Source organism: Anolis sagrei, chromosome Y (assembly GCF_037176765.1).
Source record: "Anolis sagrei isolate rAnoSag1 chromosome Y, rAnoSag1.mat, whole genome shotgun sequence".
Lineage (NCBI taxonomy): Eukaryota > Metazoa > Chordata > Lepidosauria > Squamata > Dactyloidae > Anolis > Anolis sagrei.
The window spans coordinates 54,282,598-54,426,776 of record NC_090035.1 but is presented as its reverse complement, the minus strand read 5'-3'; positions in this window follow the sequence as shown (position 1 = coordinate 54,426,776).

Genomic DNA, 144,179 nt, shown 5'->3' with positions numbered 1-144,179 from the left:
TTGTGTTGCCTAAAATTACTATTGCCTGCTGTGGGCGGGAACATTGGAACATTGAAAATCAAGTTTACTTTGCTTTGTGTTGCCTAAAATAACTATTGCCTGCTGTCTGAGGGAACATTGCCACACTCTGGTCCTGCCCTTATTGAAAATATAGTGTTTTTGTTTTAGTCTTGCTTAAAATTACTATTGCCTGCTGTATGCGGGAACATTGCCCCACTGGAATCCTGCCCTTATTGAAAATCAAATTTACTTTGCTTTGTGTTGCCAAAAAATAACTATTGCCTGCTTTCTGCAGGAACATTGCCCAACTGTGGTCCTGCCCTTATTGAAAATCAAGTTTACTTTTCTTTGTGTTGCGAAAAAATAATTATTGCCTGCTGTCTGCTGTTCTTTGCTTTTGTGTTGCCTAAAATTACTATTGCCTGCTGTCTGAAGGAACATTGCCCCACTGGGGTCCTGCCCTTATTGAAAATCAAGTTTACTTTACTTTGTGTTGCTTAAAATTACTATTGCCTGCTGCCTGCGGGAACATTGGAACATTGAAAATCAAGTTTACTTTGCTTTGTGTTGCCTAAAATTACTATTGCATACTGTCTGCGGGAACATAGGAACATTGAAAATCAAGTTTACGTTGCTTTGTGTTGCCTAAAATACGTATTGCCTGCTGTCTGAGGGAACATTGCCCCACTGGGATCCTGCCCTTATTGAAAATACAGTGTTCTTAGCTTTTGTGTTGCCTAAAATTAGTATTGCCAGCTGTATGCGGGAACATTGCCCCACTGTGGTCCTGCCGTTATTGAAAATCGTTTACTTTGCTTTGTGTTGCCTAACATTACTATTGCCTGCTGTGGGCGGGAACATTGGAACATTGAAAATCAAGTTTACTTTGCTTTGTGTTGCCTAAAATTACTATTGCCTGCTGTCTGAGGGAACATTGCCACACTCTGGTCCTGCCCTTATTGAAAATATAGTGTTCTTTGTTTTAGTCTTGCTTAAAATTACTATTGCCTGCTGTATGCGGGAACATTGCCCCACTGGAATCCTGCCCTTATTGAAAATCAAGTTTACTTTGCTTTGTGTTGCCAAGAAATGACTATTGCCTGCTTTCTGCAGGAACATTGCCCAACTGTGGTCCTGCCCGTTTTGAAAATACAGTGTTCTTTGCTTTTGTGTTGCCTAAAATTAGTATTGCCAGCTGTATGCGGGAACATTGCCCCACTGTGGTCCGGCCCTTATTGAAAATCGTTTACATTGCTTTGTGTTGCCTAAAATTACTATTGCCTGCTGTATGCGGGATTATGGAACATTGAAAATCAAGTTCACTTTGCTTTGTGTTGCCAAAAAATAATTATTGCCTGCTGTCTGCGGGAACATTGCCCCACTGTGGTCCTCCCCTTATTGAAAATCAAGTTTACTTTGCTTTGTGTTGCCAAAAAATATCTATTTCTTGCTGTCTGCGGGAACATTGCCCCACTATGGTCCTGTCCTTATTGAAAATACAGTGTTCTTTGCTTTGTGTTGCGTAAAATTATTATTGTCCTGCTGTATGCGGAAACATTGGAACATTGAAAATCAAGTTAATTTTGCTTTGTGTTGCCAAAAAATAACTATATCCTGCTGTCTGCGGGAAAATTGCCCCACTGGGGTCCTGCCCTTATTGAAAATACAGTGTTCTTTGCTTTGTGTTGCCTAAAATTAATATTGCCTGCTGTATGCAGGAAATTTGGAACATTGAAAATCAAGTTTACTTGGCTTTGTGTTGCCTAAAATTACTATTGCCTGCTGTCTGCGGGAACATTGCCCCACTGTGGTCTTGCCCTTATTGAAAATAGTGTTCTTTCCTTTGTGTTGCCAAAAATTAACTATTGCCTGCTGTCTGCGGGAACATTGCCCCACTGTGGTCCTGCCCTTATTGAAAATCAAGTTTACTTTGCTTTGTGTTGCCAAAAAATAACTATTGCCTGCTGTCTGCGGGAACATTGGAACATTGAAAATCAAGTTTACTTGGCTTTGTGTTGCCTAAAATTACTATTGCCTGCTGTCTGCGGGACCATTGCCCCACTGTGGTCCTGCCCTTATTGAAAATAGTGTTCTTTGCTTTTGTCTTGCCTAAAATTAGTATTGCCTGGTGTCTGCGGGAACATTGCCCCACTGTGGTCCTGCCCTTATTGAAAATACAGTGTTCTTTGCTTTACTGTTGCCTAAAATTACTATTGGCTGCTGTCTGCAGGAACATTGTCCCACTGTGGTTCTGCCCTTATTGAGAATACAGTGTTCTTTGCTTTTGTGTTGCCTAAAATTACTATTGCCTGCTGTCTGCGGGAACATTGCCTCACTGGGGTCCTGCCGTTACTGAAAATACAGTGTTCTTTGCTTTGTGTTGCCTAAAATACTATTGTCCTGCTGTATGCGGGAACATTGGAAGATTGAAAATCAAGTCTACTTTGCTTTGTGTTGCCTAAAATTATTATTGCCTGCTGTATGCGGGAACATTGGAACATTGAAAAACAAGTTTACTTTGCTTTGTGTTGCCAAAAAATAACTATTGCCTGCTGTCTGCGGGAACATTGCCTCACTGTGGTCCTGCCCTTATTGAAAATCAAGTTTACTTTGCTTTGTGTTTCCAAAAAAATCTATTTCCTGCTGTCTGAGGGAACATTGCCCCACTGTGGTCCTGCCCTTATTGAAAATACAGTGTTCTTTGCTTTGTGTTGCCTAAAATTACTATTGTCCTGCTGTATGCGGAAACATTGGAACATTGAAAATCAATTTTACTTTACTTTGTGTTGACTAAAATTACTATTGCCTGCTGTATGCGAGATTATGGAACATTGAAAATCAAGTTTACTTTGCTTTGTGTTGCCAAAAAATAACTATATCCTGCTGTCTGCGGGAACATTGCCCCACTGGGGTCCTGCCCTTATTGAAAATACAGTGTTCTTTGCTTTCTGTTGCCTAAAATTACTATTGACTGCTGTCTGCAGGAACATTGCCTCACTGGGGTTCTGCCCTTATTGAACATACAGTGTTCTTTACTTTTGTGTTGCCTAAAATTACTATTGCCTGCTGTCTGCGGGAACACTGCCTCACTGGGGTCCTGCCGTTATTGAAAATACAGTGTTCTTTGCTTTGTGTTGCCTAAAATTAATATTGTCCTGCTATGTGCGGGAACATTGGAAGATTGAAAATCAAGTTTACTTTGCTTTGTGTTGCCTTAAATTATTATTGCTTGCGGTATGCGGGAACACTGGAACATTGAAAATCAAGTTTACTTTGCTTTCTGTGGCCAAAAATAACTATTGCCTTTTGTCTGCGGGAACATTGCCCCACTGGGGTCCTGCCCTTATTGAAAATACAGTGTTCTTTGCTTTGTGTTGCCTAAAATTAAAACTGCTTGCTGTATGCAGAAACATTGGAACTTTGAAAATCAAGTTTACTTTGCTTTGTATTGCCTAAAATAACTATTGCCTGCTGTCTGTGGGAACGTTGCCCCACTGTGGTCCTGCCCTTATTGAAAATACGGTGTTCTTTGCTTTTGTCTTGCCTAAAATTACCATTGCCTGCTGTCTGTGGGAACATTGCCCCACTGGAGTCCTGCCCCTATTGAAAATACAGTGTTCTTTGCTTTTGTGTTGCCTAAAATTACTATTGGCTGCTGTCTGCAGGAACATTGCCCCACTGTGGTTCTGCCCTTATTGAAAATCAAGTATACTTTGCTTTGTGTTGCCTAAAATTACTATTGCCTGCTGTCTGCAGGAACATTGGAACATTGAAAATCAAGTTTACTTTGCTTTGTGTTGCCAAAAATTAACTATTGCCTGCTGTCTGCGGGAACATCGCCCCACTGCTGTCCTGCCCTTATTGAAAATCAAGTTTACTTTTCTTTGTGTTGCCAAAAAATAACTATTGCCTGCTGTCTGCTGTTCTTTGCTTTTGTCTTGCCTAAAATTAATATTGCCTGCTGTCTGCGGGAACATTGCCCTACTGTGGTCCTGCCCTTATTGAAAATACAGTGTACTTTGCATTTGTCTTGCCTAAAATTACTATTGCCTTCTGTCTGCAGGAACATTGCCTCACTGGGGTCCTGCCCTTATTGAAAATACAGTGTTCTTTGCTTTGTGTTGCCTAAAATCATTATTGTCCTGCTGTATGCGGGAACGTTGGAAAATTCAAAATCCAGTTTGCTTTGTGTTGCATAAAATTACTATTGCCTGCTGTATGCGGGAACATTGGACCATTGAAAATCAAGTTTACTTTGCTTTGTGTTGCCAAAAAAATAACTACTGCCTGCTGTCTGTGGGAACATTTCCCCACTGTGGTCCTGCCCTTATTGCAAATACAGTGTTCTTTGCTTTTGTGTTGCCTAAAATAAATATTGACTGCTGAATACGGGAACATTGCCCCACTGTGGCCATGCCCTTATTGAAAATACAGTATACTTAGCTTTGTGTTGCCTAAAATTACTATTGCCTGCTATATGCGGAAACATTGGAACATTGAAAATCAAGTTTACTTTGCTTTGTCTTGCCAAAAAAATAACTATTGCCTGCTGTCTGCTTGAACATTGCCCCACTGGGGTCCTGCCCTGATTGAAAATACAGTGTTCTTTGCTTTTGTGTTGCCTAAAATTATTATTGCCTGCTGTATGCGGGAACATTGCCCCACTGTGGTCCTGCCCTTATTGAAAATACAGTGTTCTTTGCTTTTGTGTTGCCTTAAATTAGTATTGCCTGCTGTATGCGGGAACATTGCCCCACTGTGGACCTGCCCTTATTGAAAATACAGTTTACTTAGCTTTGTGTTGCTTAAAATTACTATTGCCTGCTGTATGTGGGAACATTGGAATATTGAAAATCAAGTTTACTTTGCATTGTGTTGCCAAAAAAAATACCTATTGCCTGCTGTCTACGGGGATATTGCCCCACTGTGTTACTGCCCTTATTGAAAATCAAGTTTACTTTGCTTTGTGTTGCCTATAATTACTATTGCCTGCTGTTTGCGGGAACATTGGAACATTGAAAATCAAGTTTACTTTGCTTTGTGTTGCCAAAAAATAACTAATGCCTGCTGTATGCGGGAACCTTGCACCACTGGGGTCCTGCCCTTATTGAAAATACAGTGTTCTTTGCTTTGTGTTGCCTAAAATTACTATTGCATGCTGTCTGTGGGAACATTGCCCCACTGTGGTAATGCCTTTATTGAAAATACAGTGTTCTTTGCTTTTGTCTTTCCTAAAATTACCATTGCCTGCTGTCTGTGGGAACATTGCCCCACTGGAGTCCTGCCCTTATTGAAAATACAGTGTTCTTTGCTTTTGTGTTGCCTAAAATTACTATTGCTTGCTGTCTGCGGGAACATTGCCCCACTAGGGGCCTGCCCTTATTGAAAATCAAGTTTACTTTGCTTTGTGTTGCCAAAAATTATTATTGCCTGCTGTGTGCGGGAACATTCGAACATTGAAAATCAAGTTTACTTTGCTTTGTGTTGCCAAAAAATAACTATTGCCTGCTGTCTGCGGGAACATCGCCCCACTCTTGTCCTGCCCTTATTGAAAATCAAGTTTTCTTTTCTTTGTGTTGCCAAAAAATAATTATTGCCTGCTGTCTGCTGTTCTTTGCTTTTGTGTTGCCTAAAATTACTATTGCCTGCTGTCTGAAGGAACATTGCCCCACTGGGGTCCTGCCCTTATTTAAAATCAAGTTTACTTTGCTTTGTGTTGCTTAAAATTACTATTGCCTGCTGCCTGCGGGAACATTGGAACATTGAAAATCAAGTTTACTTTGCTTTGTGTTGCCTAAAATTACTATTGCATACTGTCTGCGGGAACATAGGAACATTGAAAATCAAGTTTACGTTGCTTTGTGTTGCCTAAAATACGTATTGCCTGCTGTCTGAGGGAACATTGCCCCACTGGGATCCTGCCCTTATTGAAAATCAAGTTCACTTTGCTTTGTGTTGCCAAAAAATAACTATTGCCTGTTGTCTGAGGGAACATTGCCCCACTGTGGTCCTGCTCTTATTGAAAATACAGTGTTCTTAGCTTTTGTGTTGCCTAAAATTAGTATTGCCAGCTGTATGCGGAAACATTGCCCCACTGTGGTCCTGCCCTTATTGAAAATCGTTTACTTTGCTTTGTGTTGCCTAACATTACTATTGCCTGCTGTGGGCGGGAACATTGGAATATTGAAAATCAAGTTTACTTTGCTTTGTGTTGCCTAAAATTACTATTGCCTGCTATGGGCGGGAACATTGGAACATTGAAAATCAAGTTTACTTTGCTTTGTGTTGCCTAAAATAACTATTGCCTGCTGTCTGAGGGAACATTGCCACGCTCTGGTCCTGCCCTTATTGAAAATATAGTGTTCTTTGTTTTAGTCTTGCTTAAAATTACTATTGCCTGCTGTATGCGGGAACATTGCCCCACTGGAATCCTGCCCTTATTGAAAATCAAGTTTACTTTGCTTTGTGTTGCTTAAAATTACTATTGCCTGCTTCCTGCGGGAACATTGGAACATTGAAAATCAAGTTTACTTTGCTTTGTGTTGCCTAAAATTACTATTGCATACTGTCTGCGGGAACATAGGAACATTGAAAATCAAGTTTATATTGCTTTGTGTTGCCTAAAATACGTATTGCATGCTGTCTGACGGAACATTGCCCCACTGGGATCCTGCCCTTATTGAAAATCAAGTTTACTTTGCTTTGTGTTGCCAAAAAATAACTATTGCCTGTTGTCTGCAGGAACATTGCCCCACTGGGATCCTGCCCTTATTGAAAATACAGTGTTCTTTGCTTTTGTGTTGCCTAAAATTACTATTGCCTGCTGTCTGCGGGAACATTTCCTCACTGGGGTCCTGCCGTTATTGAAAATACAGTGTTCTTTGCTTTGTGTTGCCTAAAATTACTATTGTTCTGCTGTATGCGGGAACATTGGAAGATTGAAAATCAAGTTTACTTAGCTTTGTGTTGCCTAAAATTATTATTGCCTGCTGTATGCGGGAACATTGGAACATTGAAAATCAAGTTTACTTTGCTTTGTGTTGCCAAAAAATAACTATTGCCTGCTGTCTGCAGGAACATTGCCCCACTGGGATCCTGCCCTTATTGAAAATCAAGTTTACTTTGCTTTGTGATGCCAAAAAATAACTATTGCCTGTTGTCTGCAGGAACATTGCCCCACTGTGGTCCTGCCCTTATTGAAAATCAAGTTTACTTTGCTTTGTGTTGCCTAAAATTACTATTGCCTTCTGTTTGCGGGAACATTGGAAATTGAAAATCAAGTTTACTTTGCTTTGTGTTGCCAAAAAATTACTATTGCCTGCTGTCTGCGGGAACATCGCCCCACTGCTGTCCTGCCCTTATTGAAAATCAAGTTTACTTTGCTTTGTGTTGCCTAAAATTACTATTGCCTTCTGTATGCAGGAACATTGGAACATTGAAAATCACGTTTACTTTGCCTTATGTTGCCTAAAATTACTATTGCCTGCTGTCTGCGGGAACATTGCCCCACTGTGGTCCTGCTCTTATTGAAAATACAGTGCTCTTTGCTTTTGTGTGGCCTAAAATTACTATTGCCTCCTGTCTGCGGGAACATTACCTCACTGGGGTCCTGCCCTTATTGAAAATAGTTTACTTAGCTTTGTGTTGCCTAAAATTACAATTGCCTGCTGTATGCGGGAACATTGGAACATTGAAAATCAAGTTTATATTGCTTTGTGTTGCCTAAAATACGTATTGCCTGCTGTCTGACGGAACATTGCCCAACTGGGATCCTGCCCTTATTGAAAATCAAGTTCACTTTGCTTTGTGTTGCCAAAAAATAACTATTGCCTGTTGTCTGAGGGAACATTGCCCCACTGTGGTCCTGCCCTTATTGAAAATACAGTGTTCTTAGCTTTTGTGTTGCCTAAAATTAGTATTGCCAGCTGTATGCGGGAACATTGCCCCACTGTGGTCCTGCCCTTAATGAAAATCGTTTACTTTCCTTTGTGTTGCCTAACATTACTATTGCCTGCTGTGGGCGGGAACATTGGAACATTGAAAATCAAGTTTACTTTGCTTTGTGTTGCCTAAAATTACTATTGCCTGCTGTGGGCGGGAACATTGGAACATTGAAAATCAAGTTTACTTTGCTTTGTGTTGCCTAAAATAACTATTGCCTGCTGTCTGAGGGAACATTGCCACACTCTGGTCCTGCCCTTATTGAAAATATAGTGTTTTTGTTTTAGTCTTGCTTAAAATTACTATTGCCTGCTGTATGCGGGAACATTGCCCCACTGGAATCCTGCCCTTATTGAAAATCAAATTTACTTTGCTTTGTGTTGCCAAAAAATAACTATTGCCTGCTTTCTGCAGGAACATTGCCCAACTGTGGTCCTGCCCTTATTGAAAATCAAGTTTACTTTTCTTTGTGTTGCGAAAAAATAATTATTGCCTGCTGTCTGCTGTTCTTTGCTTTTGTGTTGCCTAAAATTACTATTGCCTGCTGTCTGAAGGAACATTGCCCCACTGGGGTCCTGCCCTTATTGAAAATCAAGTTTACTTTACTTTGTGTTGCTTAAAATTACTATTGCCTGCTGCCTGCGGGAACATTGGAACATTGAAAATCAAGTTTACTTTGCTTTGTGTTGCCTAAAATTACTATTGCATACTGTCTGCGGGAACATAGGAACATTGAAAATCAAGTTTACGTTGCTTTGTGTTGCCTAAAATACGTATTGCCTGCTGTCTGAGGGAACATTGCCCCACTGGGATCCTGCCCTTATTGAAAATACAGTGTTCTTAGCTTTTGTGTTGCCTAAAATTAGTATTGCCAGCTGTATGCGGGAACATTGCCCCACTGTGGTCCTGCCGTTATTGAAAATCGTTTACTTTGCTTTGTGTTGCCTAACATTACTATTGCCTGCTGTGGGCGGGAACATTGGAACATTGAAAATCAAGTTTACTTTGCTTTGTGTTGCCTAAAATTACTATTGCCTGCTGTCTGAGGGAACATTGCCACACTCTGGTCCTGCCCTTATTGAAAATATAGTGTTCTTTGTTTTAGTCTTGCTTAAAATTACTATTGCCTGCTGTATGCGGGAACATTGCCCCACTGGAATCCTGCCCTTATTGAAAATCAAGTTTACTTTGCTTTGTGTTGCCAAGAAATGACTATTGCCTGCTTTCTGCAGGAACATTGCCCAACTGTGGTCCTGCCCGTTTTGAAAATACAGTGTTCTTTGCTTTTGTGTTGCCTAAAATTAGTATTGCCAGCTGTATGCGGGAACATTGCCCCACTGTGGTCCGGCCCTTATTGAAAATCGTTTACATTGCTTTGTGTTGCCTAAAATTACTATTGCCTGCTGTATGCGGGATTATGGAACATTGAAAATCAAGTTCACTTTGCTTTGTGTTGCCAAAAAATAATTATTGCCTGCTGTCTGCGGGAACATTGCCCCACTGTGGTCCTCCCCTTATTGAAAATCAAGTTTACTTTGCTTTGTGTTGCCAAAAAATATCTATTTCTTGCTGTCTGCGGGAACATTGCCCCACTATGGTCCTGTCCTTATTGAAAATACAGTGTTCTTTGCTTTGTGTTGCGTAAAATTATTATTGTCCTGCTGTATGCGGAAACATTGGAACATTGAAAATCAAGTTAATTTTGCTTTGTGTTGCCAAAAAATAACTATATCCTGCTGTCTGCGGGAAAATTGCCCCACTGGGGTCCTGCCCTTATTGAAAATACAGTGTTCTTTGCTTTGTGTTGCCTAAAATTAATATTGCCTGCTGTATGCAGGAAATTTGGAACATTGAAAATCAAGTTTACTTGGCTTTGTGTTGCCTAAAATTACTATTGCCTGCTGTCTGCGGGAACATTGCCCCACTGTGGTCTTGCCCTTATTGAAAATAGTGTTCTTTCCTTTGTGTTGCCAAAAATTAACTATTGCCTGCTGTCTGCGGGAACATTGCCCCACTGTGGTCCTGCCCTTATTGAAAATCAAGTTTACTTTGCTTTGTGTTGCCAAAAAATAACTATTGCCTGCTGTCTGCGGGAACATTGGAACATTGAAAATCAAGTTTACTTGGCTTTGTGTTGCCTAAAATTACTATTGCCTGCTGTCTGCGGGACCATTGCCCCACTGTGGTCCTGCCCTTATTGAAAATAGTGTTCTTTGCTTTTGTCTTGCCTAAAATTAGTATTGCCTGGTGTCTGCGGGAACATTGCCCCACTGTGGTCCTGCCCTTATTGAAAATACAGTGTTCTTTGCTTTACTGTTGCCTAAAATTATTATTGGCTGCTGTCTGCAGGAACATTGTCCCACTGTGGTTCTGCCCTTATTGAGAATACAGTGTTCTTTGCTTTTGTGTTGCCTAAAATTACTATTGCCTGCTGTCTGCGGGAACATTGCCTCACTGGGGTCCTGCCGTTACTGAAAATACAGTGTTCTTTGCTTTGTGTTGCCTAAAATACTATTGTCCTGCTGTATGCGGGAACATTGGAAGATTGAAAATCAAGTCTACTTTGCTTTGTGTTGCCTAAAATTATTATTGCCTGCTGTATGCGGGAACATTGGAACATTGAAAAACAAGTTTACTTTGCTTTGTGTTGCCAAAAAATAACTATTGCCTGCTGTCTGCGGGAACATTGCCTCACTGTGGTCCTGCCCTTATTGAAAATCAAGTTTACTTTGCTTTGTGTTTCCAAAAAAATCTATTTCCTGCTGTCTGAGGGAACATTGCCCCACTGTGGTCCTGCCCTTATTGAAAATACAGTGTTCTTTGCTTTGTGTTGCCTAAAATTACTATTGTCCTGCTGTATGCGGAAACATTGGAACATTGAAAATCAATTTTACTTTACTTTGTGTTGACTAAAATTACTATTGCCTGCTGTATGCGAGATTATGGAACATTGAAAATCAAGTTTACTTTGCTTTGTGTTGCCAAAAAATAACTATATCCTGCTGTCTGCGGGAACATTGCCCCACTGGGGTCCTGCCCTTATTGAAAATACAGTGTTCTTTGCTTTCTGTTGCCTAAAATTACTATTGACTGCTGTCTGCAGGAACATTGCCTCACTGGGGTTCTGCCCTTATTGAACATACAGTGTTCTTTACTTTTGTGTTGCCTAAAATTACTATTGCCTGCTGTCTGCGGGAACACTGCCTCACTGGGGTCCTGCCGTTATTGAAAATACAGTGTTCTTTGCTTTGTGTTGCCTAAAATTAATATTGTCCTGCTATGTGCGGGAACATTGGAAGATTGAAAATCAAGTTTACTTTGCTTTGTGTTGCCTTAAATTATTATTGCTTGCGGTATGCGGGAACACTGGAACATTGAAAATCAAGTTTACTTTGCTTTCTGTGGCCAAAAATAACTATTGCCTTTTGTCTGCGGGAACATTGCCCCACTGGGGTCCTGCCCTTATTGAAAATACAGTGTTCTTTGCTTTGTGTTGCCTAAAATTAAAACTGCTTGCTGTATGCAGAAACATTGGAACTTTGAAAATCAAGTTTACTTTGCTTTGTATTGCCTAAAATAACTATTGCCTGCTGTCTGTGGGAACGTTGCCCCACTGTGGTCCTGCCCTTATTGAAAATACGGTGTTCTTTGCTTTTGTCTTGCCTAAAATTACCATTGCCTGCTGTCTGTGGGAACATTGCCCCACTGGAGTCCTGCCCCTATTGAAAATACAGTGTTCTTTGCTTTTGTGTTGCCTAAAATTACTATTGGCTGCTGTCTGCAGGAACATTGCCCCACTGTGGTTCTGCCCTTATTGAAAATCAAGTATACTTTGCTTTGTGTTGCCTAAAATTACTATTGCCTGCTGTCTGCAGGAACATTGGAACATTGAAAATCAAGTTTACTTTGCTTTGTGTTGCCAAAAATTAACTATTGCCTGCTGTCTGCGGGAACATCGCCCCACTGCTGTCCTGCCCTTATTGAAAATCAAGTTTACTTTTCTTTGTGTTGCCAAAAAATAACTATTGCCTGCTGTCTGCTGTTCTTTGCTTTTGTCTTGCCTAAAATTAATATTGCCTGCTGTCTGCGGGAACATTGCCCTACTGTGGTCCTGCCCTTATTGAAAATACAGTGTACTTTGCATTTGTCTTGCCTAAAATTACTATTGCCTTCTGTCTGCAGGAACATTGCCTCACTGGGGTCCTGCCCTTATTGAAAATACAGTGTTCTTTGCTTTGTGTTGCCTAAAATCATTATTGTCCTGCTGTATGCGGGAACGTTGGAAAATTCAAAATCCAGTTTGCTTTGTGTTGCATAAAATTACTATTGCCTGCTGTATGCGGGAACATTGGACCATTGAAAATCAAGTTTACTTTGCTTTGTGTTGCCAAAAAAATAACTACTGCCTGCTGTCTGTGGGAACATTTCCCCACTGTGGTCCTGCCCTTATTGCAAATACAGTGTTCTTTGCTTTTGTGTTGCCTAAAATAAATATTGACTGCTGAATACGGGAACATTGCCCCACTGTGGCCATGCCCTTATTGAAAATACAGTATACTTAGCTTTGTGTTGCCTAAAATTACTATTGCCTGCTATATGCGGAAACATTGGAACATTGAAAATCAAGTTTACTTTGCTTTGTCTTGCCAAAAAAATAACTATTGCCTGCTGTCTGCTTGAACATTGCCCCACTGGGGTCCTGCCCTGATTGAAAATACAGTGTTCTTTGCTTTTGTGTTGCCTAAAATTATTATTGCCTGCTGTATGCGGGAACATTGCCCCACTGTGGTCCTGCCCTTATTGAAAATACAGTGTTCTTTGCTTTTGTGTTGCCTTAAATTAGTATTGCCTGCTGTATGCGGGAACATTGCCCCACTGTGGACCTGCCCTTATTGAAAATACAGTTTACTTAGCTTTGTGTTGCTTAAAATTACTATTGCCTGCTGTATGTGGGAACATTGGAATATTGAAAATCAAGTTTACTTTGCATTGTGTTGCCAAAAAAAATACCTATTGCCTGCTGTCTACGGGGATATTGCCCCACTGTGTTACTGCCCTTATTGAAAATCAAGTTTACTTTGCTTTGTGTTGCCTATAATTACTATTGCCTGCTGTTTGCGGGAACATTGGAACATTGAAAATCAAGTTTACTTTGCTTTGTGTTGCCAAAAAATAACTAATGCCTGCTGTATGCGGGAACCTTGCACCACTGGGGTCCTGCCCTTATTGAAAATACAGTGTTCTTTGCTTTGTGTTGCCTAAAATTACTATTGCATGCTGTCTGTGGGAACATTGCCCCACTGTGGTAATGCCTTTATTGAAAATACAGTGTTCTTTGCTTTTGTCTTTCCTAAAATTACCATTGCCTGCTGTCTGTGGGAACATTGCCCCACTGGAGTCCTGCCCTTATTGAAAATACAGTGTTCTTTGCTTTTGTGTTGCCTAAAATTACTATTGCTTGCTGTCTGCGGGAACATTGCCCCACTAGGGGCCTGCCCTTATTGAAAATCAAGTTTACTTTGCTTTGTGTTGCCAAAAATTATTATTGCCTGCTGTGTGCGGGAACATTCGAACATTGAAAATCAAGTTTACTTTGCTTTGTGTTGCCAAAAAATAACTATTGCCTGCTGTCTGCGGGAACATCGCCCCACTCTTGTCCTGCCCTTATTGAAAATCAAGTTTTCTTTTCTTTGTGTTGCCAAAAAATAATTATTGCCTGCTGTCTGCTGTTCTTTGCTTTTGTGTTGCCTAAAATTACTATTGCCTGCTGTCTGAAGGAACATTGCCCCACTGGGGTCCTGCCCTTATTTAAAATCAAGTTTACTTTGCTTTGTGTTGCTTAAAATTACTATTGCCTGCTGCCTGCGGGAACATTGGAACATTGAAAATCAAGTTTACTTTGCTTTGTGTTGCCTAAAATTACTATTGCATACTGTCTGCGGGAACATAGGAACATTGAAAATCAAGTTTACGTTGCTTTGTGTTGCCTAAAATACGTATTGCCTGCTGTCTGAGGGAACATTGCCCCACTGGGATCCTGCCCTTATTGAAAATCAAGTTCACTTTGCTTTGTGTTGCCAAAAAATAACTATTGCCTGTTGTCTGAGGGAACATTGCCCCACTGTGGTCCTGCTCTTATTGAAAATACAGTGTTCTTAGCTTTTGTGTTGCCTAAAATTAGTATTGCCAGCTGTATGCGGAAACATTGCCCCACTGTGGTCCTGCCCTTATTGAAAATCGTTTACTTTGCTTTGTGTTGCCTAACATTACTATTGCCTGCTGTGGGCGGGAACATTGGAATATTGAAAATCAAGTTTACTTTGCTTTGTGTTGCCTAAAATTACTATTGCCTGCTATGGGCGGGAACATTGGAACATTGAAAATCAAGTTTACTTTGCTTTGTGTTGCCTAAAATAACTATTGCCTGCTGTCTGAGGGAACATTGCCACGCTCTGGTCCTGCCCTTATTGAAAATATAGTGTTCTTTGTTTTAGTCTTGCTTAAAATTACTATTGCCTGCTGTATGCGGGAACATTGCCCCACTGGAATCCTGCCCTTATTGAAAATCAAGTTTACTTTGCTTTGTGTTGCTTAAAATTACTATTGCCTGCTTCCTGCGGGAACATTGGAACATTGAAAATCAAGTTTACTTTGCTTTGTGTTGCCTAAAATTACTATTGCATACTGTCTGCGGGAACATAGGAACATTGAAAATCAAGTTTATATTGCTTTGTGTTGCCTAAAATACGTATTGCATGCTGTCTGACGGAACATTGCCCCACTGGGATCCTGCCCTTATTGAAAATCAAGTTTACTTTGCTTTGTGTTGCCAAAAAATAACTATTGCCTGTTGTCTGCAGGAACATTGCCCCACTGGGATCCTGCCCTTATTGAAAATACAGTGTTCTTTGCTTTTGTGTTGCCTAAAATTACTATTGCCTGCTGTCTGCGGGAACATTTCCTCACTGGGGTCCTGCCGTTATTGAAAATACAGTGTTCTTTGCTTTGTGTTGCCTAAAATTACTATTGTTCTGCTGTATGCGGGAACATTGGAAGATTGAAAATCAAGTTTACTTAGCTTTGTGTTGCCTAAAATTATTATTGCCTGCTGTATGCGGGAACATTGGAACATTGAAAATCAAGTTTACTTTGCTTTGTGTTGCCAAAAAATAACTATTGCCTGCTGTCTGCAGGAACATTGCCCCACTGGGATCCTGCCCTTATTGAAAATCAAGTTTACTTTGCTTTGTGATGCCAAAAAATAACTATTGCCTGTTGTCTGCAGGAACATTGCCCCACTGTGGTCCTGCCCTTATTGAAAATCAAGTTTACTTTGCTTTGTGTTGCCTAAAATTACTATTGCCTTCTGTTTGCGGGAACATTGGAAATTGAAAATCAAGTTTACTTTGCTTTGTGTTGCCAAAAAATTACTATTGCCTGCTGTCTGCGGGAACATCGCCCCACTGCTGTCCTGCCCTTATTGAAAATCAAGTTTACTTTGCTTTGTGTTGCCTAAAATTACTATTGCCTTCTGTATGCAGGAACATTGGAACATTGAAAATCACGTTTACTTTGCCTTATGTTGCCTAAAATTACTATTGCCTGCTGTCTGCGGGAACATTGCCCCACTGTGGTCCTGCTCTTATTGAAAATACAGTGCTCTTTGCTTTTGTGTGGCCTAAAATTACTATTGCCTCCTGTCTGCGGGAACATTACCTCACTGGGGTCCTGCCCTTATTGAAAATAGTTTACTTAGCTTTGTGTTGCCTAAAATTACAATTGCCTGCTGTATGCGGGAACATTGGAACATTGAAAATCAAGTTTATATTGCTTTGTGTTGCCTAACATTACTATTGCCTGCTGTCTGCGGGAACATTGGAACCTTGAAAATCAAGTTTACACTGCTTTGTGTTGCCTAAAATTACTATTCCCTGCGGTCTGCGGGAACATTGCCCAACTGTGGTCCTGCCCTTATTTAAAATCAAGTTTACTTTGCTTTGTGTTGCCACAAAATATCTATTTCCTGCTGTCTGCGGGAACATTGCCCAACTGTGGCCCTGCCCTTATTGAAAATACAGTGTTCTTTGCTTTGTGTTGCCTAATATTACTATTGTCCTGCTGTATGTGGGAACATTGGAACATTGAAAATCAAGTTTACTTTGCATTGTGTTGCCTAAAGTTACTATTGCCTGCTGTATGCGGAATTATGGAACATTGAAAATCAAGTTTACTTTGCTTTGTGTTCCCCTAAAATAATTATTGCCCGCTGACTGCGGGAACATTGACCCACTGTGGTCTTGCCCTTATTGAAAATCAATTTTACTTTGCTTTGTGTATCCAAAAACTAACTATTGCCTGCTGTATGCGAGAACATTGCCCCTCTGTTTTCCTGCCCTTATTCAAAATCAAGTTTACTTTGCTTTGTGTTGCCAAAAAAATAACTATTGCCTGCTGTCTGCGTGAACATTGCACCACTGTGGTCCGGCCCTTATGGAAAATCAAGTTTACTTTGCTTTGTGTTGCCAATAATTACTATTGCCAGCTGTTTGCGGGATCATTGCAACATTGAAAATCAAGTTTACTTTGCTTTGTGTTGTTTAAAATTATTTTTGCCTGCTGTATGCGGGAACATTGGAACATTGAAAATCAAGTTTACACTGCTTTGTGTGGCCTAAAATAACTATTGCCTGCTGTCTGCGGGAACATTGCCCCACTGTGGAACTGCCCTTATTGAAAATACAGGGTTCTTTGCTTTTGTGTTGCTCAAAATAAGTATTGCCTGCTGTCTGCGGGAACATTGTCCCACTGGGGTACTGCCCTTATTGAAAATCAAGTTTACTTTGCTTTGTGTTGCCAAAAAATAACTATTGCCTGCTGTCTGCGGTAACATTGCCACACTGTGGTCCTGCCCTTATTGAAAGTACAGTGTTCTTTGCTTTGTGTTGCCTAAAATTCCAATTGTCCTTCTGTATGCCGGAACATTGGAAAATTGAAAATCAAGTTTACTTTGCATTTGTGTTGCCTAAAATTACTATTGCCTGCTGTCTGCAGGAACATTGTCCCACTGGGGTACTGCCCTTATTGAAAATCAAGTTTACTTTGCTTTGTATTGCCAAAAAATAACTATTGCCTGCTGTCTGCGGTAAAATTGCCACACTGTGGTCCTGTCCTTATTGAAAGTACAGTGTTCTTTGCTTTGTGTTGCCTAAAATTACTATTGCTTGCTGTATGCGGGAACATTGGAACATTGAAAATCTAGTTTACTTTGCTTTGTGTTGCCAAAAAATAACGATTGCCTGCTTTCTGCAGGAACATTGCCCCACTGTGGTCCTGCCCTTATTTAAAATACAGTGTTCTTTGCTTTTGTCTTCCCAAAATTAGTATTGTCTGCTGTCTGCGGGAACATTGTCCCACTGTGGTCCTGCCCTTATTGAAAATCAAATTTACTTTGCTTTGTGTTGCCAAAAAATAACCACTGCCTGCTGTGTGCGGGAACATTGCCCCACTGGGGTCCTGCCCTTATAGAAAATCAAGTTTACTTTGGTTTGTATTGCCAAAAAATATCTATTTCCTGCTGTCTGCGGGAACATTGCCCAACTGTGGTCCTGACCTTATTGCAAATACAGTGTTCTTTGCTTTGTGTTGCCTAAAATTACTAATGTCTTGCTGTATGCGGGAACATTGACCCACTGCTTTGTGTTGCCAAAAAAATAACTATTGCCTGCTGTCTGTGGGAACATTGCCACACTGGGATCCTGCCCTTATTGAAAATACTGTGTTCTTTACTTTGTGTTGGCTAAAATTACTATTGTCCTGCTGTATGCGGAAACATTGGAACATTGAAAAACAAGTTTGCTTTGCTTTGTGTTGCTTAAAATTACTATTGCCTGCTGTATGTGGGAACATTGGAACATTGAAAATCAAGTTTACTTTGCTTTGTGTTGACTGAAATTACTATTGCCTGCTGTCTGCGAGAACATTGGCCCTCTGTGGTACTGCCCTTATTGAAAATCAAGTTTACTTTGCTTTGTGTTGCCAAAATATATCTATTTCCTGCTGTCTGCGGGAACATTGCCCCACTGTGGTCCTGCCCTTATTGAAAATCATGTTCACTTTGCTTGGGGTTGCCAAAAAATATCTATTTCCAGCTGTCTGCGGGAACATTGCTCTACTGGGGTCCTGCACTTATTAAAAATACAATGTTCTTTGCTTTGTGTTGCCTAAAATAACTATTGCCTGCTGTCTGAGGGAACATTGCCACGCTCTGGTCCTGCCCTTATTGAAAATATAGTGTTCTTTGTTTTAGTCTTGCTTAAAATTACTATTGCCTGCTGTATGCGGGAACATTGCCCCACTGGAATCCTGCCCTTATTGAAAATCAAGTTTACTTTGCTTTGTGTTGCTTAAAATTACTATTGCCTGCTTCCTGCGGGAACATTGGAACATTGAAAATCAAGTTTACTTTGCTTTGTGTTGCCTAAAATTACTATTGCATACTGTCTGCGGGAACATAGGAACATTGAAAATCAAGTTTATATTGCTTTGTGTTGCCTAAAATACGTATTGCATGCTGTCTGACGGAACATTGCCCCACTGGGATCCTGCCCTTATTGAAAATCAAGTTTACTTTGCTTTGTGTTGCCAAAAAATAACTATTGCCTGTTGTCTGCAGGAACATTGCCCCACTGGGATCCTGCCCTTATTGAAAATACAGTGTTCTTTGCTTTTGTGTTGCCTAAAATTACTATTGCCTGCTGTCTGCGGGAACATTTCCTCACTGGGGTCCTGCCGTTATTGAAAATACAGTGTTCTTTGCTTTGTGTTGCCTAAAATTACTATTGTTCTGCTGTATGCGGGAACATTGGAAGATTGAAAATCAAGTTTACTTAGCTTTGTGTTGCCTAAAATTATTATTGCCTGCTGTATGCGGGAACATTGGAACATTGAAAATCAAGTTTACTTTGCTTTGTGTTGCCAAAAAATAACTATTGCCTGCTGTCTGCAGGAACATTGCCCCACTGGGATCCTGCCCTTATTGAAAATCAAGTTTACTTTGCTTTGTGATGCCAAAAAATAACTATTGCCTGTTGTCTGCAGGAACATTGCCCCACTGTGGTCCTGCCCTTATTGAAAATCAAGTTTACTTTGCTTTGTGTTGCCTAAAATTACTATTGCCTTCTGTTTGCGGGAACATTGGAAATTGAAAATCAAGTTTACTTTGCTTTGTGTTGCCAAAAAATTACTATTGCCTGCTGTCTGCGGGAACATCGCCCCACTGCTGTCCTGCCCTTATTGAAAATCAAGTTTACTTTGCTTTGTGTTGCCTAAAATTACTATTGCCTTCTGTATGCAGGAACATTGGAACATTGAAAATCACGTTTACTTTGCCTTATGTTGCCTAAAATTACTATTGCCTGCTGTCTGCGGGAACATTGCCCCACTGTGGTCCTGCTCTTATTGAAAATACAGTGCTCTTTGCTTTTGTGTGGCCTAAAATTACTATTGCCTCCTGTCTGCGGGAACATTACCTCACTGGGGTCCTGCCCTTATTGAAAATAGTTTACTTAGCTTTGTGTTGCCTAAAATTACAATTGCCTGCTGTATGCGGGAACATTGGAACATTGAAAATCAAGTTTATATTGCTTTGTGTTGCCTAAAATACGTATTGCCTGCTGTCTGACGGAACATTGCCCAACTGGGATCCTGCCCTTATTGAAAATCAAGTTCACTTTGCTTTGTGTTGCCAAAAAATAACTATTGCCTGTTGTCTGAGGGAACATTGCCCCACTGTGGTCCTGCCCTTATTGAAAATACAGTGTTCTTAGCTTTTGTGTTGCCTAAAATTAGTATTGCCAGCTGTATGCGGGAACATTGCCCCACTGTGGTCCTGCCCTTAATGAAAATCGTTTACTTTCCTTTGTGTTGCCTAACATTACTATTGCCTGCTGTGGGCGGGAACATTGGAACATTGAAAATCAAGTTTACTTTGCTTTGTGTTGCCTAAAATTACTATTGCCTGCTGTGGGCGGGAACATTGGAACATTGAAAATCAAGTTTACTTTGCTTTGTGTTGCCTAAAATAACTATTGCCTGCTGTCTGAGGGAACATTGCCACACTCTGGTCCTGCCCTTATTGAAAATATAGTGTTTTTGTTTTAGTCTTGCTTAAAATTACTATTGCCTGCTGTATGCGGGAACATTGCCCCACTGGAATCCTGCCCTTATTGAAAATCAAATTTACTTTGCTTTGTGTTGCCAAAAAATAACTATTGCCTGCTTTCTGCAGGAACATTGCCCAACTGTGGTCCTGCCCTTATTGAAAATCAAGTTTACTTTTCTTTGTGTTGCGAAAAAATAATTATTGCCTGCTGTCTGCTGTTCTTTGCTTTTGTGTTGCCTAAAATTACTATTGCCTGCTGTCTGAAGGAACATTGCCCCACTGGGGTCCTGCCCTTATTGAAAATCAAGTTTACTTTACTTTGTGTTGCTTAAAATTACTATTGCCTGCTGCCTGCGGGAACATTGGAACATTGAAAATCAAGTTTACTTTGCTTTGTGTTGCCTAAAATTACTATTGCATACTGTCTGCGGGAACATAGGAACATTGAAAATCAAGTTTACGTTGCTTTGTGTTGCCTAAAATACGTATTGCCTGCTGTCTGAGGGAACATTGCCCCACTGGGATCCTGCCCTTATTGAAAATACAGTGTTCTTAGCTTTTGTGTTGCCTAAAATTAGTATTGCCAGCTGTATGCGGGAACATTGCCCCACTGTGGTCCTGCCGTTATTGAAAATCGTTTACTTTGCTTTGTGTTGCCTAACATTACTATTGCCTGCTGTGGGCGGGAACATTGGAACATTGAAAATCAAGTTTACTTTGCTTTGTGTTGCCTAAAATTACTATTGCCTGCTGTCTGAGGGAACATTGCCACACTCTGGTCCTGCCCTTATTGAAAATATAGTGTTCTTTGTTTTAGTCTTGCTTAAAATTACTATTGCCTGCTGTATGCGGGAACATTGCCCCACTGGAATCCTGCCCTTATTGAAAATCAAGTTTACTTTGCTTTGTGTTGCCAAGAAATGACTATTGCCTGCTTTCTGCAGGAACATTGCCCAACTGTGGTCCTGCCCGTTTTGAAAATACAGTGTTCTTTGCTTTTGTGTTGCCTAAAATTAGTATTGCCAGCTGTATGCGGGAACATTGCCCCACTGTGGTCCGGCCCTTATTGAAAATCGTTTACATTGCTTTGTGTTGCCTAAAATTACTATTGCCTGCTGTATGCGGGATTATGGAACATTGAAAATCAAGTTCACTTTGCTTTGTGTTGCCAAAAAATAATTATTGCCTGCTGTCTGCGGGAACATTGCCCCACTGTGGTCCTCCCCTTATTGAAAATCAAGTTTACTTTGCTTTGTGTTGCCAAAAAATATCTATTTCTTGCTGTCTGCGGGAACATTGCCCCACTATGGTCCTGTCCTTATTGAAAATACAGTGTTCTTTGCTTTGTGTTGCGTAAAATTATTATTGTCCTGCTGTATGCGGAAACATTGGAACATTGAAAATCAAGTTAATTTTGCTTTGTGTTGCCAAAAAATAACTATATCCTGCTGTCTGCGGGAAAATTGCCCCACTGGGGTCCTGCCCTTATTGAAAATACAGTGTTCTTTGCTTTGTGTTGCCTAAAATTAATATTGCCTGCTGTATGCAGGAAATTTGGAACATTGAAAATCAAGTTTACTTGGCTTTGTGTTGCCTAAAATTACTATTGCCTGCTGTCTGCGGGAACATTGCCCCACTGTGGTCTTGCCCTTATTGAAAATAGTGTTCTTTCCTTTGTGTTGCCAAAAATTAACTATTGCCTGCTGTCTGCGGGAACATTGCCCCACTGTGGTCCTGCCCTTATTGAAAATCAAGTTTACTTTGCTTTGTGTTGCCAAAAAATAACTATTGCCTGCTGTCTGCGGGAACATTGGAACATTGAAAATCAAGTTTACTTGGCTTTGTGTTGCCTAAAATTACTATTGCCTGCTGTCTGCGGGACCATTGCCCCACTGTGGTCCTGCCCTTATTGAAAATAGTGTTCTTTGCTTTTGTCTTGCCTAAAATTAGTATTGCCTGGTGTCTGCGGGAACATTGCCCCACTGTGGTCCTGCCCTTATTGAAAATACAGTGTTCTTTGCTTTACTGTTGCCTAAAATTATTATTGGCTGCTGTCTGCAGGAACATTGTCCCACTGTGGTTCTGCCCTTATTGAGAATACAGTGTTCTTTGCTTTTGTGTTGCCTAAAATTACTATTGCCTGCTGTCTGCGGGAACATTGCCTCACTGGGGTCCTGCCGTTACTGAAAATACAGTGTTCTTTGCTTTGTGTTGCCTAAAATACTATTGTCCTGCTGTATGCGGGAACATTGGAAGATTGAAAATCAAGTCTACTTTGCTTTGTGTTGCCTAAAATTATTATTGCCTGCTGTATGCGGGAACATTGGAACATTGAAAAACAAGTTTACTTTGCTTTGTGTTGCCAAAAAATAACTATTGCCTGCTGTCTGCGGGAACATTGCCTCACTGTGGTCCTGCCCTTATTGAAAATCAAGTTTACTTTGCTTTGTGTTTCCAAAAAAATCTATTTCCTGCTGTCTGAGGGAACATTGCCCCACTGTGGTCCTGCCCTTATTGAAAATACAGTGTTCTTTGCTTTGTGTTGCCTAAAATTACTATTGTCCTGCTGTATGCGGAAACATTGGAACATTGAAAATCAATTTTACTTTACTTTGTGTTGACTAAAATTACTATTGCCTGCTGTATGCGAGATTATGGAACATTGAAAATCAAGTTTACTTTGCTTTGTGTTGCCAAAAAATAACTATATCCTGCTGTCTGCGGGAACATTGCCCCACTGGGGTCCTGCCCTTATTGAAAATACAGTGTTCTTTGCTTTCTGTTGCCTAAAATTACTATTGACTGCTGTCTGCAGGAACATTGCCTCACTGGGGTTCTGCCCTTATTGAACATACAGTGTTCTTTACTTTTGTGTTGCCTAAAATTACTATTGCCTGCTGTCTGCGGGAACACTGCCTCACTGGGGTCCTGCCGTTATTGAAAATACAGTGTTCTTTGCTTTGTGTTGCCTAAAATTAATATTGTCCTGCTATGTGCGGGAACATTGGAAGATTGAAAATCAAGTTTACTTTGCTTTGTGTTGCCTTAAATTATTATTGCTTGCGGTATGCGGGAACACTGGAACATTGAAAATCAAGTTTACTTTGCTTTCTGTGGCCAAAAATAACTATTGCCTTTTGTCTGCGGGAACATTGCCCCACTGGGGTCCTGCCCTTATTGAAAATACAGTGTTCTTTGCTTTGTGTTGCCTAAAATTAAAACTGCTTGCTGTATGCAGAAACATTGGAACTTTGAAAATCAAGTTTACTTTGCTTTGTATTGCCTAAAATAACTATTGCCTGCTGTCTGTGGGAACGTTGCCCCACTGTGGTCCTGCCCTTATTGAAAATACGGTGTTCTTTGCTTTTGTCTTGCCTAAAATTACCATTGCCTGCTGTCTGTGGGAACATTGCCCCACTGGAGTCCTGCCCCTATTGAAAATACAGTGTTCTTTGCTTTTGTGTTGCCTAAAATTACTATTGGCTGCTGTCTGCAGGAACATTGCCCCACTGTGGTTCTGCCCTTATTGAAAATCAAGTATACTTTGCTTTGTGTTGCCTAAAATTACTATTGCCTGCTGTCTGCAGGAACATTGGAACATTGAAAATCAAGTTTACTTTGCTTTGTGTTGCCAAAAATTAACTATTGCCTGCTGTCTGCGGGAACATCGCCCCACTGCTGTCCTGCCCTTATTGAAAATCAAGTTTACTTTTCTTTGTGTTGCCAAAAAATAACTATTGCCTGCTGTCTGCTGTTCTTTGCTTTTGTCTTGCCTAAAATTAATATTGCCTGCTGTCTGCGGGAACATTGCCCTACTGTGGTCCTGCCCTTATTGAAAATACAGTGTACTTTGCATTTGTCTTGCCTAAAATTACTATTGCCTTCTGTCTGCAGGAACATTGCCTCACTGGGGTCCTGCCCTTATTGAAAATACAGTGTTCTTTGCTTTGTGTTGCCTAAAATCATTATTGTCCTGCTGTATGCGGGAACGTTGGAAAATTCAAAATCCAGTTTGCTTTGTGTTGCATAAAATTACTATTGCCTGCTGTATGCGGGAACATTGGACCATTGAAAATCAAGTTTACTTTGCTTTGTGTTGCCAAAAAAATAACTACTGCCTGCTGTCTGTGGGAACATTTCCCCACTGTGGTCCTGCCCTTATTGCAAATACAGTGTTCTTTGCTTTTGTGTTGCCTAAAATAAATATTGACTGCTGAATACGGGAACATTGCCCCACTGTGGCCATGCCCTTATTGAAAATACAGTATACTTAGCTTTGTGTTGCCTAAAATTACTATTGCCTGCTATATGCGGAAACATTGGAACATTGAAAATCAAGTTTACTTTGCTTTGTCTTGCCAAAAAAATAACTATTGCCTGCTGTCTGCTTGAACATTGCCCCACTGGGGTCCTGCCCTGATTGAAAATACAGTGTTCTTTGCTTTTGTGTTGCCTAAAATTATTATTGCCTGCTGTATGCGGGAACATTGCCCCACTGTGGTCCTGCCCTTATTGAAAATACAGTGTTCTTTGCTTTTGTGTTGCCTTAAATTAGTATTGCCTGCTGTATGCGGGAACATTGCCCCACTGTGGACCTGCCCTTATTGAAAATACAGTTTACTTAGCTTTGTGTTGCTTAAAATTACTATTGCCTGCTGTATGTGGGAACATTGGAATATTGAAAATCAAGTTTACTTTGCATTGTGTTGCCAAAAAAAATACCTATTGCCTGCTGTCTACGGGGATATTGCCCCACTGTGTTACTGCCCTTATTGAAAATCAAGTTTACTTTGCTTTGTGTTGCCTATAATTACTATTGCCTGCTGTTTGCGGGAACATTGGAACATTGAAAATCAAGTTTACTTTGCTTTGTGTTGCCAAAAAATAACTAATGCCTGCTGTATGCGGGAACCTTGCACCACTGGGGTCCTGCCCTTATTGAAAATACAGTGTTCTTTGCTTTGTGTTGCCTAAAATTACTATTGCATGCTGTCTGTGGGAACATTGCCCCACTGTGGTAATGCCTTTATTGAAAATACAGTGTTCTTTGCTTTTGTCTTTCCTAAAATTACCATTGCCTGCTGTCTGTGGGAACATTGCCCCACTGGAGTCCTGCCCTTATTGAAAATACAGTGTTCTTTGCTTTTGTGTTGCCTAAAATTACTATTGCTTGCTGTCTGCGGGAACATTGCCCCACTAGGGGCCTGCCCTTATTGAAAATCAAGTTTACTTTGCTTTGTGTTGCCAAAAATTATTATTGCCTGCTGTGTGCGGGAACATTCGAACATTGAAAATCAAGTTTACTTTGCTTTGTGTTGCCAAAAAATAACTATTGCCTGCTGTCTGCGGGAACATCGCCCCACTCTTGTCCTGCCCTTATTGAAAATCAAGTTTTCTTTTCTTTGTGTTGCCAAAAAATAATTATTGCCTGCTGTCTGCTGTTCTTTGCTTTTGTGTTGCCTAAAATTACTATTGCCTGCTGTCTGAAGGAACATTGCCCCACTGGGGTCCTGCCCTTATTTAAAATCAAGTTTACTTTGCTTTGTGTTGCTTAAAATTACTATTGCCTGCTGCCTGCGGGAACATTGGAACATTGAAAATCAAGTTTACTTTGCTTTGTGTTGCCTAAAATTACTATTGCATACTGTCTGCGGGAACATAGGAACATTGAAAATCAAGTTTACGTTGCTTTGTGTTGCCTAAAATACGTATTGCCTGCTGTCTGAGGGAACATTGCCCCACTGGGATCCTGCCCTTATTGAAAATCAAGTTCACTTTGCTTTGTGTTGCCAAAAAATAACTATTGCCTGTTGTCTGAGGGAACATTGCCCCACTGTGGTCCTGCTCTTATTGAAAATACAGTGTTCTTAGCTTTTGTGTTGCCTAAAATTAGTATTGCCAGCTGTATGCGGAAACATTGCCCCACTGTGGTCCTGCCCTTATTGAAAATCGTTTACTTTGCTTTGTGTTGCCTAACATTACTATTGCCTGCTGTGGGCGGGAACATTGGAATATTGAAAATCAAGTTTACTTTGCTTTGTGTTGCCTAAAATTACTATTGCCTGCTATGGGCGGGAACATTGGAACATTGAAAATCAAGTTTACTTTGCTTTGTGTTGCCTAAAATAACTATTGCCTGCTGTCTGAGGGAACATTGCCACGCTCTGGTCCTGCCCTTATTGAAAATATAGTGTTCTTTGTTTTAGTCTTGCTTAAAATTACTATTGCCTGCTGTATGCGGGAACATTGCCCCACTGGAATCCTGCCCTTATTGAAAATCAAGTTTACTTTGCTTTGTGTTGCTTAAAATTACTATTGCCTGCTTCCTGCGGGAACATTGGAACATTGAAAATCAAGTTTACTTTGCTTTGTGTTGCCTAAAATTACTATTGCATACTGTCTGCGGGAACATAGGAACATTGAAAATCAAGTTTATATTGCTTTGTGTTGCCTAAAATACGTATTGCATGCTGTCTGACGGAACATTGCCCCACTGGGATCCTGCCCTTATTGAAAATCAAGTTTACTTTGCTTTGTGTTGCCAAAAAATAACTATTGCCTGTTGTCTGCAGGAACATTGCCCCACTGGGATCCTGCCCTTATTGAAAATACAGTGTTCTTTGCTTTTGTGTTGCCTAAAATTACTATTGCCTGCTGTCTGCGGGAACATTTCCTCACTGGGGTCCTGCCGTTATTGAAAATACAGTGTTCTTTGCTTTGTGTTGCCTAAAATTACTATTGTTCTGCTGTATGCGGGAACATTGGAAGATTGAAAATCAAGTTTACTTTGCTTTGTGTTGCCAAAAAATAACTATTGCCTGCTGTCTGCAGGAACATTGCCCCACTGGGATCCTGCCCTTATTGAAAATCAAGTTTACTTTGCTTTGTGATGCCAAAAAATAACTATTGCCTGTTGTCTGCAGGAACATTGCCCCACTGTGGTCCTGCCCTTATTGAAAATCAAGTTTACTTTGCTTTGTGTTGCCTAAAATTACTATTGCCTTCTGTTTGCGGGAACATTGGAAATTGAAAATCAAGTTTACTTTGCTTTGTGTTGCCAAAAAATTACTATTGCCTGCTGTCTGCGGGAACATCGCCCCACTGCTGTCCTGCCCTTATTGAAAATCAAGTTTACTTTGCTTTGTGTTGCCTAAAATTACTATTGCCTTCTGTATGCAGGAACATTGGAACATTGAAAATCACGTTTACTTTGCCTTATGTTGCCTAAAATTACTATTGCCTGCTGTCTGCGGGAACATTGCCCCACTGTGGTCCTGCTCTTATTGAAAATACAGTGCTCTTTGCTTTTGTGTGGCCTAAAATTACTATTGCCTCCTGTCTGCGGGAACATTACCTCACTGGGGTCCTGCCCTTATTGAAAATAGTTTACTTAGCTTTGTGTTGCCTAAAATTACAATTGCCTGCTGTATGCGGGAACATTGGAACATTGAAAATCAAGTTTATATTGCTTTGTGTTGCCTAACATTACTATTGCCTGCTGTCTGCGGGAACATTGGAACCTTGAAAATCAAGTTTACACTGCTTTGTGTTGCCTAAAATTACTATTCCCTGCGGTCTGCGGGAACATTGCCCAACTGTGGTCCTGCCCTTATTTAAAATCAAGTTTACTTTGCTTTGTGTTGCCACAAAATATCTATTTCCTGCTGTCTGCGGGAACATTGCCCAACTGTGGCCCTGCCCTTATTGAAAATACAGTGTTCTTTGCTTTGTGTTGCCTAATATTACTATTGTCCTGCTGTATGTGGGAACATTGGAACATTGAAAATCAAGTTTACTTTGCATTGTGTTGCCTAAAGTTACTATTGCCTGCTGTATGCGGAATTATGGAACATTGAAAATCAAGTTTACTTTGCTTTGTGTTCCCCTAAAATAATTATTGCCCGCTGACTGCGGGAACATTGACCCACTGTGGTCTTGCCCTTATTGAAAATCAATTTTACTTTGCTTTGTGTATCCAAAAACTAACTATTGCCTGCTGTATGCGAGAACATTGCCCCTCTGTTTTCCTGCCCTTATTCAAAATCAAGTTTACTTTGCTTTGTGTTGCCAAAAAAATAACTATTGCCTGCTGTCTGCGTGAACATTGCACCACTGTGGTCCGGCCCTTATGGAAAATCAAGTTTACTTTGCTTTGTGTTGCCAATAATTACTATTGCCAGCTGTTTGCGGGATCATTGCAACATTGAAAATCAAGTTTACTTTGCTTTGTGTTGTTTAAAATTATTTTTGCCTGCTGTATGCGGGAACATTGGAACATTGAAAATCAAGTTTACACTGCTTTGTGTGGCCTAAAATAACTATTGCCTGCTGTCTGCGGGAACATTGCCCCACTGTGGAACTGCCCTTATTGAAAATACAGGGTTCTTTGCTTTTGTGTTGCTCAAAATAAGTATTGCCTGCTGTCTGCGGGAACATTGTCCCACTGGGGTACTGCCCTTATTGAAAATCAAGTTTACTTTGCTTTGTGTTGCCAAAAAATAACTATTGCCTGCTGTCTGCGGTAACATTGCCACACTGTGGTCCTGCCCTTATTGAAAGTACAGTGTTCTTTGCTTTGTGTTGCCTAAAATTCCAATTGTCCTTCTGTATGCCGGAACATTGGAAAATTGAAAATCAAGTTTACTTTGCATTTGTGTTGCCTAAAATTACTATTGCCTGCTGTCTGCAGGAACATTGTCCCACTGGGGTACTGCCCTTATTGAAAATCAAGTTTACTTTGCTTTGTATTGCCAAAAAATAACTATTGCCTGCTGTCTGCGGTAAAATTGCCACACTGTGGTCCTGTCCTTATTGAAAGTACAGTGTTCTTTGCTTTGTGTTGCCTAAAATTACTATTGCTTGCTGTATGCGGGAACATTGGAACATTGAAAATCTAGTTTACTTTGCTTTGTGTTGCCAAAAAATAACGATTGCCTGCTTTCTGCAGGAACATTGCCCCACTGTGGTCCTGCCCTTATTTAAAATACAGTGTTCTTTGCTTTTGTCTTCCCAAAATTAGTATTGTCTGCTGTCTGCGGGAACATTGTCCCACTGTGGTCCTGCCCTTATTGAAAATCAAATTTACTTTGCTTTGTGTTGCCAAAAAATAACCACTGCCTGCTGTGTGCGGGAACATTGCCCCACTGGGGTCCTGCCCTTATAGAAAATCAAGTTTACTTTGGTTTGTATTGCCAAAAAATATCTATTTCCTGCTGTCTGCGGGAACATTGCCCAACTGTGGTCCTGACCTTATTGCAAATACAGTGTTCTTTGCTTTGTGTTGCCTAAAATTACTAATGTCTTGCTGTATGCGGGAACATTGACCCACTGCTTTGTGTTGCCAAAAAAATAACTATTGCCTGCTGTCTGTGGGAACATTGCCACACTGGGATCCTGCCCTTATTGAAAATACTGTGTTCTTTACTTTGTGTTGGCTAAAATTACTATTGTCCTGCTGTATGCGGAAACATTGGAACATTGAAAAACAAGTTTGCTTTGCTTTGTGTTGCTTAAAATTACTATTGCCTGCTGTATGTGGGAACATTGGAACATTGAAAATCAAGTTTACTTTGCTTTGTGTTGACTGAAATTACTATTGCCTGCTGTCTGCGAGAACATTGGCCCTCTGTGGTACTGCCCTTATTGAAAATCAAGTTTACTTTGCTTTGTGTTGCCAAAATATATCTATTTCCTGCTGTCTGCGGGAACATTGCCCCACTGTGGTCCTGCCCTTATTGAAAATCATGTTCACTTTGCTTGGGGTTGCCAAAAAATATCTATTTCCAGCTGTCTGCGGGAACATTGCTCTACTGGGGTCCTGCACTTATTAAAAATACAATGTTCTTTGCTTTTTGTTGCCTAAAATTACTATTGTCCTGCTGTACACGGGAACATTGGAATATTGAAAATCAAGTTTACTTTGCTTTGTGTTGCCTAAAATTACTATTGCCTACTGTATGTGGGATTATGGAATATTGAAAATCAAGTTCACTTTGCTTTATGTTGCCAAAAAATAACTATTGCCTGCTGTATGCGGGATTATGGAACATTGAAAATCAAGTTCACTTTGCTTTGTGTTGCCAAAAAATAACTATTGCCTGCTGTCTGCGGGAACATTGCCCCACTGGGGTCCTGCCCTTATTGAAAATACGGTGTTCTTTGCTTTGTGTTGCCTAAAATTACTATTGTCCTGCTGTGTGCGGGAACATTGGAACCTTGAAAATCAAGTTTACACTGCTTTGTGTGGCCTAAAATAACTATTCCCTGCTGTCTGCGGGAACATTGCCCCACTGTGGAACTGCCCTTATTGAAAATACAGTGTTCTTTGCTTTTGTCTTGCCTAAAATTACCATTGCCTGCTGTCTGCGGGAACATAACCCCACTGTGGTCCTGCCCGTATTGAAAATACAGTGTTCTTTGCTTTGTGTTGCCTTAAATTACCATTGTCCTCTTGTATGCGGGAACATTGGAACATTGAAAATCAAGTTTACTTTGCTTTGTGTTGCCTAAAATTACTATTGCCTGCTGTGTGCGGGATTATGGAACATTGAAAATGAAGTTTACTTTGCTTTGTGTTCTGCTGTATTCGGGAACATTGGAACATTGAAAATCAAGTTTAATTTGCTTTGTGTTGCCTAAAATTACTATTGCCTGCTGTATTCGGCAACATTGGAACATTAAAAATCAAGTTTACTTTGCTTTGTTTTGCCTAACATAACTATTGCCTGCTGTCTGCGAGAACATTGCCCCTCTGTGGTACTGCCCTTATTGAAAATCAAGTTTACTTTGCTTGGGGTTGCCAAAAAATAACTATTGCCTACCGTATGTGGGATTATGGAACATTGAAAATCAAGTTCACTTTGCTTTGTGTTGCCAAAAAATAACTATTGCCTGCTATATGCGGGATTATGGAACATTGAAAATCAAGTTCACTTTGCTTTGTGTTGCCAAAAAATAACTATTGCCTGCTGTCTGCGGGAACATTGCCCCACTGGGGTCCTGCCATTTTTGAAAATACGGTGTTCTTTGCTTTGTGTTGCCTAAAATAACTATTGTCCTGCTGTATGCGGGAACATTGGAACATTGAAAATCAAGTTTACTTTCCCTTGTGTTGCCTAAAATTACTATTTCCTGTTGTTTGCAGGAACATTGCCCCACTGTGGTCCTGCCCTTATAGAAAATACAGTGTTCTTTGCTTTGTGTTGCATAAAATTACTATTGCCTGCTGTTTGCGGGATCATTGGAACATTGAAAATCAAGTTTACTTTGCTTTGTGTTGCCTAACATTACTATTGCCTGCTGTGTGGGGGAACATTGAAACCTTAAAAATCAAGTTTACACTGCTTTGTGTGGCATAAAATAACTATTGCCTGCTGTCTGCGGAAACATTGCCCCACTGTGGAACTGCCCTTATTGAAAATACAGTGTTCTTTGCTTTTGTCTTGCCTAAAATTACCATTGCCAGCTGTCTGCGGGAACATTGCCCCACTGGAATCCTGCCCTTATTGAAAATACAGTGTTCTTTGCTTTTCTGTTGCCTATAATTACTATTGCCTGCTGTTTGCGGGAACATTGACCCACTGGGGTCCTGCCCATATTGAAAATCAAGTTTACTTTCCTTTGTGTTGCCTAAAATTACTATTGCCTGCTGTCTGTGGGAACATTGGAATATTGAAAATCTAGTTTACTTTGCTTTGTGTTGCCAAAAAATAACGATTGCCTGCTTTCTGCAGGAACATTGCCCCACTGTGGTCCTGCCCTTATTTAAAATACAGTGTTCTTTGCTTTTGTCTTCCCAAAATTAGTATTGTCTGCTGTCTGCGGGAACATTGTCCCACTGTGGTCCTGCCCTTATTGAAAATCAAATTTACTTTGCTTTGTGTTGCCAAAAAATAACCACTGCCTGCTGTGTGCGGGAACATTGCCCCACTGTGGTCCTGTCCTTATTGAAAAAATAGTGTTTTTTTGCTTCGTGTTGCCTAAAATTACTATTGTCCTGCTGTATGCAGGAACATTGGAACATTGAAAATCAAGTTTACTTTCTTTGTGTTGCCAATAATTACTATTGCCTGCTGTATGCGAGAACATTGGAACATGGAAAATCAAGCTTACTTTGCTTTGTGTTGCCAAAAAATAACTATTGCCTGCTGTCTGCGGGAACATTGCCCCACTGTGGAACTGCCCTTATTGAAAATACAATGTTCTTTGCTTTTGTCCTGCCTAAAATTACCATTGTCCTGCTGTATGTGGGAACATTGGAACATTGAAAATCAAGTTTACTTTGCTTTGTGTTGCCAAAAATTACTATTGCCTGCTGTGTGCGGGAACATTGGAACCTTGAAAATCAAGTTTACACTGCTTTGTGTGGCCTAAAATAACTATTCCCTGCTGTCTGCGGGAACATTGCCCCACTGTGGAACTGCCCTTATTGAAAATACAGTGTTCTTTGCTTTTGTCTTGCCTAAAATTACCATTGCCTGCTGTCTGTGGGAACATAACCCCACTGTGGTCCTGCCCGTATTGAAAATACAGTGTTCTTTGCTTTGTGTTGCCTTAAATTACCATTGTCCTCTTGTATGCGGGAACATTGGAACATTGAAAATCAAGTTTACTTTGCTTTGTGTTGCCTAAAATTACTATTGCCTGCTGTCTGAGGGATTATGGAACATTGAAAATGAAGTTTACTTTGCTTTGTGTTGCCAAAAAAATAACTATTGCCTGCTGTCTGCGGGAACATTGCCCCACTGGGGTCCTGCCCTTATTGAAAATACTGTGTTCTTTGCTTTGTGTTGCCTAAAATTACTATTGTCCTGCTGTATTCGGGAACATTGGAACATTGAAAATCAAGTTTAATTTGCTTTGTGTTGCCTAAAATTACTATTGCCTGCTGTATTTGGGAACATTGGAACATTAAAAATCAAGTTTACTTTGCTTTGTGTTGCCTAAAATTACTATTGCCTGCTTTCTGCGAGAACATTGCCCCTCTGTGGTACTGCCCTTATTGAAAATCAAGTTTACTTTGCTTTGTGTTGCCTAAAAATACTATTGCCTGCTGTCTGCGGGAACATTGCCCCACTGTGGTCCTGCCCTTATAGAAAGTACAGTGTTCTTTGCTTTGTGTTGCCTAAAATTACTATTGTCCTGCTCTATGCGGGAACATTGGAACATTGAAAATCAAGGCTACTTTGCTTTGTGTTGCCTAAAATTACTATTGCCTGCTGTGTGCGGGAACATAGCCCACTGTAGAACTGCCCTTATTGAAAATACAGTGTTCTTTGCTTTTGTCTTGCCTAAATTTGCCATTGCCTGCTGTCTGCGGGAACCTTGCCCCACTGGAGTCCTGCCCTTTTTGAAAATACAGTGTTCTTTGCTTTTCTGTTGCCTAAAATTACTATTGAAGGCTGTTTGCGGGAACATTGCCCCACTGGGGTCCTGCCCTTAATGAAAATCAAGTTTACTTTGCTTTGTGTTGCCTAAAATTACTATTGCCTGCTGTCTGCAGGAACATTGGAACATTGAAAATCTAGTTTACTTTGCTTTGTGTTGCCAAGAAATAACGATTGCCTGCTGTCTGCAGGAACATTGCCCTACTGTGGTCCTGCCCTTATTGAAAATACAGTGTTCTTTGCTTTTGTGTTGCTTAACATTACTATTGCCTGCTGTGTGCGGGAACAGTGGAACCTTGAAAATCAAGTTTACACTGCTTTGTCTTGTCTAAAATAACTATTGCCTGCTGTCTGCGAGAACATTGCCCCACTGTGGAACTGCCCTTATTGAAAATACAGTGTTCTTTGCTTTTGTCTTGCCTGAAATTACCATTGCCTGCTGTCTGCGGGAACATTGCCCCACTGGAGTCCTGCCCTTATTGAAAATACAGTGTTCTTTGCTTTTCTGTTGCCTAAAATTACTATTGCCTGCTGTTTGCGGGAACATTGACCCACTGGGGTCCTGCCCATATTGAAAATCAAGTTTACTTTGCTTTGTGTTGCCTAAAATTACTATTGCCTGCTGCCTGCAGAAACATTGGAACATTGAAAATCTAGTTTACTTTGCTTTGTGTTGCCAAAAAATAACGATTGCCTGCTGTCTGCAGGAACATTGCCCCACTGTGGTCCTGCCCTTATTTAAAATACAGTGTTCTTTGCTTTTGTCTTGCCCAAAATTAGTATTGCCTGCTGCCTGCGCGAACATTGCCTCACTGTGGTCCTGCCCTTATGCAAAATACAGTGTTCTTTGCTTTTTTGTTGCCGAAAATTAATACTGCCTGCTATCTGCGGGAACATTGTCTCACTGTGGTCCTGCCCTTATTGAAAATCAAATTTACTTTGCTTTGTGTTGCCAAAAAATAACTATTGGCTGCTGTGTGCGGGAACATTGCCCCACTGTGGTCTTGCCCTTATTGAAAAAACAGTGTTCTTTGCTTTGTGTTGCCTAAAATTACTATTGTCCTGCTGTATGCGGGAACATTGGAACATTGAAAATCAAGTTTACTTTGCTTTGTGTTACCTAAAATTACTATTGCCTGCTGTATGCGAGAACATTGGGACATTGAAAATCAAGTTTACTTTGCTTTGTGTTGCCAAAAATTACTATTGCCTGCTGTATGCGGGAACACTGGAACATTGAAAATCAAGTTTACTTTGCTTTGTGTTGCCTAAAATTAATATTGCCTGCTGTCTGCGAGAACATTGCCTCTCTGTGGTACTGCCCTTATTGAAAATCAAGTTTACTTTGCTTTGTGTTGCCTAAAATTACTATTGCCTACTGTATGTGGGATTATGGAACATTGAAAATCAAGTTCACTTTGCTTTATGTTGCCAAAAAATAACTCTTGCCTGCTGTATGCGGAATTATGGAACATTGAAAATCAAGTTCACTTTGCTTTGTGTTGCCAAAAAATAACTATTGCCTGCTGTCTGCGGGAACAAAACCCCACTGTGCTCCTGCCCATATTGAAAATACAGTGTTCTTTGCTTTGTGTTGCCAAAAATTACTATTGCCTGCTGTATGCGGGAACATTGGAACATTGAAAATCAAGTTTACTTTGCTTTGTGTTGCCTAAAATTACTATTGCCTGCTGTCTGCGAGAACATTGCCCCACTGTGGAACTGCCCTTATTGAAAATACAGTGTTCTTTGCTTTTGTCTTGCCTGAAATTACCATTGCCTGCTGTCTGCGGGAACATTGCCCCACTGGAGTCCTGCCCTTATTGAAAATACAGTGTTCTTTGCTTTTCTGTTACCTAAAATTACTATTGCCTGCTGTTTGCGGGAACATTGACCCACTGGGGTCCTGCCCATATTGAAAATCAAGTTTACTTTGCTTTGTGTTGCCTAAAATTACTATTGCCTGCTGCCTGCAGAAACATTGGAACATTGAAAATCAAGTTTACTTTGCTTTGTGTTGCCAAAAAATAACGATTGCCTGCTGTATGCAGGAACATTGCCCCACTGTGGTCCTGCCCTTATTTAAAATACAGTGTTCTTTGCTTTTGTCTTGCCCAAAATTAGTATTGCCTGCTGCCTGCGCGAACATTGCCTCACTGTGGTCCTGCCCTTATGCAAAATACAGTGTTCTTTGCTTTTTTGTTGCCGAAAATTACTACTGCCTGCTATCTGCGGGAACATTGTCTCACTGTGGTCCTGCCCTTATTGAAAATCAAATTTACTTTGCTTTGTGTTGCCAAAAAATAACTATTGGCTGCTGTGTGCGGGAACATTGCCCCACTGTGGTCCTGCCCTTATTGAAAAAACAGTGTTCTTTGCTTTGTGTTGCCTAAAATTACTATTGTCCTGCTGTATGCGGGAACATTGGAACATTGAAAATCAAGTTTACTTTGCTTTGTGTTACCTAAAATTACTATTGCCTGCTGTATGCGAGAACATTGGGACATTGAAAATCAAGTTTACTTTGCTTTGTGTTGCCAAAAATTACTATTGCCTGCTGTATGCGGGAACACTGGAACATTGAAAATCAAGTTTACTTTGCTTTGTGTTGCCTAAAATTAATATTGCCTGCTGTCTGCGAGAACATTGCCTCTCTGTGGTACTGCCCTTATTGAAAATCAAGTTTACTTTGCTTTGTGTTGCCTAAAATTACTATTGCCTACTGTATGTGGGATTATGGAACATTGAAAATCAAGTTCACTTTGCTTTATGTTGCCAAAAAATAACTCTTGCCTGCTGTATGCGGAATTATGGAACATTGAAAATCAAGTTCACTTTGCTTTGTGTTGCCAAAAAATAACTATTGCCTGCTGTCTGCGGGAACAAAACCCCACTGTGCTCCTGCCCATATTGAAAATACAGTGTTCTTTGCTTTGTGTTGCCAAAAATTACTATTGCCTGCTGTATGCGGGAACATTGGAACATTGAAAATCAAGTTTACTTTGCTTTGTGTTGCCTAAAATTACTATTGCCTGCTGTCTGCGAGAACATTGCCCCACTGTGGAACTGCCCTTATTGAAAATACAGTGTTCTTTGCTTTTGTCTTGCCTGAAATTACCATTGCCTGCTGTCTGCGGGAACATTGCCCCACTGGAGTCCTGCCCTTATTGAAAATACAGTGTTCTTTGCTTTTCTGTTACCTAAAATTACTATTGCCTGCTGTTTGCGGGAACATTGACCCACTGGGGTCCTGCCCATATTGAAAATCAAGTTTACTTTGCTTTGTGTTGCCTAAAATTACTATTGCCTGCTGCCTGCAGAAACATTGGAACATTGAAAATCAAGTTTACTTTGCTTTGTGTTGCCAAAAAATAACGATTGCCTGCTGTATGCAGGAACATTGCCCCACTGTGGTCCTGCCCTTATTTAAAATACAGTGTTCTTTGCTTTTGTCTTGCCCAAAATTAGTATTGCCTGCTGCCTGCGCGAACATTGCCTCACTGTGGTCCTGCCCTTATGCAAAATACAGTGTTCTTTGCTTTTTTGTTGCCGAAAATTACTACTGCCTGCTATCTGCGGGAACATTGTCTCACTGTGGTCCTGCCCTTATTGAAAATCAAATTTACTTTGCTTTGTGTTGCCAAAAAATAACTATTGGCTGCTGTGTGCGGGAACATTGCCCCACTGTGGTCCTGCCCTTATTGAAAAAACAGTGTTCTTTGCTTTGTGTTGCCTAAAATTACTATTGTCCTGCTGTATGCGGGAACATTGGAACATTGAAAATCAAGTTTACTTTGCTTTGTGTTACCTAAAATTACTATTGCCTGCTGTATGCGAGAACATTGGGACATTGAAAATCAAGTTTACTTTGCTTTGTGTTGCCAAAAATTACTATTGCCTGCTGTATGCGGGAACACTGGAACATTGAAAATCAAGTTTACTTTGCTTTGTGTTGCCTAAAATTAATATTGCCTGCTGTCTGCGAGAACATTGCCTCTCTGTGGTACTGCCCTTATTGAAAATCAAGTTTACTTTGCTTTGTGTTGCCTAAAATTACTATTGCCTACTGTATGTGGGATTATGGAACATTGAAAATCAAGTTCACTTTGCTTTATGTTGCCAAAAAATAACTCTTGCCTGCTGTATGCGGAATTATGGAACATTGAAAATCAAGTTCACTTTGCTTTGTGTTGCCAAAAAATAACTATTGCCTGCTGTCTGCGGGAACAAAACCCCACTGTGCTCCTGCCCATATTGAAAATACAGTGTTCTTTGCTTTGTGTTGCCAAAAATTACTATTGCCTGCTGTATGCGGGAACATTGGAACATTGAAAATCAAGTTTACTTTGCTTTGTGTTGCCTAAAATTACTATTGCCTGCTGTCTGCGAGAACATTGCCCCACTGTGGAACTGCCCTTATTGAAAATACAGTGTTCTTTGCTTTTGTCTTGCCTGAAAATACCATTGCCTGCTGTCTGCGGGAACATTGCCCCACTGGAGTCCTGCCCTTATTGAAAATACAGTGTTCTTTGCTTTTCTGTTACCTAAAATTACTATTGCCTGCTGTTTGCGGGAACATTGACCCACTGGGGTCCTGCCCATATTGAAAATCAAGTTTACTTTGCTTTGTGTTGCCTAAAATTACTATTGCCTGCTGCCTGCAGAAACATTGGAACATTGAAAATCAAGTTTACTTTGCTTTGTGTTACCTAAAATTACTATTGCCTGCTGTATGCGAGAACATTGGGACATTGAAAATCAAGTTTACTTTGCTTTGTGTTGCCAAAAATTACTATTGCCTGCTGTATGCGGGAACACTGGAACATTGAAAATCAAGTTTACTTTGCTTTGTGTTGCCTAAAATTAATATTGCCTGCTGTCTGCGAGAACATTGCCCCACTGGGGTCCTGCCCCTATTGAAAATACTGCGTTCTTTGCTTTGTGTTGCCTAAAATTACTATTGTCCTGCTGTATGCGAGAACATTGGAACATTGAAAATCAAGTTTACTTTGCTTTGTGTTGCCTAAAATTACTATTGCCTGCTGTATGCGGGAACATTGGAACATTGAAAATCAAGTTTACTTTGCTTTGTGTTGCCTAAAATTACTATTGCCTGCTGTATGCGGGAAGATTGGAACATTGAAAATCAAGTTTACTTTGCTTTGTGTTGCCTAAAATTACTATTGCCTGCTGTCTGCGAGAACATTGCCCCTCTGGTGTACTGCCCTTATTGAAAATCAAGTTTACTTTGCTTTGTGTTGCCAAGATATATCTATTTCCTGCTGTCTGCGGGAACATTGCCCCTCTGTGGTACTGCCCTTATTGAAAATCAAGTTTACTTTGCTTTGTGTTGCCTAAAATTACTATTGCCTACTGTATGTGGGATTATGGAACATTGAAAATCAAGTTCACTTTGCTTTATGTTGCCAAAAAATAACTCTTGCCTGCTGTATGCGGAATTATGGAACATTGAAAATCAAGTTCACTTTGCTTTGTGTTGCCAAAAAATAACTATTGCCTGCTGTCTGTGGGAACAAAACCCCACTGTGCTCCTGCCCATATTGAAAATACACTGTTCTTTGCTTTGTGTTGCCTTAAATTACCATTGTCCTGTTGTATGCGGGAACATTGGAATATTGAAAATCAAGTTTACTTTGCTTTGTGTTGCCTAAAATTACTATTGCCTGCTGTCTGTGAGAACATTGCCCCTCTGTGGTACTGCCCTTATTGAAAATCAAGTTTACTTTGCTTTGTGTTGCCTAAAATTACTATTGCCTACTGTATGTGGGATTATGGAACATTGAAAATCAAGTTCACTTTGCTTTATGTTGCCAAAAAATAACTCTTGCCTGCTGTATGCGGAATTATGGAACATTGAAAATCAAGTTCACTTTGCTTTGTGTTGCCAAAAAATAACTATTGCCTGCTGTCTGCGGGAACAAAACCCCACTGTGCTCCTGCCCATATTGAAAATACAGTGTTCTTTGCTTTGTGTTGCCTTAAATTACCATTGTCGTGTTGTATGCGGGAACATTGGAACATTGAAAATCAAGTTTACTTTGCTTTGTGTTGCCTAAAATTACTATTGCCTGCTCTATGCGGGATTATGGAGCATTGAAAATCAAGTTTACTTTGCTTTGTGTTGCCAAAAATATAACTATTGCCTGCTGTCTGCGGGAACATTGCCCCACTGGGGTCCTGCCCCTATTGAAAATACTGCGTTCTTTGCTTTGTGTTGCCTAAAATTACTATTGTCCTGCTTTATGCGAGAACATTGGAACATTGAAAATCAAGTTTACTTTGCTTTGTGTTGCCTAAAATTACTATTGCCTGCTGTATGCGGGAAGATTGGAACATTGAAAATCAAGTTTACTTTGCTTTGTGTTGCCTAAAATTACTATTGCCTGCTGTCTGCGAGAACATTGCCCCTCTGGTGTACTGCCCTTATTGAAAATCAAGTTTACTTTGCTTTGTGTTGCCAAGATATATCTATTTCCTGCTGTCTGCGGGAACATTGCCCCTCTGTGGTACTGCCCTTATTGAAAATCAAGTTTACTTTGCTTTGTGTTGCCTAAAATTACTATTGCCTACTGTATGTGGGATTATGGAACATTGAAAATCAAGTTCACTTTGCTTTATGTTGCCAAAAAATAACTCTTGCCTGCTGTATGCGGAATTATGGAACATTCAAAATCAAGTTCACTTTGCTTTGTGTTGCCAAAAAATAACTATTGCCTGCTGTCTGTGGGAACAAAACCCCACTGTGCTCCTGCCCATATTGAAAATACACTGTTCTTTGCTTTGTGTTGCCTTAAATTACCATTGTCCTGTTGTATGCGGGAACATTGGAATATTGAAAATCAAGTTTACTTTGCTTTGTGTTGCCTAAAATTACTATTGCCTGCTGTCTGTGAGAACATTGCCCCTCTGTGGTACTGCCCTTATTGAAAATCAAGTTTACTTTGCTTTGTGTTGCCTAAAATTACTATTGCCTACTGTATGTGGGATTATGGAACATTGAAAATCAAGTTCACTTTGCTTTATGTTGCCAAAAAATAACTCTTGCCTGCTGTATGCGGAATTATGGAACATTGAAAATCAAGTTCACTTTGCTTTGTGTTGCCAAAAAATAACTATTGCCTGCTGTCTGCGGGAACAAAACCCCACTGTGCTCCTGCCCATATTGAAAATACAGTGTTCTTTGCTTTGTGTTGCCTTAAATTACCATTGTCGTGTTGTATGCGGGAACATTGGAACATTGAAAATCAAGTTTACTTTGCTTTGTGTTGCCTAAAATTACTATTGCCTGCTCTATGCGGGATTATGGAGCATTGAAAATCAAGTTTACTTTGCTTTGTGTTGCCAAAAATATAACTATTGCCTGCTGTCTGCGGGAACATTGCCCCACTGGGGTCCTGCCCCTATTGAAAATACTGCGTTCTTTGCTTTGTGTTGCCTAAAATTACTATTGTCCTGCTGTATGCGAGAACATTGGAACATTGAAAATCAAGTTTACTTTGCTTTGTGTTGCCTAAAATTACTATTGCCTGCTGTATGCGGGAACATTGGAACATTGAAAATCAAGTTTACTTTGCTTTGTGTTGCCTAAAATTACTATTGCCTGCTGTATGCGGGAACATTGGAATATTGAAAATCAAGTTTACTTTGCTTTGTGTTGCCTAAAATTACTATTGCCTGCTGTCTGCGAGAACATTGCCCCTCTGGTGTACTGCCCTTATTGAAAATCAAGTTTACTTTGCTTTGTGTTGCCAAGATATATCTATTTCCTGCTGTCTGCAGGAACATTGCCCCTCTGTGGTACTGCCCTTATTGAAAATCACGTTTACTTTGCTTTGTGTTGCCAAGATATATCTATTTCCTGCTGTCTGCGGGAACATTGCCCCACTGTGGTCCTGCCCTTATTGAAAATCAAGTTTACTTTGCTTGGGGTTGCCAAAAAATAAATATTGCCTGCTGTCTGCGGGAACAAAACCCCACTGTGGTCCTGCCCGTATTGAAAATACACTGTTCTTTGCTTTGTGTTGCCTTAAATTACCATTGTCCTCTTGTATGCGGGAACATTGGAACATTGAATATCAAGTTCACTTTGCTTTATGTTGCCAAAAAATAACTATTGCCTGCTGTATGCGGAATTATGGAACATTGAAAATCAAGTTCACTTTGCTTTGTGTTGCCAAAAAATAACTATTGCCTGCTGTCTGCGGGAACAAAACCCCACTGTGGTCCTGCCCGTATTGAAAATACACTGTTCTTTGCTTTGTGTTGCCTTAAATTACCTTTGTCCTGTTGTATGCGGGAACATTGGAACATTGAAAATCAAGTTTACTTTGCTTTGTGTTGCCTAAAATTACTATTGCCTGCTGTATGCGGGAACATTGGAACATTGAAAATCAAGTTTACTTTGCTTTGTGTTGCCTAAAATTACTATTGCCTGCTGTATGCGGGAACATTGGAACATTGAAAATCAAGTTTACTTTGCTTTGTGTTGCCTAAAATTTCTATTGCCTGCTGTCTGCGAGAACATTGCCCCTCTGGTGTACTGCCCTTATTGAAAATCAAGTTTACTTTGCTTTGTGTTGCCAAGATATATCTATTTCCTGCTGTCTGCGGGAACATTGCCCCTCTGTGGTACTGCCCTTATTGAAAATCAAGTTTACTTTGCTATGTGTTGCCAAGATATATCTATTTCCTGCTGTCTGCGGGAACATTGCCCCTCTGTGGTACTGCCCTTATTGAAAATCAAGTTTACTTTGCTATGTGTTGCCAAGATATATCTATTTCCTGCTGTCTGCGGGAACATTGCCCCACTGTGGTCCTGCCCTTATTGAAAATCAAGTTTACTTTGCTTGGGGTTGCCAAAAAATATCTATTTCCTGCTGTCTGCGAGAACATTGCTCCACTGGGGTCCTGCCCCTATTGAAAATACTGCGTTCTTTGCTTTGTGTTGCCTAAAATTACTATTGTCCTGCTGTATGCGAGAACATTGGAACATTGAAAATCAAGTTTACTTTGCTTTGTGTTGCCTAAAATTACTATTGCCTGCTGTATGCGGGAACATTGGAACATTGAAAATCAAGTCTACTTTGCTTTGTGTTGCCTAAAATTACTATTGCCTGCTGTATGCGGGAACATTGGAATATTGAAAATCAAGTTTACTTTGCTTTGTGTTGCCTAAAATTACTATTGCCTGCTGTCTGCGAGAACATTGCCCCTCTGGTGTACTGCCCTTATTGAAAATCAAGTTTACTTTGCTTTGTGTTGCCAAGATATATCTATTTCCTGCTGTCTGCAGGAACATTGCCCCTCTGTGGTACTGCCCTTATTGAAAATCACGTTTACTTTGCTTTGTGTTGCCAAGATATATCTATTTCCTGCTGTCTGCGGGAACATTGCCCCACTGTGGTCCTGCCCTTATTGAAAATCAAGTTTACTTTGCTTGGGGTTGCCAAAAAATATCTATTTCCTGCTGTCTGCGGGAACATTGCTCCACTGGGGTCCTGCCCCTATTGAAAATACTGCGTTCTTTGCTTTGTGTTGCCTAAAATTACTATTGTCCTGCTGTATGCGGGAACATTGGAACATTGAAAATCAAGTTCACTTTGCTTTATGTTGCCAAAAAATAAGTATTGCCTGCTGTATGCGGAATTATGGAACATTGAAAATCAAGTTCACTTTGCTTTGTGTTGCCAAAAAATAACTATTGCCTGCTGTCTGCGGGAACAAAACCCCACTGTGGTCCTGCCCGTATTGAAAATACACTGTTCTTTGCTTTGTGTTGCTTTAAATTACCATTGTCCTGTTGTATGCGGGAACATTGGAACATTGAAAATCAAGATTACTTTGCTTTGTGTTGCCTAAAATTACTATTGCCTGCTCTATGCGGGATTATGGAGCATTGAAAATCAAGTTTACTTTGCTTTGTGTTGCCAAAAATATAACTATTGCCTGCTGTCTGCGGGAACATTGCCCCACTGGGGTCCTGCCCCTATTGAAAATACTGCGTTCTTTGCTTTGTGTTGCCTAAAATTACTATTGTCCTGCTGTATGCGGGAACATTGGAACATTGAAAATCAAGTTTACTTTGCTTTGTGTTGCCTAAAATTACTATTGCCTGCTGTATGCGGGAACATTGGAACATTGAAAATCAAGTTTACTTTGCTTTGTTTTGCCTAAAATTCGTATTGCCTGCTGTCTGCGAGAACATTGGCCCTCTGGTGTACTGCCCTTATTGAAAATCAAGTTTACTTTGCTTTGTGTTGCCAAGATATATCTATTTCCTGCTGTCTGCGGGAACATTGTCCCTCTGTGGTACTGCCCTTATTGAAAATCAAGTTTACTTTGCTTTGTGTTGCCAAGATATATCTATTTCCTGCTGTCTGCGGGAACATTGCCCCACTGTGGTCCTGCCCTTATCAAGTTTACTTTGCTTGGGGTTCCCAAAAAATATCTATTTCCTGCTGTCTGCGGGAACATTGCTCCACTGGGGTCCTGCACTTATTGAAAATACAGTGTTCTTTGCTTTGTGATGCCTAAAATTACTATTATCCTGCTGTATGCGGGAACATTGGAACATTGAAAATCAAGTTTAGTTTGCTTTGTGTTGCCTAAAATTACTATTGCCTACGGTATGTGGGATTACGGAACATTGAAAATCAAGTTCACTTTGCTTCGTGTTGCCCTTATTGAAAATCAAGTTTAATTTGCTTGGGATTGCCAAAAAATATCTATTTCCTTCTGTCTGCAGGAACATTGCCCCACTGGGGTCCTGACCTTATTCAAAAATACGGTGTTCTTTGCTTTGTGTTGCCTAAAATAACTATTGTCCTGCTGTATGCAGGAACATTGGAACTTTGAAAATCAAGTTTACTTTGCATTGTGTTGCCTAAAATTACTATTGCCTGCTGTCTGCGGGAACATTGCCCCACTGTGGTCCTGCCCTTATAGAAAATACAGTGTTCTTTGCTTTTGTGTTGCCTAAAATTACTATTGCCTGCTGTCTGCGGGAACATTACCTCTCTGGGGTCCTGCCCTTATTGAAAATACTGTGTTCTTTGCTTTGTGTTGCCTAAAATTACTATTGTCCTGCTGTATGCGGGAACATTGGAACATTGAAAATCAAGGCTACTTTGCTTTGTGTTGCCTAAAATTAGTATTGCCTGCTGTATGCGGAAACATTGGAACATTGAAAATCATTTTTACTTTGCTTTGTGTTGACAAAAAAATAACTATTGCCTGCTGTCTGCGGGAACATTGCCCCACTGTCGTCCTGCCCTTATTGAAAATACAGTGTTCTTTGCCATGTGTTGCCAAAAAATAAGTATTGCCTGCTGTATGCGGCAACATTGGAACATTGAAAATCAAGTTTACTTTGCTTGGTGTTGCCTAAAATTACTATTGCCTGCTGTATGCGGGAACATTGGAACATTGAAAATCAAGTTTACTTTGCTTTGTGTTGCCTAAAATTACTATTGCCTGCTGTATGCGGGAACATTGGAACATTGAAAATCAAGTTTACTTTGCTTTGTGTTGCCTAAAATTTCTATTGCCTCCTGTCTGCGAGAACATTGCCCCTCTGGTGTACTGCCCTTATTGAAAATCAAGTTTACTTTGCTTTGTGTTGCCAAGATATATCTATTTCCTGCTGTCTGCGGGAACATTGCCCCTCTGTGGTACTGCCCTTATTGAAAATCAAGTTTACTTTGCTATGTGTTGCCAAGATATATCTATTTCCTGCTGTCTGCGGGAACATTGCCCCTCTGTGGTACTGCCCTTATTGAAAATCAAGTTTACTTTGCTATGTGTTGCCAAGATATATCTATTTCCTGCTGTCTGCGGGAACATTGCCCCACTGTGGTCCTGCCCTTATTGAAAATCAAGTTTACTTTGCTTGGGGTTGCCAAAAAATATCTATTTCCTGCTGTCTGCGAGAACATTGCTCCACTGGGGTCCTGCACTTATTGAAAATACAGTGTACATGGCTTTGTGTTGCCTAAAATTACTATTGTCCTGCTGTATGCGGGAACATTGGAACATTGAAAATCAAGTTCACTTTGCTTTGTGTTGCCAAAAAATAACTATTGCCTGCTGTCTGCGGGAACAAAACCCCACTGTGGTCCTGCCCGTATTGAAAATACACTGTTCTTTGCTTTGTGTTGCTTTAAATTACCATTGTCCTGTTGTATGCGGGAACATTGGAACATTGAAAATCAAGATTACTTTGCTTTGTGTTGCCTAAAATTACTATTGCCTGCTCTATGCGGGATTATGGAGCATTGAAAATCAAGTTTACTTTGCTTTGTGTTGCCAAAAATATAACTATTGCCTGCTGTCTGCGGGAACATTGCCCCACTGGGGTCCTGCCCCTATTGAAAATACTGCGTTCTTTGCTTTGTGTTGCCTAAAATTACTATTGTCCTGCTGTATGCGGGAACATTGGAACATTGAAAATCAAGTTTACTTTGCTTTGTGTTGCCTAAAATTACTATTGCCTGCTGTATGCGGGAACATTGGAACATTGAAAATCAAGTTTACTTTGCTTTGTTTTGCCTAAAATTCGTATTGCCTGCTGTCTGCGAGAACATTGGCCCTCTGGTGTACTGCCCTTATTGAAAATCAAGTTTACTTTGCTTTGTGTTGCCAAGATATATCTATTTCCTGCTGTCTGCGGGAACATTGTCCCTCTGTGGTACTGCCCTTATTGAAAATCAAGTTTACTTTGCTTTGTGTTGCCAAGATATATCTATTTCCTGCTGTCTGCGGGAACATTGCCCCACTGTGGTCCTGCCCTTATCAAGTTTACTTTGCTTGGGGTTCCCAAAAAATATCTATTTCCTGCTGTCTGCGGGAACATTGCTCCACTGGGGTCCTGCACTTATTGAAAATACAGTGTTCTTTGCTTTGTGATGCCTAAAATTACTATTATCCTGCTGTATGCGGGAACATTGGAACATTGAAAATCAAGTTTAGTTTGCTTTGTGTTGCCTAAAATTACTATTGCCTACGGTATGTGGGATTACGGAACATTGAAAATCAAGTTCACTTTGCTTCGTGTTGCCCTTATTGAAAATCAAGTTTAATTTGCTTGGGATTGCCAAAAAATATCTATTTCCTTCTGTCTGCAGGAACATTGCCCCACTGGGGTCCTGACCTTATTCAAAAATACGGTGTTCTTTGCTTTGTGTTGCCTAAAATAACTATTGTCCTGCTGTATGCAGGAACATTGGAACTTTGAAAATCAAGTTTACTTTGCATTGTGTTGCCTAAAATTACTATTGCCTGCTGTCTGCGGGAACATTGCCCCACTGTGGTCCTGCCCTTATAGAAAATACAGTGTTCTTTGCTTTTGTGTTGCCTAAAATTACTATTGCCTGCTGTCTGCGGGAACATTACCTCTCTGGGGTCCTGCCCTTATTGAAAATACTGTGTTCTTTGCTTTGTGTTGCCTAAAATTACTATTGTCCTGCTGTATGCGGGAACATTGGAACATTGAAAATCAAGGCTACTTTGCTTTGTGTTGCCTAAAATTAGTATTGCCTGCTGTATGCGGAAACATTGGAACATTGAAAATCATTTTTACTTTGCTTTGTGTTGACAAAAAAATAACTATTGCCTGCTGTCTGCGGGAACATTGCCCCTGTCGTCCTGCCCTTATTGAAAATACAGTGTTCTTTGCCTTGTGTTGCCAAAAAATAAGTATTGCCTGCTGTATGCGGCAACATTGGAACATTGAAAATCAAGTTTACTTTGCTTTGTGTTGCCTAAAATTACTATTGCCTGCTTTGTGCGGGAACATTGGAACCTTGAAAATCAAGTTTACACTGCTTTGTGTTGCCTAAAATAACTATTGCCTGCTGTCTGCGGGAACATTGCCCTACTGTAGAACTGCCCTTATTGAAAATACAGTGTTCTTTGCTTTTGTCTTGCCTAAAATTACTATTGCCTGCTGTTTGCGGGAACATTGCCCCACTGGGGTCCTGCCCTTATTGAAAATCAAGTTTACTTTGCTTTGTGTTGCCAAAAAAATAACTATTGCCTGCTGTCTGCGGGAACATTGCCCCACTGGGGTCCTGCCCTTATTGAAAATACAGTGTTCTTTGCTTTTCTGTTGCCTAAAATTACTATTGCCTGCTGTTTGCGGGAACATTGCCCCACTGGGGTCCTGCCCTTATTGAAAATCAAGTTTACTTTGCTTTGTGTTGCCAAAAAAATAACTATTGCCTGCTGTCTGCGGGAACATTGCCCCACTGGGGTCCTGCCCTTATTGAAAATACAGTGTTCTTTGCTTTGTGTTGCCAAAAAATAAGTATTGCCTGCTGTATGCGGGAACATTGGAACATTGAAAATCAAGTTTAATTTGCTTTGTGTTGACTAAAATTACTATTGCCTGCTGTCTGTGGGAACATTGGAACATTGAAAATCTAGTTTACTTTGCTTTGTGTTGCCAAAAAATAACGGTTGCCTGCTGTCTGCAGGAACATTGCCCCACTGTGGTCCTGCCCCTATTGAAAATACAGTGTTCTTTGCTTTTGTGTTGCCTAAAATTACTATTGCCTGCTGTCTGAGAGAACATTGTCCCACTGTGGTCCTGTATGCGGGAACATTGGAACATTGAAAATCAAGTTTACTTTGCTTTGTGTTGCAAAAAAATAACTATTGCCTGCTGTCTGCGGGAACATTGCCCCACTGGGGTCCTGCCCTTATTGAAAATACAGTGTTCTTTGCTTTGTGTTGCCAAAAAATAAGTATTGCCTGCTGTATGCGGGAACATTGGAACATTGAAAATCAAGTTTACTTTGCTTTGTGTTGCCTAAAATTACTATTGCCTGCTGTGTGCCGGAACATTGCCCCACTGTGGTCCTGCCCTTATAGAAAATACAGTGTTCTTTGCTTTTGTGTTGCCTAAAATTACTATTGCCTGCTGTCTGCGGAAACATTACCTCTCTGGGGTCCTGCCCTTATTGAAAATACAGTGTTCTTTGCTTTGTGTTGCCTAAAATTACTATTTATTTATTATTTATTTACAGTTCTTATATTCCGCCCTTCTCACCCCGCAGGGGACTCAGGGCGGATTACAGTAAACACATATATGGCAAACATTCAATGCCAGTTTGACAAACAACATTTAACAGACAAAGGCTATTTAACTTTTTTTTTTCTGGCCGCCGGGGGAGCTGCTGCTTTTCATCGTCCATCAACGACACCGATGAAGTTCTTCCGCATTCCACATTCCCCGGAGTCTTCTTTCTTTATGGCCTCATAAATTAGTTAAATTTAGCCTCCCACACAAGGTGGTGCCTTATTTTCCTACTTGACAGATGCAACTGTCTTTCGGGTTGCAAAGGTCGACAACGGGCTACACAATGGCTGGACACCCACTCCAGCCCGGGCTGGCTTCGAACTCATGACCTTTTGGTCAGAGTGATCTTAATGCAGCTGACACTCAGCCAGCTGCGCCACAATCCCGGTGCTATTGTCCTGCTGTATGCAGGAACATTGGAACCTTGAAAATCAAGGCTACTTTGCTTTGTGTTGCCTAAAATTAGTATTGCCTGCTGTATGCGGGAACATTGCCCCACTGTGGAACTGCCCTTATTGAAAATACAGTGTTCTTTGCTTTTGTCTTGCCTAAAATTACCATTGCCTGCTGTTTGCGGGAACATTGCCCCACTGGAGTCCTGCCCTTATTGAAAATACAGTGTTCTTTGCTTTTCTGTTGCCTAAAATTACTATTGCCTGCTGTTTGCGGGAACATTGCCCCACTGGGGTCCTGCCCTTATGGAAAATCAACTTTACTTTGCTTTGTGTGGCCTAAAATTACTATTGCCTGCTGTCTGCGGGAATATGAGAACATTGAAAATCTAGTTTACTTTGCTTTGTGTTGCCAAGAAATAACGATTGCCTGCTGTGTGCAGGAGCATTGCCCCACTGTGGTCTGCCCTTTTTGAAAATATAGTGTTCTTTGCATTTGTCTTGTACAAAATTAGTATTGCCTGCTGTCTGCGGGAACATTGCCCCACTGTGGTCCTGCCCTTATATAAAATACAGTGTTCTTTGCTTTTGTGTTGCCTAAAATTACTATTGCCTGCTGTCTGCGGGAACATTGTCCCACTGTGGTCCTGCCCTAACTGAAAATCAAGTTTACTTTGCTTTGTGTTGCCAAAAAATAACTATTTCCTGCTGTCTGCGGGAACATTGCTCCACTGGGGTCCTGCACTAATTGAAAATACAGTGTTCTTAGCTTTGTGTTGCCTAAAATTGCTATTGTCCTGCTGTATGCGGGAACATTGGAACATTGAAAATCAAGTTTACTTTGCTTTGTGTTGCCTAAAATTACTATTGCCTACGGTATGTGGGATTATGGAACATTGAAAATCAAGTTCACTTTGAATCGTGTTGCCCTTATTGAAAATCAAGTTTAATTTGCTTGGGGTTGCCAAAAAATATCTATTTCCTGCTGTCTGCGGGAACATTGCCCCACTGGGGTCCTGACCTTATTGAAAATACGGTGTTCTTTGCTTTGTGTTGCCTAAAATAACTATTGTCCTGCTGCTTGCAGGAACATTGGAACTTTGAAAATCAAGTTTACTTTGCCTTGTGTTGCCTAAAATTACTATTGCCTGCTGTCTGCGGGAACATTGCCCCACTGTTGTCCTGCCCTTATAGAAAATACAGTGTTCTTTGCTTTTGTGTTGCCTAAAATTACTATTGCCTGCTGTCTGCGGGAACATTACCTCTCTGGGGTCCTGCCCTTATTGAAAATACTGTGTTCTTTGCTTTGTGTTGCCTAAAATTACTATTGTCCTGCTGTATGCGGGAACATTGGAACATTGAAAATCAAGTTTACCTTGCTTTGTGTTGCCTAAAATTACTATTGCCTGCTGTCTGCGAGAACATTGCCCCTCTGTGGTACTGCCCTTATTGAAAATCAAGTTTACTTTGCTTTGTGTTGCCTAAAATTACTATTGCCTACTGTATGTGGGATTATGGAACATTGAAAATCAAGTTCACTTTGCTTTATGTTGCCAAAAAATAACTCTTGCCTGCTGTATGCGGAATTATGGAACATTGAAAATCAAGTTCACTTTGCTTTGTGTTGCCAAAAAATAACTATTGCCTGCTGTCTGCGGGAACAAAACCCCACTGTGCTCCTGCCCATATTGAAAATACAGTGTTCTTTGCTTTGTGTTGCCTTAAATCACCATTGTCGTGTTGTATGCGGGAACATTGGAACATTGAAAATCAAGTTTACTTTGCTTTGTGTTGCCTAAAATTACTATTGCCTGCTCTATGCGGGATTATGGAGCATTGAAAATCAAGTTTACTTTGCTTTGTGTTGCCAAAAATATAACTATTGCCTGCTGTCTGCGGGAACATTGCCCCACTGGGGTCCTGCCCCTATTGAAAATACTGCGTACTTTGCTTTGTGTTGCCTAAAATTACTATTGTCCTGCTGTATGCGAGAACATTGGAACATTGAAAATCAAGTTTACTTTGCTTTGTGTTGCCTAAAATTACTATTGCCTGCTGTATGCGGGAACATTGGCACATTGAAAATCAAGTTTACTTTGCTTTGTGTTGCCTAAAATTACTATTGCCTGCTGTCTGCGAGAACATTGCCCCTCTGGTGTACTGCCCTTATTGAAAATCAAGTTTACTTTGCTTTGTGTTGCCAAGATATATCTATTTCCTGCTGTCTGCGGGAACATTGCCCCTCTGTGGTACTGCCCTTATTGAAAATCAAGTTTACTTTGCTTTGTGTTGCCAAGATATATCTATTTCCTGCTGTCTGCGGGAACATTGCCCCACTGTGGTCCTGCCCTTATCAAGTTTACTTTGCTTGGGGTTCCCAAAAAATATCTATTTCCTGCTGTCTGCGGGAACATTGCTCCACTGGGGTCCTGCACTTATTGAAAATACAGTGTTCATGGCTTTGTGTTGCCTAAAATTACTATTTCCAGCTGTATGCAGGAACATTGGAACATTGAAAATCAAGTTTACTTTGCTTTGTGTTGCCTAAAATTACTATTGCCTACTGTATGTGGGATTATGGAACATTGAAAATCAAGTTCACTTTGCTTTATGTTGCCAAAAAATAACTCTTGCCTGCTGTATGCGGAATTATGGAACATTGAAAATCAAGTTTACTTTGCTTTGTGTTGCCAAGATATATCTATTTCCTGCTGTCTGCGGGAACATTGCCCCACTGTGCTCCTGCCCTTATCAAGTTTACTTTGCTAGGGGTTGCCAAAAAATATCTATTTCTTGCTGTCTGCGGGAACATTGCCCCACTGTGGTCCTGCCCTTATCAAGTTTACTTTGCTTGGGGTTGCCAAAAAATATCTATTTCCTGCTGTCTGCGGGAACATTGCCCCACTGTGGTCCTGCCCTTATCAAGTTTACTTTGCTTGGGGTTGCCAAAAAATATCTATTTCCTGCTGTCTGCGGGAACATTGCCCCACTGGGGTCCTGACCTTATTGAAAATACGGTGTTCTTTGCTTTGTGTTGCCTAAAATAACTATTGTCCTGCTGTATGCAGGAACATTGGAACTTTGAAAATCAAGTTTACTTTGCCTTGTGTTGCCTAAAATTACTATTGCCTGCTGTCTGCGGGAACATTGCCCCACTGTGGTCCTGCCCTTATAGAAAATACAGTGTTCTTTGCTTTTGTGTTGCCTAAAATTACTATTGCCTGCTGTCTGCGGGAACATTACCTCTCTGGGGTCCTGCCCTTATTGAAAATACTGTGTTCCTTGCTTTGTGTTGCCTAAAATTACTATTGTCCTGCTGTATGCGGGAACATTGGAACATTGAAAATCAAGTTTACTTTGCTTTGTGTTGCCTAAAATTACTATTGCCTGCTGTCTGCGACAACATTGCCCCTCTGTGGTACTGCCCTTAATGAAAATCAAGTTCACTTTGCTTTATGTTGCCAAAAAATAACTCTTGCCTGCTGTATGCGGAATTATGGAACATTGAAAATCAAGTTTACTTTCCATTGTGTTGCCTAAAATTACTATTGCCTGCTGTCTGCGGGAACATTGCCCCACTGTGGTCCTGCCCTTATAGAAAATACAGTGTTCTTTGCTTTTGTGTTGCCTAAAATTACTATTGCCTGCTGTCTGCGGGAACATTACCTCTCTGGGGTCCTGCCCTTATTGAAAATACTGTGTTCTTTGCTTTGTGTTGCCTAAAATTACTATTGTCCTGCTGTATGCGGGAACATTAGAACATTGAAAATCAAGGCTACTTTGCTTTGTGTTGCCTAAAATTACTATTGCCTGCTGTATGCGGGAACATTGGAACATTGAAAATCATTTTTATTTTACTTTGTGTTGACAAAAAAATAACTATTGCCTGCTGTCTGCGGGAACATTGCCCCACTGTCGTCCTGCCCTTATTGAAAATACAGTGTTCTTTGCTTTGTGTTGCCAAAAAATAAGTATTGCCTGCTGTATGCGGCAACATTGGAACATTGAAAATCAAGTTTACTTTGCTTTGTGTTGCCTAAAATTACTATTGCCTGCTTTGTGCGGGAACATTGGAACCTTGAAAATCAAGTTTACACTGCTTTGTGTTGCCTAAAATAACTATTGCCTGCTGTCTGCGGGAACATTGCCCCACTGTAGAACTGCCCTTATTGAAAATACAGTGTTCTTTGCTTTTGTCTTGCCTAAAATTACCATTGCATGCTGTCTTCGGGAACCTTGCCCCACTGGAGTCCTACCCTTATTGAAAATACAGTGTTCTTTGCTTTTCTGTTGCCTAAAATTACTATTGCCTGCTGTTTGCGGGAACATTGCCCCACTGGGGTCCTGCCCTTATTGAAAATCAAGTTTACTTTGCTTTGTGTTGCCAAAAAAATAATTATTGCCTGCTGTCTGCGGGAAAATTGCCCCACTGGGGTCCTGACCTTATTGAAAATACAGTGTTCTTTGCTTTGTGTTGCCAAAAAATAAGTATTGCCTGCTGTATGCGGGAACATTGGAACATTGAAAATCAAGTTTAATTTGCTTTGTGTTGACTAAAATTACTATTGCCTGCTGTCTGTGGGAACATTGGAACTTTGAAAATCTAGTTTACTTTGCTTTGTGTTGCCAAAAAATAACGGTTGCCTGCTCTCTGCCGGAACATTGCCCCACTGTGGTCCTGCCCCTATTGAAAATACAGTGTTCTTTGCTTTTGTGTTGCCTAAAATTACTATTGCCTGCTGTCTGAGAGAACATTGTCCCACTGTGGTCCTGCCCTTATTGAAAATCAAGTTTACTTTGCTTTGTGTTGCAAAAAAATAACTATTGCCTGCTGTCTGCGGGAACATTGCCCCACTGGGGTCCTGCCCTTATTGAAAATACAGTGTTCTTTGCTTTGTGTTGCCAAAAAATAAGTATTGCCTGCTGTATGCGGGAACATTGGAACATTGAAAATCAAGTTTACTTTGCTTTGTGTTGCCTAAAATTACTATTGCCTGCTGTGTGCCGGAACATTGCCCCACTGTGGTCCTGCCCTTATAGAAAATACAGTGTTCTTTGCTTTTGTGTCGCCTAAAATTACTATTGCCTGCTGTCTGCGGAAACATTACCTCTCTGGGGTCCTGCCCTTATTGAAAATACAGTGTTCTTTGCTTTGTGTTGCCTAAAATTACTATTGTCCTGCTGTATGCAGGAACATTGGAACCTTGAAAATCAAGGCTACTTTGCTTTGTGTTGCCTAAAATTACTATTGCCTGCTCTATGCGGGATTATGGAGCATTGAAAATCAAGTTTACTTTGCTTTGTGTTGCCAAAAATAAAACTATTGCCTGCTGTCTGCGGGAACATTGCCCCACTGGGGTCCTGCCCCTATTGAAAATACTGCGTTCTTTGCTTTGTGTTGCCTAAAATTACTATTGTCCTGCTGTATGCGAGAACATTGGAACATTGAAAATCAAGTTTACTTTGCTTTGTGTTGCCTAAAATTACTATTGCCTGCTGTCTGCGAGAACATTGCCCCTCTGGTGTACTGCCCTTATTGAAAATCAAGTTTACTTTGCTTTGTGTTGCCAAGATATATCTATTTCCTGCTGTCTGCGGGAACATTGCCCCTCTGTGGTACTGCCCTTATTGAAAATCAAGTTTACTTTGCTTTGTGTTGCCAAGATATATCTATTTCCTGCTGTCTGCGGGAACATTGCCCCACTGTGGTCCTGCCCTTATTGAAAATCAAGTTTACTTTGCTTGGGGTTGCCAAAAAATATCTATTTCCTGCTGTCTGCGGGAACATTGCTCCACTGGGGTCCTGCACTTATTGAAAATACAGTGTTCATGGCTTTGTGTTGCCTAAAATTACTATTGTCCTGCTGTATGCGGGAACATTGGAACATTGAAAATCAAGTTTACTTTGCTTTGTGTTGCCTAAAATTACTATTGCCTACTGTATGTGGGATTATGGAACATTGAAAATCAAGTTCACTTTGCTTTATGTTGCCAAAAAATAACTATTGCCTGCTGTATGCGGAATTATGGAACATTGAAAATCAAGTTCACTTTGCTTTGTGTTGCCAAAAAATAACTATTGCCTGCTGTCTGCGGGAACAAAACCCCACTGTGCTCTTGCCCATATTGAAAATACAGTGTTCTTTGCTTTGTGTTGCCTTAAATTACCATTGTCGTGTTGTATGCGGGAACATTGGAACATTGAAAATCAAGTTTACTTTGCTTTGTGTTGCCTAAAATTACTATTGCCTGCTCTATGCGGGATTATGGAGCATTGAAAATCAAGTTTACTTTGCTTTGTGTTGCCAAAAATATAACTATTGCCTGCTGTCTGCGGGAACATTGCCCCACTGGGGTCCTGCCCCTATTGAAAATACTGCGTTCTTTGCTTTGTGTTGCCTAAAATTACTATTGTCCTGCTGAATGCGAGAACATTGGAACATTGAAAATCAAGTTTACTTTGCTTTGTGTTGCCAAAAAATAAGTATTGCCTGCTGTATGCGGGAACATTGGAACATTGAAAATCAAGTTTAATTTGCTTTGTGTTGACTAAAATTACTATTGCCTGCTGTCTGTGGGAACATTGGAACTTTGAAAATCTAGTTTACTTTGCTTTGTGTTGCCAAAAAATAACGGTTGCCTGCTCTCTGCCGGAACATTGCCCCACTGTGGTCCTGCCCCTATTGAAAATACAGTGTTCTTTGCTTTTGTGTTGCCTAAAATTACTATTGCCTGCTGTCTGAGAGAACATTGTCCCACTGTGGTCCTGCCCTTATTGAAAATCAAGTTTACTTTGCTTTGTGTTGCAAAAAAATAACTATTGCCTGCTGTCTGCGGGAACATTGCCCCACTGGGGTCCTGCCCTTATTGAAAATACAGTGTTCTTTGCTTTGTGTTGCCAAAAAATAAGTATTGCCTGCTGTATGCGGGAACATTGGAACATTGAAAATCAAGTTTACTTTGCTTTGTGTTGCCTAAAATTACTATTGCCTGCTGTGTGCCGGAACATTGCCCCACTGTGGTCCTGCCCTTATAGAAAATACAGTGTTCTTTGCTTTTGTGTCGCCTAAAATTACTATTGCCTGCTGTCTGCGGAAACATTACCTCTCTGGGGTCCTGCCCTTATTGAAAATACAGTGTTCTTTGCTTTGTGTTGCCTAAAATTACTATTGTCCTGCTGTATGCAGGAACATTGGAACCTTGAAAATCAAGGCTACTTTGCTTTGTGTTGCCTAAAATTACTATTGCCTGCTCTATGCGGGATTATGGAGCATTGAAAATCAAGTTTACTTTGCTTTGTGTTGCCAAAAATATAACTATTGCCTGCTGTCTGCGGGAACATTGCCCCACTGGGGTCCTGCCCCTATTGAAAATACTGCGTTCTTTGCTTTGTGTTGCCTAAAATTACTATTGTCCTGCTGTATGCGAGAACATTGGAACATTGAAAATCAAGTTTACTTTGCTTTGTGTTGCCTAAAATTACTATTGCCTGCTGTCTGCGAGAACATTGCCCCTCTGGTGTACTGCCCTTATTGAAAATCAAGTTTACTTTGCTTTGTGTTGCCAGGATATATCTATTTCCTGCTGTCTGCGGGAACATTGCCCCTCTGTGGTACTGCCCTTATTGAAAATCAAGTTTACTTTGCTTTGTGTTGCCAAGATATATCTATTTCCTGCTGTCTGCGGGAACATTGCCCCACTGTGGTCCTGCCCTTATTGAAAATCAAGTTTACTTTGCTTGGGGTTGCCAAAAAATATCTATTTCCTGCTGTCTGCGGGAACATTGCTCCACTGGGGTCCTGCACTTATTGAAAATACAGTGTTCATGGCTTTGTGTTGCCTAAAATTACTATTGTCCTGCTGTATGCGGGAACATTGGAACATTGAAAATCAAGTTTACTTTGCTTTGTGTTGCCTAAAATTACTATTGCCTACTGTATGTGGGATTATGGAACATTGAAAATCAAGTTCACTTTGCTTTATGTTGCCAAAAAATAACTATTGCCTGCTGTATGCGGAATTATGGAACATTGAAAATCAAGTTCACTTTGCTTTGTGTTGCCAAAAAATAACTATTGCCTGCTGTCTGCGGGAACAAAACCCCACTGTGCTCCTGCCCATATTGAAAATACAGTGTTCTTTGCTTTGTGTTGCCTTAAATTACCATTGTCGTGTTGTATGCGGGAACATTGGAACATTGAAAATCAAGTTTACTTTGCTTTGTGTTGCCTAAAATTACTATTGCCTGCTCTATGCGGGATTATGGAGCATTGAAAATCAAGTTTACTTTCCTTTGTGTTGCCAAAAATATAACTATTGCCTGCTGTCTGCGGGAACATTGCCCCACTGGGGTCCTGCCCCTATTGAAAATACTGCGTTCTTTGCTTTGTGTTGCCTAAAATTACTATTGTCCTGCTGTATGCGAGAACATTGGAACATTGAAAATCAAGTTTACTTTGCTTTGTGTTGCCTAAAATTACTATTGCCTGCTGTATGCGGGAACATTGGCACATTGAAAATCAAGTTTACTTTGCTTTGTGTTGCCTAAAATTACTATTGCCTGCTGTCTGCGAGAACATTGCCCCTCTGGTGTACTGCCCTTATTGAAAATCAAGTTTACTTTGCTTTGTGTTGCCAAGATATATCTATTTCCTGCTGTCTGTGGGAACATTGCCCCTCTGTGGTACTGCCCTTATTGAAAATCACGTTTACTTTGCTTTGTGTTGCCAAGATATATCTATTTCCTGCTGTCTGCGGCAACATTGCCCCACTGTGGTCCTGCCCTTATTGAAAATCAAGTTTACTTTGCTTGGGGTTGCCAAAAAATATCTATTTCCTGCTGTCTGCGGGAACATTGCTCCACTGGGTTCCTGCACTTATTGAAAATACAGTGTACATGGCTTTGTGTTGCCTAAAATTACTATTGTCCTGCTGTATGCGGGAACATTGGAACATTGAATATCAAGTTCACTTTGCTTTATGTTGCCAAAAAATAACTATTGCCTGCTGTATGCGGAATTATGGAACATTGAAAATCAAGTTCACTTTGCTTTGTGTTGCCAAAAAATAACTATTGCCTGCTGTCTGCGGGAACAAAACCCCACTGTGGTCCTGCCCGTATTGAAAATACACTGTTCTTTGCTTTGTGTTGCCTTAAATTACCATTGTCCTGTTGTATGCGGGAACATTGGAACATTGAAAATCAAGTTTACTTTGCTTTGTGTTGCCTAAAATTACTATTGCCTGCTGTATGCGGGAACATTGGAACATTGAAAATCAAGTTTACTTTGCTTTGTGTTGCCTAAAATTACTATTGCCTGCTGTATGCGGGAACATTGGAACATTGAAAATCAAGTTTACTTTGCTTTGTGTTGCCTAAAATTTCTATTGCCTGCTGTCTGCGAGAACATTGCCCCTCTGGTGTACTGCCCTTATTGAAAATCAAGTTTACTTTGCTTTGTGTTGCCAAGATATATCTATTTCCTGCTGTCTGCGGGAACATTGCCCCTCTGTGGTACTGCCCTTATTGAAAATCAAGTTTACTTTGCTATGTGTTGCCAAGATATATCTATTTCCTGCTGTCTGCGGGAACATTGCCCCTCTGTGGTACTGCCCTTATTGAAAATCAAGTTTACTTTGCTTTGTGTTGCCTAAAATTACTATTGCCTGCTGTATGCGGGAACATTGGAACATTGAAAATCAAGTTTACTTTGCTTTGTGTTGCCTAAAATTACTATTGCCTGCTGTATGCGGGAACATTGGAACATTGAAAATCAAGTTTACTTTGCTTTGTGTTGCCTAAAATTTCTATTGCCTGCTGTCTGCGAGAACATTGCCCCTCTGGTGTACTGCCCTTATTGAAAATCAAGTTTACTTTGCTTTGTGTTGCCAAGATATATCTATTTCCTGCTGTCTGCGGGAACATTGCCCCTCTGTGGTACTGCCCTTATTGAAAATCAAGTTTACTTTGCTATGTGTTGCCAAGATATATCTATTTCCTGCTGTCTGCGGGAACATTGCCCCTCTGTGGTACTGCCCTTATTGAAAATCAAGTTTACTTTGCTATGTGTTGCCAAGATATATCTATTTCCTGCTGTCTGCAGCAACATTGCCCCACTGTGGTCCTGCCCTTATTGAAAATCAAGTTTACTTTGCTTGGGGTTGCCAAAAAATATCTATTTCCTGCTGTCTGCGGGAACATTGCTCCACTGGGTTCCTGCACTTATTGAAAATACAGTGTACATGGCTTTGTGTTGCCTAAAATTACTATTGTCCTGCTGTATGCGGGAACATTGGAACATTGAATATCAAGTTCACTTTGCTTTATGTTGCCAAAAAATAACTATTGCCTGCTGTATGCGGAATTATGGAACATTGAAAATCAAGTTCACTTTGCTTTGTGTTGCCAAAAAATAACTATTGCCTGCTGTCTGCGGGAACAAAACCCCACTGTGGTCCTGCCCGTATTGAAAATACACTGTTCTTTGCTTTGTGTTGCCTTAAATTACCATTGTCCTGTTGTATGCGGGAACATTGGAACATTGAAAATCAAGTTTACTTTGCTTTGTGTTGCCTAAAATTACTATTGCCTGCTGTATGCGGGAACATTGGAACATTGAAAATCAAGTTTACTTTGCTTTGTGTTGCCTAAAATTACTATTGCCTGCTGTATGCGGGAACATTGGAACATTGAAAATCAAGTTTACTTTGCTTTGTGTTGCCTAAAATTTCTATTGCCTGCTGTCTGCGAGAACATTGCCCCTCTGGTGTACTGCCCTTATTGAAAATCAAGTTTACTTTGCTTTGTGTTGCCAAGATATATCTATTTCCTGCTGTCTGCGGGAACATTGCCCCTCTGTGGTACTGCCCTTATTGAAAATCAAGTTTACTTTGCTATGTGTTGCCAAGATATATCTATTTCCTGCTGTCTGCGGGAACATTGCCCCTCTGTGGTACTGCCCTTATTGAAAATCAAGTTTACTTTGCTATGTGTTGCCAAGATATATCTATTTCCTGCTGTCTGCGGGAACATTGCCCCACTGTGGTCCTGCCCTTATTGAAAATCAAGTTTACTTTGCTTGGGGTTGCCAAAAAATATCTATTTCCTGCTGTCTGCGAGAACATTGCTCCACTGGGGTCCTGCACTTATTGAAAATACAGTGTACATGGCTTTGTGTTGCCTAAAATTACTATTGTCCTGCTGTATGCGGGAACATTGGAACATTGAAAATCAAGTTCACTTTGCTTTATGTTGCCAAAAAATAAGTATTGCCTGCTGTATGCGGAATTATGGAACATTGAAAATCAAGTTCACTTTGCTTTGTGTTGCCAAAAAATAACTATTGCCTGCTGTCTGCGGGAACAAAACCCCACTGTGGTCCTGCCCGTATTGAAAATACACTGTTCTTTGCTTTGTGTTGCTTTAAATTACCATTGTCCTGTTGTATGCGGGAACATTGGAACATTGAAAATCAAGATTACTTTGCTTTGTGTTGCCTAAAATTACTATTGCCTGCTCTATGCGGGATTATGGAGCATTGAAAATCAAGTTTACTTTGCTTTGTGTTGCCAAAAATATAACTATTGCCTGCTGTCTGCGGGAACATTGCCCCACTGGGGTCCTGCCCCTATTGAAAATACTGCGTTCTTTGCTTTGTGTTGCCTAAAATTACTATTGTCCTGCTGTATGCGGGAACATTGGAACATTGAAAATCAAGTTTACTTTGCTTTGTGTTGCCTAAAATTACTATTGCCTGCTGTATGCGGGAACATTGGAACATTGAAAATCAAGTTTACTTTGCTTTGTTTTGCCTAAAATTACTATTGCCTGCTGTCTGCGAGAACATTGGCCCTCTGGTGTACTGCCCTTATTGAAAATCAAGTTTACTTTGCTTTGTGTTGCCAAGATATATCTATTTCCTGCTGTCTGCGGGAACATTGTTCCTCTGTGGTACTGCCCTTATTGAAAATCAAGTTTACTTTGCTTTGTGTTGCCAAGATATATCTATTTCCTGCTGTCTGCGGGAACATTGCCCCACTGTGGTCCTGCCCTTATCAAGTTTACTTTGCTTGGGGTTCCCAAAAAATATCTATTTCCTGCTGTCTGCGGGAACATTGCCCCACTGGGGTCCTGACCTTATTGAAAATACGGTGTTCTTTGCTTTGTGTTGCCTAAAATAACTATTGTCCTGCTGATTGCAGGAACATTGGAACTTTGAAAATCAAGTTTACTTTGCCTTGTGTTGCCTAAAATTACTATTGCCTGCTGTCTGCGGGAACATTGCCCCACTGTGGTCCTGCCCTTATAGAAAATACAGTGTTCATTGCTTTTGTGTTGCCTAAAATTACTATTGCCTGCTGTCTGCGGGAACATTACCTCTCTGGGGTCCTGCCCTTATTGAAAATACTGTGTTCTTTGCTTTGTGTTGCCTAAAATTACTATTGTCCTGCTGTATGCGGGAACATTGGAACATTGAAAATCAAGTTTACTTTGCTTTGTGTTGCCTAAAATTACTATTGCCTGCTGTCTGCGAGAACATTGCCCCTCTGTGGTACTGCCCTTATTGAAAATCAAGTTTACTTTGCTTTGTGTTGCCTAAAATTACTATTGCCTACTGTATGTGGGATTATGGAACATTGAAAATCAAGTTCACTTTGCTTAATGTTGCCAAAAAATAACTCTTGCCTGCTGTATGCGGAATTATGGAACATTGAAAATCAAGTTCACTTTGCTTTGTGTTGCCAAAAAATAACTATTGCCTGCTCTCTGCGGGAACCAAACCCCACTGTGTTCCTGCCCATATTGAAAATACAGTGTTCTTTGCTTTGTGTTGCCTTAAATTACCATTGTCCTATTGTATGCGGGAACATTGGAACATTGAAAATCAAGTTTACTTTGCTTTGTGTTGCCTAAAATTACTATTGCCTGCTCTATGCGGGATTATGGAGCATTGAAAATCAAGTTTACTTTGCTTTGTGTTGCCAAAAATATAACTATTGCCTGCTGTCTGCGGGAACATTGCCCCACTGGGGTCCTGCCCCTATTGAAAATACTGCGTTCTTTGCTTTGTGTTGCCTAAAATTACTATTGTCCTGCTGTATGCGAGAACATTGGAACATTGAAAATCAAGTTTACTTTGCTTTGTGTTGCCTAAAATTACTATTGCCTGCTGTATGCGGGAACATTGGCACATTGAAAATCAAGTTTACTTTGCTTTGTGTTGCCTAAAATTACTATTGCCTGCTGTCTGCGAGAACATTGCCCCTCTGGTGTACTGCCCTTATTGAAAATCAAGTTTACTTTGCTTTGTGTTGCCAAGATATATCTATTTCCTGCTGTCTGCGGGAACATTGCCCCTCTGTGGTACTGCCCTTATTGAAAATCAAGTTTACTTTGCTTTGTGTTGCCAAGATATATCTATTTCCTGCTGTCTGCGGGAACATTGCCCCACTGTGGTCCTGCCCTTATTGAAAATCAAGTTTACTTTGCTTGGGGTTGCCAAAAAATATCTATTTCCTGCTGTCTGCGGGAACATTGCTCCACTGGGGTCCTGCACTTATTGAAAATACAGTGTTCATGGCTTTGTGTTGCCTAACATTACTATTTCCAGCTGTATGCGGGAACATTGGAACATTGAAAATCAAGTTTACTTTGCTTTGTGTTGCCTAAAATTACTATTGCCTACTGTATGTGGGATTATGGAACATTGAAAATCAAGTTCACTTTGCTTTATGTTGCCAAAAAATAACTCTTGCCTGCTGTATGCGGAATTATGGAACATTGAAAATCAAGTTTACTTTGCTTTGTGTTGCCAAGATATATCTATTTCCTGCTGTCTGCGGGAACATTGCCCCACTGTGGTCCTGCCCTTATCAAGTTTACTTTGCTTGGGGTTGCCAAAAAATATCTATTTCTTGCTGTCTGCGGGAACATTGCCCCACTGTGGTCCTGCCCTTATCAAGTTTACTTTGCTTGGGGTTGCCAAAAAATATCTATTTCCTGCTGTCTGCGGGAACATTGCTCCACTGGGGTCCTGCACTTATTGAAAATACAGTGTTCTTTGCTTTGTGATGCCTAAAATTACTATTATCCTGCTGTATGCGGGAACATTGGAACATTGAAAATCAAGTTTACTTTGCTTTGTGTTGCCTAAAATTACTATTGCCTACGGTATGTGGGATTACGGAACATTGAAAATCAAGTTCACTTTGCTTCGTGTTGCCCTTATTGAAAATCAAGTTTAATTTGCTTGGGGTTGCCAAAAAATATCTATTTCCTGCTGTCTGCGGGAACATTGCCCCACTGGGGTCCTGACCTTATTGAAAATAGGGTGTTCTTTGCTTTGTGTTGCCTAAAATAAGTATTGTCCTGCTGTATGCAGGAACATTGGAACTTTGAAAATCAAGTTTACTTTGCCTTGTGTTGCCTAAAATTACTATTGCCTGCTGTCTGCGGGAACATTGCCCCACTGTGGTCCTGCCCTTATAGAAAATACAGTGTTCTTTGCTTTTGTGTTGCCTAAAATTACTAATGCCTGCTGTCTGCGGGAACATTACCTCTCTGGGGTCCTGCCCTTATTGAAAATACTGTGTTCCTTGCTTTGTGTTGCCTAAAATTACTATTGTCCTGCTGTATGCGGGAACATTGGAACATTGAAAATCAAGTTTACTTTGCTTTGTGTTGCCTAAAATTACTATTGCCTACTGTATGTGGGATTATGGAACATTGAAAATCAAGTTCACTTTGCTTTATGTTGCCAAAAAATAACTATTGCCTGCTGTATGCGGAATTATGGAACATTGAAAATCAAGTTCAATTTGCTTTGTGTTGCCAAAAAATAACTATATCCTGCTGTCTGTGGGAACAAAACCCCACTGTGGTCCTGCCCGTATTGAAAATACAGTGTTCTTTGCTTTGTGTTGCCTTAAATTACCATTGTCCTGTTGTATGCGGGAACATTGGAACATTGAAAATCAAGTTTACTTTGCTTTGTGTTGCCTAAAATTACTATTGCCTGCTCTATGCGGGATTATGGAGCATTGAAAATCAAGTTTACTTTGCTTTGTGTTGCCAAAAATATAACTATTGCCTGCTGTCTGCGGGAACATTGCCCCACTGGGGCCTGCCCCTATTGAAAATACTGCGTTCTTTGCTTTGTGTTGCCTAAAATTACTATTGTCCTGCTGTATGCGGGAACATTGGAACATTGAAAATCAAGTTTACTTTGCTTTGTGTTGCCTAAAATTACTATTGCCTACTGTATGTGGGATTATGGAACATGGAAAATCAAGTTCACTTTGCTTTATGTTGCCTAAAATAACTCTTGCCTGCTGTATGCGGAATTATGGAACATTGAAAATCAAGTTTACTTTGCATTGTGTTGCCTAAAATTACTATTGCCTGCTGTCTGCGGGAACATTGCCCCACTGTGGTCCTGCCCTTATAGGAAATACAGTGTCCTTTGCTTTGTGTTGCCTAAAATTACTATTGCCTGCTGTCTGCGGGAACATTACCTCTCTGGGGTCCTGCCCTTATTGAAAATACTGTGTTCTTTGCTTTGTGTTGCCTAAAATTACTATTGTCCTGCTGTATGCGGGAACATTAGAACATTGAAAATCAAGGCTACTTTGCTTTGTGTTGCCTAAAATTACTATTGCCTGCTGTATGCGGGAACATTGGAACATTGAAAATCATTTTTATTTTACTTTGTGTTGACAAAAAAATAACTATTGCCTGCTGTCTGCGGGAACATTGCCCCACTGTCGTCCTGCCCTTATTGAAAATACAGTGTTCTTTGCTTTGTGGTGCCAAAAAATAAGTATTGCCTGCTGTATGCGGCAACATTGGAACATTGAAAATCAAGTTTACTTTGCTTTGTGTTGCCTAAAATTACTATTGCCTGCTTTGTGCGGGAACATTGGAACCTTGAAAATCAAGTTTACACTGCTTTGTGTTGCCTAAAATAACTATTGCCTGCTGTCTGTGGGAACATTGCCCCACTGTAGAACTGCCCTTATTGAAAATACAGTGTTCTTTGCTTTTGTCTTGCCTAAAATTACCATTGCATGCTGTCTTCGGGAACCTTGCCCCACTGGAGTCCTACCCTTATTGAAAATACAGTGTTCTTTGCTTTTCTGTTGCCTAAAATTACTATTGCCTGCTGTTTGCGGGAACATTGCCCCACTGGGGTCCTGCCCTTATTGAAAATCAAGTTTACTTTGCTTTGTGTTGCCAAAAAAAATAACTATTGCCTGCTGTCTGCGGGAAAATTGCCCCACTGGGGTCCTGCCCTTATTGAAAATACAGTGTTCTTTGCTTTGTGTTGCCAAAAAATAAGTATTGCCTGCTGTATGCGGGAACATTGGAACATTGAAAATCAAGTTTAATTTGCTTTGTGTTGACTATAATTACTATTGCCTGCTGTCTGTGGGAACATTGGAACATTGAAAATCTAGTTTACTTTGCTTTGTGTTGCCAAAAAATAACGGTTGCCTGCTCTCTGCAGGAACATTGCCCCACTGTGGTCCTGCCCCTATTGAAAATACAGTGTTCTTTGCTTTTGTGTTGCCTAAAATTACTATTGCCTGCTGTCTGAGAGAACATTGTCCCACTGTGCTCCTGCCCTTATTGAAAATCAAGTTTACTTTGCTTTGTGTTGCAAAAAAATAACTATTGCCTGCTGTCTGCGGGAACATTGCCCCACTGGGGTCCTGCCCTTATTGAAAATACAGTGTTCTTTGCTTTGTGTTGCCAAAAAATAAGTATTGCCTGCTGTATGCGGGAACATTGGAACATTGAAAATCAAGTTTACTTTGCTTTGTGTTGCCTAAAATTACTATTGCCTGCTGTGTGCCGGAACATTGCCCCACTGTGGTCCTGCCCTTATAGAAAATACAGTGTTCTTTGCTTTTGTGTCGCCTAAAATTACTATTGCCTGCTGTCTGCGGAAACATTACCTCTCTGGGGTCCTGCCCTTATTGAAAATACAGTGTTCTTTGCTTTGTGTTGCCTAAAATTACTATTGTCCTGCTGTATGCAGGAACATTGGAACCTTGAAAATCAAGGCTACTTTGCTTTGTGTTGCCTAAAATTAGTATTGCCTGCTGTATGCGGGAACATTGGAACATTGGAAATCAAGTTTACTTTGCTTTGTGTTGCCAAAAAATAACTATTGCCTGATGTCTGCGGGAACATTGCCCCACTGTGGAACTGCCCTTATTGAAAATACAGTGTTCTTTGCTTTTGTCTTGCCTAAAATTACCATTGCCTGCTGTTTGCGGGAACATTGCCCCACTGGAGTCCTGCCCTTTTTGAAAATACAGTGTTCTTTGCTTTTCTGTTGCCTAAAATTACTATTGCCTGCTGTTTGCGGGAATATTGCCCCACTGGGGTCCTGCCCTTATGGAAAATCAACTTTACTTTGCTTTGTGTTGCCTAAAATTACTATTGCCTGCTGTCTGCGGGAATATGAGAACATTGAAAATCTAGTTTACTTTGCTTTGTGTTGCCAAGAAATAACGATTGCCTGCTGTGTGCAGGAGCATTGCCCCACTGTGGTCTGCCCTTTTTGAAAATATAGTGTTCTTTGCATTTGTCTTGTACAAAATTAGTATTGCCTGCTGTCTGCGGGAACATTGCCCCACTGTGGTCCTGCCCTTATATAAAATACAGTGTTCTTTACTTTTGTGTTGCCTAAAATTACTATTGCCTGCTGTCTGCGGGAACATTGTCCCACTGTGGTCCTGCCCTAACTGAAAATCAAGTTTACTTTGCTTTGTGTTGCCAAAAAATAACTATTTCCTGCTGTCTGCGGGAACATTGCTCCACTGGGGTCCTGCACTAATTGAAAATACAGTGTTCTTAGCTTTGTGTTGCCTAAAATTGCTATTGTCCTGCTGTATGCGGGAACATTGGAACATTGAAAATCAAGTTTACTTTGCTTTGTGTTGCCTAAAATTACTATTGCCTACGGTATGTGGGATTATGGAACATTGAAAATCAAGTTCACTTTGAATCGTGTTGCCCTTATTGAAAATCAAGTTTAATTTGCTTGGGGTTGCCAAAAAATATCTATTTCCTGCTGTCTGCGGGAACATTGCCCCACTGGGGTCCTGACCTTATTGAAAATACGGTGTTCTTTGCTTTGTGTTGCCTAAAATAACTATTGTCCTGCTGCTTGCAGGAACATTGGAACTTTGAAAATCAAGTTTACTTTGCCTTGTGTTGCCTAAAATTACTATTGTGTGCTGTCTGCGGGAACATTGCCCCACTGTGGTCCTGCCCTTATAGAAAATACAGTGTTCTTTGCTTTTGTGTTGCCTAAAATTACTATTGCCTGCTGTCTGCGGGAACATTACCTCTCTGGGGTCCTGCCCTTATTGAAAATACTGTGTTCTTTGCTTTGTGTTGCCTAAAATTACTATTGTCCTGCTGTATGCGGGAACATTGGAACATTGAAAATCAAGTTTACTTTGCTTTGTGTTGCCTAAAATTACTATTGCCTGCTGTCTGCGAGAACATTGCCCCTCTGTGGTACTGCCCTTATTGAAAATCAAGTTTACTTTGCTTTGTGTTGCCTAAAATTACTATTGCCTACTGTATGTGGGATTATGGAACATTGAAAATCAAGTTCACTTTGCTTTATGTTGCCAAAAAATAACTCTTGCCTGCTGTATGCGGAATTATGGAACATTGAAAATCAAGTTCACTTTGCTTTGTGTTGCCAAAAAATAACTATTGCCTGCTGTCTGCGGGAACAAAACCCCACTGTGCTCCTGCCCATATTGAAAATACAGTGTTCTTTGCTTTGTGTTGCCTTAAATTACCATTGTCGTGTTGTATGCGGGAACATTGGAACATTGAAAATCAAGTTTACTTTGCTTTGTGTTGCCTAAAATTACTATTGCCTGCTCTATGCGGGATTATGGAGCATTGAAAATCAAGTTTACTTTGCTTTGTGTTGCCAAAAATATAACTATTGCCTGCTGTCTGCGGGAACACTGCCCCACTGGGGTCCTGCCCCTATTGAAAATACTGCGTACTTTGCTTTGTGTTGCCTAAAATTACTATTGTCCTGCTGTATGCGAGAACATTGGAACATTGAAAATCAAGTTTACTTTGCTTTGTGTTGCCTAAAATTACTATTGCCTGCTGTATGCGGGAACATTGGCACATTGAAAATCAAGTTTACTTTGCTTTGTGTTGCCTAAAATTACTATTGCCTGCTGTCTGCGAGAACATTGCCCCTCTGGTGTACTGCCCTTATTGAAAATCAAGTTTACTTTGCTTTGTGTTGCCAAGATATATCTATTTCCTGCTGTCTGCGGGAACATTGCCCCTCTGTGGTACTGCCCTTATTGAAAATCAAGTTTACTTTGCTTTGTGTTGCCAAGATATATCTATTTCCTGCTGTCTGCGGGAACATTGCCCCACTGTGGTCCTGCCCTTATCAAGTTTACTTTGCTTGGGGTTCCCAAAAAATATCTATTTCCTGCTGTCTGTGGGAACATTGCTCCACTGGGGTCCTGCACTTATTGAAAATACAGTGTTCATGGCTTTGTGTTGCCTAAAATTACTATTTCCAGCTGTATGCGGGAACATTGGAACATTGAAAATCAAGTTTACTTTGCTTTGTGTTGCCTAAAATTACTATTGCCTACTGTATGTGGGATTATGGAACATTGAAAATCAAGTTCACTTTGCTTTATGTTACCAAAAAATAACTCTTGCCTGCTGTATGCGGAATTATGGAACATTGAAAATCAAGTTTACTTTGCTTTGTGTTGCCAAGATATATCTATTTCCTGCTGTCTGCGGGAACATTGCCCCACTGTGGTCCTGCCCTTATCAAGTTTACTTTGCTAGGGGTTGCCAAAAAATATCTATTTCTTGCTGTCTGCGGGAACATTGCCCCACTGTGGTCCTGCCCTTATCAAGTTTACTTTGCTTGGGGTTGCCAAAAAATATCTATTTCCTGCTGTCTGCGGGAACATTGCTCCACTGGGGTCCTGCACTTATTGAAAATACAGTGTTCTTTGCTTTGTGATGCCTAAAATTACTATTATCCTGCTGTATGCGGGAACATTGGAACATTGAAAATCAAGTTTACTTTGCTTTGTGTTGCCTAAAATTACTATTGCCTACGGTATGTGGGATTACGGAACATTGAAAATCAAGTTCACTTTGCTTCGTGTTGCCCTTATTGAAAATCAAGTTTAATTTGCTTGGGGTTGCCAAAAAATATCTATTTCCTGCTGTCTGCGGGAACATTGCCCCACTGGGGTCCTGACCTTATTGAAAATACGGTGTTCTTTGCTTTGTGTTGCCTAAAATAACTATTGTCCTGCTGTATGCAGGAACATTGGAACTTTGAAAATCAAGTTTACTTTGCATTGTGTTGCCTAAAATTACTATTGCCTGCTGTCTGCGGGAACATTGCCCCACTGTGGTCCTGCCCTTATAGAAAATACAGTGTTCTTTGCTTTTGTGTTGCCTAAAATTACTATTGCCTGCTGTGTGCGGGAACATTACCTCTCTGGGGTCCTGCCCTTATTGAAAATACTGTGTTCCTTGCTTTGTGTTGCCTAAAATTACTATTGTCCTGCTGTATGCGGGAACATTGGAACATTGAAAATCAAGTTTACTTTGCTTTGTGTTGCCTAAAATTACTATTGCTTGCTGTCTGCGACAACATTGCCCCTCTGTGGTACTGCCCTTAATGAAAATCAAGTTTACTTTGCTTTGTGTTGCCTAAAATTACTATTGCCTACTGTATGTGGGATTATGGAACATTGAAAATCAAGTTCACTTTGCTTTATGTTGCCAAAAAATAACTCTTGCCTGCTGTATGCGGAATTATGGAACATTGAAAATCAAGTTTACTTTGCATTGTGTTGCCTAAAATTACTATTGCCTGCTGTCTGCGGGAACATTGCCCCACTGTGGTCCTGCCCTTATAGAAAATACAGTGTTCTTTGCTTTTGTGTTGCCTAAAATTACTATTGCCTGCTGTCTGCGGGAACATTACCTCTCTGGGGTCCTGCCCTTATTGAAAATACTGTGTTCTTTGCTTTGTGTTGCCTAAAATTACTATTGTCCTGCTGTATGCGGGAACATTAGAACATTGAAAATCAAGGCTACTTTGCTTTGTGTTGCCTAAAATTACTATTGCCTGCTGTATGCGGGAACATTGGAACATTGAAAATCATTTTTATTTTACTTTGTGTTGACAAAAAAATAACTATTGCCTGCTGTCTGCGGGAACATTGCCCCACTGTCGTCCTGCCCTTATTGAAAATACAGTGTTCTTTGCTTTGTGTTGCCAAAAAATAAGTATTGCCTGCTGTATGCGGCAACATTGGAACATTGAAAATCAAGTTTACTTTGCTTTGTGTTGCCTAAAATTACTATTGCCTGCTGTCTGCGGGAACATTGCCCCACTGTAGAACTGCCCTTATTGAAAATACAGTGTTCTTTGCTTTTGTCTTGCCTAAAATTACCATTGCATGATGTCTTCGGGAACCTTGCCCCACTGGAGTCCTACCCTTATTGAAAATACAGTGTTCTTTGCTTTTCTGTTGCCTAAAATCACTATTGCCTGCTGTTTGCGGGAACATTGCCCCACTTGGGTCCTGCCCTTATTGAAAATCAAGTTTACTTTGCTTTGTGTTGCCAAAAAAATAATTATTGCCTGCTGTCTGCGGAAAAATTGCCCCACTGGGGTCCTGCCCTTATTGAAAATACAGTGTTCTTTGCTTTGTGTTGCCAAAAAATAAGTATTGCCTGCTGTATGCGGGAACATTGGAACATTGAAAATCAAGTTTAATTTGCTTTGTGTTGACTAAAATTACTATTGCCTGCTGTCTGTGGGAACATTGGAACATTGAAAATCTAGTTTACTTTGCTTTGTGTTGCCAAAAAATAACGGTTGCCTGCTCTCTGCAGGAACATTGCCCCACTGTGGTCCTGCCCCTATTGAAAATACAGTGTTCTTTGCTTTTGTGTTGCCTAAAATTACTATTGCCTGCTGTCTGAGAGAACATTGTCCCACTGTGGTCCTGCCCTTATTAAAAATCAAGTTTACTTTGCTTTGTGTTGCAAAAAAATAACTATTGCCTGCTGTCTGCGGGAACATTGCCCCACTGGGGTCCTGCCCTTATTGAAAATACAGTGTTCTTTGCTTTGTGTTGCCAAAAAATAAGTATTGCCTGCTGTATGCGGGAACATTGGAACATTGAAAATCAAGTTTACTTTGCTTTGTGTTGCCTAAAATTACTATTGCCTGCTGTGTGCCGGAACATTGCCCCACTGTGGTCCTGCCCTTATAGAAAATACAGTGTTCTTTGCTTTTGTGTCGCCTAAAATTACTATTGCTTGCTGTCTGCGGAAAAATTACCTCTCTGGGGTCCTGCCCTTATTGAAAATACAGTGTTCTTTGCTTTGTGTTGCCTAAAATTACTATTGTCCTGCTGTATGCAGGAACATTGGAACCTTGAAAATCAAGGCTACTTTGCTTTGTGTTGCCTAAAATTAGTATTGCCTGCTGTCTGTGGGAATATTGGAACATTGAAAATCTAGTTTACTTTGCTTTATGTTGCCAAAAAATAACTCTTGCCTGCTGTATGCGGAATTATGGAACATTGAAAATCAAGTTCACTTTGCTTTGTGTTGCCAAAAAATAACTATTGCCTGCTGTCTGCGGGAACAAAACCCCAATGTGCTCCTGCCCATATTGAAAATACAGTGTTCTTTGCTTTGTGTTGCCTTAAATTACCATTGTCCTGTTGTATGCGGGAACATTGGAACATTGAAAATCAAGTTTACTTTGCTTTGTGTTGCCTAAAATTACTATTGCCTGCTCTATGCGGGATTATGGAGCATTGAAAATCAAGTTTACTTTGCTTTGTGTTGCCAAAAATATAACTATTGCCTGCTGTCTGCGGGAACATTGCCCCACTGGGGTCCTGCCCCTATTGAAAATACTGCGTTCTTTGCTTTGTGTTGCCTAAAATTACTATTGTCCTGCTGTATGCGAGAACATTGGAACATTGAAAATCAAGTTTACTTTGCTTTGTGTTTCCTAAAATTACTATTGCCTGCTGTCTGCGAGAACATTGCCCCTCTGGTGTACTGCCCTTATTGAAAATCAAGTTTACTTTGCTTTGTGTTGCCAAGATATATCTATTTCCTGCTGTCTGTGGGAACATTGCCCCTCTGTGGTACTGCCCTTATTGAAAATCAAGTTTACTTTGCTTTGTGTTGCCAAGATATATCTATTTCCTGCTGTCTGCGGGAACATTGCCCCACTGTGGTCCTGCCCTTATTGAAAATCAAGTTTACTTTGCTTGGGGTTGCCAAAAAATATCTATTTCCTGCTGTCTGCGGGAACATTGCTCCACTGGGGTCCTGCACTTATTGAAAATACAGTGTTCATGGCTTTGTGTTGCCTAAAATTACTATTGTCCTGCTGTATGCGGGAACATTGGAACATTGAAAATCAAGTTTACTTTGCTTTGTGTTGCCTAAAATTACTATTGCCTACTGTATGTGGGATTATGGAACATTGAAAATCAAGTTCACTTTGCTTTATGTTGCCAAAAAATAACTATTGCCTGCTGTATGCGGAATTATGGAACATTGAAAATCAAGTTCAATTTGCTTTGTGTTGCCAAAAAATAACTATATCCTGCTGTCTGCGGGAACAAAACCCCACTGTGGTCCTGCCCGTATTGAAAATACAGTGTTCTTTGCTTTGTGTTGCCTTAAATTACCATTGTCCTGTTGTATGCGGGAACATTGGAACATTGAAAATCAAGTTTACTTTGCTTTGTGTTGCCTAAAATTACTATTGCCTGCTCTATGCGGGATTATGGAGCATTGAAAATCAAGTTTACTTTGCTTTGTGTTGCCAAAAATATAACTATTGCCTGCTGTCTGCGGGAACATTGCCCCACTGGGGTCCTGCCCCTATTGAAAATACTGCGTTCTTTGCTTTGTGTTGCCTAAAATTACTATTGTCCTGCTGTATGCGAGAACATTGGAACATTGAAAATCAAGTTTACTTTGCTTTGTGTTTCCTAAAATTACTATTGCCTGCTGTCTGCGAGAACATTGCCCCTCTGGTGTACTGCCCTTATTGAAAATCAAGTTTACTTTGCTTTGTGTTGCCAAGATATATCTATTTCCTGCTGTCTGTGGGAACATTGCCCCTCTGTGGTACTGCCCTTATTGAAAATCAAGTTTACTTTGCTTTGTGTTGCCAAGATATATCTATTTCCTTTTGTCTGTGGGAACATTGCCCCACTGTGGTCCTGCCCTTATTGAAAATCAAGTTTACTTTGCTTGGGGTTGCCAAAAAATATCTATTTCCTGCTGTCTGCGGGAACATTGCTCCACTGGGGTCCTGCACTTATTGAAAATACAGTGTTCATGGCTTTGTGTTGCCTAAAATTACTATTGTCCTGCTGTATGCGGGAACATTGGAACATTGAAAATCAAGTTTACTTTGCTTTGTGTTGCCTAAAATTACTATTGCCTACTGTATGTGGGATTATGGAACATTGAAAATCAAGTTCACTTTGCTTTATGTTGCCAAAAAATAACTATTGCCTGCTGTATGCGGAATTATGGAACATTGAAAATCAAGTTCAATTTGCTTTGTGTTGCCAAAAAATAACTATATCCTGCTGTCTGCGGGAACAAAACCCCACTGTGGTCCTGCCCGTATTGAAAATACAGTGTTCTTTGCTTTGTGTTGCCTTAAATTACCATTGTCCTGTTGTATGCGGGAACATTGGAACATTGAAAATCAAGTTTACTTTGCTTTGTGTTGCCTAAAATTACTATTGCCTGCTCTATGCGGGATTATGGAGCATTGAAAATCAAGTTTACTTTGCTTTGTGTTGCCAAAAATATAACTATTGCCTGCTGTCTGCGGGAACATTGCCCCACTGGGGCCTGCCCCTATTGAAAATACTGCGTTCTTTGCTTTGTGTTGCCTAAAATTACTATTGTCCTGCTGTATGCGGGAACATTGGAACATTGAAAATCAAGTTTACTTTGCTTTGTGTTGCCTAAAATTACTATTGCCTGCGGTATGCGGGAACTTTGGAACATTGAAAATCAAGTTTACTTTGCTTTGTTTTGCCTAAAATTACTATTGCCTGCTGTCTGCGAGAACATTGCCCCTCTGGTGTACTGCCCTTATTGAAAATCAAGTTTACTTTGCTTTGTGTTGCCAAGATATATCTATTTCCTGCTGTCTGCGGGAACTTTGTCCCTCTGTGGTACTGCCCTTATTGAAAATCAAGTTTACTTTGCTTTGTGTTGCCAAAAATATAACTATTGCCTGCTGTCAGCGGGAACATTGCCCCACTGGGGTCCTGCCCCTATTGAAAATACTGCGTTCTTTGCTTTGTGTTGCCTAAAATTACTATAGTCCTGCTGTATGCGAGAACATTGGAACATTGAAAATCAAGTTTACTTTGCTTTGTGTTGCCTAAAATTACTATTGCCTGCTGTCTGCGAGAACATTGCCCCTCTGGTGTACTGCCCTTATTGAAAATCAAGTTTACTTTGCTTTGTGTTGCCAAGATCTATCTATTTCCTGCTGTCTGCGGGAACATTGTCCCTCTGTGGTACTGCCCTTATTGAAAATCAAGTTTACTTTTCTTTGTGTTGCCAAGATATATCTATTTCCTGCTGTCTGCGGGAACATTGCCCCACTGTGGTCCTGCCCTTATCAAGTTTACTTTGCTTGGGGTTGCCAAAAAATATCTATTTCCTGCTGTCTGTGGGAACATTGCTCCACTGGGGTCCTGCACTAATTGAAAATACAGTGTTCTTTGCTTTGTGATGCCTAAAATTACTATTGCCTACGGTATGTGGGATTATGGAACATTGAAAATCAAGTTCACTTTGCTTCGTGTTGCCCTTATTGAAAATCAAGTTTAATTTGCTTGGGGTTGCCAAAAAATATCTATTTCCTGCTGTCTGCGGGAACATTGCCCCACTGGGGTCCTGACCTTATTGAAAATACGGTGTTCTTTGCTTTGTGTTGCCTAAAATAACTATTGTCCTGCTGTATGCAGGAACATTGGAACTTTGAAAATCAAGTTTACTTTGCATTGTGTTGCCTAAAATTACTATTGCCTGCTGTCTGCGGGAACATTGCCCCACTGTGGTCCTGCCCTTATAGAAAATACAGTGTTCTTTGCTTTTGTGTTGCCTAAAATTACTATTGCCTGCTGTATGCGGGAACATTGGAATATTGAAAATCATTTTTACTTTGCTTTGTGTTGACAAGAAATAACTATTGCCTACTGTCTGCGGGAACATTGCCCCATTGTCGTTCTGCCCTTATTGAAAATACAGTGTTCTTTGATTTGTGTTGCCAAAAAATAAGTATTGCCTGCTGTATGCGGCAACATTGGAACATTGAAAATCAAGTTTACTTTGCTTTGTGTTGCCTAAAATTACTATTGCCTGCTTTGTGCGGGAACATTGGAACCTTGAAAATCAAGTTTACACTGCTTTGTGTTGCCTAAAATAACTATTGCCTGCTGTCTGCGGGATCATTGCCCCACTGTAGAACTGCCCTTATTGAAAATATAGTGTTCTTTGCTTTTGTCTTGCCCAAAATTACCATTGCATGCTGTCTTCGGGAACCTTGCCCCACTGGAGTCCTGCCCTTATTGAAAATAGAGTGTTCTTTGCTTTTCTGTTGCCTAAAATTACTATTGCCTGCTGTTTGCGGGAACATTGCCCCACTGGGGTCCTGCCCTTATTGAAAATCAAGTTTACTTTGCTTTGTGTTGCCAAAAAAATAACTATTGCCTGCTGTCTGCGGGAACATTGCCCCACTGGGGTCCTGCCCTTATTGAAAATACAGTGTTCTTTGCTTTGTGTTGCCAAAAAATAAGTATTGCCTGCTGTATGCGGGAACATTGGAACATTGAAAATCAAGTTTAATTTGCTTTGTGTTGACTAAAATTACTATTGCCTGCTGTCTGTGGGAACATTGGAACATTGAAAATCTAGTTTACTTTGCTTTGTGTTGCCAAAAAATAAGGGTTGCCTGCTGTCTGCAGGAACATTGCCCCACTGTGGTCCTGCCCCTATTGAAAATACAGTGTTCTTTGCTTTTGTGTTGCCTAAAATTACTATTGCCTGCTGTCTGAGAGAACATTCTCCCACTGTGGTCCTGCCCTTATTGAAAATCAAGTTTACTTTGCTTTGTGTTGCAAAAAAATAACTATTGCCTGCTGTCTGCGGGAACATTGCCCCACTGGGGTCCTGCCCTTATTGAAAATACAGTGTTCTTTTCTTTGTGTTGCCAAAAAATAAGTATTGCCTGCTGTATGCGGGAACATTGGAACATTGGAAATCTAGTTTACTTTGCTTTGTGTTGCCTAAAATTACTATTGCCTGCTGTCTGGGGAAACATTACCTCTCTGGGGTCCTGCCCTTATTGAAAATACAGTGTTCTTTGGTTTGTGTTGCCTAAAATTACTATTGTCCTGCTGTATGCAGGAACATTGGAACCTTGAAAATCAAGGCTACTTTGCTTTGTGTTGCCTAAAATTAGTATTGCCTGCTGTATGCGGGAACATTGGAACATTGGAAATCAAGTTTACTTTGCTTTGTGTTGCCAAAAAATAACTATTGCCTGATGTCTGCGGGAACATTGCCCCACTGTGGAACTGCCCTTATTGAAAATACAGTGTTCTTTGCTTTTGTCTTGCCTAAAATTACCATTGCCTGCTGTTTGCGGGAACATTGCCCCACTGGAGTCCTGCCCTTATTGAAAATACAGTGTGCTTTGTTTTTCTGTTGCCTAAAATTACTATCGCCTGCTGTTTGCGGGAACATTGCCCCACTGGGGTCCTGCCCTTATGGAAAATCAACTTTACTTTTCTTTGTGTTGCCTAAAATTACTATTGCCTGCTGTCTGCGGGAATATGAGAACATTGAAAATCTAGTTTACTTTGCTTTGTGTTGCCAAGAAATAACGATTGCCTGCTGTGTGCAGGAGCATTGCCCCACTGTGGTCTGCCCTTATTGAAAATATAGTGTTCTTTGCATTTGTCTTGCACAAAATTAGTATTGCCTGCTGTCTGCGGGAACATTGCCCCACTGTGGTCCTGCCCGTATATAAAATACCGTGTTCTTTGCTTTTGTGTTGCCTAAAATTACTATTGCCTGCTGTCTGCGGGAACATTGTCCCACTGTGGTCCTGCCCTAACTGAAAATCAAGTTTACTTTGCTTTGTGTTGCCAAAAAATAACTATTTCCTGCTGTCTGCGGGAACATTGCTCCACTGGGGTCCAGCACTAATTGAAAATACAGTGTTCTTAGCTTTGTGTTGCCTAAAATTACTATTGTCCTGCTGTATGCGGGAACATTGGAACATTGAAAATCAAGTTTACTTTGCTTTGTGTTGCCTAAAATTACTATTGCCTACGGTATGTGGGATTATGGAACATTGAAAATCAAGTTCACTTTGAATCGTGTTGCCCTTATTGAAAATCAAGTTTAATTTGCTTGGGGTTGCCAAAAAATATCTATTTCCTGCTGTCTGCGGGAACATTGCCCCACTGGGGTCCTGACCTTATTGAAAATACGGTGTTCTTTGCTTTGTGTTGCCTAAAATAACTATTGTCCTGCTGCATGCAGGAACATTGGAACTTTGAAAATCAAGTTTACTTTGCCTTGTGTTGCCTAAAATTACTATTGCGTGCTGTCTGCGGGAACATTGCCCCACTGTGGTCCTGCCCTTATAGAAAATACAGTGTTCTTTGCTTTTGTGTTGCCTAAAATTACTATTGCCTGCTGTCTGCGGGAACATTACTTCTCTGGGGTCCTGCCCTTATTGAAAATACTGTGTTCTTTGCTTTGTGTTGCCTAAAATTACTATTGTCCTGCTGTATGCGGGAACATTGGAACATTGAAAATCAAGTTTACTTTGCTTTGTGCTGCCTAAAATTACTATTGCCTGCTGTCTGCGAGAACATTGCCCCTCTGTGGTACTGCCCTTATTGAAAATCAAGTTTACTTTGCTTTGTGTTGCCTAAAATTACTATTGCCTACTGTATGTGGGATTATGGAACATTGAAAATCAAGTTCACTTTGCTTTATGTTGCCAAAAAATAACTATTGCCTGCTGTATGCGGAATTATGGAACATTGAAAATCAAGTTCACTTTGCTTTGTGTTGCCAAAAAATAACTATTGCCTGCTGTCTGCGGGAACAAAACCCCACTGTGGTCCTGCCCGTATTGAAAATACAGTGTTCTTTGCTTTGTGTTGCCTTAAATTACCATTGTCCTGTTGTATGCGGGAACATTGGAACATTGAAAATCAAGTTTACTTTGCTTTGTGTTGCCTAAAATTACTATTGCCTGCTCTATGCGGGATTATGGAGCATTGAAAATCAAGTTTACTTTGCTTTGTGTTGCCAAAAATATAACTATTGCCTGCTGTCTGCGGGAACATTGCCCCACTGGGGTCCTGCCCCTATTGAAAATACTGCGTTCTTTGCTTTATGTTGCCTAAAATTACTATTGTCCTGCTGTATGCGGGAACATTGGAACATTGATAATCAAGTTTACTTTGCTTTGTGTTGCCTAAAATTACTATTGCCTGCGGTATGCGGGAACATTGGAACATTGAAAATCAAGTTTACTTTGCTTTGTTTGGCCTAATATTACTATTGCCTGCTGTCTGCGAGAACATTGCCCCTCTGGTGTACTGCCCTTATTGAAAATCAAGTTTACTTTGCTTTGTGTTGCCAAGATATATCTATTTCCTGCTGTCTGCGGGAACATTGTCCCTCTGTGGTACTGCCCTTATTGAAAATCAAGTTTACTTTGCTTTGTGTTGCCAAAAATATAACTATTGCCTGCTGTCTGCGGGAACATTGCCCCACTGGGGTCCTGCCCCTATTGAAAATACTGCGTTCTTTGCTTTGTGTTGCCTAAAATTACTATTGTCCTGCTGTATGCGAGAACATTGGAACATTGAAAATCAAGTTTACTTTGCTTTGTGTTGCCTAAAATTACTATTGCCTGCTGTCTGCGAGAACATTGCCCCTCTGGTGTACTGCCCTTATTGAAAATCAAGTTTACTTTGCTTTGTGTTGCCAAGATATATCTATTTCCTGCTGTCTATGGGAACATTGCCCCTCTGTGGTACTGCCCTTATTGAAAATCAAGTTTACTTTGCTTTGTGTTGCCAAGATATATCTATTTCCTGCTGTCTGCGGGAACATTGCCCCACTGTGGTCCTGCCCTTATTGAAAATCAAGTTTACTTTGCTTGGGGTTGCCAAAAAATATCTATTTCCTGCTGTCTGCGGGAACATTGCTCCACTGGGGTCCTGCACTTATTGAAAATACAGTGTTCATGGCTTTGTGTTGCCTAAAATTACTATTGTCCTGCTGTATGCGGGAACATTGGAACATTGAAAATCAAGTTTACTTTGCTTTGTGTTGCCTAAAATTACTATTGCCTACTGTATGTGGGATTATGGAACATTGAAAATCAAGTTCACTTTGCTTTATGTTGCCAAAAAATAACTATTGCCTGCTGTATGCAGAATTATGGAACATTGAAAATCAAGTTCACTTTGCTTTGTGTTGCCAAAAAATAACTATTGCCTGCTGTCTGCGGGAACAAAACCCCACTGTGGTCCTGCCCGTATTGAAAATACAGTGTTCTTTGCTTTGTGTTGCCTTAAATTACCACTGTCCTGTTGTATGCGGGAACATTGGAACATTGAAAATCAAATTTACTTTGCTTTGTGTTGCCTAAAATTACTATTGCCTGCTCTATGCGGGATTATGGAGCATTGAAAATCAAGTTTACTTTGCTTTGTGTTGCCAAAAATATAACTATTGCCTGCTGTCTGCGGGAACATTGCCCCACTGGGGTCCTGCCCCTACTGAAAATACTGCGTTCTTTGCTTTGTGTTGCCTAAAATTACTATTGTCCTGCTGTATGCGGGAACATTGGAACATTGAAAATCAAGTTTACTTTGCTTTGTGTTGCCTAAAATTACTATTGCCTGCGATATGCGGGAACATTGGAACATTGAAAATCAAGTTTACTTTGCTTTGTTTTGCCTAAAATTACTATTGCCTGCTGTCTGCGAGAACACTGCCCCTCTGGTGTACTGCCCTTATTGAAAATCAAGTTTACTTTGCTTTGTGTTGCCAAGATATATCTATTTCCTGCTGTCTGCGGGAACATTGTCCCTCTGTGGTACTGCCCTTATTGAAAATCAAGTTTACTTTGCTTTGTGTTGCCTAAAATTACTATTGCCTGCTGTCTGCGAGAACATTGCCCCTCTGGTGTACTGCCCTTATTGAAAATCAAGTTTACTTTGCTTTGTGTTGCCAAGATATATCTATTTCCTGCTGTCTGCGGGAACATTGCCCCTCTGTGGTCCTGCCCTTATCAAGTTTACATTGCTTGGGGTTGCCAAAAAATATCTATTTCCTGCTGTCTGCGGGAACATTGCCCCACTGTGGTCCTGCCCTTATCAAGTTTACTTTGCTTGGGGTTGCCAAAAAATATCTATTTCCTGCTGTCTGTGGGAACATTGCTCCACTGGGGTCCTGCACTAATTGAAAATACAGTGTTCTTTGCTTTGTGATGCCTAAAATTACTATTATCCTGCTGTATGCGGGAACATTGGAACATTGAAAATCAAGTTTACTTTGCTTTGTGTTGCCTAAAATTACTATTGCCTACGGTATGTGGGATTATGGAACATTGAAAATCAAGTTCACTTTGCTTCGTGTTGCCCTTATTGAAAATCAAGTTTAATTTGCTTGGGGTTGCCAAAAAATATCTATTTCCTGCTGTCTGCGGGAACATTGCCCCACTGGGGTCCTGACCTTATTGAAAATACGGTGTTCTTTGCTTTGTGTTGCCTAAAATAACTATTGTCCTGCTGTATGCAGGAACATTGGAACTTTGAAAATCAAGTTTACTTTGCATTGTGTTGCCTAAAATTACTATTGCCTGCTGTCTGCGGGAACATTGCCCCACTGTGGTCCTGCCCTTATAGAAAATACAGTGTTCTTTGCTTTTGTGTTGCCTAAAATTACTATTGCCTGCTGTCTGCGGGAACATAACCTCTCTGGGGTCCTCCCCTTATTGAAAATACTGTGTTCTTTGCTTTGTGTTGCCTAAAATTACTATTGTCCTGCTGTATGCGGGAACATTAGAACATTGAAAATCAAGGCTACTTTGCTTTGTGTTGCCTAAAATTACTATTGCCTGCTGTATGCGGGAACATTGGAACATTGAAAATCATTTTTACTTTGCTTTGTTTTGACAAAAAATAACTATTGCCTGCTGTCTGCGGGGACATTGCCCCATTGTCGTCCTGCCCTTATTGAAAATACAGTGTTCTTTGCTTTGTGTTGCCAAAAAATAAGTATTGCCTGCTGTATGCGGCAACATTGGAACATTGAAAATCAAGTTTACTTTGCTTTGTGTTGCCTAAAATTACTATTGCCTGCTTTGTGCGGGAACATTGGAACCTTGAAAATCAAGTTTACACTGCTTTGTGTTGCCTAAAATAACTATTGCCTGCTGTCTGCGGGAACATTGCCCCACTGTAGAACTGCCCTTATTGAAAATACAGTGTTCTTTGCTTTTGTCTTGCCTAAAATTACCATTGCATGCTGTCTTCGGGAACCTTACCCCACTGGAGTCCTGCCCTTATTGAAAATACAGTGTTCTTTGCTTTTCTGTTGCCTAAAATTACTATTGCCTGCTGTTTGCGGGAACATTGCCCCACTTGGGTCCTGCCCTTATTGAAAATCAAGTTTACTTTGCTTTGTGTTGCCAAAAAAATAACTATTGCCTGCTGTCTGCGGGAACATTGCCCCACTGGGGTCCTGCCCTTATTGAAAATACAGTGTTCTTTGCTTTGTGTTGCCAAAAAATAAGTATTGCCTGCTGTATGCGGGAACATTGGAACATTGAAAATCAAGTTTAATTTGCTTTGTGTTGACTGAAATTACTATTGCCTGCTGTCTGTGGGAACATTGGAACATTGAATATCTAGTTTACTTTGCTTTGTGTTGCCAAAAAATAACGGTTGCCTGCTGTCTGCAGGAACATTGCCCCACTGTGGTCCTGCCCCTATTGAAAATACAGTGTTCTTTGCTTTGTGTTGCCTAAAATTACTATTGTCCTGCTGTATGCGAGAACATTGGAACATTGAAAATCAAGTTTACTTTGCTTTGTGTTGCCTAAAATTACTATTGCCTGCTGTCTGCGAGAACATTGCCCCTCTGATGTACTGCCCTTATTGAAAATCAAGTTTACTTTGCTTTGTGTTGCCAAGATATATCTATTTCCTGCTGTCTGTGGGAACATTGCCCCTCTGTGGTACTGCCCTTATTGAAAATCAAGTTTACTTTGCTTTGTGTTGCCAAGATATATCTATTTCCTGCTGTCTGCGGGAACATTGCCCCACTGTGGTCCTGCCCTTATTGAAAATCAAGTTTACTTTGCTTGGGGTTGCCAAAAAATATCTATTTCCTGCTGTCTGCGGGAACATTGCTCCACTGGGGTCCTGCACTTATTGAAAATACAGTGTTCATGGCTTTGTGTTGCCTAAAATTACTATTGTCCTGCTGTATGCGGGAAGATTGGAACATTGAAAATCAAGTTTACTTTGCTTTGTGTTGCCTAAAATTACTATTGCCTACTGTATGTGGGATTATGGAACATTGAAAATCAAGTTCACTTTGCTTTATGTTGCCAAAAAATAACTATTGCCTGCTGTATGCGGAATTATGGAACATTGAAAATCAAGTTCACTTTGCTTTGTGTTGCCAAAAAATAACTATTGCCTGCTGTCTGCGGGAACAAAACCCCACTGTGGTCCTGCCCGTATTGAAAATACAGTGTTCTTTGCTTTGTGTTGCCTTAAATTACCATTGTCCTGTTGTATGCGGGAACATTGGAACATTGAAAATCAAGTTTACTTTGCTTTGTGTTGCCTAAAATTACTATTGCCTGCTCTATGCGGGATTATGGAGCATTGAAAATCAAGTTTACTTTGCTTTGTGTTGCCAAAAATATAACTATTGCCTGCTGTCTGCGGGAACATTGCCCCACTGGGGTCCTGCCCCTATTGAAAATACTGCGTTCTTTGCTTTATGTTGCCTAAAATTACTATTGTCCTGCTGTATGCGGGAACATTGGAACATTGAAAATCAAGTTTACTTTGCTTTGTGTTGCCTAAAATTACTATTGCCTGCGGTATGCGGGAACATTGGAACATTGAAAATCAAGTTTACTTTGCTTTGTTTTGCCTAAAATTACTATTGCCTGCTGTCTGCGAGAACATTGCCCCTCTGGTGTACTACCCTTATTGAAAATCAAGTTTACCTTGCTTTGTGTTGACAAGATATATCTATTTCCTGCTGTCTGCGGGAACATTGTCCCTCTGTGGTACTGCCCTTATTGAAAATCAAGTTTACTTTGCTTTGTGTTGCCAAAAATATAACTATTGCCTGCTGTCTGCGGGAACATTGCCCCACTGGGGTCCTGCCCCTATTGAAAATACTGCGTTCTTTGCTTTGTGTTGCCTAAAATTACTATTGTCCTGCTGTATGCGAGAACATTGGAACATTGAAAATCAAGTTTACTTTGCTTTGTATTGCCTAAAATTACTATTGCCTGCTGTCTGCGAGAACATTGCCCCTCTGGTGTACTGCCCTTATTGAAAATCAAGTTTACTTTGCTTTGTGTTGCCAAGATATATCTATTTCCTGCTGTCTATGGGAACATTGCTCCTCTGTGGTACTGCCCTTATTGAAAATCAAGTTTACTTTGCTTTGTTTTGCCAAGATATATCTATTTCCTGCTGTCTGCGGGAACATTGCCCCACTGTGGTCCTGCCCTTATTGAAAATCAAGTTTACTTTGCTTTGTGTTGCCAAGATATATCTATTTCCTGCTGTCTGCGGGAACATTGCCCCTCTGTGGTCCTGCCCTTATCAAGTTTACTTTGCTTGGGGTTGCCAAAAAATATCTATTTCCTGCTGTCTGCGGGAACATTGCCCCACTGTGGTCCTGCCCTTATCAAGTTTACTTTGCTTGGGGTTGCCAAAAAATATCTATTTCCTGCTGTCTGCGGGAACATTGCCCCACTGGGGTCCTGACCTTATTGAAAATACGGTGTTCTTTGCTTTGTGTTGCCTAAAATAACTATTGTCCTGCTGTATGCAGGAACATTGGAACTTTGAAAATCAAGTTTACTTTGCATTGTGTTGCCTAAAATTACTATTGCCTGCTGTCTGCGGGAACATTGCCCCACTGTGGTCCTGCCCTTATAGAAAATACAGTGTTCTTTGCTTTTGTGTTGCCTAAAATTACTATTGCCTGCTGTCTGCGGGAACATAACCTCTCTGGGGTCCTCCCCTTATTGAAAATACTGTGTTCTTTGCTTTGTGTTGCCTAAAATTACTATTGTCCTGCTGTATGCGGGAACATTAGAACATTGAAAATCAAGGCTACTTTGCTTTGTGTTGCCTAAAATTACTATTGCCTGCTGTATGCGGGAACATTGGAACATTGAAAATCATTTTTACTTTGCTTTGTGTTGACAAAAAATAACTATTGCCTGCTGTCTGCGGGGACATTGCCCCATTGTCGTCCTGCCCTTATTGAAAATACAGTGTTCTTTGCTTTGTGTTGCCAAAAAATAAGTATTGCCTGCTGTATGCGGCAACATTGGAACATTGAAAATCAAGTTTACTTTGCTTTGTGTTGCCTAAAATTACTATTGCCTGCTTTGTGCGGGAACATTGGAACCTTGAAAATCAAGTTTACACTGCTTTGTGTTGCCTAAAATAACTATTGCCTGCTGTCTGCGGGAACATTGCCCCACTGTAGAACTGCCCTTATTGAAAATACAGTGTTCTTTGCTTTTGTCTTGCCTAAAATTACCATTGCATGCTGTCTTCGGGAACCTTGCCCCACTGGAGTCCTGCCCTTATTGAAAATACAGTGTTCTTTGCTTTTCTGTTGCCTAAAATTACTATTGCCTGCTGTTTGCGGGAACATTGCCCCACTTGGGTCCTGCCCTTATTGAAAATCAAGTTTACTTTGCTTTGTGTTGCCAAAAAAATAACTATTGCCTGCTGTCTGCGGGAACATTGCCCCACTGGGGTCCTGCCCTTATTGAAAATACAGTGTTCTTTCCTTTGTGTTGCCAAAAAATAAGTATTGCCTGCTGTATGCGGGAACATTGGAACATTGAAAATCAAGTTTAATTTGCTTTGTGTTGACTGAAATTACTATTGCCTGCTGTCTGTGGGAACATTGGAACATTGAATATCTAGTTTACTTTGCTTTGTGTTGCCAAAAAATAACGGTTGCCTGCTGTCTGCGAGAACATTGCCCCTCTGGTGTACTGCCCTTATTGAAAATCAAGTTTACTTTGCTTTGTGTTGCCAAGATATATCTATTTCCTGCTGTCTGTGGGAACATTGCCCCTCTGTGGTACTGCCCTTATTGAAAATCAAGTTTACTTTGCTTTGTGTTGCCAAGATATATCTATTTCCTGCTGTCTGCGGGAACATTGCCCCACTGTGGTCCTGCCCTTATTGAAAATCAAGTTTACTTTGCTTGGGGTTGCCAAAAAATATCTATTTCCTGCTGTCTGCGGGAACATTGCTCCACTGGGGTCCTGCACTTATTGAAAATACAGTGTTCATGGCTTTGTGTTGCCTAAAATTACTATTGTCCTGCTGTATGCGGGAACATTGGAACATTGAAAATCAAGTTTACTTTGCTTTGTGTTGCCTAAAATTACTATTGCCTACTGTATGTGGGATTATGGAACATTGAAAATCAAGTTCACTTTGCTTTATGTTGCCAAAAAATAACTATTGCCTGCTGTATGCGGAATTATGGAACATTGAAAATCAAGTTCACTTTGCTTTGTGTTGCCAAAAAATAACTATTGCCTGCTGTCTGCGGGAACAAAACCCCACTGTGGTCCTGCCCGTATTGAAAATACAGTGTTCTTTGCTTTGTGTTGCCTTAAATTACCATTGTCCTGTTGTATGCGGGAACATTGGAACATTGAAAATCAAATTTACTTTGCTTTGTGTTGCCTAAAATTACTATTGCCTGCTCTATGCGGGATTATGGAGCATTGAAAATCAAGTTTACTTTGCTTTGTGTTGCCAAAAATATAACTATTGCCTGCTGTCTGCGGGAACATTGCCCCACTGGGGTCATGCCCCTATTGAAAATACTGCGTTCTTTGCTTTATGTTGCCTAAAATTACTATTGTCCTGCTGTATGCGGGAACATTGGAACATTGATAATCAAGTTTACTTTGCTTTGTGTTGCCTAAAATTACTATTGCCTGCGGTATGCGGGAACATTGGAACATTGAAAATCAAGTTTACTTTGCTTTGTTTTGCCTAAAATTACTATTGCCTGCTGTCTGCGAGAACATTGCCCCTCTGGTGTACTGCCCTTATTGAAAATCAAGTTTACTTTGCTTTGTGTTGCCAAGATATATCTATTTCCTGCTGTCTGCGGGAACATTATCCCTCTGTGGTACTGCCCTTATTGAAAATCAAGTTTACTTTGCTTTGTGTTGCCAAAAATATAACTATTGCCTGCTGTCTGCGGGAACATTGCCCCACTGGGGTCCTGCCCCTATTGAAAATACTGCGTTCTTTGCTTTGTGTTGCCTAAAATTACTATTGTCCTGCTGTATGCGAGAACATTGGAACATTGAAAATCAAGTTTACTTTGCTTTGTGTTGCCTAAAATTACTATTGCCTGCTGTCTGCGAGAACATTGCCCCTCTGGTGTACTGCCCTTATTGAAAATCAAGTTTACTTTGCTTTGTGTTGCCAAGATATATCTATTTCCTGCTGTCTGTGGGAACATTGCCCCTCTGTGGTACTGCCCTTATTGAAAATCAAGTTTACTTTGCTTTGTGTTGCCAAGATATATCTATTTCCTGCTGTCTGCGGGAACATTGCCCCACTGTGGTCCTGCCCTTATTGAAAATCAAGTTTACTTTGCTTGGGGTTGCCAAAAAATATCTATTTCCTGCTGTCTGCGGGAACATTGCTCCACTGGGGTCCTGCACTTATTGAAAATACAGTGTTCATGGCTTTGTGTTGCCTAAAATTACTATTGTCCTGCTGTATGCGGGAACATTGGAACATTGAAAATCAAGTTTACTTTGCTTTGTGTTGCCTAAAATTACTATTGCCTACTGTATGTGGGATTATGGAACATTGAAAATCAAGTTCACTTTGCTTTATGTTGCCAAAAAATAACTATTGCCTGCTGTATGCGGAATTATGGAACATTGAAAATCAAGTTCACTTTGCTTTGTGTTGCCAAAAAATAACTATTGCCTGCTGTCTGCGGGAACAAAACCCCACTGTGGTCCTGCCCGTATTGAAAATACAGTGTTCTTTGCTTTGTGTTGCCTTAAATTACCATTGTCCTGTTGTATGCGGGAACATTGGAACATTGAAAATCAAATTTACTTTGCTTTGTGTTGCCTAAAATTACTATTGCCTGCTCTATGCGGGATTATGGAGCATTGAAAATCAAGTTTACTTTGCTTTGTGTTGCCAAAAATATAACTATTGCCTGCTGTCTGCGGGAACATTGCCCCACTGGGGTCCTGCCCCTATTGAAAATAACGCGTTCTTTGCTTTGTGTTGCCTAAAATTACTATTGTCCTGCTGTATGCGGGAACATTGGAACATTGAAAATCAAGTTTACTTTGCTTTGTGTTGCCTAAAATTACTATTGCCTGCGATATGCGGGAACATTGGAACATTGAAAATCAAGTTTACTTTGCTTTGTTTTGCCTAAAATTACTATTGCCTGCTGTCTGCGAGAACATTGCCCCTCTGGTGTACTGCCCTTATTGAAAATCAAGTTTACTTTGCTTTGTGTTGCCAAGATATATCTATTTCCTGCTGTCTGCGGGAACATTGTCCCTCTGTGGTACTGCCCTTATTGAAAATCAAGTTTACTTTGCTTTGTGTTGCCAAGATATATCTATTTCCTGCTGTCTGCGGGAACATTGCCCCTCTGTGGTCCTGCCCTTATCAAGTTTACATTGCTTGGGGTTGCCAAAAAATATCTATTTCCTGCTGTCTGCGGGAACATTGCCCCACTGTGGTCCTGCCCTTATCAAGTTTACTTTGCTTGGGGTTGCCAAAAAATATCTATTTCCTGCTGTCTGTGGGAACATTGCTCCACTGGGGTCCTGCACTAATTGAAAATACAGTGTTCTTTGCTTTTTGATGCCTAAAATTACTATTATCCTGCTGTATGCGGGAACATTGGAACATTGAAAATCAAGTTTACTTTGCTTTGTGTTGCCTAAAATTACTATTGCCTACGGTATGTGGGATTATGGAACATTGAAAATCAAGTTCACTTTGCTTCGTGTTGCCCTTATTGAAAATCAAGTTTAATTTGCTTGGGGTTGCCAAAAAATATCTATTTCCTGCTGTCTGCGGGAACATTGCCCCACTGGGGTCCTGACCTTATTGAAAATACGGTGTTCTTTGCTTTGTGTTGCCTAAAATAACTATTGTCCTGCTGTATGCAGGAACATTGGAACTTTGAAAATCAAGTTTACTTTGCATTGTGTTGCCTAAAATTACTATTGCCTGCTGTCTGCGGGAACATTGCCCCACTGTGGTCCTGCCCTTATAGAAAATACAGTGTTCTTTGCTTTTGTGTTGCCTAAAATTACTATTGCCTGCTGTCTGCGGGAACATAACCTCTCTGGGGTCCTCCCCTTATTGAAAATACTGTGTTCTTTGCTTTGTGTTGCCTAAAATTACTATTGTCCTGCTGTATGCGGGAACATTAGAACATTGAAAATCAAGGCTACTTTGCTTTGTGTTGCCTAAAATTACTATTGCCTGCTGTATGCGGGAACATTGGAACATTGAAAATCATTTTTACTTTGCTTTGTGTTGACAAAAAATAACTATTGCCTGCTGTCTGCGGGGACATTGCCCCATTGTCGTCCTGCCCTTATTGAAAATACAGTGTTCTTTGCTTTGTGTTGCCAAAAAATAAGTATTGCCTGCTGTATGCGGCAACATTGGAACATTGAAAATCAAGTTTACTTTGCTTTGTGTTGCCTAAAATTACTATTGCCTGCTTTGTGCGGGAACATTGGAACCTTGAAAATCAAGTTTACACTGCTTTGTGTTGCCTAAAATAACTATTGCCTGCTGTCTGCGGGAACATTGCCCCACTGTAGAACTGCCCTTATTGAAAATACAGTGTTCTTTGCTTTTGTCTTGCCTAAAATTACCATTGCATGCTGTCTTCGGGAACCTTGCCCCACTGGAGTCCTGCCCTTATTGAAAATACAGTGTTCTTTGCTTTTCTGTTGCCTAAAATTACTATTGCCTGCTGTTTGCGGGAACATTGCCCCACTTGGGTCCTGCCCTTATTGAAAATCAAGTTTACTTTGCTTTGTGTTGCCAAAAAAATAACTATTGCCTGCTGTCTGCGGGAACATTGCCCCACTGGGGTCCTGCCCTTATTGAAAATACAGTGTTCTTTGCTTTGTGTTGCCAAAAAATAAGTATTGCCTGCTGTATGCGGGAACATTGGAACATTGAAAATCAAGTTTAATTTGCTTTGTGTTGACTGAAATTACTATTGCCTGCTGTCTGTGGGAACATTGGAACATTGAATATCTAGTTTACTTTGCTTTGTGTTGCCAAAAAATAACGGTTGCCTGCTGTCTGCAGGAACATTGCCCCACTGTGGTCCTGCCCCTATTGAAAATACAGTGTTCTTTGCTTTGTGTTGCCTAAAATTACTATTGTCCTGCTGTATGCGAGAACATTGGAACATTGAAAATCAAGTTTACTTTGCTTTGTGTTGCCTAAAATTACTATTGCCTGCTGTCTGCGAGAACATTGCCCCTCTGGTGTACTGCCCTTATTGAAAATCAAGTTTACTTTGCTTTGTGTTGCCAAGATATATCTATTTCCTGCTGTCTGTGGGAACATTGCCCCTCTGTGGTACTGCCCTTATTGAAAATCAAGTTTACTTTGCTTTGTGTTGCCAAGATATATCTATTTCCTGCTGTCTGCGGGAACATTGCCCCACTGTGGTCCTGCCCTTATTGAAAATCAAGTTTACTTTGCTTGGGGTTGCCAAAAAATATCTATTTCCTGCTGTCTGCGGGAACATTGCTCCACTGGGGTCCTGCACTTATTGAAAATACAGTGTTCATGGCTTTGTGTTGCCTAAAATTACTATTGTCCTGCTGTATGCGGGAACATTGGAACATTGAAAATCAAGTTTACTTTGCTTTGTGTTGCCTAAAATTACTATTGCCTACTGTATGTGGGATTATGGAACATTGAAAATCAAGTTCACTTTGCTTTATGTTGCCAAAAAATAACTATTGCCTGCTGTATGCAGAATTATGGAACATTGAAAATCAAGTTCACTTTGCTTTGTGTTGCCAAAAAATAACTATTGCCTGCTGTCTGCGGGAACAAAACCCCACTGTGGTCCTGCCCGTATTGAAAATACAGTGTTCTTTGTTTTGTGTTGCCTTAAATTACCATTGTCCTGTTGTATGCGGGAACATTGGAACATTGAAAATCAAGTTTACTTTGCTTTGTGTTGCCTAAAATTACTATTGCCTGCTGTCTGTGGGAACATTGGAACATTGAATATCTAGTTTACTTTGCTTTGTGTTGCCAAAAAATAACGGTTGCCTGCTGTCTGCAGGAACATTGCCCCACTGTGGTCCTGCCCCTATTGAAAATACAGTGTTCTTTGCTTTGTGTTGCCTAAAATTACTATTGTCCTGCTGTATGCGAGAACATTGGAACATTGAAAATCAAGTTTACTTTGCTTTGTGTTGCCTAAAATTACTATTGCCTGCTGTCTGCGAGAACATTGCCCCTCTGGTGTACTGCCCTTATTGAAAATCAAGTTTACTTTGCTTTGTGTTGCCAAGATATATCTATTTCCTGCTGTCTGTGGGAACATTGCCCCTCTGTGGTACTGCCCTTATTGAAAATCAAGTTTACTTTGCTTTGTGTTGCCAAGATATATCTATTTCCTGCTGTCTGCGGGAACATTGCCCCACTGTGGTCCTGCCCTTATTGAAAATCAAGTTTACTTTGCTTGGGGTTGCCAAAAAATATCTATTTCCTGCTGTCTGCGGGAACATTGCTCCACTGGGGTCCTGCACTTATTGAAAATACAGTGTTCATGGCTTTGTGTTGCCTAAAATTACTATTGTCCTGCTGTATGCGGGAACATTGGAACATTGAAAATCAAGTTTACTTTGCTTTGTGTTGCCTAAAATTACTATTGCCTACTGTATGTGGGATTATGGAACATTGAAAATCAAGTTCACTTTGCTTTATGTTGCCAAAAAATAACTATTGCCTGCTGTATGCAGAATTATGGAACATTGAAAATCAAGTTCACTTTGCTTTGTGTTGCCAAAAAATAACTATTGCCTGCTGTCTGCGGGAACAAAACCCCACTGTGGTCCTGCCCGTATTGAAAATACAGTGTTCTTTGTTTTGTGTTGCCTTAAATTACCATTGTCCTGTTGTATGCGGGAACATTGGAACATTGAAAATCAAGTTTACTTTGCTTTGTGTTGCCTAAAATTACTATTGCCTGCTCTATGCGGGATTATGGAGCATTGAAAATCAAGTTTACTTTGCTTTGTGTTGCCAAAAATATAACTATTGCCTGCTGTCTGCGGGAACATTGCCCCACTGGGGTCCTGCCCCTATTGAAAATACTGCGTTCTTTGCTTTATGTTGCCTAAAATTACTATTGTCCTGCTGTATGCGGGAACATTGGAACATTGAAAATCAAGTTTACTTTGCTTTGTGTTGCCTAAAATTACTATTGCCTGCGGTATGCGGGAACATTGGAACATTGAAAATCAAGTTTACTTTGCTTTGTTTTGCCTAAAATTACTATTGCCTGCTGTCTGCGAGAACATTGCCCCTCTGGTGTACTGCCCTTATTGAAAATCAAGTTTACCTTGCTTTGTGTTGCCAAGATATATCTATTTCCTGCTCTCTGCGGGAACATTGTCCCTCTGTGGTACTGCCCTTATTGAAAATCAAGTTTACTTTGCTTTGTGTTGCCAAAAATATAACTATTGCCTGCTGTCTGCGGGAACATTGCCCCACTGGGGTCCTGCCCCTATTGAAAATACTGCGTTCTTTGCTTTGTGTTGCCTAAAATTACTATTGTCCTGCTGTATGCGAGAACATTGGAACATTGAAAATCAAGTTTACTTTGCTTTGTATTGCCTAAAATTACTATTGCCTGCTGTCTGCGAGAACATTGCCCCTCTGGTGTACTGCCCTTATTGAAAATCAAGTTTACTTTGCTTTGTGTTGCCAAGATATATCTATTTCCTGCTGTCTATGGGAACATTGCCCCTCTGTGGTACTGCCCTTATTGAAAATCAAGTTTACTTTGCTTTGTGTTGCCAAGATATATCTATTTCCTGCTGTCTGCGGGAACATTGCCCCACTGTGGTCCTGCCCTTATTGAAAATCAAGTTTACTTTGCTTTGTGTTGCCAAGATATATCTATTTCCTGCTGTCTGCGGGAACATTGCCCCTCTGTGGTCCTGCCCTTATCAAGTTTACTTTGCTTGGGGTTGCCAAAAAATATCTATTTCCTGCTGTCTGCGGGAACATTGCCCCACTGTGGTCCTGCCCTTATCAAGTTTACTTTGCTTGGGGTTGCCAAAAAATATCTATTTCCTGCTGTCTGCGGGAACATTGCCCCACTGGGGTCCTGACCTTATTGAAAATACGGTGTTCTTTGCTTTGTGTTGCCTAAAATAACTATTGTCCTGCTGTATGCAGGAACATTGGAACTTTGAAAATCAAGTTTACTTTGCATTGTGTTGCCTAAAATTACTATTGCCTGCTGTCTGCGGGAACATTGCCCCACTGTGGTCCTGCCCTTATAGAAAATACAGTGTTCTTTGCTTTTGTGTTGCCTAAAATTACTATTGCCTGCTGTCTGCGGGAACATAACCTCTCTGGGGTCCTCCCCTTATTGAAAATACTGTGTTCTTTGCTTTGTGTTGCCTAAAATTACTATTGTCCTGCTGTATGCGGGAACATTAGAACATTGAAAATCAAGGCTACTTTGCTTTGTGTTGCCTAAAATTACTATTGCCTGCTGTATGCGGGAACATTGGAACATTGAAAATCATTTTTACTTTGCTTTGTGTTGACAAAAAATAACTATTGCCTGCTGTCTGCGGGGACATTGCCCCATTGTCGTCCTGCCCTTATTGAAAATACAGTGTTCTTTGCTTTGTGTTGCCAAAAAATAAGTATTGCCTGCTGTATGCGGCAACATTGGAACATTGAAAATCAAGTTTACTTTGCTTTGTGTTGCCTAAAATTACTATTGCCTGCTTTGTGCGGGAACATTGGAACCTTGAAAATCAAGTTTACACTGCTTTGTGTTGCCTAAAATAACTATTGCCTGCTGTCTGCGGGAACATTGCCCCACTGTAGAACTGCCCTTATTGAAAATACAGTGTTCTTTGCTTTTGTCTTGCCTAAAATTACCATTGCATGCTGTCTTCGGGAACCTTGCCCCACTGGAGTCCTGCCCTTATTGAAAATACAGTGTTCTTTGCTTTTCTGTTGCCTAAAATTACTATTGCCTGCTGTTTGCGGGAACATTGCCCCACTTGGGTCCTGCCCTTATTGAAAATCAAGTTTACTTTGCTTTGTGTTGCCAAAAAAATAACTATTGCCTGCTGTCTGCGGGAACATTGCCCCACTGGGGTCCTGCCCTTATTGAAAATACAGTGTTCTTTCCTTTGTGTTGCCAAAAAATAAGTATTGCCTGCTGTATGCGGGAACATTGGAACATAGAAAATCAAGTTTACTTTTCTTTGTGTTGCCTAAAATTACTATTGCCTGCTGTGTGCAGGAACATTGCCCCACTGGAGTCCTGCCCTTATTGAAAATACAGTGTTCTTTGCTTTGTGTTGCCTAAGATTACTATTGTCCTGCTGTATGCGGGAACATTGGAACATTGAAAATCAAGTTTACTTTGCTTTGTGTTGCCTAAAATTATTATTGCCTGCTGTATGCGGGAACATTGGAACATTGAAAATGAAGTTTACTTTGCTTTGTGTTGCCAAAAAATAACTATTGCCCGCTGTCTGCGGGAACATTGCACCACTGTGGTTCTGCCCTTATTGAAAATCAAGTTTACTTTGCTTTGTGTTGCCAAAAAAATAACTATTGCCTGCTGTCTGCGGGAACATTGCCCCACTGGGGTCCTGCCCTTATTGAAAATACAGTGTTCTTTGCTTTGTGTTGCCAAAAAATAAGTATTGCCTGCTGTATGCGGGAACATTGGAACATTGAAAATCAAGTTTAATTTGCTTTGTGTTGACTGAAATTACTATTGCCTGCTGTCTGTGGGAACATTGGAACATTGAATATCTAGTTTACTTTGCTTTGTGTTGCCAAAAAATAACGGTTGCCTGCTGTCTGCAGGAACATTGCCCCACTGTGGTCCTGCCCCTATTGAAAATACAGTGTTCTTTGCTTTGTGTTGCCTAAAATTACTATTGTCCTGCTGTATGCGAGAACATTGGAACATTGAAAATCAAGTTTACTTTGCTTTGTGTTGCCTAAAATTACTATTGCCTGCTGTCTGCGAGAACATTGCCCCTCTGGTGTACTGCCCTTATTGAAAATCAAGTTTGTATGCGGGAACATTGGAACATTGCTGTATGCGGGAACATTGGAACATTGAAAATCAAGTTTACTTTGCTTTGTGTTGCCTAAAATTACTATTGCCTGCGGTATGCGGGAACATTGGAACATTGAAAATCAAGTTTACTTTGCTTTGTTTTGCCTAAAATTACTATTGCCTGCTGTCTGCGAGAACATTGCCCCTCTGGTGTACTGCCCTTATTGAAAATCAAGTTTACTTTGCTTTGTGTTGCCAAGATATATCTATTTCCTGCTGTCTGCGGGAACATTGTCCCTCTGTGGTACTGCCCTTATTGAAAATCAAGTTTACTTTGCTTTGTGTTGCCAAAAATATAACTATTGCCTGCTGTCTGCGGGAACATTGCCCCACTGGGGTCCTGCCCCTATTGAAAATACTGCGTTCTTTGCTTTGTGATGCCTAAAATTACTATTGTCCTGCTGTATGCGAGAACATTGGAACATTGAAAATCAAGTTTACTTTGCTTTGTATTGCCTAAAATTACTATTGCCTGCTGTCTGCGAGAACATTGCCCCTCTGGTGTACTGCCCTTATTGAAAATCAGGTTTACTTTGCTTTGTGTTGCCAAGATATATCTATTTCCTGCTGTCTATGGGAACATTGCCCCTCTGTGGTACTGCCCTTATTGAAAATCAAGTTTACTTTGCTTTGTGTTGCCAAGATATATCTATTTCCTGCTGTCTGCGGGAACATTGCCCCACTGTGGTCCTGCCCTTATTGAAAATCAAGTTTACTTTGCTTTGTGTTGCCAAGATATATCTATTTCCTGCTGTCTGCGGGAACATTGCCCCTCTGTGGTCCTGCCCTTATCAAGTTTACTTTGCTTGGGGTTGCCAAAATTATCTATTTCCTGCTGTCTGCGGGAACATTGCCCCACTGTGGTCCTGCCCTTATCAAGTTTACTTTGCTTGGGGTTGCCAAAAAATATCTATTTCCTGCTGTCTGCGGGAACATTGCCCCACTGGGGTCCTGCCCTTATTGAAAATCAAGTTTACTTTGCTTGGGGTTGCCAAAAAATATCTATTTCCTGCTGTCTGCGGGAACATTGCTCCACTGGGGTCCTGCACTTATTGAAAATACAGTGTTCATGGCTTTGTGTTGCCTAAAATTACTATTGTCCTGCTGTATGCGGGAACATTGGAACATTGAAAATCAAGTTTACTTTGCTTTGTGTTGCCTAAAATTACTATTGTCTACTGTATGTGGGATTATGGAACATTGAAAATCAAGTTCACTTTGCTTTATGTTGCCAAAAAATAACTATTGCCTGCTGTATGCGGAATTATGGAACATTGAAAATCAAGTTCACTTTGCTTTGTGTTGCCAAAAAATAACTATTGCCTGCTGTCTGCGGGAACAAAACCCCACTGTGGTCCTGCCCGTATTGAAAATACAGTGTTCTTTGCTTTGTGTTGCCTTAAATTACCATTGTCCTGTTGTATGCGGGAACATTGGAACATTGAAAATCAAATTTACTTTGCTTTGTGTTGCCTAAAATTACTATTGCCTGCTCTATGCGGGATTATGGAGCATTGAAAATCAAGTTTACTTTGCTTTGTGTTGCCAAAAATATAACTATTGCCTGCTGTCTGCGGGAACATTGCCCCACTGGGGTCCTGCCCCTATTGAAAATACTGCGTTCTTTGCTTTATGTTGCCTAAAATTACTATTGTCCTGCTGTATGCGGGAACATTGGAACATTGAAAATCAAGTTTACTTTGCTTTGTGTTGCCTAAAATTACTATTGCCTGCGATATGCGGGAACATTGGAACATTGAAAATCAAGTTTACTTTGCTTTGTTTTGCCTAAAATTACTATTGCCTGCTGTCTGCGAGAACATTGCCCCTCTGGTGTACTGCCCTTATTGAAAATCAAGTTTACTTTGCTTTGTGTTGCCAAGATATATCTATTTCCTGCTGTCTGCGGGAACATTGTCCCTCTGTGGTACTGCCCTTATTGAAAATCAAGTTTACTTTGCTCTGTGTTGCCAAGATATATCTATTTCCTGCTGTCTGCGGGAACATTGCCCCTCTGTGGTCCTGCCCTTATCAAGTTTACTTTGCTTGGGGTTGCCAAAAAATATCTATTTCCTGCTGTCTGCGGGAACATTGCCCCACTGTGGTCCTGCCCTTATCAAGTTTACTTTGCTTGGGGTTGCCAAAAAATATCTATTTCCTGCTGTCTGCGGGAACATTGCTCCACTGGGGTCCTGCACTTATTGAAAATACAGTGTTCATGGCTTTGTGTTGCCTAAAATTACTATTGTCCTGCTGTATGCGGGAACATTGGAACATTGAAAATCAAGTTTACTTTGCTTTGTGTTGCCTAAAATTACTATTGTCTACTGTATGTGGGATTATGGAACATTGAAAATCAAGTTCACTTTGCTTTATGTTGCCAAAAAATAACTATTGCCTGCTGTATGCAGAATTATGGAACATTGAAAATCAAGTTCACTTTGCTTTGTGTTGCCAAAAAATAACTATTGCCTGCTGTCTGCGGGAACAAAACCCCACTGTGGTCCTGCCCGTATTGAAAATACAGTGTTCTTTGCTTTGTGTTGCCTTAAATTACCATTGTCCTGTTGTATGCGGGAACATTGGAACATTGAAAATCAAATTTACTTTGCTTTGTGTTGCCTAAAATTACTATTGCCTGCTCTATGCGGGATTATGGAGCATTGAAAATCAAGTTTACTTTGCTTTGTGTTGCCAAAAATATAACTATTGCCTGCTGTCTGCGGGAACATTGCCCCACTGGGGTCCTGCCCCTATTGAAAATACTGCGTTCTTTGCTTTGTGTTGCCTAAAATTACTATTGTCCTGCTGTATGCGGGAACATTGGAACATTGAAAATCAAGTTTACTTTGCTTTGTGTTGCCTAAAATTACTATTGCCTGCGATATGCGGGAACATTGGAACATTGAAAATCAAGTTTACTTTGCTTTGTTTTGCCTAAAATTACTATTGCCTGCTGTCTGCGAGAACATTGCCCCTCTGGTGTACTGCCCTTATTGAAAATCAAGTTTACTTTGCTTTGTGTTGCCAAGATATATCTATTTCCTGCTGTCTGCGGGAACATTGTCCCTCTGTGGTACTGCCCTTATTGAAAATCAAGTTTACTTTGCTTTGTGTTGCCAAGATATATCTATTTCCTGCTGTCTGCAGGAACATTGCCCCTCTGTGGTCCTGCCCTTATCAAGTTTACTTTGCTTGGGGTTGCCAAAAAATATCTATTTCCTGCTGTCTGCGGGAACATTGCCCCACTGTGGTCCTGCCCTTATCAAGTTTACTTTGCTTGGGGTTGCCAAAAAATATCTATTTCCTGCTGTCTGTGGGAACATTGCTCCACTGGGGTCCTGCACTAATTGAAAATACAGTGTTCTTTGCTTTGTGATGCCTAAAATTACTATTATCCTGCTGTATGCGGGAACATTGGAACATTGAAAATCAAGTTTACTTTGCTTTGTGTTGCCTAAAATTACTATTGCCTACGGTATGTGGGATTATGGAACATTGAAAATCAAGTTCACTTTGCTTCGTGTTGCCCTTATTGAAAATCAAGTTTAATTTGCTTGGGGTTGCCAAAAAATATCTATTTCCTGCTGTCTGCGGGAACATTGCCCCACTGGGGTCCTGACCTTATTGAAAATACGGTGTTCTTTGCTTTGTGTTGCCTAAAATAACTATTGTCCTGCTGTATGCAGGAACATTGGAACTTTGAAAATCAAGTTTACTTTGCATTGTGTTGCCTAAAATTACTATTGCCTGCTGTCTGCGGGAACATTGCCCCACTGTGGTCCTGCCCTTATAGAAAATACAGTGTTCTTTGCTTTTGTGTTGCCTAAAATTACTATTGCCTGCTGTCTGCGGGAACATAACCTCTCTGGGGTCCTCCCCTTATTGAAAATACTGTGTTCTTTGCTTTGTGTTGCCTAAAATTACTATTGTCCTGCTGTATGCGGGAACATTAGAACATTGAAAATCAAGTCCCTCTGTGGTACTGCCCTTATTGAAAATCAAGTTTACTTTGCTTTGTGTTGCCAAAAATATAACTATTGCCTGCTGTCTGCGGGAACATTGCCCCACTGGGGTCCTGCCCCTATTGAAAATACTGCGTTCTTTGCTTTGTGTTGCCTAAAATTACTATTGTCCTGCTGTATGCGAGAACATTGGAACATTGAAAATCAAGTTTACTTTGCTTTGTATTGCCTAAAATTACTATTGCCTGCTGTCTGCGAGAACATTGCCCCTCTGGTGTACTGCCCTTATTGAAAATCAAGTTTACTTTGCTTTGTGTTGCCAAGATATATCTATTTCCTGCTGTCTATGGGAACATTGTCCCTCTGTGGTACTGCCCTTATTGAAAATCAAGTTTACTTTGCTTTGTGTTGCCAAGATATATCTATTTCCTGCTGTCTGCGGGAACATTGCCCCACTGTGGTCCTGCCCTTATTGAAAATCAAGTTTACTTTGCTTGGGGTTGCCAAAAAATATCTATTTCCTGCTGTCTGCGGGAACATTGCTCCACTGGGGTCCTGCACTTATTGAAAATACAGTGTTCATGGCTTTGTGTTGCCTAAAATTACTATTGTCCTGCTGTATGCGGGAAGATTGGAACATTGAAAATCAAGTTTACTTTGCTTTGTGTTGCCTAAAATTACTATTGCCTACTGTATGTGGGATTATGGAACATTGAAAATCAAGTTCACTTTGCTTTATGTTGCCAAAAAATAACTATTGCCTGCTGTATGCGGAATTATGGAACATTGAAAATCAAGTTCACTTTGCTTTGTGTTGCCAAAAAATAACTATTGCCTGCTGTCTGCGGGAACAAAACCCCACTGTGGTCCTGCCCGTATTGAAAATACAGTGTTCTTTGCTTTGTGTTGCCTTAAATTACCATTGTCCTGTTGTATGCGGGAACATTGGAACATTGAAAATCAAATTTACTTTGCTTTGTGTTGCCTAAAATTACTATTGCCTGCTCTATGCGGGATTATGGAGCATTGAAAATCAAGTTTACTTTGCTTTGTGTTGCCAAAAATATAACTATTGCCTGCTGTCTGCGGGAACATTGCCCCACTGGGGTCCTGCCCCTATTGAAAATAACGCGTTCTTTGCTTTGTGTTGCCTAAAATTACTATTGTCCTGCTGTATGCGGGAACATTGGAACATTGAAAATCAAGTTTACTTTGCTTTGTGTTGCCTAAAATTACTATTGCCTGCGATATGCGGGAACATTGGAACATTGAAAATCAAGTTTACTTTGCTTTGTTTTGCCTAAAATTACTATTGCCTGCTGTCTGCGAGAACATTGCCCCTCTGGTGTACTGCCCTTATTGAAAATCAAGTTTACTTTGCTTTGTGTTGCCAAGATATATCTATTTCCTGCTGTCTGCGGGAACATTGTCCCTCTGTGGTACTGCCCTTATTGAAAATCAAGTTTACTTTGCTCTGTGTTGCCAAGATATATCTATTTCCTGCTGTCTGCGGGAACATTGCCCCTCTGTGGTCCTGCCCTTATCAAGTTTACTTTGCTTGGGGTTGCCAAAAAATATCTATTTCCTGCTGTCTGCGGGAACATTGCCCCACTGTGGTCCTGCCCTTATCAAGTTTACTTTGCTTGGGGTTGCCAAAAAATATCTATTTCCTGCTGTCTGCGGGAACATTGCCTCACTGGGGTCCTGACCTTATTGAAAATACGGTGTTCTTTGCTTTGTGTTGCCTAAAATAACTATTGTCCTGCTGTATGCAGGAACATTGGAACTTTGAAAATCAAGTTTACTTTGCATTGTGTTGCCTAAAATTACTATTGCCTGCTGTCTGCGGGAACATTGCCCCACTGTGGTCCTGCCCTTATAGAAAATACAGTGTTCTTTGCTTTTGTGTTGCCTAAAATTACTATTGCCTGCTGTCTGCGGGAACATAATCTCTCTGGGGTCCTCCCCTTATTGAAAATACTGTGTTCTTTGCTTTGTGTTGCCTAAAATTACTATTGTCCTGCTGTATGCGGGAACATTAGAACATTTAAAATCAAGGCTACTTTGCTTTGTGTTGCCTAAAATTACTATTGCCTGCTGTATGCGGGAACATTGGAACATTGAAAATCATTTTTACTTTGCTTTGTGTTGACAAAAAATAACTATTGCCTGCTGTCTGCGGGAACATTGCCCCATTGTCGTCCTGCCCTTATTGAAAATACAGTGTTCTTTGCTTTGAGTTGCCAAAAAATAAGTATTGCCTGCTGTATGCGGCAACATTGGAACATTGAAAATCAAGTTTACTTTGCTTTGTGTTGCCTAAAATTACTATTGCCTGCTTTGTGCGGGAACATTGGAACCTTGAAAATCAAGTTTACACTGCTTTGTGTTGCCTAAAATAACTATTGCCTGCTGTCTGCGGGAACATTGCCCCACTGTAGAACTGCCCTTATTGAAAATACAGTGTTCTTTGCTATTGTCTTGCCTAAAATTACCATTGCATGCTGTCTTCGGGAACCTTGCCCCACTGGAGTCCTGCCCTTATTGAAAATTCAGTGTTCTTTGCTTTTCTGTTGCCTAAAATTACTATTGCCTGCTGTTTGCGGGAACATTGCCCCACTTGGGTCCTGCCCTTATTGAAAATCAAGTTTACTTTGCTTTGTGTTGCCAAAAAAATAACTATTGCCTGCTGTCTGCGGGAACATTGCCCCACTGGGGTCCTGCCCTTATTGAAAATACAGTGTTCTTTGCTTTGTGTTGCCAAAAAATAAGTATTGCCTGCTGTATGCGGGAACATTGGAACATTGAAAATCAAGTTTAATTTGCTTTGTGTTGACTGAAATTACTATTGCCTGCTGTCTGTGGGAACATTGGAACATTGAAAATCTAGTTTACTTTGCTTTGTGTTGCCAAAAAATAACGGTTGCCTGCTGTCTGCAGGAACATTGCCCCACTGTGGTCCTGCCCCTATTGAAAATACAGTGTTCTTTGCTTTTGTGTTGCCTAAAATTACTATTGCCTGCTGTCTGAGAGATCATTGTCCCACTGTGGTCCTGCCCTTATTGAAAATCAAGTTTACTTTGCTTTGTGTTGCAAAAAAATAACTATTGCCTGCTGTCTGCGGGAACATTGCCCCACTGGGGTCCTGCCCTTATTGAAAATACAGTGTTCTTTTCTTTGTGTTGCCAAAAAATAAGTATTGCCTGCTGTATGCGGGAACATTGGAACATTGAAAATCTAGTTTACTTTGCTTTGTGTTGCCTAAAATTACTATTGCCTGCTGTCTGCGGAAACATTACCTCTCTGGGGTCCTGCCCTTATTGAAAATACAGTGTTCTTTGCTTTGTGTTGCCTAAAATTACTATTGTCCTGCTGTATGCAGGAACATTGGAACCTTGAAAATCAAGGCTACTTTGCTTTGTGTTGCCTAAAATTAGTATTGCCTGCTGTATGCGGGAACATTGGAACATTGGAAATCAAGTTTACTTTGTGTTGCCAAAAAATAACTATTGCCTGATGTCTGCGGGAACATTGCCCACTGTGGAACTGCCCTTATTGAAAATACAGTGTTCTTTGCTTTTGTCTTGCCTAAAATTACCATTGCCTGCTGTTTGCGGGAACATTGCCCCACTGGAGTCCTGCCCTTATTGAAAATACAGTGTTCTTTGCTTTTCTGTTGCCTAAAATTACTATTGCCTGCTGTTTGCGGGAACATTTTGCCCCACTGGGTTCCTGCCCTTATGGAAAATCAAGTTTACTTTTCTTTGTGTTGCCTAAAATTACTATTGCCTGCTGTCTGTGGGAATATGAGAACATTGAAAATCTAGTTTACTTTGCTTTGTGTTGCCAAGAAATAACGATTGCCTGCTGTGTGCAGGAGCATTGCCCCACTGTGGTCTGCCCTTATTGAAAATATAGTGTTCTTTGCATTTGTCTTGCACAAAATTAGTATTGCCTGCTGTCTGCGGGAACATTGCCCCACTGTGGTCCTGCCCTTATATAAAATACAGTGTTCTTTGCTTTTGTGTTGCCTAAAATTACTATTGCCTGCTGTCTGCGTGAACATTGTCCCACTGTGGTCCTGCCCTTACTGAAAATCAAGTTTACTTTGCTTTGTGTTGCCAAAAAATAACTATTGCCTGCTGTCTGTGGGAACATTGCTCCACTGGGGTCCTGCACTAATTGAAAATACAGTGTTCTTAGCTTTGTGTTGCCTAAAATTACTATTGTCCTGCTGTATGCGGGAACATTGGAACATTGAAAATCAAGTTTACTTTGCTTTGTGTTGCCTAAAATTACTATTGCCTACGGTATGTGGGATTATGGAACATTGAAAATCAAGTTCACTTTGATTCGTGTTGCCCTTATTGAAAATCAAGTTTAATTTGCTTGGGGTTGCCAAAAAATATCTATTTCCTGCTGTCTGCGGGAACATTGCCCCACTGGGGTCCTGACCTTATTGAAAATACGGTGTTCTTTGCTTTGTGTTGCCTAAAATAACTATTGTCCTGCTGTATGCAGGAACATTGGAACTTTGAAAATCAAGTTTACTTTGCATTGTGTTGCCTAAAATTACTATTGCCTGCTGTCTGCGGGAACATTGCCCCACTGTGGTCCTGCCCTTATAGAAAATACAGTGTTCTATGCTTTTGTGTTTCCTAAAATTACTATTGCCTGCTGTCTGCGGGAACATTACCTCTCTGGGGTCCTGCCCTTATTGAAAATACAGTGTTCTTTGCTTTGTGTTGCCTAAAATTACTATTGTCCTGATGTATGCGGGAACATTGGAACATTGAAAATCAAGGCTACTTTGCTTTGTTTTGCCTAAAATTACTATTGCCTGCTGTATGCGGGAACATTGGAACATTGAAAATCATTTTTACTTTGCTTTGTGTTGACAAAAAAATAACTATTGCCCGCTGTCTCCCGGAACATTGCCCCACTGTCGTCCTGCCCTTATTGAAAATACAGTGTTCTTTGCTTTGTGTTGCCAAAAAATAAGTATTGCCTGCTGTATGCGGCAACATTGGAACATTGAAAATCAAGTTTACTTTGCTTTGTGTTGCCTAAAATTACTATTGCCTGCTTTGTGCGGGAACATTGGAACCTTGAAAATCAAGTTTACACTGCTTTGTGTTGCCTAAAATAACTATTGCCTGCTGTCTGCGGGAACATTGCCCCACTGTTGAACTGCCCGTATTGAAAATACAGTGTTCTTTGCTTTTGTCTTGCCTAAAATTACAATTGCCTGCTGTTTGCGGGATCATTGCCCCACTGGGGTACTGCCCTTATTGAAAATCAAGTTTACTTTGCTTTGTGTTGCCAAAAAAATAACTATTGCCTGCTGTCTGCGGGAACATTGCCCCACTGGGGTCCTGCCCTTATTGAAAATACAGTGTTCTTTGCTTTGTGTTGCCACAAAATAAGTATTGCCTGCAGTATGCAGGAACATTGGAACATTGAAAATCAATTTTAATTTGCTTTGTGTTGACTAAAATAACTATTGCCTGCTGTCTGTGGGAACATTGGAACATTGAAAATCTAGTTTACTTTGCTTTGTGTTGCCAAAAAATAATGGTTGCGTGCTATCTGCAGGAACATTGCCCCACTGTGGTCCTGCCCCTATTGAAAATACAGTGTTCTTTGCTTTTGTGTTGCCTAAAATTAGAATTGCCTGCTGTGTGCGAGAACATTGTCCCACTGTGTTCCTGCCCTTATTGAAAATCAAGTTTACTTTGCTTTGTGTTGCCAAAAAAATAACTATTACCTGCTGTCTGCGGGAACATTGCCCCACTGGGGTCCTGCCCTTATTGAAAATACAGTGTTCTTTGCTTTGTGTTGCCAAAAAATAAGTATTGCCTGCTGTATGTGGGAACATTGGAACATTGAAAATCAAGTTTACTTTGCTTTGTGTTGCCTAAAATTACTATTGCCTGCTGTGTGCGGGAACATTGCCCCACTGGGGTCCTGACCTTATTGAAAATACGGTGTTCTTTGCTTTGTGTTGCCTAAAATAACTATTGTCCTGCTGTATGCAGGAACATTGGAACTTTGAAAATCAAGTTTACTTTGCATTGTGTTGCCTAAATTTACTATTGCCTGCTGTCTGCGGGAACATTGCCCCACTGTGGTCCTGCCCTTATAGAAAATACAGTGTTCTATGCTTTTGTGTTGCCTAAAATTACTATTGCCTGCTGTCTGCGCGAACATTACCTCTCTGGGGTCCTGCCCTTATTGAAAATACAGTGTTCTTTGCTTTGTGTTGCCTAAAATTACTATTGTCCTGCTGTATGCGGGAACATTGGAACATTGAAAATCAAGTTTACTTTGCTTTGTGTTCCCAAAAAATAACTATTGCCTGCTGTCTGCAGGAACATTGCCCCACTGGAGTCCTGCCCTTATTGAAAATACAGTGTTCTTTGCTTTTGTCTTGCCTAAAATTAGTATTGCCTGCTGTATGCAGGAACATTACCCCACTGGGGTCCTGCCCTTATTGAAAATCAAGTTTACTTTGCTTTGTGTTGCCTAAAATTACTATTGTCCTGCTGTATGCGGGAACATTGGAACATTGAAAACCAAGTTTACTTTGCTTTGTGTTGCCAAATAATAACTATTGCCTGCTGTCTGCGGGAACATTGCCCCACAGTGGTCCTCCCCTTATTGAAAATCAAGTTTACTTTGCTTTGTGTTGCCCAAAAAATATCTATTGCCTCCTGTCTGGGGGAACATTGCCCAACTATGGTCCTGCCCTTATTGAAAATACAGTGTTCTTTGATTTGTGTTGCCTAAAATTACTATTGTCCTGCTGTATGCGGGAACATTGGAACATTCAAAAACAAGTTTACTTTGCTTTGTGTTGCCTAAAATTACTATTGCCTGCTGTATGCGGGAACATTGGAACATTGAAAACCAAGTTTACTTTGCTTTGTGTTGCCAAATAATAACTATTGCCTGCTGTCTGCTGGAACATTGCCCCACAGTGGTCCTGCCCTTATTGAAAATCACGTTTACTTTGCTTTGTGTTGCCCAAAAAATACCTATTGCCTCCTGTCTGGGGGAACATTGCCCAACTATGGTCCTGCCCTTTTTGGAAATACAGTGTTCTTTGCTTTGTGTTGCCTAAAATTACTATTGTCCTGCTGTATGCGGGAACATTGGAACATTGAAAATCAAGTTTACTTTGCTTTGTGTTGCCTAAAACTACTATTGCCTGCTGTAAGTGGGAACATTGGAACAATGAAAATCACGTTTACTTTGCTTTGTGTTGCCTAAAATTACTATTGCCTGCTGTCTGCGGGAACATTGCCCCACTGTGGTCCTACCCTTATTGAAAATACAGTGTTCTTTGCTTTTGTCTTGCCTAAAATTACTATTGCCTGCTGTATGCGAGATTATGGAACATTGAAAATCAAGTTTACTTTGCTTTGTGTTGCCAAAAAATAACTATATCCTGCTGTCTGCGGGAACATTGCCCCACTGTGGACTTGCCCTTATTGAAAATACAGTGTTCTTTGCTTTTGGGTTGCCTAAAATTACTATTATCTGCTGTCTGCAGGAACATTGCCTCACTGTGGTCCTGCCCTTATTGAAAATACAGTGTTCTTTGCTTTGTGTTGCCTAAAATTACTATTGTCCTGCTGTATGCGGGAACATTGGAACATTGAAAATCAAGTTTACTTTGCTTTGTGTTGCCTAATATTACTATTGCCTGCTGTATGAGGGATTATGGAACATTGAAAATCAAGTTTAATTTGCTTTGTGTTCCCAAAAAATAACTATTGCCTGCTGTCTGCGGGAACATTGCCCCACTGGAGTCCTGCCCTTATTGAAAATACAGTGTTCTTTGCTTTTGTCTTGCCTAAAATTAGTATTGCCTGCTGTATGCGGGAACATTGCCCCACTGTGGTCCTGCCCTTATTGAAAATACAGTTTACCTAGCTTTGTGTTGCCTAAAATTCCTATTGCCTTCTGTATGCGGAAAATCAGAACATGGAAAATCTAATTACTTTGCTTTGTGTTGCCAAAAAATAACGATTGCCTGCTGTCTGCGGGAACATTGCCCCACTGTAGTCCTGCCCTTATTGAAAATAGAGTGTTCTTTGCATTTGTCTTGCACAGAATTAGTATTGCCTGCTGTCTGCGGGAACCTTGCCCCACTGGAGTCCTGGCTTTATTGAAAATACAGTGTTCTTTGCTTTTCTGTTGCCTAAAATTACTATTGCCTGCTGTTTGCGGGAACATTGCCCCACTAGGGGCCTGCCCTTATTGAAAATCAAGTTTACTTTGCTTTGTGTTGCCTAAAATTACTATTGCCTGCTGTCTGCGGGAACATTGGAACATTGAAAATCTAGTTTACTTTGCTCTCTGTTACCAAAAAATAACGATTGCCTGCTGTCTGCAGGAACATTGCCCCACTGTGGTCCTGCCCTTATTGAAAATACAGTGTTCTTTGCTTTTGTGTTGCCTAAAATTGCTATTGCCTGCTGCCTGCGGGAACATTGCCCCACTGATGTCCTGCCCTTATTGAAAATACAGTGTTCTTTGCTTTGTGTTGCCAAAAAATAAGTATTGCCTGCTGTATGCGGGAACATTGGGACATAGAAAATCAAGTTTACTTTTCTTTGTGTTGCCTAAAATTACTATTGCCTGCTGTGTGCGGGAACATTGCCCCATTCTGGTCCTGCCCTTATAGAAAATACAGTTTTCTTTGCTTTTGTGTTGCCTAAAATTACTATTGCCTGCTGTATGTGGGAACATTACCTCTCTGGGGTCCTGCCCTTATTGAAAATACAGTGTTCTTTGCTTTGTGTTGCCTAAAATTTCTATTGTCCTGCTGTATGCGGGAACATGGGAACCTTGAAAATCAAGGCTACTTTGCTTTTTTTTGCCTAAAATTAGTATTGCCTGCTGTATGCGGGAACATTGGAACATTGTAAATCAAGTTTACTTTGCTTTGTGTTGCCAAAAAATAACTATTGCCTGCTGTCTGTGGGAACATTGCCCCACTGTCATCCTGCCCTTATTGAAAATTAAGTTTACTTTGCTTTGTGTTGCCTAAAATTACTATTGCCTGCTGTATGCGGGAACATTTGAACATTGAAAATCAAGTGTATTTTGCTTTGTGTTGCCTAAAATTTCTATTGCCTGCTGTCTGCGAGAACATTGGCCCTCTGTGGTCCTTCCCTTATTGAAAATCAAGTTGACTTGGCTTTGTGTTGCCCAAAAAATATCTATTGCCTGCTGTCTGCGGGAACATTGCCCCACTGTGGTCCTGCCCTTATTGAAAATACAGTGTTCTTTGATTTGTGTTGCTTAAAATTACTATTGCCTGCTTTGTGCCGGAACATTGGAACCTTGAAAATCAAGTTTACACTGCTTTGTGTTGCGAAAAATCACGATTACCTGATGTCTGCGGGAACATTGCCCCACTGTGGAACTGTGCGGGAACATTGGAACATTGAAAATCAAGTTTTCTTTTCTTTGTGTTGCCTAAAATTACTATTGCCTGCTGTATGCAGGAACTTTGGAACATTGAAAATCAAGTTTACTTTGCTTTGTATTGCCAAAAAATAACTATTGCCTGCTGTCTGCGGGAACATTGCCCCACTGGGGTCCTGCCCTTTTTGAAAATACAGTGTTCTTTGCTTTGTGTTGCCTAAAATTACTATTGTCCTGCTGTATGCAGAAACATTGGAACATTGAAAATCAAGTTTACTTTGCTTTGTGTTGCCTAAAACTACTATTGTCTGCTGTAAGCGGGAACATTGGAACAATGAAAATCACGTTAACTTTGCTTTGTGTTGCCTAAAATTACTGTTGCCTGCTGTCTGCGGGAACATAGCCCCACTGTGGTCCTACCCTTATTGAAAATACAGTGTTCTTTGCTTTTGTCTTGCCTAAAATAAGTATTGCCTGCTGTCTGCGGGAACATTGCCCCACTGTGGTCCTGCCCTTATTGAAAATACAGTGGTCTTTGCTTTTGTGTTGCCTAAAATTACTATTATCTGCTGTCTGCGGGAACATTGCCTCAATGTGGTCCTGCCCTTATTGAAAATACAGTGTTTTTTGCTTTGTGTTGCCTAAAATTACTATTGTCCTGCTGTATGCGGGAACATTGGAACATTGAAAATCAAGTTTACTTTGCTTTGTGTTGCCTAAAATTACTATTGCCTGCTGTATGCGGGATTATGGAACATTGAAAATCAAGTTTAGTTTGCTTTGTGTTCCGAAAAAATAACTATTGCCTGCTGTCTGCAGGAACATTGCCCCACTGGAGTTCTGCCCTTATTGAAAATACAGTGTTCTTTGCTTTTGTCTTGCCTAAAATTAGTATTGCCTGCTGTATGCGGGAACATTGCCCCACTGGGGTCCTGCCCTTATTGAAAATCAAGTTTACTTTGCTTTGTGTTGCCTAAAATTTCTATTGCCTGCTGTATGCGGGAACATTGGAACATTGAAAATCAAGTTTACTTTGCTTTGTGTTGCCAAATAATAACTATTGCCTGCTGTCTGCGGGAACATTGCCCCACAGTGGTCCTGCCCTTATTGAAAATCAAGTTTACTTTGCTTTGTGTTGCCCAAAAAATATCTATTGCCTCCTGTCTGGGGGAACATTGCCCAACTATGGTCCTGCCCTTATTGAAAATACAGTGTTCTTTGATTTGTGTTGCCTAAAATTACTATTGTCCTGCTGTATGCGGGAACATTGGAACATTCAAAAACAAGTTTACTTTGCTTTGTGTTGCCTAAAATTACTATTGCCTGCTGTATGCGGGAACATTGGAACATTGAAAACCAAGTTTACTTTGCTTTGTGTTGCCAAATAATAACTATTGCCTGCTGTCTGCGGGAACATTGCCCCACAGTGGTCCTGCCCTTATTGAAAATCACGTTTACTTTGCTTTGTGTTGCCCAAAAAATACCTATTGCCTCCTGTCTGGGGGAACATTGCCCAACTATGGTCCTGCCCTTATTGAAAATACAGTGTTCTTTGCTTTGTGTTGCCTAAAATTACTATTGTCCTGCTGTATGCGGGAACATTGGAACATTGAAAATCAAGTTTACTTTGCTTTGTGTTGCCTAAAACTACTATTGCCGGCTGTAAGTGGGAACATTGGAACAATGAAAATCACGTTTACTTTGCTTTGTGATGCCTAAAATTACTATTGCCTGCTGTCTGCGGGAACATTGCCCCACTGTGGTCCTACCCTTATTGAAAATACAGTGTTCTTTGCTTTTGTCTTGCCTAAAATTACTATTGCCTGCTGTATGCGAGATTATGGAACATTGAAAATCAAGTTTACTTTGCTTTGTGTTGCCAAAAAATAACTATATCCTGCTGTCTGCGGGAACATTGCCCCACTGTGGACTTGCCCTTATTGAAAATACAGTGTTCTTTGCTTTTGTGTTGCCTAAAATTACTATTATCTGCTGTCTGCAGGCACATTGCCTCACTGTGGTCCTGCCCTTATTGAAAATACAGTGTTCTTTGCTTTGTGTTGCCTAAAATTACTATTGTCCTGCTGTATGCGGGAACATTGGAACATTGAAAATCAAGTTTACTTTGCTTTGTGTTGCCTAATATTACTATTGCCTGCTGTATGAGGGATTATGGAACATTGAAAATCAAGTTTAATTTGCTTTGTGTTCCCAAAAAATAACTATTGCCTGCTGTCTGCGGGAACATTGCCCCACTGGAGTCCTGCCCTTATTGAAAATACAGTGTTCTTTGCTTTTGTCCTGCCTAAAATTAGTATTGCCTGCTGTATGCGGGAACATTGCCCCACTGTGGTCATGCCCTTATTGAAAATACAGTTTACTTAGCTTTGTGTTGCCTAAAATTCCTATTGCCTGCTGTATGCGGGAAAATCAGAACATTGAAAATCTAGTTTACTTTGCTTTGTGTTGCCAAAAAATAACGATTGCCTGCTGTCTGCGGGAACATTGCCCCACTGTGTTCCTGCCCTTATTGAAAATCAAGTTTACTTTGCTTTGTGTTGCCAAAAAAATAACTATTATCTGCTGTCTGCGGGAACATTGCCTCAATGTGGTCCTGCCCTTATTGAAAATACAGTGTTTTTTGCTTTGTGTTGCCTAAAATTACTATTGTCCTGCTGTATGCGGGAACATTGGAACATTGAAAATCAAGTTTACTTTGCTTTGTGTTGCCTAAAATTACTATTGCCTGCTGTGTGCGGGAACATTGCCCCACTGGGGTCCTGACCTTATTGAAAATACGGTGTTCTTTGCTTTGTGTTGCCTAAAATAACTATTGTCCTGCTGTATGCAGGAACATTGGAACTTTGAAAATCAAGTTTACTTTGCATTGTGTTGCCTAAATTTACTATTGCCTGCTGTCTGCGGGAACATTGCCCCACTGTGGTCCTGCCCTTATAGAAAATACAGTGTTCTATGCTTTTGTGTTGCCTAAAATTACTATTGCCTGCTGTCTGCGCGAACATTACCTCTCTGGGGTCCTGCCCTTATTGAAAATACAGTGTTCTTTGCTTTGTGTTGCCTAAAATTACTATTGTCCTGCTGTATGCGGGAACATTGGAACATTGAAAATCAAGTTTACTTTGCTTTGTGTTCCCAAAAAATAACTATTGCCTGCTGTCTGCAGGAACATTGCCCCACTGGAGTCCTGCCCTTATTGAAAATACAGTGTTCTTTGCTTTTGTCTTGCCTAAAATTACTATTGTCCTGCTGTATGCGGGAACATTGGAACATTGAAAACCAAGTTTACTTAACTTTGTGTTGCCAAATAATAACTATTGCCTGCTGTCTGCGGGAACATTGCCCCACAGTGGTCCTCCCCTTATTGAAAATCAAGTTTACTTTGCTTTGTGTTGCCCAAAAAATATCTATTGCCTCCTGTCTGGGGGAACATTGCCCAACTATGGTCCTGCCCTTATTGAAAATACAGTGTTCTTTGATTTGTGTTGCCTAAAATTACTATTGTCCTGCTGTATGCGGGAACATTGGAACATTCAAAAACAAGTTTACTTTGCTTTGTGTTGCCTAAAATTACTATTGCCTGCTGTATGCGGGAACATTGGAACATTGAAAACCAAGTTTACTTTGCTTTGTGTTGCCAAATAATAACTATTGCCTGCTGTCTGCTGGAACATTGCCCCACAGTGGTCCTGCCCTTATTGAAAATCACGTTTACTTTGCTTTGTGTTGCCCAAAAAATACCTATTGCCTCCTGTCTGGGGGAACATTGCCCAACTATGGTCCTGCCCTTTTTGGAAATACAGTGTTCTTTGCTTTGTGTTGCCTAAAATTACTATTGTCCTGCTGTATGCGGGAACATTGGAACATTGAAAATCAAGTTTACTTTGCTTTGTGTTGCCTAAAACTACTATTGCCTGCTGTAAGTGGGAACATTGGAACAATGAAAATCACGTTTACTTTGCTTTGTGTTGCTTAAAATTACTATTGCCTGCTGTCTGCGGGAACATTGCCCCACTGTGGTCCTACCCTTATTGAAAATACAGTGTTCTTTGCTTTTGTCTTGCCTAAAATTACTATTGCCTGCTGTATGCGAGATTATGGAACATTGAAAATCAAGTTTACTTTGCTTTGTGTTGCCAAAAAATAACTATATCCTGCTGTCTGCGGGAACATTGCCCCACTGTGGACTTGCCCTTATTGAAAATACAGTGTTCTTTGCTTTTGTGTTGCCTAAAATTACTATTATCTGCTGTCTGCAGGCACATTGCCTCACTGTGGTCCTGCCCTTATTGAAAATACAGTGTTCTTTGCTTTGTGTTGCCTAAAATTACTATTGTCCTGCTGTATGCGGGAACATTGGAACATTGAAAATCAATTTTACTTTGCTTTGTGTTGCCTAATATTACTATTGCCTGCTGTATGAGGGATTATGGAACATTGAAAATCAAGTTTAATTTGCTTTGTGTTCCCAAAAAATAACTATTGCCTGCTGTCTGCGGGAACATTGCCCCACTGGAGTCCTGCCCTTATTGAAAATACAGTGTTCTTTGCTTTTGTCTTGCCTAAAATTAATATTGCCTGCTGTATGCGGGAACATTGCCCCACTGTGGTCCTGCCCTTATTGAAAATACAGTTTACCTAGCTTTGTGTTGCCTAAAATTCCTATTGCCTGCTGTATGCGGGAAAATCAGAACATTGAAAATCTAGTTTACTTTGCTTTGTGTTGCCAAAAAATAACGATTGCCTGCTGTCTGCGGGAACATTGCCCCACTGTAGTCCTGCCCTTATTGAAAATAGAGTGTTCTTTGCATTTGTCTTGCACAGAATTAGTATTGCCTGCTGTCTGCGGGAACCTTGCCCCACTGGAGTCCTGGCTTTATTGAAAATACAGTGTTCTTTGCTTTTCTGTTGCCTAAAATTACTATTGCCTGCTGTTTGCGGGAACATTGCCCCACTAGGGGCCTGCCCTTATTGAAAATCAAGTTTACTTTGCTTTGTGTTGCCTAAAATTACTATTGCCTGCTGTCTGCGGGAACATTGGAACATTGAAAATCTAGTTTACTTTGCTCTCTGTTACCAAAAAATAACGATTGCCTGCTGTCTGCAGGAACATTGCCCCACTGTGGTCCTGCCCTTATTGAAAATACAGTGTTCTTTGCTTTTGTGTTGCCTAAAATTGCTATTGCCTGCTGCCTGCGGGAACATTGCCCCACTGATGTCCTGCCCTTATTGAAAATACAGTGTTCTTTGCTTTGTGTTGCCAAAAAATAAGTATTGCCTGCTGTATGCGGGAACATTGGGACATAGAAAATCAAGTTTACTTTTCTTTGTGTTGCCTAAAATTACTATTGCCTGCTGTGTGCGGGAACATTGCCCCATTCTGGTCCTGCCCTTATAGAAAATACAGTTTTCTTTGCTTTTGTGTTGCCTAAAATTACTATTGCCTGCTGTATGTGGGAACATTACCTCTCTGGGGTCCTGCCCTTATTGAAAATACAGTGTTCTTTGCTTTGTGTTGCCTAAAATTTCTATTGTCCTGCTGTATGCGGGAACATTGGAACCTTGAAAATCAAGGCTACTTTGCTTTTTTTTTGCCTAAAATTAGTATTGCCTGCTGTATGCGGGAACATTGGAACATTGTAAATCAAGTTTACTTTGCTTTGTGTTGCCAAAAAATAACTATTGCCTGCTGTCTGTGGGAACATTGCCCCACTGTCATCCTGCCCTTATTGAAAATTAAGTTTACTTTGCTTTGTGTTGCCTAAAATTACTATTGCCTGCTGTATGCGGGAACATTTGAACATTGAAAATCAAGTGTATTTTGCTTTGTGTTGCCTAAAATTACTATTGCCTGCTGTCTGCGAGAACATTGGCCCTCTGTGGTCCTTCCCTTATTGAAAATCAAGTTGACTTGGCTTTGTGTTGCCCAAAAAATATCTATTGCCTGCTGCCTGCGGGAACATTGCCCCACTGTGGTCCTGCCCTTATTGAAAGTACAGTGTTCTTTGATTTGTGTTGCCTAAAATTACTATTGCCTGCTTTGTGCCGGAACATTGGAACCTTGAAAATCAAGTTTACACTGCTTTGTGTTGCGAAAAATCACGATTACCTGATGTCTGCGGGAACATTGCCCCACTGTGGAACTGTGCGGGAACATTGGAACATTGAAAATCAAGTTTTCTTTTCTTTGTGTTGCCTAAAATTACTATTGCCTGCTGTATGCAGGAACTTTGGAACATTGAAAATCAAGTTTACTTTGCTTTGTATTGCCAAAAAATAACTATTGCCTGCTGTCTGCGGGAACATTGCCCCACTGGGGTCCTGCCCTTTTTGAAAATACAGTGTTCTTTGCTTTGTGTTGCCTAAAATTACTATTGTCCTGCTGTATGCAGAAACATTGGAACATTGAAAATCAAGTTTACTTTGCTTTGTGTTGCCTAAAACTACTATTGTCTGCTGTAAGCGGGAACATTGGAACAATGAAAATCACGTTAACTTTGCTTTGTGTTGCCTAAAATTACTGTTGCCTGCTGTCTGCGGGAACATAGCCCCACTGTGGTCCTACCCTTATTGAAAATACAGAGTTCTTTGCTTTTGTCTTGCCTAAAATAAGTATTGCCTGCTGTCTGCGGGAACATTGCCCCACTGTGGTCCTGCCCTTATTGAAAATACAGTGGTCTTTGCTTTTGTGTTGCCTAAAATTACTATTATCTGCTGTCTGCGGGAACATTGCCTCAATGTGGTCCTGCCCTTATTGAATATACAGTGTTTTTTGCTTTGTGTTGCCTAAAATTACTATTGTCCTGCTGTATGCGGGAACATTGGAACATTGAAAATCAAGTTTACTTTGCTTTGTGTTGCCTAAAATTACTATTGCCTGCTGTATGCGGGATTATGGAACATTGAAAATCAAGTTTAGTTTGCTTTGTGTTCCGAAAAAATAACTATTGCCTGCTGTCTGCAGGAACATTGCCCCACTGGAGTTCTGCCCTTATTGAAAATACAGTGTTCTTTGCTTTTGTCTTGCCTAAAATTAGTATTGCCTGCTGTATGCGGGAACATTGCCCCACTGGGGTCCTGCCCTTATTGAAAATCAAGTTTACTTTGCTTTGTGTTGCCTAAAATTTCTATTGCCTGCTGTATGCGGGAACATTGGAACATTGAAAATCAAGTTTACTTTGCTTTGTGTTGCCAAATAATAACTATTGCCTGCTGTCTGCGGGAACATTGCCCCACAGTGGTCCTGCCCTTATTGAAAATCAAGTTTACTTTGCTTTGTGTTGCCCAAAAAATATCTATTGCCTCCTGTCTGGGGGAACATTGCCCAACTATGGTCCTGCCCTTATTGAAAATACAGTGTTCTTTGATTTGTGTTGCCTAAAATTACTATTGTCCTGCTGTATGCGGGAACATTGGAACATTCAAAAACAAGTTTACTTTGCTTTGTGTTGCCTAAAATTACTATTGCCTGCTGTATGCGGGAACATTGGAACATTGAAAACCAAGTTTACTTTGCTTTGTGTTGCCAAATAATAACTATTGCCTGCTGTCTGCGGGAACATTGCCCCACAGTGGTCCTGCCCTTATTGAAAATCACGTTTACTTTGCTTTGTGTTGCCCAAAAAATACCTATTGCCTCCTGTCTGGGGGAACATTGCCCAACTATGGTCCTGCCCTTTTTGAAAATACAGTGTTCTTTGCTTTGTGTTGCCTAAAATTACTATTGTCCTGCTGTATGCGGGAACATTGGAACATTGAAAATCAAGTTTACTTTGCTTTGTGTTGCCTAAAACTACTATTGCCTGCTGTAAGTGGGAACATTGGAACAATGAAAATCACGTTTACTTTGCTTTGTGATGCCTAAAATTACTATTGCCTGCTGTCTGCGGGAACATTGCCCCACTGTGGTCCTACCCTTATTGAAAATACAGTGTTCTTTGCTTTTGTCTTGCCTAAAATTACTATTGCCTGCTGTATGCGAGATTATGGAACATTGAAAATCAAGTTTGCTTTGCTTTGTGTTGCCAAAAAATAACTATATCCTGCTGTCTGCGGGAACATTGCCCCACTGTGGACTTGCCCTTATTGAAAATACAGTGTTCTTTGCTTTTGTGTTGCCTAAAATTACTATTATCTGCTGTCTGCAGGCACATTGCCTCACTGTGGTCCTGCCCTTATTGAAAATACAGTGTTCTTTGCTTTGTGTTGCCTAAAATTACTATTGTCCTGCTGTATGCGGGAACATTGGAACATTGAAAATCAAGTTTACTTTGCTTTGTGTTGCCTAATATTACTATTGCCTGCTGTATGAGGGATTATGGAACATTGAAAATCAAGTTTAATTTGCTTTGTGTTCCCAAAAAATAACTATTGCCTGCTGTCTGCGGGAACATTGCCCCACTGGAGTCCTGCCCTTATTGAAAATACAGTGTTCTTTGCTTTTGTCTTGCCTAAAATTAGTATTGCCTGCTGTATGCGGGAACATTGCCCCACTGTGGTCATGCCCTTATTGAAAATACAGTTTACTTAGCTTTGTGTTGCCTAAAATTCCTATTGCCTGCTGTATGCGGGAAAATCAGAACATTGAAAATCTAGTTTACTTTGCTTTGTGTTGCCAAAAAATAACGATTGCCTGCTGTCTGCGGAAACATTGCCCCACTGTAGTCCTGCCCTTATTGAAAATAGAGTGTTCTTTGCATTTGTCTTGCACAGAATTAGTATTGCCTGCTGTCTGCTGGAACCTTGCCCCACTGGAGTCCTGGCTTTATTGAAAATACAGTGTTCTTTGCTTTTCTGTTGCCTAAAATTACTATTGCCTGCTGTTTGCGGGAACATTGCCCCACTAGGGGCCTGCCCTTATTGAAAATCAAGTTTACTTTGCTTTGTGTTGCCTAAAATTACTATTGCCTGCTGTCTGCGGGAACATTGGAACATTGAAAATCTAGTTTACTTTGCTCTCTGTTACCAAAAAATAACGATTGCCTGCTGTCTGCAGGAACATTGCCCCACTGTGGTCCTGCCCTTATTGAAAATACAGTGTTCTTTGCTTTTGTGTTGCCTAAAATTGCTATTGCCTGCTGCCTGCGGGAACATTGCCCCACTGATGTCCTGCCCTTATTGAAAATACAGTGTTCTTTGCTTTGTGTTGCCAAAAAATAAGTATTGCCTGCTGTATGCGGGAACATTGGAACATAGAAAATCAAGTTTACTTTTCTTTGTGTTGCCTAAAATTACTATTGCCTGCTGTGTGCGGGAACATTGCCCCATTCTGGTCCTGCCCTTATAGAAAATACAGTTTTCTTTGCTTTTGTGTTGCCTAAAATTACTATTGCCTGCTGTATGCGGGAACATTACCTCTCTGGGGTCCTGCCCTTATTGAAAATACAGTGTTCTTTGCTTTGTGTTGCCTAAAATTTCTATTGTCCTGCTGTATGCGGGAACATTGGAACCTTGAAAATCAAGGCTACTTTGCTTTTTTTTTGCCTAAAATTAGTATTGCTTGCTGTTTGCGGGAACATTGGAACATTGTAAATCAAGTTTACTTTGCTTTGTGTTGCCAAAAAATAACTATTGCCTGCTGTCTGTGGGAACATTGCCCCACTGTCATCCTGCCCTTATTGAAAATTAAGTTTACTTTGCTTTGTGTTGCCTAAAATTACTATTGCCTGCTGTATGCGGGAACATTGGAACATTGAAAATCAAGTGTATTTTGCTTTGTGTTGCCTAAAATTACTATTGCCTGCTGTCTGCGAGAACATTGGCCCTCTGTGGTCCTTCCCTTATTGAAAATCAAGTTGACTTGGCTTTGTGTTGCCCAAAAAATATCTATTGCCTGCTGTCTGCGGGAACATTGCCCCACTGTGGTCCTGCCCTTATTGAAAATACAGTGTTCTTTGATTTGTGTTGCCTAAAATTACTATTGCCTGCTTTGTGCGGGAACATTGGAACCTTGAAAATCAAGTTTACACTGCTTTGTGTTGCGAAAAATCACGATTACCTGATGTCTGCGGGAACATTGCCCCACTGTGGAACTGTGCGGGAACATTGGAACATTGAAAATCAAGTTTTCTTTTCTTTGTGTTGCCTAAAATTACTATTGCCTGTTGTATGCAGGAACTTTGGAACACTGAAAATCAAGTTTACTTTGCTTTGTATTGCCAAAAAATAACTATTGCCTGCTGTCTGCGGGAACATTGCCCCACTGGGGTCCTGCCCTTTTTGAAAATACAGTGTTCTTTGCTTTGTGTTGCCTAAAATTACTATTGTCCTGCTGTATGCAGAAACATTGGAACATTGAAAATCAAGTTTACTTTGCTTTGTGTTGCCTAAAACTACTATTGTCTGCTGTAAGCGGGAACATTGGAACAATGAAAATCACGTTAACTTTGCTTTGTGTTGCCTAAAATTACTGTTGCCTGCTGTCTGCGGGAACATAGCCCCACTGTGGTCCTACCCTTATTGAAAATACTGTGTTGTTTGCTTTTGTCTTGCCTAAAATAAGTATTGCCTGCTGTCTGCGGGAACATTGCCCCACTGTGGTCCTGCCCTTATTGAAAATACAGTGGTCTTTGCTTTTGTGTTGCCTAAAATTACTATTATCTGCTGTCTGCGGGAACATTGCCTCAATGTGGTCCTGCCCTTATTGAAAATACAGTGTTTTTTGCTTTGTGTTGCCTAAAATTACTATTGTCCTGCTGTATGCGGGAACATTGGAACATTGAAAATCAAGTTTACTTTGCTTTGTGTTGCCTAAAATTACTATTGCCTGCTGTATGCGGGATTATGGAACATTGAAAATCAAGTTTAGTTTGCTTTGTGTTCCGAAAAAATAACTATTGCCTGCTGTCTGCAGGAACATTGCCCCACTGGAGTTCTGCCCTTATTGAAAATACAGTGTTCTTCTTGACTTCCGGTGGAGGTGTCATGGCCGCAGCAGCAGGCTTCCAAGGCTCCGCGCGCCAGTGGAAGGCCTGAGCATCCCCCAATTGGGTTAGGGGCGATAGAGACCCCACAAGCCGACGGACAGAGGTCGGCTTGCCTGCCAAACCTGGTGAGTGGCGGGGGCGAGTGGCACTGCCCTCCCTCAAGGGGGGTGGTCAAACTCGCCTGGCAACTCCCAGGAACGGCACCCAGGGGGACAGCGCGGCCCGAAAGAGCCGCAAACGCAGCCTGCCTCCACAAAGCAGCAAGCTTTGCAACACGGAGAAAAGAAACAAAGAAAGAGAAAAATAGAGAAGCGGATTACCAGACCTACCGCTACCCCTTTAACTGAGACCAAGGACAACAAAACGCAAAGGATATACAAGCAGCGGTATGACAAGACCATAAAGACTATAAAGGTCACACAATAGCCATACAAAGCTGCATCACTGAGGGGTTGAGACCAGCCTCCTCTCCCCCATCTCACCCCTTCCACGTCGCCCAGCCGAAGTTGGAGGAGCTAAAGTGGGAAACTGTGAGTAACCACAAACTCGCTTACAGCCTCGGTCTATATTTAATTTTTCTGAACTAAACTTACTCTTCTGAACTATACAACCCCCCTCCCAGCCTCCCCACCCCCCTCAACATACACCCTCCCTGCCAATCTCTCCGTTTATGTCTCCGTCCATGCCCTTCAACAGAGCAAATATGACAAAACAGTAAAGCAAATAGAGTAATTCCACTCTGGCACGCTACCTTCCTCCCTCCTCCTCACGAGAAGAGCCCTCATAGTCAGGGCAGAGCGCCCAGAACGCACGGCGCGCGCCTCCCTCCTCCTCACGAGAAGAGCCCTTACAGCCAGGGCAGTGCGCCCAGAACGCACGGCGCGCGCCCCCGCCTCGCGGCCGAGCGCGCAGGCGCAACCACTCTCGCGAGAAGAGAAAGGGGACAAGGAGAGAGGGTGGAACGGCCTCCCTAACCAGGAAGACAATAGAAGGCCTGCCGGCGAAGGGAAGAAGGGAGGAAGGAAGGAAGGGAGGAAGGAGCAACAAAAGAGGAAAGAAAGAAAAGGGGGCAACATCCAGACCGCCTGAGAAGGGAGCAGGCGAGCAGCCGAGAGAAGAAAAGGAAGAGAAGGTAGGAGGCCCAAAACTATTCTAATTATCCAAGAATCGCGAACGCGGATTAGCGACCGGCGGGAAAGAGCTGAGGGGTGAGGGAAACGACAAGGGGAAAACAGGCTGGAAAGTAAAGAATACCGTAAGCTATAAGGAGTGAAAAAAAAAGTGAAAGGTGAGTGAAAGGGTGAGGGCTGGGTCGGCTAAAAGGGGGAAGAAATAAATTAAATTGGAAAAAAAAAGAGAGAAGAAGAAGAAAAGAAGAAAGAGAAAAAATAGGAAAACAGACTGGTCGCAACAATAGAACAAGTATCCCAGGAATCAAACCACTCCAATAAAAGAGAAAGGGATATAATGGCCGAAAAACTCTCATCGGCAACTAAACAAAGTAATAAGATAAATCCCACAAATTCCATAACAAATGTTACAACTATCCCACCAGTGGCAACCACAACCACAGCCACAATGCAAACACCTGTCCTGATTCCCCGCCAGAAGACTCTCCACACAATATGATGTGATTCCAAAAGAAACAACCTTCAAAGATCTCTTGCAGGAAATGTTGAAGATGCAAGAAAAGATTGAAAAAAAAATAGAAGAAAGCCAGGAAAAAACACAACAGAATATGGAAAGATTGTTCCAAAAAGAAATGGGGAAGTTAAGGCAAGAATTGAAGGAAGACGTAGCGCAAATAAAGAAAGAGGTCTCCAACGTGCAGGATGAATTAAAGATCTTGAAGAAAGAAAACTTAAGCTTAAAGAAAGCACAGGACAAAACTGAAGCCAAATTAAAGAAACTAGAAGAAGCGAAAGACAAACTAGAGAAACAACAAGAATCCTGGGCATGCAAAGAGACCGATTATCAACTCAGATTTAGAAACATCGAAGAGAAAGAAGGAGAAAATCTAAGAGAAACAATCATGGAAATCACGACTCGCATGACTAACACCACCCCTGAAGAAATGAACAAGGAAATCGACACGACACAGAGAATCAATTCCAGTTATGCTAAAAGGAACAACGTTCCCAGAGATATTCTGGTCAGCTTCTGCAGAAAAAATGTCCGCGACGAGATTATAAGGATGAAAGCAAAAGACCAGCCCACATACAACGGTAAAAAAGTGATAATACTCAAAGAATTTACGTCCACCTCTATGAATAAGAGGAAAAATTACTATTTCCTTACAGACGTATTAAAAAAACACAAGATCAAATTTAGATGGGAACGTCTAGAGGGAATTCAAGTGACGTACAGAGAGAGCAAATTCTGGCTTACATCAGAGGAGAAAGCAAAGGACTTCTACAGGCGACTCCAAAAAGACCTGGATTTAACATCAGACACTGCAGATGCAACGGAACTGAGCAAAGCGAACCATGACTCTACAAGGGCCAAACACAAAGATGAGGAGGGGAAGAAAAGAGACAAGAAGAGACCAAGACCGGAATCGCTAGACGAGGAGGAGGGAAAGAAGGACATGGGACCTTCAAACACCGGAAAACAACCACCTGATGACAAGTAAAATAAGAATATACTCCAACAACGTCAACGGAATGAACACCCCGAACAAAAGAAGACTAATATTCAATCTATTAAAAAAAGGCAACTACGATTTAATCGCGTTGCAAGAAACACACATCACAACAAAACACTGCACATACCTGTCACAACCCCAACTGGGAAAGGAATTTCATTCACTAGCACCACAAAAAAAAAGAGGAGTAGTAATCTATGCAAAAAGCTCTCTAAATGCATCATTGGCGTTCAAGGACGAGGAGGGCAGAATGGTGGGGATTAAATTCAGAAACAACGAACAAGAGATCTTACTTTGTAACATCTACGCCCCCACGGGCCCCAAAACAAAATTTGTAAAAGAACTCCGGAAAAGACTCTCAGAACACATGCAAGCAGACTTAATGATAGTGGGAGACTTCAACGGTGTAATAGATTGCGAACGGGATAGAACAAAGAAAAACAGGAAAGACATCAACGGAGGAAAATTACCAACTAGCTTCCTGGAATTACGGAAAGATCTATTCCTTGAAGATGCATGGAGGGCCAGAAACCCGGAGGGAAGGGACTACACCTTCTATTCGAACAGACACTCATCATGGTCCAGAATAGACGCCTGTTGGGCCTCAAAAACCCTAATGACCAAACTGAATAAAATCCAGATTCTGCCCAGAACGCTGTCCGACCACTGCCCGATCTTAATAGACATTCAAGGGCCTAGACGACAACGGAAATGGAAACTAAATGAATTCCTCCTAAAGAAAGAAGAAGATATAGAGTCTTTCAGAAAAAACATTCAAGAATTCTTCGAATTTAATATAAATGACGAAATACAACCGGAAGTGATCTGGGACACTAGCAAGGCAGTGTTAAGAGGTCTTTTTATTCAGAAAGGCGCAATAAGAAATAGGAGGAGACAAGAGGAGTTGCTATCATTAACAGAGAAAATAAAGAGTAAAGAGACGGAATTGAAAAAAAAACCAAGAAACAAACAAATAAAGCTGGAACTGGACCTCCTCAAGAAACAGCTTAACTCTTCCCAACTGGAAAAAATTGCAAGAAATCTAAAATATATGAGAGTCAACTACTTCGCCAATGCTAACAAACCGGGCAAATGGCTAGCCAGGAAACTCATGAAGAAAAAACAACATCAGCGGTATAGCTCTATAAATAATTGTCTGAATTTCGTAGGTTAGATTTCTTATTATTGTATCTGAGTCTCTTCTTTTTCTTTCTTTATTGCAATAGTCTGCTGATCTTATGATATTTAAGTAGTTTTGTCCTTCTTTGGGGAGCGTCTGCTTCTCTTCCGGGTCTGGCGCTCGTCTTTTTCTGCTCCGGGTCCGCCGCCCGTCTTCTTCTCCTCCTGGTCCGCCGCCCGTCTTCTTCTCCTCCTGGTCCGCCGCCCGTCTTCTTCTCCTCCTGGTCCGCTGCCCGTCTTCTTCTCTTCCTGGTCCGACGTTTTGTTTCTTTAAATAATCCGCTAGTAGTTTTCTTGATTTTCGTAGCTCTATTGTTCTGTATTTCTTCTACGTAATTCTTCTTCTCACTTCCGCTTCCTTTCACTACTGCAGTGTCTTCTAGACTTTCATAGCTCTATGTCTCTTATGTAACTTCCTTCCCTTATCGTCCCGCCTCTTCCTGACGTCTTCCACTCTTCAGTCCTCCGGCTTTATTTACAAGAAGACACTGGCGTAGTCTAAACAACTGGGCGTCTCAAGGTCAGCATTTACTGTTGTTTTTGCTTCTTTACCCTTTAAGACGCCATAGCCGCCATAATCGCCATTATACCCACAAAGTTCGTTTTCGTTCCTCCTCCTTCGATGCTTCCTTTGGTTAAGCCTTATGAGTTTAGGAGGGGGGGAACAATCCAAGTTATTTTCAATTTTCCTTCTCTCTCCAATATGTTTCCTCCCCCCTCTTTCCTTACAGGCTTTCTGGGACTCCGCTGTGCTCCCCGAGGGTCCCACAGCCCCCTTTCCTCCCTTGTTCCCTCACCAGAGGCTTTTCACCCGCATATCCTGCGGGACTTTCTTATGGCTTGTCTTATATTTATTTGTTTATTTGTTGTTATCTTTCCCCCGAATGGGGGTTCTAAGAGCGGGATTTAGGTCCGTAAGAGAAATTATTTTTTTGAGAACTTACGTGTCCTCTATGTCAGCTTGTCCGGCACTTTCTTTATAGATGCTCCTTCACCCTTTAAAATGGGTGCGAAGGCAGTTTGTTGTGGCAGACGCTTGTCCGCCACATCCCGATCCCCGATCCGCTGCCCGACCTCACCTCTCTAGACCCTCTCGTCCCCCTCTCCTTGAGGGTGGGGGGGACTTTGGGGCCAAGGAAGGGGTCTACTGGCTTTGCGACTCTTCCCGTCTCGATCCGCGGGTTGAGGAGAGGATTTAATCCTCTCGATCCTTGGTTAGATCGGGTGGCTTGAGGAGAGCTCCTCAAGTCGTGCCTGTCTCCATGTTCACCCACCGGAAGTCCAAACATAGATCTATATATATATATATAAACTTAAAAGGATTAAATCAATCAATATTAACTAAGTAAACGGGGAACCAAAAGTGTTTAAAACTAATCTATAAGTAATTATTTGATCAAATTCAATAACTAAATAATCAAACAAAAATTAATTAAATTAAATATACATTAAGAATAATAAGAACAATAACTATATTATCAACTTGGGAACTGTGAGAATAATAATCTGAAGTAATTAATAGAACCAACAAAATCTGCTAAGCTCAATAAAGATTAATAAAACTACAAAATGACAACCCCTAAACAGAAAACAGAACCGAAGGATATTAAAGGATTATTGAGAAGGGGCTCAGGACAAGAAGATACAAGTACAGCAATTACAGCAGGGACATCAGGAACTACGGGACCGACGGGATGGAAGGATATTCTAAAAGAAATACAGAAATTGTCTGAAAAACAGGATGTGTTGCAAAAGGATTTTGAAAAGAGAGCAATAAGGCACGAAGAACAACAGAAATTGATCCGGGAAGAAATGGCGGAAATTAAAAAAGATCTGAGAGAAGAATTAGGGAAAATGAATAAAGAAATTAGTGATCTTAAAAAAGATAAAGTAAAAATTGAAAAAACTCAAGTTAAAATACAGAAAAAGGTGGAACAATTGGATAATAAAAATGCAAAACTAGAAAAACTGCAGGAGAAATTAGAACAAAACGAGACGGAATATCAATTAAGATTTAGAAATGTCATGGAAACCGAAAATGAAGACATAAGAGAAATAATGATAAAGATAACAGCAAAAATACTGGAATGCCCGGAACAAGACATGAACAATGAAATTGACAGAGTATTCAGAATTCAAACCAGTTATGCAAAGAAACATAAAGTTCCTAAGGATATAATTGTGAAATTCGTGAGAAAAAAGACCCGAGATGACATCCTGAGACAAAATACGCAAAAACCACTTTTTTATAAAGATACAAAAATCTTGATTCTCAAAGAATATCCCCTAACGGTTCTAAATAAGCGCAAGAAATACTTTTTCTTGACAGATGAGCTTAAAAAACTTAACATAAGATTTAGGTGGGAAAAAAGTGAGGGAATCATGACAACATATAAGGGAGAAAAATATTGGATTACATCAGAGGAAAAGGCTAAGGATTTTTACAAAAGACTGGAGAAAGAGAAAGTAATAAAAACAACACCCAAATCAGCGGAAAGAGGAAAGAAGCCAAAGAGGAAAAGATCAAAGTCCCCAGAACTAAAAGGAGCTACAGCAGAAATGCAATCAACTAACGAAGATGGAGATGATGAGGAAGAAGGAGAAGAATCAGAAGTGGTACCAACAGATGAATGAAATGACAGAGTTTACGTACCAAATGAACTGTTTTTCGAATAACGTGAATGGATTGAATTCCCCTAATAAAAGGAAAAAGTTATTCAAACAATTAAAGTGTGGTAAATATAGTATTATTGCATTACAGGAAACACATATATCGCAAAAACACATAGCCTATTTAGAACAAAAACAATTGGGCAAACTCTATCACTCCTCGGCAGTAGAAAAGAAAAAAGGGGTTGCTTTATACATTAATGAACAATTCCAATCAGAATTGGTCTACCGGGACCAAGATGGCAGAATCGTAATAGTGAAAATAACATTAGGTACGGAAGCACTGATAATATGCAATATATACGCCCCCAACGGCCCGAAAACAAAATTCATTAAAATATTAAAAGAAAATCTGCTAAATTTACAAATTGATCATTTGATAATAATGGGAGATTTCAATGGCATAATAGATACACAGAATGATAGAACAAGACGGCAGGGAAGATATAATAAAGGAAACCAAAGTAGTCTACCTAAGAGTTTTCTTACGTTAAAAGCGGAATTTGATCTAGACGATACCTGGAGAGTACATAACCCCCAAGAAAAAGACTTTACATTCTATTCTAGCAGACACGCGGTCTGGTCTAGAATAGATATGGTATGGACTACAAGATCTCTAACGTTGAAAGTAGATAAGATAAAAATTCTTCCAAGAGACATTTCGGACCACGGCCCGATAACAATGAATATCAACTATAGGAAACCAAGGAGAAGATGGAAGCTCAATGATAATTTATTAAAAGTACAAGGAGATATAGATAAATATAAGGAGAAATCGAGAGAATATTTTGAAATAAACAACAATGAAGATACTAAGATAACAACAGTCTGGGACGCATACAAAGCAGTCATGAGGGGGCACTTTATTCAGCATAACACGATAAGAAATAGAATTAAAAATTCGAAAATGAACGACTTGAAAGACGGAATTAGTAGGAAAGAAACGGAGCTAAAAAACGATCCAGAGAACGGAGAAATCTCGAAAGAGTTGGAACTACTCAAGAAAAAGAAACACAATTTAGAGATAGAAGAATTGGCAAAGCAATTGAAGCTTATTAAACAATCTTCCTTTGAAAATGCAAATAAGATAGGGAGGTGGCTGGCAAGGAAACTAAGAAAAAAGAAACAAACCCAAATAATAAATAGAATAAGTCTAGGTGAAAAGGTAGTAACTACTGAAAAAGAGATACTGAGAGAATTCACCAAATTTTATCAAGACCTATATACTAAGGGGAATATAGATAAGGAGAAAATTATGCAATATTTGAGTAAACAAAAATTAGATCGAATCTCAGAAGAACAAAGGGAAAAACTGAACAAACCAATCACATTGGATGAAATTAAAAAAGCTATTCAAAACTTAAAAAATAATAAGGCTCCGGGACCTGATGGATACTCTGCTTGCTTTTATAAAACAATGTTAGAAGAAATTTTAATACCTTTACAAAAAGTATTAAATAATGCCTTGGAAAATCAGGAGATCCCAAATTCATGGAAGGAGGCAGATATCATTCTGATTCATAAGGAAGGAACCGCAAAGGAAGAAATGAAAAACTATAGGCCCATCTCATTACTGAACTCGGACTATAAAATCTTTACAAGCATATTAGCCAATAGATTCAAAGATTTTTTAAAAGATTGGATTGGTGAGGAGCAAAGTGGTTTCCTTCCAAATAGAAATATAAAGGACAACGTTAGAACTGTGTTAGATGTCTTAGAATACTACGAAATGCATCACCAAAAGGAAATGGCTCTACTGACTGTCGACGCTGAGAAAGCGTTCGACAATATGAACTGGGACTTTTTCAAATTCCTATTCCGAGAGATAGACATTGGTTTCCACTTCCAAAATGCCATTGAAGCGATCTATGAGGGTCAAAACGCAAAATTATTAATCAATGGAACCTCGACAGAGGACATAAAAATCGAAAAAGGAACAAGACAGGGATGCCCCCTGTCACCCCTAATATTTATATTTGCCTTGGAAACCTTGTTAAAGGATATTAGAAAGGACGCTACTTTGAAGGGTATAAAACTGGACAAACAAGAATACAAGATCAGGGCTTTTGCCGATGACCTTATAGGGATAATTGAAAACCCGAGAGAAAATATTACAAAGTGGATAAATAAATTAGAGGAATACGGAGAAGTAGCAGGCCTAAAAATAAACAAATCAAAAACAATGCTACTCACGAAGAACATCACACGGGCAAATCAAAAAAACTTAGAAGAAATAGCGGGAATTAAGGTAGTACCCAAAATTAAATACTTGGGGATTTGGGTAACAGCTAGAAATCTCCAATTACTTGAAAACAATTATATAAGCAAATGGAAAGAGATTAAACAAGAAATGTCAAACTGGGGAAAATTGAACCTATCCATGTTGGGGAGAATTGCAGCGGTTAAAATGAATATTCTGCCTAGAATGTTATATCTTTTTCAAAATTTGCCAATCATAAGGAATAATAATTACTTCAAAGAGTGGAACAGTGATATTACGAAATTTGTTTGGAAAAACAAAAAACCCAGGATTAATGTAACCATTATGAACACGGCGAAAGAAAAGGGAGGATTTGGTTTACCCAATTTGAAATTATATTACGAAGCAGCAGCTTTAATGTGGATTCTAGAATGGAGTAAATTGGCTAATGTGAAAATTTTAACATTAGAAGGTTTTGATCTAAGAAAAGGATGGCATTCATACATTTGGTATGAAGGAAAACATAAAGAAAAAAACTTCGGAAACCATTTTATTCGGTCAGCATTATTGAAAACTTGGGAGCATTATAAAAGTTACCTTTTCGAGAAAACTCCTCAATGGGTCTCGTCCCTAGAAGCAAATCAAAGACGACTTCTAGGCTGGACGCATTGGCCGACTTATAGTGATTTGTTAATTAGGAGTGGAGACACGTATGTGTTGAAATCACAGGAAGAAATTAGAAGCAAATTTAAAAATGTTTCATGGTTGCATTACAGGCAAGTGCAGGAAATATTTAAACGAGATAAAGAAAAAGGTTTTGGAACTAAAGAAGATTTTTGGGACAAATTACAGAAAGGGGGGAAAAAGATAATTACAAAAATATATAAAAAATTGCTAGAATGGGCAACAGAAAGAGAAGTCATAAAAGATTCCATGATACGATGGGCCAAAAATATTGGAAGGGTAATTCGACTAGAAGAATGGGAAGCTATATGGACAAAGAGGCTGAAATACACCTATGCATCGGACCTCCAGGAAAACTGGTTGAAGATGCTGCATAGGTGGTACATGACCCCTCAAAAATTGAACATTATGAATAAACAGATTGACAATAAGTGCTGGAAATGTAAAAGTCAAGAGGGCACTTTCTATCATCTTTGGTGGTCGTGTGGAAAAATTAATGAATATTGGAAAATGATTCATAAAGAATGCAAAATAATATTAAAAAAGGAATTTCCGTTTAGGCCAGAAATGTACCTACTGGGCATGTTTGATCCGGAAATATTTAAAGATAAAAATACTGAGAAGCTATTTACCTTTTTAACCACAGCAGCGAGAATGGTATTAGCCAAAGTGTGGAAACAGGAGAAAATCCCTCAAAAAATGGACTGGATACAAAAAATTATTGACATTAAGGATATGGACGAATTAACATTTTGGTTAAGACAATGTAACGGTCAAGGGATGAAACAAACAGATTGGAATCCTCTGGAAGAATATATCGGAAAGAGAGAATGGTTATAAGTAAACTAAATAAGAGAGTGGGAAAGAAATGTACAAAATCCTCCTTGTAAAAATTAATTAGTGATATTGGAAGTAAAGGAAAGAAGGAAAGGAGGTTACGGAAAATGCATTAGAGGAAAGTAAGACGAAAGGAAGTCGCACTAGGGTGTAGAATAGGACGTTTATTGTTTTTAATTTTTTTTTCTTCTTTTTCTTCTCTTGGGTGCTTTGGGGTTCTATATCTGTGGTGGTGGGTTATTAATGTGTGATTATGTCACTTTCAGTTTCTCTGTTTTTATGTTTATGTTTATTATGGTGAAAACTCAATAAAAAATATTATTAAAAAAAAAAAAACAACATCAGCATGTCACCAAAATTCTAAGAAACGGGAAATCATACTATACGGAAGAAGAGATCTCAAATCAATTCAAAGAATTTTACAAGGAACTCTACCAGAAAGACAACATCAGACCGGAAGACATAGCTGAATATCTAGCCAAGCGCAAATTAGAAAAGCTAAGCGATGAACAAAGAGAACTCCTCAATACACCAATAACAGAATCGGAAATAAGGAAAGCAATCAATGAACTACCAAACAATAAAGCACCGGGCCCTGATGGCTTCACTGCAAAATATTATAAGACCTTTCAAGAGGACCTGACTCCACATTTAAAAGTAATATTTAACAACATACTAACGGAGGCCAAAATGCCGGATTCTTGGCAGGAAGCAGTCATCACACTTATCCAAAAAGATACAACGGAAACGGAAAACATCAAAAACTACCGACCAATATCGCTGTTGAATACAGATTACAAGATTTTCACCAGTGTACTTGCAAGTAGAATGAAAAAATACCTAAGTAATACCATCAACGAAGATCAAACGGGCTTTCTCCCATCAAGACATATGTGTGAAAATCTGAGGACAATTTTGGATATAATCGAGTATTACACAAGCAACCCACAGAAAGAACTAGGCTTGTTGTTTCTCGATGCCGAGAAAGCCTTCGATCGGGTCAGTTGGGATTTCATGCTTCACCTAATCAGAGAAAAAGATATGGGTTTTCATTTCACAAACGCAATTAAAACAATATACTCAAGACAGAGAGCAAAAATTAGGGTCAACGGACTGGAAACAGCAAGCATTACCATTGAAAGGGGTACAAGGCAGGGCTGCCCGTTATCCCCCCTGCTTTTTGTGTTCACATTGGAAGTTTTATTGACGGAAATAAGAGCAGACAACAACCTGAGGGGTATGAAGATCAGGAAGGATGAATTTAAAATAAAGGCATACGCAGATGATATCGTCTGCATTATAGAAAACCCCCTCCACACGATATCAAACTGGATAGACAAAATAGATCACTACGGGAAGGTCTCTGGACTAAAGATAAATAAATCTAAAACCAAAATACTAACTAAAAACATGACCCCTGAAAAAAAGGAAGAACTACAAAATATATCACAATTTGAGATCGTTAGTAAGATAAAATATTTAGGAATTCAAATCACAACAAACAATGCTCAGTTGGTGAAAAATAATTACGAAACTACATGGAAAGACATCACTAAAAAGATTGAAAGCTGGAAACATCTAAATCTGAGCCTACTCGGCAGAATAGCTATTATAAAAATGAGCCTACTCCCCAAAATGATCTTCCTATTCAGAATGATTCCGATCTTAAGAACGAACTACTGCTTTACACAATGGAAAAAGGACATCTCAAAGTTTGTGTGGAATGGCAAGAAAGCCAGGATCAACTACAAGGCGTTAACGGATGCAAAAGAAAGAGGAGGGCTAAACCTGCCAAACCTGCAACTGTACTATCAAGCTTGCGCCTTAACTTGGGTGAAAGAGTGGGCCTCTTTATCAAAAATAAGAATGCTCAATCTAGAAGGCTTCGATGCGAGAAGAGGCTGGCACGCCTATTTATGGCATGATAAAGCAAAAATCGAAAAAGGTTTTACCAACCATTTTGTCAGAGCAGCCCTCCTCAAAGTTTGGATCAAATACAAGAAAATTTTTTATTGTAAAACACCCCTCTGGCTCTCTCCTATTGAAGCCAACCACAAGAGAGAGTTCCCAAGCAGTAAATGGCACTCTTATAAAACGCTGATAGAAAAAAAGGACAACGAGTGGAGATTAAAAACAATGGAATCGCTTAGGAGAACCGATGAAAATCTTTCATGGTTCCACTACCACCAAGTGGCAAATGCCTTTAAGGAGGACAAAAAAGCGGGATTTGCATCGCCAGACAATTTTTGGGACTCAGTTATGACAAAAGAAAAAAAACTTATTAAAATGATTTATAGTAAATTATTAGAATGGGACACGGAAAGGGACTTAGTCAAAGAAAACATGATTGCCTGGGCCAAAGACTTTGAACATTCCATCCTGCTTCGAGAATGGGAGACGATCTGGAGGAAAAAGATCAGATATGCCACCTCGGCCGATATCACGGAAAACTGGTATAAAATGGCCTTCAGGTGGCATCTCACCCCGCAAAAAATATCGAGATATTATAAAGGAATAAACAGCAATTGCTGGAAGTGCGGCTCCCAACTAGGCACATACTTACACACCTGGTGGCAATGTAAGAAGGTAAAGAGATTCTGGATAGAGATTCATAAACAGATTCAATTGATAATCCAGATAAAATTTGATTTAAAACCCGAATACTACCTACTTCACCTAATAGACTTTGATCTAGACCCCAACAATGACAAAATTCTTTACCACCTAACCGCAGCAGCAAGAACAGTGTTAGCGAGAAAGTGGAAACAAAAAGAGATACCCTCAGTAGAAGACTGGCTACTTAAAACCAGAGACCTGATGGAGATGGACTCCCTTGCTAATCTAGTATATGACAAAAATAAGAAAAGAAGAACGGATTGGGAACCAATGAGGTCATACCTAAAAGAAAAGAAAAATATCTTACTAAACTACGAATATTAGGGTAATGGAAGAAAAACAACACAGGAAGCAGAATAGAGATTATTAACTATGGACCACCATCCGCCGACTATTTTCGAAGTCAAGCTTTTTTTAGTACCCCGCACTCCCCCCCCTTCTAACATGCCTCCCCTGTTCCCCTTCACTCCCTCCTCTTCCCAGTGACCTAATGACCCTCCCCCCCTCCCCCCCTTCCCCCGCCTTGCCCCAACACCCCCTGTGTCTTCAACTTGAATGTATTTAATGGAAAATGCCAATAAAGAATAACAATTAAAAAAAAGAAAATACAGTGTTCTTTGCTTTTGTCTTGCCTAAAATTAGTATTGCCTGCTGTATGCGGGAACATTGCCCCACTGGGGTCCTGCCCTTATTGAAAATCAAGTTTACTTTGCTTTGTGTTGCCTAAAATTTCTATTGCCTGCTGTATGCAGGAACATTGGAACATTGAAAATCAAGTTTACTTTGCTTTGTGTTGCCAAATAATAACTATTGCCTGCTGTCTGCGGGAACATTGCCCCACAGTGGTCCTGCCCTTATTGAAAATCAAGTTTACTTTGCTTTGTGTTGCCCAAAAAATATCTATTGCCTCCTGTCTGGGGGAACATTGCCCAAATATGGTCCTGCCCTTATTGAAAATACAGTGTTCTTTGATTTGTGTTGCCTAAAATTACTATTGTTCTGCTGTATGCGGGAACATTGGAACATTGAAAATCAAGTGTATTTTGCTTTGTGTTGCCTAAAATTACTATTGCCTGCTGTCTGCGAGAACATTGGCCCTCTGTGGTCCTTCCCTTATTGAAAATCAAGTTGACTTGGCTTTGTGTTGCCCAAAAAATATCTATTGCCTGCTGTCTGCGGGAACATTGCCCCACTGTGGTCCTGCCCTTATTGAAAATACAGTGTTCTTTGATTTGTGTTGCCTAAAATTACTATTGCCTGCTTTGTGCGGGAACATTGGAACCTTGAAAATCAAGTTTACACTGCTTTGTGTTGCGAAAAATCACGATTACCTGATGTCTGCGGGAACATTGCCCCACTGTGGAACTGTGCGGGAACATTGGAACATTGAAAATCAAGTTTTCTTTTCTTTGTGTTGCCTAAAATTACTATTGCCTGCTGTATGCAGGAACTTTGGAACATTGAAAATCAAGTTTACTTTGCTTTGTATTGCCAAAAAATAACTATTGCCTGCTGTCTGCGGGAACATTGCCCCACTGGGGTCCTGCCCTTTTTGAAAATACAGTGTTCTTTGCTTTGTGTTGCCTAAAATTACTATTGTCCTGCTGTATGCAGAAACATTGGAACATTGAAAATCAAGTTTACTTTGCTTTGTGTTGCCTAAAACTACTATTGTCTGCTGTAAGCGGGAACATTGGAACAATGAAAATCACGTTAACTTTGCTTTGTGTTGCCTAAAATTACTGTTGCCTGCTGTCTGCGGGAACATAGCCCCACTGTGGTCCTACCCTTATTGAAAATACTGTGTTGTTTGCTTTTGTCTTGCCTAAAATAAGTATTGCCTGCTGTCTGCGGGAACATTGCCCCACTGTGGTCCTGCCCTTATTGAAAATACAGTGGTCTTTGCTTTTGTGTTGCCTAAAATTACTATTATCTGCTGTCTGCGGGAACATTGCCTCAATGTGGTCCTGCCCTTATTGAAAATACAGTGTTTTTTGCTTTGTGTTGCCTAAAATTACTATTGTCCTGCTGTATGCGGGAACATTGGAACATTGAAAATCAAGTTTACTTTGCTTTGTGTTGCCTAAAATTACTATTGCCTGCTGTATGCGGGATTATGGAACATTGAAAATCAAGTTTACTTTGCTTTGTGTTCCGAAAAAATAACTATTGCCTGCTGTCTGCAGGAACATTGCCCCACTGGAGTTCTGCCCTTATTGAAAATACAGTGTTCTTTGCTTTTGTCTTGCCTAAAATTAGTATTGCCTGCTGTATGCGGGAACATTGCCCCACTGGGGTCCTGCCCTTATTGAAAATCAAGTTTACTTTGCTTTGTGTTGCCTAAAATTTCTATTGCCTGCTGTATGCGGGAACATTGGAACATTGAAAATCAAGTTTACTTTGCTTTGTGTTGCCAAATAATAACTATTGCCTGCTGTCTGCGGGAACATTGCCCCACAGTGGTCCTGCCCTTATTGAAAATCAAGTTTACTTTGCTTTGTGTTGCCCAAAAAATATCTATTGCCTCCTGTCTGGGGGAACATTGCCCAACTATGGTCCTGCCCTTATTGAAAATACAGTGTTCTTTGATTTGTGTTGCCTAAAATTACTATTGTTCTGCTGTATGCGGGAACATTGACACATTCAAAAACAAGTTTACTTTGCTTTGTGTTGCCTAAAATTACTATTGCCTGCTGTATGCAGGAACATTGGAACATTGAAAATCAAGTTTACTTTGCTTTGTGTTGCCAAAAAATAACTATTGCCTGCTGTCTGCGGGAACATTGCCCCACTGGGGTCCTGCACTTTTTGAAAATACAGTGTTCTTTGCTTTGTGTTGCCTAAATTACTATTGTCCTGCTGTATGCGGGAACATTGGAACATTGAAAATCAAGTTTACTTTGCTTTGTGTTGCCTAAAACTACTATTGCCTGCTGTAAGTGGGAACATTGGAACAATGAAAATCACGTTAACTTTGCCTTGTGTTGCCTAAAATTACTATTGCCTGCTGTCTGCGGGAACATTGCCCCACTGGGATCCTGCCCTTATTGAAAATACAGTGTTCTTTGCTTTTGTCTTGCCTGAAATAAGTATTACCTGCTGTCTGCGGGAACATTGCCCCACTGTGGACTTGCCCTTATTGAAAATACAGTGTTCTTTGCTTTTGTGTTGCCTAAAATTACTATTATCGGCTGTCTGCAGGCACATTGCCTCACTGTGGTCCTGCCCTTATTGAAAATACAGTGTTCTTTTCTTTGTGTTGCCTAAAATTACTATTGTCCTGCTGTATGCGGGAACATTGGAACATTGAAAATCAAGTTTACTTTGCTTTGTGTTGCCTAAAATTACTATTGCCTGCTGTATGAGGGATTATGGAACATTGAAAATCAAGTTTAATTTGCTTTGTGTTCCCAAAAAATAACTATTGCCTGCTGTCTGCGGGAACATTGCCCCACTGGAGTCCTGCCCTTATTGAAAATACAGTGTTCTTTGCTTTTGTCTTCCCTAAAATTAGTATTGCCTGCTGTATGCGGGAACCTTGCCCCAATGTGGTCCTGCCCTTATTGAAAATACTGTTTACTTAGCTTTGTGCTGCCTAAAATTCCTATTGCCTTCTGTATGCGGGAAAATCGGAACATTGAAAATCTAGTTTACTTTGCTTTGTGTTGCCAAAAAATAACGATTGCCTGCTGTCTGCGGGAACATTGCCCCACTGTAGTCCTGCCCTTATTGAAAATAGTGTGTTCTTTGCATTTGTCTTGCACAGAATTAGTATTGCCTGCTGTCTGTGGAAACCTTGCCCCACTGGAGTCCTGGCTTTATTGAAAATACAGTGTTCTTTGCTTTTCTGTTGCCTAAAATTACTATTGCCTGCTGTTTGCGGGAACATTGCCCCACTAGGGGCCTGCTCTTATTGAAAATCAAGTTTACTTTGCTTTGTGTTGCCTAAAATTACTATTGCCTGCTGTCTGTGGGAACATTGGAACATTGAAAATCTAATTTACTTTGCTCTCTGTTACCAAAAAATAACGATTGCCTGCTGTCTGCAGGAACATTGCCCCACTGTGGTCCTGCCCTTATTGAAAATACAGTGTTCTTTGCTTTTGTGTTGCCTAAAATTGCTATTGCCTGCTGCCTGCGGGAACATTGCCCCACTGGTGTCCTGCCCTTATTGAAAATACAATGTTCTTTGCTTTGTGTTGCCAAAAAATAAGTATTGCCCGCTGTATGCGGGAACATTAGAACATAGAAAATCAAGTTTACTTTTCTTTGTGTTGCCTAAAATTACTTTTGCCTGCTGTGTGTGGGAACATTGCCCCACTGGAGTCCTGCCCTTATTGAAAATACAGTGTTCTTTGCTTTTCTGTTGCCTAAAATAACGATTGCCTGCTGTCTGCAGGAGCATTGCCCCACTGTGGTCCTGCCCTTATTGAAAATACAGTGTTCTTTGCATTTGTCTTGTACAAAATTAGTATTGCCTGCTGTCTGCAGGAACATTGCCCCACTGTGGTCCTGCCCTTATTGAAAATACAGTGTTCTTTCCTTTGTGTTGCCAAAAAATAAGTATTGCCTGCTGTATGCGGGAACATTGGAACATAGAAAATCAAGTTTACTTTTCTTTGTGTTGCCTAAAATTACTATTGCCTGCTGTGTGCAGGAACATTGCCCCACTGGAGTCCTGCCCTTATTGAAAATACAGTGTTCTTTGCTTTTCTGTTGCCTAAAATTACTATTGCCTGCTGTTTGTGGGAACATTGCCCCACTGTGGTCCTGCCCTTATGGAAAATCAAGTTTACTTTGCTTTGTGTAGCCTAAAATTACTATTGCCTGCTGTCTGCGGGAACATTAGAACATTGAAAATCTAGTTTACTTTGCTTTGTGTTGCCAAAATTACGATTGCCTGCTGTATGCGGGAACATTGGAACATTGAAAATCAAGTTTACTTTGCTTTGTGTTGAAAAATAATAACTATTGCCTGCTGCCTGCGGGAACATTGCCCCACTGGTGTCCTGCCCTTATTGAAAATACAGTGTTCTTTGCTTTGTGTTGCCAAAAAATAAGTATTGCCTGCTGTATGCGGGAACATTGGAACATAGAAAATCAAGTTTACTTTTCTTTGTGTTGCCTAAAATTACTATTGCCTGCTGTGTGCGGGAACATTGCCCCACTGGAGTCCTGCCCTTATTGAAAATACAGTGTTCTTTGCTTTTCTGTTGCCTAAAATTACTATTGCCTGCAGTTTGTGGGAACATTGCCCCACAGTGGTCCTGCCCTTATTGAATATCAAGTTTACTTTGCTTTGTGTTGCCTAAAATTACTATTGCCTGCTATTTGCGTGATCATTGGAACATTGAAAATCAAGTTTACTTTGCTTTGTGTTGCCAAAAAATAACTGTTGCCTGCTGTGTGCGGGAACATTGGAACCTTGAAAATCAAGTTTATTTTGCTTTGTGTTGAAAAAAAATAACTATTGTCTGCTGTCTGCGGGAACATTTCCCCACTGTGGAACTGCCCTTATTGAAAATACAGTGTTCTTTGCTTTTGTCTTGCCTAAAATTACCATTCCCTGCTGTCTGCGGGAACATTGCCCCAATGTGGTCCTGCCCTTATTGAAAATACAGTTTACTTAGCTATGTGTTGCCTAAAATTCCTATTGCCTGCTGTATGCGGGAAAATCGGAACATTGAAAATCTAGTTTACTTTGCTTTGTGTTGCCAAAAAATAACGATTGCCTGCTGTCTGCGGGAACATTGCCCCACTGTAGTCCTGCCCTTATTGAAAATAGAGTGTTCTTTGCATTTGTCTTGCACAGAATTAGTATTGCCTGCTGTCTGCGGGAACCTTGCCCCACTGGAGTCCTGGCTTTATTGAAAATACAGTTTACTTAGCTATGTGTTGCCTAAAATTCCTATTGCCTGCTGTATGCGGGAAAATCGGAACATTGAAAATCTAGTTTACTTTGCTTTGTGTTGCCAAAAAATAACGATTGCCTGCTGTCTGCGGGAACCTTGCCCCACTGGAGTCCTGGCTTTATTGAAAATACAGTGTTCTTTGCTTTTCTGTTGCCTAAAATTACTATTGCCTGCTGTTTGCGGGAACATTGCCCCACTAGGGGCCTGCCCTTATTGAAAATCAAGTTTACTTTGCTTTGTGTTGCCTAAAATTACTATTGCCTGCTGTCTGCGGGAACATTGGAACATTGAAAATCTAGTTTACTTTGCTCTCTGTTACCAAAAAATAACGATTGCCTGCTGTCTGCAGGAACATTGCCCCACTGTGGTCCTGCCCTTATTGAAAATACAGTGTTCTTTGCTTTTGTGTTGCCTAAAATTGCTATTGCCTGCTGCCTGCGGGAACATTGCCCCACTGGTGTCCTGCCCTTATTGAAAATACAGTGTTCTTTGCTTTGTGTTGCCAAAAAATAAGTATTGCCTCCTGTATGCGGGAACATTGGAACATAGAAAATCAAGTTTACTTTTCTTTGTGTTGCCTAAAATTACTATTGCCTGCTGTGTGCGGGAACATTGCCCCACTGGAGTCCTGCCCTTATTGAAAATACAGTGTTCTTTGCTTTTCTGTTGCCTAAAATTACTATTGCCTGCTGTGTGCGGGAACATTGCCCCACTGGAGTCCTGCCCTTATTGAAAATACAGTGTTCTTTGCTTTTCTGTTGCCTAAAATTACTATTGCCTGCTGTTTGTGGGAACATTGCCCCACTGTGGTCCTGCCCTTATGGAAAATAAAGTTTACTTTGCTTTGTGTTGCCTAAAATTACTATTGCCTGCTGTCTGCGGGAACATTAGAACATTGAAAATCTAGTTTACTTTGCTTTGTGTTGCCTAAAATTACGATTGCCTGCTGTATGCGGGAACATTGGAACATTGAAAATCAAGTTTACTTTGCTTTGTGTTGAAAAAAAATTACTATTGTCTGCTGTCTGCGGGAACATTTCCCCACTGTGGTCCTGCCCTTATTGAAAATACAGTGTTCTTTGCTCTGTGTTGCCTAAAATTACTATTGCCTGCTATTTGCGGGAACATTGGAGCATTGAAAATCAAGTTTACTTTGCTTTGTTTTGCCAAAAAATAACTTTTCCCTGCTGTCTGCGGGAACATTTCCCCACTGGGGTCCTGCCCTTATTGAAAATATAGTGTTCTTTGCGTTGTGTTGCCTAAAATTACGATTGGCCTTCTGTATGCGGGACCATTGGAACATTGCAAATCAAGTTTACTTTGTTGTCTGTGGGAACATTGCCCCACTGTGGTCCTGCCCTTATTGAAAATACAGTGTTCTTTGCTTTTGTCTTGCCTAAAATTAGTATTGCCTCCTGTCTGCGGGAACATTGAGAACAGAAAAGCAAAGAACACTGAATTTTTAGAAAGGGCTGGTCCCCAAAAAACCACTGAGCTCACAGACACTGGTTGTAACTGCTTTAAGTTAACAGAAAAACAAAGAACACAAGATTATCCAGAGGCCGCAGACATTTGTTGTAACTTCTTTCTGTTAACAAAAAAGCAAAGAACACAGGATTTTCCAAAAAAGCTGATCCCCAAAGGGCTACTGAGCCCGCAGACACTGGTTGTGACTACATTGACAGAAAGGCAAAGAATTTTCGAAAAAGGCAAAGAATTTTCGAAAAAGGCAAAGAATTTTCGAAAAAGGCGGCTCCCCAAAGGGCCACTGAACCCGCAGTCACTGCTTGAAACTGCTTTCAGTTAACAGAAATGCAAAGAACACTGGATTTTCCAATAAGGCTGGTCCCCAAAGGGCCACTGAGCCCGCAGACACTGGTTGTAACTGCTTTGAGTGAACCGAAAAGCAAAGAACACTGGATTTTCAAATAGGGCTGGTCCCCAAAGGGCCACTGAGCTCGCAGACACTGGTTGTAACTTCTTTCGGTTAACGGAAAAGCAAAGAACACAGGCTTTTCAAATAGGGCTGGTCTCCAAAGGGCCACTGAGCCCGCAGCCACTGCTTGTAACGCGTTGGAGTTAACAGAAAAGCAAAGAACCCTAGATTTTCAAAAAGGTCTGATCCCCAAAGGGCCACTGAGCTCGCAGACACTGGTTGTAACTTCTTTCGGTTAACAGAAAAGCAAACAACACTGGATTTTCAAAAAGGGCTGGTGTCCAAAGGGCCACTGAGCCCACAGAGACTGTTTGTAACTTCTTTGATTTAACAGAAAAGAAAAGAACACTGGATTGTCAGAAAGGGCTGGTCCCCAAAAAGCCACTGAGCCCACAGACACAGGTTGTAACTGCTTTCAGTTAACAAAAAAAGCAAAGAACACAGGATTTTCCAAAAAACCTGATCCCCAAAGGGCCACTGAGCCCTCAGACACTGGTGTAACTTCTTTGATTTAACAGAAAAGAAAAGAACACTGGATTTTCAAAAAGGGCTGGTCCCCAAAGGGCCACTGAGCCCACAGACACTGGTTGTAACTTCTTTGAGTTAACAGAAAAGCAAAGAACACTGAATTTTCAGAAAGGGCTGGTCCCCAAAATGCCACTGAGGCCACAGACACTGGTGTTAACTCCTTTGAGTTAACAGAAAAGCAAAGAACACAAGATTATCCAAAAGGGCTGGTCTTCAAAGGGCCACAGAGGCCACAGACATTTGTTGTAAATTCTTTCAGTTAACAAAAAAGCAAAAAACACAGTATTTTCCAAAAAAGCTGATCCCCAAAGGGCTACTGAGCCCGCAGACTCTGGTTGTAACTACATTGAGTTGACAGAAAGGCAAAGAACACTGGATTTTCCAAAAAGGCGGGTCCCCATAGGGCCACTGATGCCGCATTCACGGCTTGAAACTGCTTTCAGTAAACAGAAATGCAAAGAACACTGGATTTTCCAAAAGGGCTGGTCTCCAAAGGGCCACTGAGTCCAGAGACACTGGTTCTAACTTCTTTGAGTTAAAAGAAAAGCAAAGAATACTGAATTTTCAGAAAGGCCTGGTCTCCAAAAAGCCACTGAGCCCACAGACACTTGTTGTAACTGCTTTGAGTTAACCGAAAAGCAAAGAACACTGGATTTTCCAAAAGGGCTTGTCCCCAAAGGGCCACTGAGCCCACAGACACTGGTTGTAACTTCTTTGATTTAACAGAAAAGAAAAGGACACTGGATTTTCAGAAAGGGCTGGTCCCCAAAAAGCCAATGAGCCCACAGACACTGGTTGTTACTGCTTTCAGTTAACAGAAAAGCAAAGAACACTGAATTTTCCAAAAGGGCTGGTCCCCAAAGGGCCACTGATGCTGCAGACACTGGTTGTAACTTCTTTGGTTTAACAGAAAAGAAAAGAACACTGGATTTTCAAAAAGGGCTGGTCCCCAAAGGGCCACTGAGCCCGCAGACATTGGTTGTAACTTCTTTCAGTTAACAAAAAAGCAAGGAACACAGGATTTTCCAAAAGAGCTGATCCCCAAAGGGCCACTGAGCCCGCAGACACTGGTTGTAACTGCTTTAATTTAAGAGAAAAGCAAAGAACACAAGATTATCCAAAAGGGCTGGTCTTCAAAGGACCACAGAGGCCGCAGACATTGGTTGTAACTACTTTCAGTTAACAAAAAAGCAAAGAACACAGGATTTTCCAAGAGAGCTGACCCCCAAAGGGCCATTGAGCCCGCAGGCACTGGTTGTATCTACATTGAGTTGACAGAAAAGCAAAGAACACTGGATTTTCAAAAGGACTGGTCACCAAAGGGCCACTGCGCCCGCAGACACTGGTTGTAACTGCTTTGAGTTAACAAAAAAGCAAAGAACACTGTATTTTCCAAAAGGGCTCGTCCCCAAAGGGCCACTGATCCCGCAGACACTGGTTGTAAGTACATTGAGTTGACAGAAAGGCAAAGAACTCTGGATTTTCCAAAAAGGCGGGTCCCCAAAGGGCCGCTGAACCCTCAGTCACTGCTTGAAACTGCTTTCAGTTCACCGAAATGCAAAGAACCCTAGATTTTCAAAAAGGGCTGGTCCCCAAAGGGCCACTGAGCTCGCAGACACTGGTTGTAACTTCTTTGAGTTAACAGAAAAGCAAAGAACACTGAATTTTCAGAAAGGGCTGGTCCCCAAAATGCCACTGAGTCCACAGACACTGGTTGTAACTTCTTTGAGTTAACAGAAAAGCAAAGAACACTGAATTTTCAGAAAGGGCTGGTCCCCAAAATGCCACTGAGGCCACAGACACTGGTGTTAACTCCTTTGAGTTAACAGAAAAGCAAAGAACACAAGATTATCCAAAAGGGCTGGTCTTCAAAGGGCCACAGAGGCCACAGACATTTGTTGTAAACTCTTTCAGTTAACAATAAAGCAAAAAACACAGTATTTTCCAAAAAAGCTGATCCCCAAAGGGCTACTGAGCCCGCAGACTCTGGTTGTAACTACATTGAGTTGACAGAAAGGCAAAGAACACTGGATTTTCCAAAAAGGCGGGTCCCCATAGGGCCACTGATGCCGCATTCACGGCTTGAAACTGCTTTCAGTAAACAGAAATGCAAAGAACACTGGATTTTCCAAAAGGGCTGGTCTCCAAAGGGCCACTGAGTCCAGAGACACTGGTTCTAACTTCTTTGAGTTAAAAGAAAAGCAAAGAATACTGAATTTTCAGAAAGGCCTGGTCTCCAAAAAGCCACTGAGCCCACAGACACTTGTTGTAACTGCTTTGAGTTAACCGAAAAGCAAAGAACACTGGATTTTCCAAAAGGGCTTGTCCCCAAAGGGCCACTGAGCCCACAGACACTGGTTGTAACTTCTTTGATTTAACAGAAAAGAAAAGGACACTGGATTTTCAGAAAGGGCTGGTCCCCAAAAAGCCAATGAGCCCACAGACACTGGTTGTTACTGCTTTCAGTTAACAGAAAAGCAAAGAACACTGAATTTTCCAAAAGGGCTGGTCCCCAAAGGGCCACTGATGCTGCAGACACTGGTTGTAACTTCTTTGGTTTAACAGAAAAGAAAAGAACACTGGATTTTCAAAAAGGGCTGGTCCCCAAAGGGCCACTGAGCCCGCAGACATTGGTTGTAACTTCTTTCAGTTAACAAAAAAGCAAGGAACACAGGATTTTCCAAAAGAGCTGATCCCCAAAGGGCCACTGAGCCCGCAGACACTGGTTGTAACTGCTTTAATTTAAGAGAAAAGCAAAGAACACAAGATTATCCAAAAGGGCTGGTCTTCAAAGGACCACAGAGGCCGCAGACATTGGTTGTAACTACTTTCAGTTAACAAAAAAGCAAAGAACACAGGATTTTCCAAGAGAGCTGACCCCCAAAGGGCCACTGAGCCCGCAGGCACTGGTTGTATCTACATTGAGTTGACAGAAAAGCAAAGAACACTGGATTTTCAAAAGGACTGGTCACCAAAGGGCCACTGCGCCCGCAGACACTGGTTGTAACTGCTTTGAGTTAACAAAAAAGCAAAGAACACTGTATTTTCCAAAAGGGCTCGTCCCCAAAGGGCCACTGATCCCGCAGACACTGGTTGTAAGTACATTGAGTTGACAGAAAGGCAAAGAACTCTGGATTTTCCAAAAAGGCGGGTCCCCAAAGGGCCGCTGAACCCGCAGTCACTGCTTGAAACTGCTTTCAGTTCACCGAAATGCAAAGAACCCTAGATTTTCAAAAAGGGCTGGTCCCCAAAGGGCCACTGAGCTCGCAGACACTGGTTGTAACTTCTTTGAGTTAACAGAAAAGCAAAGAACACTGAATTTTCAGAAAGGGCTGGTCCCCAAAATGCCACTGAGTCCACAGACACTGGTTGTAACTTCTTTGAGTTAACAGAAAAGCAAAGAACACTGAATTTTCAGAAAGGGCTGGTCCCCAAAATGCCACTGAGGCCACAGACACTGGTGTTAACTCCTTTGAGTTAACAGAAAAGCAAAGAACACAAGATTATCCAAAAGGGCTGGTCTTCAAAGGGCCACAGAGGCCACAGACATTTGTTGTAAACTCTTTCAGTTAACAATAAAGCAAAAAACACAGTATTTTCCAAAAAAGCTGATCCCCAAAGGGCTACTGAGCCCGCAGACTCTGGTTGTAACTACATTGAGTTGACAGAAAGGCAAAGAACACTGGATTTTCCAAAAAGGCGGGTCCCCATAGGGCCACTGATGCCGCATTCACGGCTTGAAACTGCTTTCAGTAAACAGAAATGCAAAGAACACTGGATTTTCCAAAAGGGCTGGTCTCCAAAGGGC